Here is a 123611-nt window from a genome sequence, read left to right as displayed (position 1 = left end):
ACCTGGGGCTTCATACCTTCAGTCTGACGCGCTCCCGACTGAGCTACTCGGGCAACTCCGGAAAGACCCGGAAGAGCGCTATTAAGTGTGCGCTGTTTCTGCTGTCACTCATCTCCTGCAACAGGCCCGTAGCCAGCCTAGTGGAAGGGGGGTTCTTTTTTTCAAAAAGTGGACCTTTTTGCAGTTTTTCCCCTCATTTTGTATTCAATTATGAGGTTTAAATACTTCATTTTGGTTACTTTTTATGCACTAATTTGTGCTGGATTAGCTTGTCTGCTGGTATCTTAACGAGGACGCTTTTTGATGCACCGAAAATATTTACTACAATGCTGTCAAATTGCTTACCAAGATCATGTACCACCTTTTTCAGTCCAAACACACGCATGCACGCACACAGACACACAGACACATGCACACACACACACACACACACACACGTGAATGGAGCACCGACACATCACACATATTCAGGGTAAAAATCTTCTGAATCGGTCACTGTAGCTAGCTAGTCCCACTGGATGGATAATGGTCAGAATTTACTGTGTTCTTCCTTGACCCATGCTACACCCCTCCACTGAGTTTTGTGAAAATCGGTCTTGTAGTTTTTGTGTAATCCTGACAGACACAGACACACACGAGTAAAAACATTAGCTACCTTCTGCGTGGAGTTGACGACTGTTTGCTAGCACGTAGTTAGCGTTATCTATCTCAACTGTTAGATTAGGTAGTACATATAACAACCTTACCCTGTTTGGCAGTGTTTTTGAACATATGTTCAATATTCTGCGACAATGACGCTGCTGCCTGCTTTCTCTCCCGTCTCTCCTGCTCTTTTCACCCCATACTCACTATCCAGCTGGATGTCGTTTGCATAACGTCAGTTGCTGCGCACAGGGCCAATTTGGTGCCCTAGGCAAGATTTTAAGTGGTGCCCCCTGCATCGCAGGGTCATTGTGTTCATACACTCACAGACTGCATAGCTTTATGTCTTTGAGATCTTCTTTATTTTAGAAACAAAACCCCCACACAAACAGTATAAAAACATAATTTAAAGAAACAAGTGACATAAAATGAATTATAAATACAGTATTAAAAAAGTATTGCACGAAAAAACGATATTACAGACACCTTAGTGCAATATGCATAATGTAGCAATGTTCTACAGCAGGGGTAGTCAATTATGTTGTGTCAGGGTCCACATTTCTTGGTCAAGGTATAGTCAAGGTCCAGACATGGACTAAATCTGTGAATTAGTCATTTACCCCGTTGCTTATATTTAGTACATTCATTTCACAAAGTACAAAAATCAACTGGTTAAATAAATGTATATATTTGTATTAAAACTGTTTCAGACCACTTACATTTTAATTTGTTAAAGATTATTGTAGTCATATAGATAAACATAATAGAAACTTTCAAGCATTTTGTGTCTTATTAGATTAAAGTCTGTACCATTTCCCTTTGTCCCACTGTGCACTGCACAAAATTAGTGTTGAAAAATGAGGGCGAAGACGATTGAGTAATTCAGGGTGCGGGTTCTGGGGAAGATTTTAACAACTGGAGACAAGTCAAAAAACAGCTCAAAATCTCCATGAAATCAGGCAGATTTGGATTCAAACATATCTTTGCTTCACAACCACACATCAGCAGCGGAAAATCCCATATCAAGCAACATTATATATGCAAACTGGACGCGGTGCCGGTGGGTGTGATGGAAACGTGTCGCTGCTGAAACGCGTCTGCACTGAAATCCGCTGTGTCCGCCGCTGCCGGACGAGTTTCTAGGTGAACACAAGCTATGGCACCGTGACCCCCGGTCGTGTGCGCACTTTTATATTTTAGAGGCGAGGTTGACAATGTCCAATTTTAGCTGCTTATGTATAGAAATCAGCAAAACCCAATAGCTGTTTTTGTGTTGTTTTTGACAGTACAAAGTGCCGCTGTTGCCCAGTGCAACTCACTGACTGACTCCCTAACAGCAGCTCTATACAGGACATCCCATATTAACACTCACATCCTATTGGCTAATAACCAGGAATTGCTGTGACTTGGTTCCACACAATAACAAGCACTGAGTGCAACAAACCTCCGTACAAATGTTCACTCTTTCGGGCGCCCCTAGCATTTGCCTATTCCGATAGGGCCGGCCTTGGCTTCGCATGTAATACTCCTGTAAAGGATCATTTTAATGAAGACAAAAAAACGGACTTTGGCTACAGGCATGTGCAATGCCGTGTTTATGTGAGAGCTGTGACGCGCTGTAGCAGCAACTACATGTTTTCTACATCTCATCTCTAATGTGAGACAATAAATACATGCATGTGCAAATAGTGCTACATGTTCAATGAATCGCCAACATTGGAATCGGCAGGGACATGTATCTATGTATTTAATATTCGTTTAGTTATTTATTCCTGTAGTGTAAAATAAAAACCGCAAGAGTAGAAAAAGCATTTTTGCACGACCACGGTGTATTTCTGGACTCGATCATTGTAGCAGTGAATGACGTCATACAAACCCGCTGTGTCAATCACAGCCAATGGGCGGTGTCCAGTGCGCTTATTGGCCGACATTATACTTCAGCGTTTAGTGTCACCGTCTCACAAACACTGAAACCCCAGAGGAGATGAGATGTAGTAAACATGTAGTTGCTGCTACAGCGCGTCACAGCTCTCACATAAACACGGCATTGCAGGAGATGAGTGACGGCAGAAACAGCGCACAGTTAATAGCGCCCTTCCGCGCCGATGTTCCGTTGCCGGAGTAGCTCAGCTGGAGAGCAGCAGGGTGACGATCCGGAGGATCCGGGTTCGAGGTCTGGCCCGGCAATGTGTGACTTGACATCCAGCCAATGTTTTTTTATTTGCAGGACGATGTCAAGCAGCGACCATGATTGCACTGCGCTGTATAAGTCATGCTCGCACTGTCCCGGGCCTTTGCTTTTGTATGCAGGATAATCCATGCCAGAATTAAAAATGAATACACAGAGAAAATCATCAATGAATCAATACATGTTGAAATAAATAAATGAATACATCAATAAATAAATAGACATTTAGACAATAGACATAGGTCAATATGCAGCGGCTCGTTTGGAAAACCGAGCTCAACATCCTTCCCCAACAAATAGGCCACGACTTGCCGCAGCCCTGTAGACGGGGCGTCCATTTTCCACATGAATTTACTAGCTAAGAGTTGTATTGTTGTGCAGAAGCTATTTTTGACTTTGTTCTGAATCGCACTGTCTGTTACACGTGGCTCGAAGCCCAATGTTTGCGCTACAATGTTAACGTTCATATTTCACACTTTCTATTTTTGTCTTTTTTTTAGCCCAAGTGTCCAGGCTTTTCGCGCATGTAGACGATGTGCAAAAAGAAGCGCACTTTCCCGCTCCAGCGCCACGCTGTTATGTCATGCTGTAAATATAGTAGTACTGTGATGAGCCAGTCGGCTCTGTCACTGATTGAATTGGCTCTTATTAACCCTAATTGGACTGAGCATTGCGACCAATCACGGGATGTCATACCGGGAGCAGATGGGGATATAAGCAGTGCTCAGAAGACACAAGAGAGACTCTTTCTATGGCTAGCATTGCTTGTGTTGGTTTGTGTGCAGATAATAGGGGGCTGCTTGTTTTTACATGTGCAGTGTGCAGTGTGCAGTGTGCGCCAAATGCTGGGGAGCTGTTCAGTTGACGGGAGCTCTCTGACTCTATTTTAAATCTATATGTATTTGTTTGTGGGATTATGTGTATTTGATTACATGTTTTCATTGTTTAAACTTGATTTTATACAAGTCCTTGCCCATAGTAATAGTTTCTTTGCTTTAATTTATGAATTTATGGTTAGACTTAAACATACTGCTATTAATCAGTCTGTGTAACAGGGCCAAGTGAGTGAGTGATTGATTGATTGGATTGTGCTGATCCTATTAGCTATATTCCAATCAATTGATCTAAAACAACAATTAACCCGTTTTTTTTTTTTTTTTGGCTTGTTGTGAATTTTGGCTTTACATTGAAGAGTTTGTATTGTGTTCCTTTTTTAGTTGAAATTGCTGTTGGAAGATCGTATTTTTTTTTCGCCACACTGCTCGGCCGCACCACTCGCACTGACTGAATCTTGTGTTGAGGTGTGTGTGCTGCACCAAACGGGAGCACCGGGACAATGTCATCATACGCAGCACATCAACACAACATTCATACTTTTTTTCTGTCTTGTATTCATTTATAAGAAATAAAAACATAAGAACAGACATCCTTTCTCAGACGGGACCCGGCACATTCGCGAACGACATCACTATTCTGTCCCTGTGCGCCGTGTTGATCTGGGTCCTGCTCCCAGGTCTGCCACCTCCCCTCCTGTCTGCTGTAGTCCACTTTCCAATGTGGGAGGTCTCTGCGGCTCGTATCAGACGCTCCCTCCTCTCCTCTCCCAGGGCAGGGTGATTAAGTGGGGACGCGTGTGAAGAGTGCAGGTGGACCCAGGTGAGTTGTGCGGTGGTGATTGGCTCAAAGAAACACAAATAATAAGGCACGCGTGCAAACAATCAAAATAATACTAAGTGAATAACAAATTAAACAATAAAGTGAAAGATAATCAACACACAAAATAATGGCAATATAGAACCAAACAAAATACACAAGCCATATTGCATAAAGTGAAGTGAAATATAAATATAATAAGTAATGGTGATTAAGGAGCTAATTAACACCGTCCGTGACATTTACATTGGTTGGGTGTGTGGATACCAGTAATAATTTTTGTTTTATTGAAATACAAAATAATTCTATTTTTCCGAAGTGCTGAACTTTAATACAGTCTAGAAAGATTAATATTTTTTGTCTTGGGCTATATTATTATTACCATAGTTTTTCTATTGTATAAGTATCTTGGAGTAGGGGCATCTCACCTGTCCTGTCCTGTAAGATTTGGGAGGGTAGGAATAGTGTAGTTATTTTCTCTGTTTACTTGTTGTGTGCCCCATTACTGTTAGTTCAGGTAGCCACTGTGAATTTAAATCCTGAACCCTACTTTGCCAAATAAGGTCACAGCTTTACTTTGGTATGTAAAAAAAAAAAGAAATAAGAAAAAAAAGAAAACGCAGGATAGGCACATACCTCAAATTTGGCACATACCCCCTGTGGCCCCCCTAACTGGCACCGTGGACAAAACACTGTCAGCACCCCCCCCACCACTAACATCATGGACAATACACCCCCCCGATGATGGCCCCGCTACGATTACAACTGGCCCCAGCCATGCCCCCCGAGATGAAAGGGGCTAGAACCACCGCTGAATGGCTTGTTAGTGAGTTTGACTTAGGATCATGTTTTTAGTGGTTTAATATCTGCAATATGAATAGCCTACAATCATTACACATAAGTTTGATTTAAAATAACTAATTAAAGGTTAGATATACTGTATAACTTTGAATACTATTCTATACGGAGACATTATGTATTCTTACCATGGCAACTTCGATATTCTTGTTTCTATTAACTTTTGCATGTAAAGATTACATATTGTGGTTATGGGATACTTCGTTGCATTTTTTGGCATGTTGTTGTCTTCTTTCATGTGTGACTTTTAACTTCATACCCTATAGGATCCAATAACTTTAAACAGTATAACAATAATAATATTATAAGAGAAGAACAGCTAATGTATTGTTTACATGCAAAACCTTGGAAAAACATACTATAGTAAGCAAATGTAAACTATGAGGAAATATAATATTTGCACCCACAGTATAATGGACTGGGGGATAATCAGTATTTAAAAACTTTAAACTTTCAATATTTCCTTAAGTGACATTACGTGTACATCTAGATTGGTGATTGTTTCGTTACTCTGTAGTATTTCCTTCTTTGTGTCATCCTGCCGAGCTCATGAATTCTTGCCAAGGATGTTTTTCCTTGACTCCTTTATTCTCCGCAGTGAGGCTGACTGGGACGAAGTATGGCTGTGGAGATGGGGGTGTGGGGCCTGCACGGTCATGGTCTCGCAATACCAGCCCCAGTCCAAGAGGATACTGTATATTTTCTGTGACATCTTCCGAGGAACAGTGCCTTCATTGAAACTGTGGCGACATAGAAACTAAAGCAATCTTCTGTCCTGTCTCGAAGCAGTACAAGGAGAAGCTGACATGGGAGACGTCAAACAGCAGCTAGATTATTTATTATTATTTGTAAACCTAATAAACTGCCTGGCTTGAAATGTCTCTATGGTGACATAGTGAAAAAAGGTGTTACGAGTTGGACGCCATGGCGTAACAAACTGAAAAAAACAGTTTTCGGCTAGAGAACATTTGACAGTACCTGATATTATGGCAACTGCCCTGTTTTGGAAATTACAACATTTAATATCTTTGGTTTATATTTACAATAGGGCTATTTAGAAACATTAAGGCAGATTGCATGCTTCTCCTGAAACCTCCGAAGTTTGCTTACTAATTACAGACTATAAAACATTTTTCACGACTTCAAAATCAATCAACAACTTTCGTTCAACAAACACAATACATTTTATTTAGCTTCATTGAGAGATTGACTAAAGTTAATCAAAGTAAAAACATTTCTGTGTGAATCTCAATTGTCAGATATAAGAGTAAAGTGGGTTACAGATAATCATATCATTATGTTATCTTTCAAGTCGGAAGCACTGCCCAAGGGGGAGGGGTTTCTGCGCACTTCCGTAGGAACCCGATCGAAACATCACTCTATCAAAGCTGGCATTGGCACCTGCGCGCGTCACTCAGAACAGGTCCCTTCCCACTTCCTGTTCTATAAAATGTGACGTCAGCGGAGGTTCATCCTCTTTTGCCTCTTCGCTGGACTCAGGAATGTAAGCTCTCTGTGTTTGTAATAAACATTCAAACTGCGTATTTCATCTGGCTAGCTGGCTCACTTCATAGTGTTGTTCACCACCGTTTTTCACTACACATAGTCTCTGTCTGGTGTGTGTTTAGTTATTATTGATAGCTAATCCCAATTCTGCCCCTTTCGGTTTCAGTTTCGTTCACAAGAAGACCCTTTAAAAAATAATAGTCGTATTTATATAGTTCTATATATATTCCGACTGCTTGCTGTGTTGGTTGTTTGTCCACAGGGCTTTTTCCTCCACAGCAGGAGTGCTAGCAGCGGCAGTAAAATCCATGAAGGTCTTCCTGTCATGCGATATGTTTATATTGTATATTGTTCAGCTCGGCTACTCTGCTGATTAGCCAGCTATGTATTATATTGTATTTTTCTCATTGGGTCTGTGACCCGCTCCTATTGGATCAGGGGTCCACTGCCATGATATTGCACGGAGGCCGCACAAGTGCTTGATTGCCTACACCAGACATTGTGCAAGTAGATTACGGCCTCGCTCCTAGCTGCACTAGTAGAGCAGCCGGCCTTGTTCTTGTAAGTGGAGGGCATAAGAGTTAACCTCTGTAGCCCCGCTTTGTATATGCTGATAGCAGACAGCTCCCGGTAGAGCGTGACTATGGTCCTCGCTCCTGGACGGCTCAGGTGCGGCCCTACGGGATCCCTGAGGTAACTGTCTGGAGTTGTGTTGCCTAGGCACACTTGCGGTGCACCTCGTGGCAGGCTCCCTTATCAGCTCGCTGCCTCTGCCCCTGCGACAGCTTTGTTATACAGCAACCCCTCCCCCTTGGGCAGTGCTTCCGACTTGAAAGATAACGATAGGTTGCGTATGCAATACAGTACACACAAACCATTATTTGAATAGGCACACAAAGCGCCAACTAAGCATGAATGATAGTATAAATGAAAAACACTTGTGGCTTTTGCTTTTTCATGTACAGGGCATAGCAGTTTGCAATAAAGTTTATTCATACATGTAGTAAACACACATACACACAGGCATCCAAATGTGTAAAGTATGCTTCCAACAAGGCCGACTTCATCTCCGCCTTCGCCTCCCACCACTCTCTGGATTTCCTTGCTCTCACTGAGACATGGATTTCCCCGGAGAACTCATCCACCCCTGCTGCCTTATCCTCTGTGTTTGTCCTGTCCCACTCCCCCTGTCTTACTGGGTGGGGGGGGAATAGGGCTCCTGATCTCCCCTTCTCTGCTCTTCTCTGTGCCACCCCCTTCTCTCTCCTCTATCGCCTCCAACAGCTTTGAATTCCCTCTCACCTCTTTCTTCTAGTTCTCTACTGTCCTCCTGGTCCACTCACCACCTTCCTGGATGAACTCGACTTTCTTCTCTCCTCCCTCCCCTCGCTGTCCTCACCTACCATCCTCTCCAAACCCTCCCACTCTGCCGGATTTCTTCCTCTCTTTTACTCCTTTAACTTCTCTCTTCGTCTCCACCCACTCACAGTGCAGGTTGCCAGTTAGACCTCATCTTGTCTAGAGGCTGTTCCCCTTCGCAACTCTTCGTGACACCCCTGGACATCTCAGACTCAGAATCACCACCGAGACGGCTCTCCTGGCAGTCACTGACTCCCCCCGGTGTGCTCGGGCGGCCTCCCTCTCCTCAGTCCTCATCCTCCTTGATCTCTCTGCAGCATTTGACACTGTCGATCACTCCATCCTCCTCTCCTACCTTGCTGACCTCGGTATCTCTGGAACTGCTCTCACCTGGATCTCCTCCTACCTCAACGACTGGACCTACCAAGTGACATGGCAAGGTTCCTCATCCACCCCCCAACCTCTCCTCATAGACGTACCCCAAGGCTCCATCCTGGGCCCGCTCCTGTTCTCTCTCTACACTCGCTCCCTGGGCCCCCTCATCGCATCCCATGGTTTCTCCTACCACTTCTATGCAGATGATGCCCAGATCTTCCTGTCTTTTCCCTCTTCTTACCCTCTCATCCCTTCTCGCATCTCTTCCTGTTTGTCTGCTATCTCCGCCTGGATGCAGTCACACCACCTCAAGCTCAACCTCTCTAAATCGGATCTCCTCTTTTTCCCCCACTCTTCCTCACCTTCTGCTGATCTCCCCATCTCAATCCCCTTGGAATCCACCACACTTTCTCCTGCTTCTTCCGCTAAAAATCTAGGAGTCATCCTTGATCCTGCGCTCTCCTACACCCAGCACATCACCACACTGACAGGCACCTGCAGATTCTTCCTGAGCAACATACGCCGAATCCGTCCCTTCCGCACCAACTTCTTGACTCAGCTGCTCGTCCAGTCACTGGTCCTCTCCCGCCTGGACTACTGCAACTCCCTCCTGGCCGGCCTGCCTGCAACTACTACCCGCTGCTCCAGCTCATCCAGAACTCTGCGGCTCACCTGGTAATCTCTTTCCCTCGCACACACTACTCCACTGCTCCGCTCCCGCCACTGGCTCCCGATACCGACACAATATTATTATTATTTTTTTTATTTCTTGGCAGACGCCCTTATCCAGGGCGACTTACAAAATAAGTGCAATACAAAGTGCAAGAATACAGTTAAATACAAGGCATCAAACATTACAGATTCAAATTTACATTAAACAAAGCAATTCAAGATATAATACATTTTACAACTTCCAATTTATACAGTTAAGTGCAGTAAGTGCGGACATACATCCTGGAAAGTAAAGCTAAGTGCTGTCAAGATGTAAGGTACAGTCAAGGGTTACGGGAAAGGGAGCAAGGAGGAAAATCAATCAATAATCCAAGAAGCATGACAAAATGCTATGAAGTGCTATCTAACGGGGATTAAAGGGACTAATATTACAAGTACTGTCTGAAAAGATGTCTTGAGTTAGCGCCGGAAGGATATATTAGTTGTAATATTAGTCCCTTTACTCTCCTGTAAGGTAGCACTTCACAACATTTTACCATGCTTCTTGCCTTGTATTACTAATACTTGTATTATTGATTTCCCCCTTGCTCCCTTTCCCGTAGCCCTTGACTGGGACCTAACATCTTGACAGCACTTAGCTTTCACTTTCCAGGATGTATGACTTTACTTATTGTATTTACTTGTGTAAATTGGAAGTTGTAAAATGTATTATGTTTTGAATTGCCTTGTATAATGTAAATTTTAATTTGTAATGGTTGATGCCTTGTACTGAATTGTATTCTTGCACTTTGTATTGCGCTTCTATTTTGTAAGTCGCCCTGGATAAGGGCGTCTGCCAAGAAAAAAAAATAATACTAATAATGTGTATTCCGAACATACAGTGAGGGGAAAAAAGTATTTGATCCCCTGCTGATTTTGTACGTTTGCCCACTGACAAAAAAATGATCAGTCTATAATTTTAATGGTAGGTGTATTTTAACAGTGAGAGACAGAATAACAACAAAAAAATCCAGAAAAACGCATTTCAAAAAGTTATAAATTGATTTGCATGTTAATGAGGGAAATAAGTATTTGATCCCCTATCAATCAGCAAGATTTCTGGCTCCCAGGTGTCTTTAATACAGGTAATGAGCTGAGGTTAGGAGCACTCTCTTAAAGGGAGCACTCTCTTAAACGTACAAAATCAGCAGGGAATCAAATACTTTTTTCCCTCACTGTAACCCATTATCAATACAAATAAGGGGAATGTTTTTTTTTCTTTCTCTCAATGTTCTAACACTCCTCAAACAACAAAAATGCAGTAGAAGAAAAGACATTTGTGCTAGGAAAAAGAACAGAAAAAATTAGTCTACATCTCACCTTCTTTGTGGGTCTGGCCATAAGACTTCATCCACATCACATGCGATGTTGTCTTGAGCCAGGCAGCATGGAAAGTATCACTTGGAGTGCCATATCCAGGCCTGGCATGACCCCTGATCGAGGTCTCCACAAGCCTCCTCCATTGCCTGTAGAAGGGGTATGCGTTGGTGGGGCTGGCGATCATACACCTTCCAACGTCATACAGAGAAGAATTCTTCAATAGGATTCAAGAACGCAGATTATGGGGGCGATTGAGTGTGATGAAAAGTGGGTGACCTGTGAACCAATTGCGGACCACAGCAGCCCGGTGGAAACTAACATTGTCCCAGATGATAACGTACCTGGGCTGTTCTGGCACCCAGTCATTAGGGATTAGTCTGTTTGTGGAGGGTGTCCAGAAATGTGATGATGTGTGCAGTGTTGTATGGGCCAAGGATTGCATGATGGTGAAGGACCGCACACATTGTTACGTTGCCACCACATTGTCCTGGGATGTTGATGATTGCACGGTGTCCGATGATATTTCTGCCGTGGCCGCTTGTTTTTGCAAGGTTGAAACCTGCCTCGTCCACATATATTAGCTCACGATGCACTGAATCTGCTTCTAGCTCCATGACAAAACAATGTAGCACAGTATGAAAAGACAGGGATCAGTCAATATGATGTAGCACCATGCACTTCCAGATCCAGTACCAATGATAGGATAGTATATCTTACGTGCAGATATTCATATCTCAGTTGTTTTACACGGTCTGAGTTTTGTTCAAAAGGAACTCTGTATAGCTGCTTCATCCCAATTCTATTAAGTTTCAGTAGACGAGAGAGTGCAGAGAGACTCACTCTGTTGATGTTGTGGAATGTGTGTTATCTGCCATTATGTGGTCCTGCAGTTCTCTGAGTGTGATGCAGTTATTTTATATTTACAATGTGCGTCTCCTGCTCTGGGGTGAACAGTCGACCAGATACTGGTTTTCTTGCAGTCCTCTAAAAACATTTGAATGGTTTTATAGTTTTTCCCAATTGCATACACACTATTATACCACAATACTCCTAAACTGTTAACACAATGCCCATAATAAAAAGTCACATCTGCTAAACACACAGAGGGGAAAATTCTGGCCTAAAAACTATATACACAGCCCTCAAAATCAAAGAATTGGGTCAGAATCACACACACATACATCATATCTGTTTCTCACACTGAGCATTAAGAATACACTGTGTTTAGAAAAATAAAACTCTCTCCTCAAAATGGAAGATTCATGTAGGAAAACAAAAAGAATCCATCAACACAGACAGTAAAGAACTTTATATTATACAATGTTTGATCCTGGCCAGGCGTGGCACAGTGGTGTGTTGCCTTACAGCTCTAGGGGTCCCAGGTTCAAGACCCAGCTTGGGTTGCCTGTCTGTATGGAGTTTGCATGTTTTCCCCGGGTACATGTGGGTTTCCTCCCACCGTCCAACGACATGTGGGTTAGCTTAATTGGCCATACTAAATTGCCCTGTATGTGTGTGTTGCCCAGTGCTGGCCTGGCATCCTGCCCTGGGTGTGTTCCTGCCTTGCACCCTATGTGTGCTAGGATCAGCTCCAGCTTCCCTGCGACCCTAAGTGGTTTTGAAAATGGATGGATGCATGGATGATCCTGCCTACCCAAAAATTATCAATGTATTTATATATAACAAGCATAAAAATGCAATGACTGATAGCAGCCCACATGGTTATGTTTCCACCCCTTTGGCCAGGGACCTGCTCGCTGGCCAATGATGTTCCTTCCCCAGCACTGCCTCTTGAATCCTACCTCGTCCACATAGATGAACTCAATGTGGTCATCGCTGGCATCAAGCTTGAGTATTCTCTGACCATGTAGGAACAGTGATTAGAACATGGTGCATTACTGCACTTCCTGGACCTCTGTCTCTTCCAAGTGCACAATAGTACTGGAAACAGTTTCATACTCACTTGCATGTAAAAGTAGCACATCTCTTTCACACGATCAGAGTTCCTCTCAAATGGTACACGATATATTTGCTTCATGCTCATCCTGTGCCTTCTCAGCAAACGATCAATAGTGGATATTGAAACATGGTCTATGTTCTGAAACATCCCATTGTCCTCTATTATACACGTTTGGATTTCTCTGAGTCTAATCGCATTTTTTGCCAACACCATGTTGACTATTTCAGCCTCGTTTCTCCCACCAGCAGCTGGTCTTCTCAGCCCTGTATGCAAACAATACAATGTGATGTACAGACTTGCAGTACTCTTGTTGATATATGAAATCCAAATATTGTGCATGGTAAATTTATACCCACTCACCGGTTCGTAGTCCTGAATGTCCTGATGATTCCAGCCACAGTAAAGAGGCTCAAATTGGGCTGCACTCACTGCCCAGCTTTTCGCATACTCATCCCATGGTTGATTACACTATCAACCAGTGTGGCTCTTATTTCATTCAATATATTCCGTCGCCTTCATCGTCCTCTGTGTCTTCCCCTCCCTCTTCCCCTTTCTGCTCTTTGTGGCTCCATTTTTCTTGTACAATCATGAGTCCTCGTGTGACCTTTTTATATACTTGAGAGAACGAGGACAACTGAGTGAACAATTTGGTTAATTGGGTTTGCACAGGGTGGTGCGGTGGTTAGTGCTGCTACCTCACAACTCCATGGGTCATGGGATCTAGTCTGTTTGGAGTTTACATGTTCTCCCCGTGTCCGTGTGGGTTTTCTCCAGGCTCTGCAGTTTCCTCCCACTGTCCAAAGACATGCAGTTTAGGTTATGTTAAATTGCTGTGTATATGTTGCCCAGCGATGGCCTGGCATCCTGTCCTGGTTGTATTCCTGCCTTGTGCCCTATCACTGCCGGGATCGGCTCTGGCTGCCCCGCGACCCTCACAGGAATTGTGTGTTTTGAAAATGGATGGATGGGTTTGCAGACGTGAAGTGTGTTGTAGTACATTAGCACTTTGAGTTTTGTCTGATGACTCATGTATTGCACAAAAGGTACAGGTGTTTTCTCAATGACAATTGTGCCAACACATTGAGAGTTGCGAGTAATGTTTTGCAACATGAGTGAACTGGACTCACCAATTGAGTTGAAGCAAGGTGAAGGTGTGCATAGTCCTGCAGAAGTGGTTCTGGGATGTTAGCTTGAACCTCGGATCACTCTGTGCATGCTTTCGGTCACAGTGTATAAACGACTGAGAAACTGTAGTGAGAGATCCTTCTCATTATGAAAGTACAGTACATATTACTGTACCAGTAAGACTACAGCACTTACCGGTTTCCATCTCAAAATATCCCAATTATACCTGCAACAGTATAACAGCTCATATTTGATTGAACCCATTGCTCACTTGTTAAATACATTGCCTAAAAGTGTTAATTATTTCAGAGATAGTACTTCAAGAATCACTGTTAGTGTTTAAGCATTCAGAAAAACCTGAAAATTGTCACGAGTGGCAGTGAACAGTGGGTCCAGGGGTGTCGCAAATGGGAAACCCCACCATGCTCTCCCTGGCTTCACCATCAGGATTTATTTTGCCTGGGGCCCCCACATACCCTAGAATCACCTCTGACTGGGTCGCATGAAGTCTCGCTATGCCATCCCAACTGAGTTACACTCACTTATTTCCCCCTGCAGGTAAGGTCCCAGGACAGACGCCACCAGTAAATAAGAAAGGTCTTATTCTAGTCCATTAAATAAAATTCACCATGTACAATACAACAGGGGCAACTAGCAGGGCACCGTTCCCTCGATGTTTTTTTTACAATTAAAATTGCCTTTAATCACCTGGGCAAAAATAAAAATACAGAAACCTATACAAAAGCTGAAAATATAATAAACTATACTAAATTCCCAAATAAAACTAAGCCCAGACAATACCCCCTATATTCACAATCAAAAAACGTATGTATGAAACGATGGAGAATGGCGAGAGAATGGTCTCAATTACACAGTCCCAACCCGGCTCGGCCTCCGGTTCCGTCCCAGGCTAGAGATCCTCACAAACGAGCAGCTCGTCCGCACAAGCAGCCCCAATCCAGGACAAAGAGCAGTCTCAGGAGGAGGACACGCTCGCTCACTGGCAAGTGCTGCGATCACAAGCTCACAGGGATATTGAGTGCGTCCCTCTCACCCGTCCGCTATGTGCTTCTCCCTCCGGCTGCTGGTCCGGAGCCCCAAAGTGCCGTCTATCGCCGAGAAGCTGGAAACCGCAGAACCAAGAAGGCAAGTCCAGGAATACAGTCTTGTAGAAGCCAAGTCAATGTCTCTGGCCAGTAATAGTTCCTTAGATCCTCTTGTCGCTGTCGAGTCACTGCGTCCAGCGGCTAATGTTTCTCCAGGCAGCTCCCGATCTGCAGGGACCCGCTCCGACCCTGCGAGGAGTTAGTGCCTACCGGCTGGCACCCTCACAGCCGATATCCTCTCCTCTGTAACCCGTCCCGCAGTCACTGTCCCTGCTGGTGCTCCGCCGTGCCCCTTTGTTCTGGCAGGGCAGCCTTTATCTCCAGCTGAGTGTCCACAGGTGTAGTGGCCGTGAGGGAAGGCGGCCGCTGCTCAGTGATACAGGTGCGCCGCATCGGGGATCAAAGCTTCTGCCTGTTCAATAATAGTGAATATCAATAAAAGTCAATCAATCAGTGAATACAATCAATGAAAACAAACAATTTGAGAACATGACTCAATCAGTGAATAATTAAAATTAAATCAAATAAACAATAATAACAGTATAAGTGCAATAAAGAATCACATGGAGCCTTGGTACAGTCTGTGATTAATGCAACACTGTGGAGTAGTGCTTAGGGCTCTGGACTCATATTGTGGGTTTTGGGTTCAAATCCCAGGTGGGGCAGTGCTGTTGTACCCTTGAGCAAGGTACTTCACTTAGATTGCTCCAGTAAAATACCCAGTTGTATAGACCAACTCTGCCTCCTCCAGAACCGCTCCTTCTCATCCCTGGCACCTAAATGGTGGAACGACCTGCCCACCGAAGTCAAAACAGCAGAGTCCTTGACCTCATTCCGGCACTTACTCAAGACGCATCTCTTCCGACAGCACTTGTAATATTAGTCCTCTATCCCTGCTAGATAGCACTTCACAGTTTTATTATGCTTCTCGCGTTCTTGATTGTTTTACTCCTTGCTCCCTTTCCCGTAGCCCTTGACTGTGACCCTACATCTTGACAGCACTTAGCTTTCACTGTCAAGGATGTAGGAAGTCACTTACTGTACTTGTGTAAATTGTAAATTGAAATTTGTAAAATGTATTATTTTGAATTGCTGTTTTAGCTAAATTTAATTTGTAATGATTGATTGCCTTGTAGGAGGAGTAGAATTAGACACACGGAAAGGAACATAGAAACTCGCTGCCTAAATCCCACTGCTATTTATAAAATCACTATCCTCTTGCCAAATGCTAGCTTTATCAAAAGAAGGATCTGCAGATGAATTATTAAATAATTTCAACAATACACTAAGCACTGCTTTAGTAGCCCCATTAAGGACACGACAAATAAAAACCAACAAAACACTCACCGTGGTTCGACGAACAACCCGCGTTTTCTTTTTAATACAATAGCGACACTTACTAACCAGAAGGTAAAGCCTTCAGAGGTCATCCCCCCCAATTTCACCTGTAGTGACTTCGTGGATCATTTCAATAGCAAAGTTAACAGCATTAGAAAACAGATAGAACAGGAAACATACACAGATTTTATAGCTGACACATGCAGTCCTTCACAGCCCCTGCCTACCTTGGACTCGTTTAACGTAGTAAATCACCAGGAATTGGTCTCCTTAATTACTAAAATGAAAACAACAACCTGCGCACTAGACCCTATACGCACTAAACTGCTAAAACAATCTCTGCCATGAATTATTCACAGAATACACAATATTATCAATGTCTCTTTATTCTCAGGATCTGTTCCTGAATCATTTAAAATAGCTGTAATTAAACCACTTCTTAAGAAACCCAGTGTCGACCCTAACCAACTTAAACACTATCGACCTATCTCAAACCTTCCCTTCCTTTCTAAGGTTCTAGAGAAAGTAGTTGCAAACCAACTGCAAGCTTTTTTAACCGATAATCACCTTTATGAAGAATTTCAATCAGGCTTCCGTTCCGGCCTGAGTACAGAAACGGCCCTGTTAAAAGTATTGAATGACGTGTTTCAGTCCTCCAATGTAGGGCACACCAGTGTTATTATTTTATTAGACTTAAGTGCGGCTTTTGACACAATCGACCACAAAATCTTGATACACCGCTTAGAAAACCGTATTGGCCTATCTCGCAATGTGCTTTCATGGTTTAAATCATATCTGTCAAACAGACTCCAATATGCACAGATTAACGAGAACCACTCAAATTTAACTGAGGTTAAGTACGGAGTCCCACAGGGCTCAGTCCTCGGACCTGTACTTTTTTCATTGTACATGCTCCCTTTAGGTGATATCATTCGACGACATAATATTAACTTTCACAGTTACGCAGACGACACACAATTATATCTGTCAGTAAATCCTAACAACACCATAGACCTAGAAAAATGAATCTGCTGTCTGTCTGAGATTAAAACATGGATGAGAAAAAAAATTCTTATGCTTAATTCTGACAAAACAGAAGTCATAATTTTAGGAGACAAAAATCGAACTGTTCATCATTCACTAACAAAACTGAGTAATGATAACTTTAATTTCTCCCCTAAGGGGATGGCATGAAACCTGGGTGTCATCTGTGATCATAATCTATCTTTTGAATCACACATTCAGAATGTGTCGAGATCTTCCTTCCTCCAGCTTAGAAACATTGCTAGACTAAGACAATTCCTCTCGTTACAGGACACTGAGAAATTGATACACGCATTTGTTACATCTAGATTGGACTACTGTAATGCCATTCTGTCAGGCAGCACAAACAGAGCTATTTGTGCACTTCAGTCCAAAATGCTGCTGCAAGAATCCTAACAAAAACATAAAAACATGAACACATCACTCCAGTATTGGCTTCTCTTCACTGGCTGCCCGTGCACTACAGGATAGACTTTAAAGTGCTCTTATTAACATGTAAAGCACTAAAGGGACTGGCACCTCCCTACCTGTCTGATGAGGCACAACCCATCCCAGAAGCACCTCACAATGGAGGGTCAGCGGGGCATCCACACCCAAGGTTTGATGAGCCATCGCAACCCAAAGCCTGTTGATGGTCCAAACCCTCCACCCCCGATGGCCAGCGAGAGGCCTCCTCCACAGGGAAGACCACAGCCAGCAGCACCGATAAAGAACTTTCTGATCTCCTTGCTGCTGTAATAAGTATACTGCCTGGAGGGGAGGCAACCATTAGGCCTAGGCCCTAGGCCGTGGACCCCCAGAGATTCATTTTCTCCTACATGCCATTCTTAGGAGTTTTCTTGTTTTTCTCTCCTCCGTTCCTAAATGCTTTATTTACTTAAATGTTCACTCACTTTATTCTAGATCATGTAAAATGTTTACAGGTCTATATTTGATTTTATTGTATTTATGTTTTTTATTTTGCTGTACGTTTGTTGTATGTTTACCAGTCTGTAAAGCACTCTGTGGCTACCCTGCGAAGGGCGCTATACAAATAAAAATTGATTGATTGATTGATTGATTGATTGTACTTCACTGTATTTTCGCAGTTATGTTGTAAGTCGCCCTGGATAAGGGCGTCTGCCAAGAAATAAAAATATTAATAATAATAATAATAATAATAAATGGGTACAAATGTAAGTCGCCCTGGATAAGAGCGTCTGCTAAATGACAAATAATGTAATGTAAACTCTGCCACCTACTGTTTGACATGTTAAATAGATAAATTCTGTGATCAAATTGCATTTCAACGATACAAACCAAGACCAGTTAGGGGAATTAAGAATTAAATATTTGAGACCCAAAGAAAGTAGAGATTAACTTTAAAGCTTTCCTTTTATACAAGTTAAAATGGTATTTCCACAACACAGTCCTTAATTCCTGTCATTTCTTTGGGGATTGTGTGCTGGAAATAAATCACATTGACCATTTATAATGTGCTCTTTTTAGGGGTTTTAACAACTGATACAGAAAACATTGTCAATAATGTATAATATCCTTACAAAAATGAATTATCTATAGCTGTACTTTAAGATTTACTTGCTTATTTATTTGGTGATCCTATTTTTGAACCCAGAAACATTGTGGAAATATCTCAGGTTCATGTTTAACTTACAGTTTCTCTGCTGTTCCTATGGATGTTTTACACCATCCCCCTTAAAGTATTCTTTATTTATTAATATGCTGTAAATGCATTGTTTGCTAGGGCTGTTAAGAGGGACATGAAGTCTTTGAAAATTGATATGTTTCACTGACTATTCAAAATGTATCAACACTATTTTCCTGGAAATTACACAAAATTAAAGGTGAAAAATGCACGTTACTGAGACTAATGTGTTAATATATTTCTATATTGGATAATAATAATCATAGTAATGCAGTAAACTAGGTATTTTGAATAGATGAGTAATGCATTACATGCATTTGCTGGCAGTTTGTAATAGCAGGACTTTCTTTATGTTTGTACACTTATGTCCTCATTACTGGCATATTCCACTGAGGAGCTGTTTCCAATTGTCAACGGTGACTGTTGGGGTAAAATTGCCTCCTATGTATTGTATATACCCACTGTATAACTGTTAGAAAATATAGGAAACTTTCCAGTAAGTTACTAGTTAGGAACTGTGAGTTATTCATAACTTTACTTATTATCTATGTCTTATGCACACTGCTGAAATAGCTTGCAGAACTGCTTGTAATCCAAGCAGCTGTGGCAGACACAAAACATGTTGTTCGTACAGTATGTGCTACATTTTCCCCTTCCCGAAACACAAATATATTATGGGTTACACACATCCTCGGACAATAACATTCCCACGAGGCATGACATGTGCACCTGCTTGTGGGAACACTGCAAAATCAGTACTATTATGGTGTGTAACTACATATCGGGACTGCCCCGTAACTATCACTGAAGATGTTTGTTAGACTGTATAAAGGCTGTGTGAAACTTTCAATAAACTGAAGATAAACGAACAGACTACTTCTGTGTCTGTGCATTTTTCTTCCCGAGCGCTCGTCTCCTGCTGAAAAGTCTCCCCTGTAGCTGAAATGCTGACTGACCTGACTGCCCGATTCACTGGGATCCGAAGGGCTGCTTCAACTGAAGCGTTGTACCTTAACAGTGACCTTGACAGATTTCCCTTCAAATAACCGAGATGTTTGATAGAGTCAGAGGGACATTAGTTATAGAATCAATAGCAAACTGTGATCACAATATGGTCATCTTTGAGGCATTCTTTCTAGAAACAAGGCCCAAGTCTAAAGCAATGGTCTACAATTTTGGTCTACCTTGAAGGTATGAGGCGACACTTGGAAGAGGTAGACTGGAGCACACTGGATCAGATTCAGTTGAAAATGGATGGGTATATTTAAGAATATACTACTTGAGGCTCAGGAGAAATTTATACCAAAACTTAGCAAATTGAGGACCAAAAAACATTGGCCAAAATGGTTTAATGGAAGTATGCAAAAAAATTTGAAGAGAGAGAAAATGTGGTATAGCGCATACAAAAGGGATAGAGACTAAACAAAATACAAAGAATATGTTGAACTGCAAATAGATCTTAAGAAAGGGATCAGGAAAGCAAAGAGGGAAATAGAAAGAAACATAGCTCTATAACTAATGCAAAGAGCTTTTTTCAATACTACAACAGCAAGAGGTCAATAAAGGATGAAGTGAAACAGATAGAGGGCAAAAATTGAAGTATTTTGGAAAATGAACAAGATATGGTAAATGTTCTAAATGAGTATTTTAGAGGTTTTTACAAAAGAAAAAACAGATAACATGCCACAGGATAATAACCAGTCCAGTCAAACCCTAAGAGAGATCAGGAAAAATGAGGTGGAGGTACTACAGGGACTAGCAGAATTAAAAACAAACAAATCACCTAGGCCAGATGGTATATTTCCAACAGTACTTAAAGAAATGTGGGAAATTATTTACAGGCCGCTAACTCAAATATTCCAAAAGACACTTAGAACAGGGGATGTGCCAACTGACTGGAAGATAGCAAATGTCATACCAATCCACAAGAAAGGGGACAAAACTGAGCCAGGAAATTACAGACCAATCAGTCTCACCTGCATTACTTGTAAAATGTTGGAAAAAATGATTAGACAGAAATAGAGGAGCATTTTAATGAAAACCATATTCTTGGAGATAGTCAACATGGGTTTAGACGAGGCAGATCATGTCTTACAAATGTATTAGAGTTTTTTGAACATGCAACTGCAGCTGTAGATCATGTGAAAACACATGATATGATATACGTACATTTTCAAAAAGCTTCTGATAAGGTTCCACACCAAAGACTGATCCTCAAATTGGAAGCTGTAGGCATTCAGGGTAATGTAAGTAGTAGATTATGAACTGGTTGATGTAGAGGAAACAGAGGGTGTCGATTAGAGGAGTTGCTTCTATCTGGAGTGAGGTTGTTAGTGGAGATCCACAGGGATCAGTGTTAGGGCCATTGCTTTTAAATCAAGGGCAGTGATGTTCAGACTGTACGATGCACTAGTTAGAGCTGATGTCCTACTGAGATGTCCTACTGAGAGACTGAGGAACTGAACCTTTTCACCCTGGAACAGAGGAGACTACATGGGGACTTGATTCAAGTCTTCAAAATCATGAAAGGCATCGACCACATCAAACCAGAGGAGCTTTTCCAGATCAGCAGAGACACAAAAAGAAATTGGGCTTCAAAGCATTCAAGACGGAAAACAGGAGACACTTCTTCACACATAGAGTTGTCACAATCTGGAACAAACTCCCCAGTAGGGTTTCCAAAATCGGGGGAAAATTCCAGGCCAGGGTTTTTGGAGTTTAAATTTCATAAACCCTGGGTCCCCGGGGCATCTGTGATTGAAGCCAGATTATCTCATAGGCATATAAATTGAATAAATAATCAAAATGGAAACAAAATTAAATAAATAAAAAACACACTGTTAGACACATCAAACGTATGCTTGAACTCCTCGGATCTTAGTTTTCCCCCTTATTTTAATCATTAAACTACAACCTGGCCATATCATCAATGTTATTCTAAATAAGTAAAATAATACATGTCATTTTTGTGTCTGTATTTTATGTGAAGCTAAAATTAAACACGAACTCAGTTCATTCACAGAGTTATTATGTATTGATCATTTGTATGAACTGAAGTGACCTTGTAGAGCCCCCAGCTGTTTGCAATACGTTGTTTGCATACTTTTTGCATTTGTAGGAAGTAGAACCAAACCGAGCTTGGATCAGAACATTTTTTTTGAACTCCTCGTATTTTGCAACAGTGCTCAATTATATTGTAGGTTACGGAATGAACATCAATCTTCTCACCGAATGAAAAAACACAAGAGCTCACTGAGGCTCTGTGCACGCAAGTATGATTTTTGTTGGTTTGTTTCTCAGCCCCGGTTTTATACCCATGCCAAACCCGGGCTTGTGAGATTGACAAATCGTCCGGGTTGCCCGGGTTTTCGGTACCACGGGTCCCCGGGCTGGAAACACTACTCCCCAGTGATGTGGTTGAAGCTGAAAATTTGGGAACAATTAAAATCAGACTGGATAGGATCCTTGGATCACTTAGTTATTAATGGACACCAAACGAGCACGATGTGGCAAATGACCTCCTCTCGTTTGTAAACTTTCTTATGTTGTTATGTTAAATATTTGAAAAAGATTTGGAAATGCTTGTGCTCTGTGCAACGGAAATGATAACAGTGCTACTCTTGGGACAAGAAAAGGTTCACATATATGTCGCTTATGCTCACAATGTATTTAATTTACCAGCAATTCAATGAATTGTGCACTGTGCGGTAGATATACCAGATCACAGAGTGTGGAGGGGGTGATGTGGGGAAGTGTGGGCCCCTGCTTTGGACCCTGGGGCCCTGCAGAGGTCTGCGGCCCGGTGTGGGTGCCTAGGCTGGTGTTGGTGCCTGCTGACCACTGTCCACCCTTGACCAGGAGACGGCGCTACAATCAGGCCCTATTTAATGCATGGGATTACCGGCGCAGTTCTGTCCTATCAGAGTTGGTTTCTCTGCTTGAAGGTGGGACTAAGCAGACTGACAATCCAGAGAGCCTTTCACGGGTTCAATTACTGTAAAGACAAAGCGGGGGAAAGTAATAGCGAAGTTTGGAAACAGGACGGACATCAGCTCTCATCTCAAGAACCCCGATCCTGTGCTGTTGCTTCAGAGGAAACACTGCGCTGATCTAAGAGGATTTCACAGACGCAATGTCTCATTTCAAGGGATATATCAAAACTGCAAGCGCCTTGCTTCAGTCACTGCGTGAAAGAAGCTGCAATCTGTGGCCCGAAGGTGGACATTGCATTGCGCATATATGTCACTTTCCCAGTTGCGTGGCTGTGCAGGTTGCTCTGTGTGTAACCCGGCCTGTGCAGAACAGGGCGCCTCTACAGTGGGGCTGACAGACTGAGCGCTCACTCTGAAGCCCTTAAAGCACCACCTGGGTTTTGGTGACATCATCAAAGACTTGGCTTCCTGAAAATCCAGAGGAAAACACATGTAAGGTAGGCCCTCTCTCTAGACTTACAGCCTTGTATTGATGAATAGGGTTGTTCCGCTCATTTTACAGGAGGGGGTGCCAGCCTACTAGCTCTGCTGTTGATCGGGAGTTACAGGCCACTCGTGTGTGTTGTGGACTTGGACTGAGGGACACTTGTGCTGCTCGTTGCTTGTTGTGTTGGCGCTGATGTGATAAGCCATGCAGATCAAATGTTGATCCTTAATGATCAGTAGTGCGACTCTTCACCAGCAAAAGACAGCATCCAGGGAAAGCCACGCTGCCCGCCTCTCAGACTCGGGTCGGGTTGTAAAAGTGCGCAGTGTGAGCCTGGCTGAGGGACTGATTCTTTTGTGGGGCGATGCGAACCGATTGAGTGACTCGATTCAGTGTGTTTGGACACAAATGGAAATTGGGCTTCAAGCCATTCAAGACAGAAAACAGGAGACACTTGTTCACACAGAGAGTTATTACAATCTGGAACAGACTCCCCAGCGATGTGGTTGAAGCCACAATTTGGGAACATTCAGAAATAGACTGGATGTGATCCTTGGATCATTTAGTTATTAATGGACACCAAACGAGCTGATGGGTCGAGTGGCCTCTCGTTTCTGAACTGTATTATGTTGTTCTGATATGTGTTGGGTATGACGTCAGTTGTTGTCAGTTGCATACGTAACAGTTGCTGGAATTCGATTCTGTTTGCTCTGTGGATATTGCCTAATTAGAGCTGATAGTGTGTTTGGAGACGGAGTCGTACGGTTGATTGATTTTACCTCTGAGTAATTTCAGTGTTCCCGAGAGCCTTTTGGTTGTATTGAATTCAAAAGCATGGCAGCGATTGCAAACTTCAAGTTTTGTCTTGAAGACTCCGCAAGATTCAGGTAGGCCGTTTCATTAATCTATCTTTTTCTTTTCATTGCAGCAGGGTATGTATAGCCTACATTTTTTTAAATGACATATTGTGAATAATAATGTTCTTCACCAGTACAAGATCGTGTGAATTGCTCCTAAGCATAGGTGTGTAGCTACAAATTGAACCATTATTCTCGTTTATTGATTACTGTATGAGAGGATGTGAATATGGTGAACTGGATATGGTATAAATACAAAATAAACCTGGGTCATTTCAACGCCGAATGGTAGGGATTTTGAGCCGACGTCTAAAATGTATTGCTTTCATTATTTCGTAATCCTCGGCACAACCAAGACTCCTGTGGAAATGTTGTTGCTTTCAAATTATGTTGCAGGTGTAATTATGTCCCTGATGAGAAGGAGAAAAATGAGCGTCAGTTCCTGCTGGACTTAGAGTTCATCTGTGACAGGCTGCAGAAACTCCGCATTAGCGATGTGGTCCTGGCTAAGGTATGCAGCCCCCTGCTTGTCTAGGAGACCCTAGAGTTTTATTTTCATGTTTTTATATATAAATCCTTCTGATTGAGATGGTTACCTGCATTGTTCTGATGGATCTGTTTAATGCTGATCTTGGACATTTGTCTCATTTGTACTTTTTGTCAACTGCTGTCTAATTGCGATTGTTATTTAGATGACTGTATGTGTGTTACCTGCCTACAATTAAGAAGGCTCCCACAGTGGGTGATGACCCCGAGGTCATTAAGACCCAGGTATGTAGGAGCAGAGGACACGGTTCATGTTTGGGGGGGTGGGAATAATAATTTGCTAGTCTAGTAAAGGGGATTGTGGGTAAAATTGGAGCCCCACTGATGATCTATTTGTAGTGCATTGGTGTCTGGGCCACTGACCTCTACTGATGGAGAAGATGAACTGAGGGGCTGAGTACGCTCACATGCACCCACCTCTCCAGAACAAATAAAAACACGGACTTGGCCGAGGTTTGCAGAACTAACTCTTTTTCCTTCCTTCCCTCCTCCCCCCTTTCCCCTTCAACAGGAGCTCTTCCGCAGGGTGAGTGGTATTCTGAACAAGCTGACCCCACAGATGTTCCAGCCGTGGATGCGTCAAGTGAACGAGCTGACCATCGACACGGAGCAGCGACTCCAGGGTGTCATGGAGCTCATCTTCGAGAAGGCCGTCTCCGAACCCAACTTCTCCGCCTCATACGCCAATATGTGCCAGTGCCTTCTGAGGGTGAGAGAAGGAGGGTGACGGGGAGAGTGAAGTGAAAGAGGGAGGGAGGGAATGGTAGAGGATTGTGAAGATGCTATTTGTGTAAATTTGAACTTGTAAAATGTATTACGACTTGAACTGCTCTGTATTATTGCACTTTGTATTGCTCTTATATTGGACAAGGACATCTGCTAGGAAATAAATAATAATAATAATAATAATAATAATAATAATAATAATAATAATAATAATAATAATAATAATAATAATAATACATGGATCAGATTTGTTTAGCTCTGGAATTGTAATTTGTGGGAGTTCAGTTTTGAATGGACTAGCAGATGCCTGTCTTGTGATGCGCATATCAAGAGTTTTCACTCCGATACCTATTAAAGCTGGAAGCCAGCCTAGCACACCATCTTGCTTAGGGTTTATGTTGTTCCTGCTCCCCTTTCTGTAGCTCAAAGTCCCAGCCGTTGACAAGCCGGGAGAGACGGTGCCTTTCCGCTCTCTGCTTTTGAACCGCTGCCAGAAGGAGTTTGAGACGGAGGAGGATGGAGACGAGGTCTTGGAGAAGAAGCAGAAGTTGCTGGATGCATCCTTGGTGGTAGGAACATTTGAACGTATTTTTAGGGCTGCCTCGATTAATCAATTAATCGGGTCTATGAATCAACTAATTGAATTGACGATCAACATTTTTTCTATTTAATCGAGCTGATTTAAAAAACAAAAATGTCATAATAGTGATATACGGTTAACAGTAGAATCACAGAGTTTTTGAACCACCTACAACAGCCGATAGCTCTTTAAATGCTGTGGTATAATGAAAGGCAAACAATCAAATAAAACTAGCATAAGTAGTATTTACATTTAAATATGAACATAAAACATTCAAATGATTGGTATAAATAAGATCAAAGCACTTTGTTTTCTGAAGGCGTCCACAGCACAATCAAAACTAAAGAAACAAGTGTTTAATCACTCAATCTGACTACACCTGTAATGCTATACAATGCGTGTGTTTTTCAAGCACATGAAAGACTGTAGACTGTAGGTGAGGTAGAGATCGTGACAGCTAAAACGCTTCTTAGGCATATTTGATACATATATTTAGTAAAAGTAAAGAACGGGTCTGCACAGAGTATTCAGGAACCCAGAGTAATTAACATTAAATCAGTCAAACTGAGCAGCCCTGCGCTTGTATAGTGTTAATTATAATGATTTAGTGTTTTTTATTTAATATTCATTTATATATTTTTCTCCTTTCCCATTCAGCATTGTTCTACTGTATTATCAATGACTAGTATTTATTAAAGTATAACTGTGTGGCACAACCACTTAAAGACTGTAACACTTATTGTAATTTGAATCGACTGACAACCCAAGTATTTATTTTAAATATAAACAGGGTTTGTACGCTAGTCTGGATGTCTGGAAAAAGTCTGAAAAAAAAAAACTGATTTCCAGTGCTTGAAAATGCTTGTAGAATCATGCCTCTGTTATGATAGTATGTAATTAAGTGCCGTGTGTGCGCAGGGTGAGGAGTGGCAGCGTCTACGTGACGAGCTGCAGGAGGCCAAGTGCAAGGCCCAGCAGCGCTCACTAGGCAACATCAGGTTCATTGGGGAGCTGTTCAAGGTGAAGATGCTGATAAAGACCACCATGCACAATTGCATCGTCAAGCTGTTGAAGAACCACGAAGAGTCCCTGGAGTGCCTGTGCCTACTCCTCTCCACTATCGGCAAAGACCTGGACTTGGAAACCGCCAAGGTAAGGCAGTTCCGGCCGTCGTGCCAGACTGAGCCCTGGCTAAACATCCAGCAACGTGATGAGGCCTATTGACAGTGGTCTGAATAAGTGTTTCTGAGCATCTGCAGACGCCTTCTTGAAGGAATGCTGCTTCACTTGGTGGTATAAAGTTACTTTTGTACCTGCTGTCTGCTCAGTTTTCTAATCGACCTTTTCACCAGCCCCGCATGGACCAGTACTTCAGCCAGATGGAGCAGATCATCAAAGAAAGGAAGACCTCCTCTTGAATCCGCTTCATGCTGCAGGACGTCTTGGACCTGAGAAGAGTAAGTCATGAGTGTTGGGAGAATAGAAACCTTCCTTGCTTTCAGCTTCCCAGCCCCCCAATCCCTGTCTGCCTCTCGTTCTCTCTCTCTACCATGGTCACTGACTCTTTCTCCTCTTCTTCAGGATAACTGGGTGCCCAGGAGGGGTGACCAGGGTCCTAAGACAATCGACCAGGTCCACAAGGATGCAGAGCAGGAGGTGCACCGTGAGCAGATCAAGGTGCAGCAGAAGCTCATGATCAAGATGTACAACCGACGTGAAGCGAACTCCAGCGAAAGTGTCCTGTCACGCGTCGGTCAGGCCTGAGCAGAGCAGGCCAGGAAGAGAGGGCCTTTTGTGAAAGCACTAGAAATAGAAGCACCAGTCCTTCTCTGGTGAAGATGAAAGCATCAACATACAATCATTACATTTCTTTCCCTTCTCTGTCTAATCTACAAAATAAAATGAAAATGGATATCTATATCTATACTATATTGAATGGTGGTGCACTGTAGATCAGAGTGTGGAGGGAGGACTGTCTTCACAGCACCAGCTGCTGGTGGGTCAATCCTGTTTAAAATAATCTCGGTACAAAGAAGTACGTGGGGAGTGAAATATGTGTTATAATGTGGAGTTATTTCAAGTACAACAACGTTTCAGATACAAGCAGGCTACATATGTAGTTCAGACTACAGGACTTGCAGAAATAGTGTGATGATCACTGGCCAGAGATGTAAACTCAGTTTCACCGACCTCGGTTAGCACTAGTCTCGGAGTTCTCTACCTCATATAAAATCTGATAGTCAGAGACAAGTACTAAACTGTGTTTGTGAAGCCACCGGTAAGAAATTGTGAGCAGAAGCTCAATAGATGTACAGGGGGACAGGAACTGCTACAAATTAGAAAAAGGATGTTTTAAGACCAATTCAAATAGTATCTAATGAATGTAAGCAGTTCAGCATGTTAAATGCCTTTTAAATAATTGTAGCTTCAAAGCAGCTTTATAGCTTTTTTCTGGAAGGATTTATGAGAGGACTTTGAATTTGAGCTGACAGGAAGGTCAAAGGTCATCAGAAAGGGCATTTTCAGGTACATACATGGGTTCCTATATGTGCTCCATTGTAAGTATGAGCCTAAGTGCACTATGAAAGGAGTTATGAGTTAGTTCTCACTTTGATCTTAAGTAGAGGTCAATGGTCACAGTGGAGGACATTTGTGAACAGACCTCATATGAGTTACTATCTGAGTTCTGTAGCAATCATCAGCCTAAAGGAAGGGTCAAAGTTCAAGCATTTATTCAGAAGAACATATTTGGCACTTTATGACATGTATGATGACTGTGATGACTTTTGAAAGCTGTAAGCCAAAAATCAAAAAATCACCTTTGACCTGAAAGGAAAGGTCGGAGGTGAAGTTGAAGGTTGAAGAGCCGTTATTAATATTTTATATAAACTGTATTATGTTTTATATTAATAATAATATGCAGACAAGCAAAGTAAATGTATTATGGTAGCAACAACCATTTTGTAAGTTGTTCAGGGCATACCCTCTAGACATTCCTGTCAATAATAGAAAAGATCAAACTGCAGAGAGAGAGGGCCCACAGATGTTTGTTAAAAGTCTGTGGACTTAATCTTTTCTCCAGATAGGCAGGAACTGTTTTTGTTAATGAACGATTGACAGTTGTTAAATAAGATCCGTGGGATCGGACCTTTCCTAGTATATCAAAGGAAGACATCTGTTCTTTGAATCCCACACCTCTACCAAGGAAGACTACCATGAACATTACAAGGGTCAGAAATCTGACCTCAAGATAACACTCTGGCAAACCCCCAGTGACAGACTCCGGCCACAGACCCACATGTCCTGCAATGTATATAAGGCTGACCACTTGTGCTGTTCAATAAGTCTCTGCTGAGGTAGAGTGCTTCCATGCTGGGCCCCTTTCAGGCCTGGCATGTTAAATAAATAAATGTACCATCTATGCATCCAGACTGGGTTCTTCAAAGGTCATGCTTGGAAAGAGCCCATCTGGTTACATATATGTGTTCTATAGTGACAAACATTATATCTGCCACCCGTAAAGCGTTATAGGCTGTCAAATGTCAAAAAAATTTTTTTTACAGTATCCCATGATCCTTAGCTCCGATAGCAAGCTAGATAGCATTTTTGGAAGCTTCATACACACTTTTCTATCTATGTTCCATTCATATTACTCTTAAATGCATGCTGGAAGGAGAAATGAGATGTTCAACATCTGAAAACAAGTTCTAACATAAACAGCATGCAGTACTTGGCTCTCAGTGGGTCAAAGGATAGATATATATTCAGAAAGATAATCTATGGTTTACTATTAGTGTTAAATTGTAAGTATGGTGCTAAAAGTAAGCTATCAGCAGTTATTAGATGTAAAAAATGTTAGGGTCCTTGGGGGCCTCAAGAGGATCTGGACCTGGAGCAATAGCATACATTCTCAGATATTGTACAAAAAGTGTTTATCGTGATGTTTGAAAAACTGAAGGAGGAGACGCGTTTAAAAAAGTGGTCAGAAACGAGAAGACGGAAAAATTATTAAGAAACCAAGAAAGAACGAGATAACTAACTTAAATCCAATAACTATAACTAAATACAACTAGGATCAAAAATCGTTAACTATTTGTGTAACTATCCGAAAACCCATAACTAAACAACACTGCCCCTTACCAGGGGATTGAGAATGACTGGATGAAACCCAAGACAGCCTCCCAGGACCAGGATTGTGTGACAGCTGTTTCCTCTGAATCTGTCAGCATGACACATGTTAAAAAAAAGAGACTCATCCTGAGTTTTTGCTTTCCCTCACAGGAAAAGCACTGTAACTTCGAAGGTCACCTGGGATGGATTTCCTGGTATCACTCAACTTGAAGAGTGTAATTTTAGGACAGAATTGACCCATGTCTAAGGAGGTGTTCAGGCTGGCTTGTCCCCCACTAGGATGTCCAGAGTAAGGGATCCTGGCTCCTGCAGATGAGGAGGAGAGAATCAGGACAGTCAGGACCTCACACAGACATCCAGAGGCCCAGAGTGGCCAACATGCTCTGTTGTGCACATCTGCCTTAAGCACAGAGAGCAGTCTTACACATCGCAGCTGTCTGGAATCAAGATACGGACCTGCCCTCCGCAAATCACCAAACCTCTTTGCTGGAATTTTTGTTTGGTGATGTTCCAATCCTGCAAAATATAAAAACATAGAAGCACTGAATGTCATTGCCAGAAATGATGGGACAGATGGGACTTCTCATTCCTGACGTTTAAATTACTAGACTAGATGGGGCGCTGTTGAGCATGGTTTCGGTGTAGACGTGTGAAGAGAGCTCCTGCGATATTTAGATTTTTTTTTCCAGCAAACAGGTTATTTTCTTTTATTTATTTTAAGCAATAAGCTGCAGTATATTATAAGTGTATTATTGTTTTAAAAACATGTCTAAACAAAAGAGCAAGAAGGGGCCAGCGACAGAGGCAACTCAACCCGAGTTAGATTCAGGCCTGACAGGGGGTGGCAATCCCTCACCAGAGAGTGGCGGAGACCTGGCCTTTCTTGTCGCAGCGGTGAGCAAAATACAGAGCTCCATTAAATCGTTTCAATCTGAGACGCGAGAGTCTATTGCTACTCTTCAGGGCACAGTCGATTCGTATGGCAGCCGACTGCAGGAGGTAGAGAGATCTCTGAGCGACTGAAGACTCTGTATAGGAAGTTGAAGAAAGTGTGTTGTGATTATTATATAATGTTTTATATTAATACTAGCATTAGAAGTAGTTTTGTATACAGACTGAGCAGATTCGATTTAGCAGGACAAGTAAAGGGTCAACAAGGTCGATTTGTTAGAAACTCCTGTCAGTAATGAAAGATCACACAGTGCCGAAATAGCCTACAGCTGTCTGCTGAGAATTTGTTTATGACTTAATCGTTTCTCCAGATAGGCAGGAATTGTTTCTGTTAACGAGCGATTGACATTAGGTAAATGACGACCGTGGGATCGCATCTTCCTAGTGCACATCAAAGACGGACATCTGCTTTGGATCCATCACCTCTTCAGGGGAGAACAGATCATAAAACGGACCCGGACATGTATCTTCTGATTGGATGAACGGCCATAAGATGTTACGTCATTTTCCTATAAAGTTGTACTCATGTTTGTAAACATTAAGTCTCACTGAAGGAATTATTTCTGACGTGGAGCTTCCGAGCGGCTCGATTAAAGTTCTATTTGCTTTATCTCCACGACTTCTCCACTTATTTCCCATACGGTTCTACACATACATATATATATAACAGATCGGGCTTTTTTCTGGAAAACCATAACTCTGGTCTTGTCCAGATTGACTGCCAGGGCCCATTTCTGACAGTACTGCTCTAGTAGCGCCAGGTTCTGCTAAAGCCCCTGCTCTGTGGGCGACAGCAGCACCAGGTCGTCTGCGTAGAGCAGGAACTTGATCTCTGTGTCATGGAGAGTTAGGCCGTGGGCGTCAGACTGCTCCAACACTGTGGCCAACTCATTGATGTAGATGTTGCAGCCCTGTCTCACTCCCCGCCCCTGAGTGAAGAACTCTGTTCTTGAGTTGCCAATTTGAACTCTGCATTTGTTTTCAGAAAACATTGATTTAATGATGTCATAAACTTGACCCCCTACACCACTCTGTAGAAGTTTATAAAATAGTCCTTTGTGCCAGATTGAGTCAAATGCCTTTCTAAAGTCTACAAAACAGGCAAATATTTTTCCTTTATTGTTTTGGGTATATATATATATATATATATATATATATACATATATATATACGTATATATGTATATATACATATATATATATATGTATATATATATATATATATATATATATATATATATATATATATATATATATATATATACGTATATATATATATTTATATATACATACATACATTCATACATGCTAGAAAGTCATTACTATGTTATCTTAAAGGCTAACTAAGCAGAACATATATCATTATAGAACAGAGTTCATAGGTCTACACATGGTTTTAGGGAACAGGCACGTAGGTCATACCGTTTGACATTGTCTCCAAGGTTCTCATCGTTAAAATAACAAAGTGAAATCAAACTACCTTATGGCCTCCTGACCTTCTAGCTTGACCTTATCTTTCTGGAGTATGCAAGAGAGAAAAACAGGTGTGAGAAAAGAATTTCTAACTTTCCTTCCATATATACATACATACATACATACATACATACATACAAACATACATACATACAGAAAATAAATAATAGAATTATGAATCACAATAAGATGTAATGAAGTACAGAAAAAGAAAATGTAATAAAAGGTGATCTTTAATACATACAAATAAAGAAAATAGGTTTACTATTTCCAGATTCCTTTTTTGAAATACAATGACATGCATTACAAACGAGTATTTACATTATAATTACAGCCGGTGCTCATGTGTCACTGTGTCCCTCAGGCTGTGGTAGGCGCTGACATATTGGGCAGCCAGGGTGGCTGTGTGTCCCTCCCCCAGGAGGACTGAGCGTTTTTCTTTTTTCTCAGTTTTGTCACAGGTTGGGTGGGCATCCATTATGTTGTTACAGAATGTGTCCCTTATTTTGGGCTAAAGTTTTCCGTGGAGGGGAACGTGAATCAGTTTGTACCATTTTTGGGAGGATCTGCCTTGTTGGGGCGGAGCTGTGATCCAGGTGAACAGCAGATCGGGCATAGGTGGGCATGTGGGCAGAGGAGTAGGAAGGCCGGTCAACCAAATAAGCTTGCTAAGGTACGCAGAAGCAGCAAACAGCCCCCCCATCCAGCCAGCCAGCCACTCTGGCTGGCAGTGACTGAGTGGTTGACAGACGGCAAGCAACGGAATGTACGTGCTCTGTGATGTCATAGCAGTCAGCTGAGAGAGGCTCGTGATGTCATCGCTGAGCTGGCTGGCTGGCGGGCTGGCTGGCTCTGTGTTTGTGTGTGTGTGTGTGTGTGTGTGTGTGTGTCTGTCTGTCTGTCTGTCAATTCATTTCAATTCAATTCAAAGGTGCTTTAATGGCATGATCTATCACAATATTGCCAAAGCAGATACAAATGTTCTATCAAACAAGACAAAACATTGCAATACAAGATTCAGTGGAACAAATATCATACACATTGAAATAAAATTACGTAGAATATAAACCATATTTGTTGTTTGTATCAAAATTTGTGTCATGACATCAGAAAAATCACTGTTTTTATTTTGTTTTGCAAATGGAGTCCCACAGGCTGGTGTCTACACACTATCTCGCAGGCTGTGGCAGGTGGATACATATTGTGCTGCTAAGATGGCAGTGCGCTCCTCCTCTCCCAGCAGGACGGGGAGTTTGCAGCAATCGGGGATCATGTTGAACTCAGGGATTTGCATTTTGAATATTTTAAAGTATGTCTCCCTGATTTTTGTGTATTTAGGGCAGGACAGCAGGAAATGCGCCTCTGTTTCGACCTCCCCTAGGTCACACTGGCTGCACAGCCGCTCTTCTCTGGCAACCCAGAATTTTCTGTTGCGGCCTTTTTCAATGGCGAGGCTGTGGTCAGTGAGCCTGTATTTAGTTAGATTTTGTCTCTCTTTTATATTTTGGATTTTTAAGTATTCAGCCAATGTAATGTTTCTATTCTGGGCCCGGTAGCATTCTAATTTGTTTTGTAATTCTAATTCGTGTCTCCATTCTTTTGTGTATTTGCTTTTCAGGTACATGTCAATTTTCCCAATTGTTGTTGTTTTGGTCATTGTGTGTTCGGGCTCTGTGAGCCTCAGAGCCAGCCGGCCAAGGGGGTCCTTGTCTGGGGAGAGGTGGTTGCTCAGTGGAGCCTTGTATTGTTAGGACTGGGTCTCTGCTGTGTTTAGGTGCAGCCAGAACTTGGCTGCTCTTTCTTGTGCAGAGTGAAGAGTCCTAATTCGGCTCTGCAGGCGATGTTGGGGGCGTTTCTGTGTACGTGTAAGATGTTTTTAATAAATTCTAGGTGGAATATTTCCGTGGGGCTTTTGTCCCAATTTTTGTTATTGAGGTTCATGAGGGGACCCCACACTTCGCTCCCATATAGCAGGATTGGTTAGATGATGGAGTTGAATATTTTAATCCAAATAGTTATTGGTATTGTTGTTTTCCCAAATCGTGTCTTTATGGCATAAAATGCCCGTCGTGCCTTGTCTTTTAATGCGTTTATATCCAGGCTGAAGCTCCCTGACACACTTAAACTCAGGCCAAGGTAGTTGTATCTGGTGCAGTGCTCAAATACAGTGCTGCCCAGAGTGAAGCAGTACCTGTTTCCCTGAGATCGGGCTTTTTTCTGGAAAACCATAACTCTGGTCTTGTCCAGATTGACTGCCAGGGCCCATTTCTGACAGTACTGCTCTAGCAGAGCCAGGTTCTGCTGAAGCCCCTGCTCTGTGGGCGACAGCAGCACCAGGTCGTCTGCGTAGAGCAGGAACTTGATCTCTGTGTCGTGGAGAGTGAGGCCGGGGGCGTCAGACTGCTCCAACACTGTGGCCAACTCGATGATGTAGATGTTGAACAGTGTTGGACTCAGACTGCAGCCCTGTCTCACTCCCCGCCTCTGAGTGAAGAACTCTGTTCTTGAGTTGCCAATTTGAACTCCGCATTTGTTTTCAGAATACATTGATTTAATGATGTCATAAACTATACCCCCTACACCACTCTGTAGAAGTTTATAAAATAGTCCTTTGTGCCAGATTGAGTCAAATGCCTTTCTAAAGTCTACAAAACAGGCAAATATTTTTCCTTTATTGTTTTGGGTATATTTATTTATGAGGGAGTGTAGAGTGTAAATATGATCGGTTGTGCGGTGTATTGGTAGGAAGCCAATCTGACTCTTATTCAGGACACTGTGCTCGGTAAGGAAGGCCAGTATCCGGGCGTTGATGATACTGCAGAACACCTTCCCCAGGTTACTGCTCACACAGATGCCCCGGTAGTTATTGGGGTCTAATTTGTCTCCACTTTTAAAAATCGGGGTGATCAATCCTTGATTCCAGACCTCAGGGAAACACCCGGCTCTCAGCACCAGGTTAAAGCGTTTGAGCAGAACCTCCTGCAGCTGCGGGCTGCTGTGCTTCAGCATCTCAGGGCTGATGCTGTCGGGGCCGCTGGCTTTCCTGGGTTTGAGGATTTTGAGTTGATGTTTTAGGTCCTGTATTTTGTAATTGGGTTATCTAAGGGATTTTGATTATTCTTAATGATTTCTTCCAATTTATTTAGGTTTTTTAATATTTTAACCTGTTCTGGGTTTGGATTGTTTTCAACATTTTGGTAAAGTTTTTCAAAGTGTGTTTTCCAGATTTCTCCATTTTGAATTGGTATTTCATTTTTTGTTTTTGGGGTATTTATTCTGCCCATATAGTGGTCTTTTTTCTTCCTGAAGAGTTGCTTGTAGTGCCGCAGGGCCTGGCAGTAGCTGGCCTGGTTGTCGGGCTCTCTGTGTTTAGTGTTGGAGAGATGTCTCAGGTGTTTCCTAGAAGTTTCACACTCCTGGTCACACCACTGTTCTTTTTTTCTTTTAGACGATTTTATATTTTGGTTTTTAATTGTTTTAATGTTTCATTTTAAAGCCAGTCTTTCAAATATTTCATTCAATGTTTTGGTGGCTGAGTTTATTCCGTTTTGGTTTATTTGATAGTGTGAGGATTGATATCTGTCTAACATGTTTTCAATCTCATCACTATTCAGGGCTCTTGTGTAGTTCTCTGTGCTGGGCTCTGACCATCTGTAACTGGGGGGCAGGGAGACCAGTTTTGTGGGAAGTTTGGCTCTGATTTGTGGCTGCGCTGATCTTTTTAGGTAAAGTGTTATTTGGCTGTGGTCTGATAGTGGAGATTGTTGTCTGACTATAAACGCATTGATGGCTTGTGGGTCCAGGTCACTTATGGCGTAGTCCACCACACTTCTGCCCAGAGCCGAGCAGTATGTGAATCTCCCCAGAGAGTCCCCCCTGGTCCTGCCATTGATGATATATAGACCCAGGCTTTTACATAGGCGCACTACCTGCTTCCCGCTCTTGTTTACCACGCTGTCCTGGCTGTGTCTCAGTGTGGAGGTGTGTGTGTGGCACAGCGGGGAGTCTCAGAACAGGTGTGTGTTCCCCTCTGCATTGATGTAGTCCATCTCTCTGCCAGTCCTGGCATTGAGATCGCCACACAGCAGTACAGAGCCCAGGGTCTGGAAGTGGCAGATTTCTTTTTGAATCTCTTGAAAGCCTTCCTCATTATAGTAGGGGGAGTCTGCGGGTGGCATATAAATTGCACATAGGTATATATCTGTGTTATTTTGTAGGGTGTCTTTTCTGATTTTCAACCGCAGGTGTGTGTCTCCTCTCTGTACTGGGCATAGGGCTGCTCGGAGCTCCTCCCTGTACCACACGATAATCCCCCCCGAGGCCCTGCCACACCTGACTTTGGGTTTTTTATAGGAGGGCACAATCAGCTCCCTGTATACATTGGGACAGGATGTAGACATATCTGCACAGCACCAAGTCTCTACAAGAATGAAAACATCTGAACTATTTACAGTGTTGATCAGTTCAGGGTCTGTGCTCTTCATTCCAAAAGTTGAGGAGCGTAAACCCTGGATATTCCAACTGCTTATTTTAAAGGACATGTTAATATATTTTATTATACTTGTCTCTTCTACATAAGAAAGTTTAATTTGTGGTCTACAACTGATATTATATTACTATTAATAATTATATATGGATATACATAATGTATAGAATTCTATTATTATTATTGGTAGCGTTATCACTCACAGATTTAATCTTTGCATCAAAATATCAGAATAATTAAATTACATTTTTTCTTACTCTCCATCTCCACAACCATATATATGTGTGTTGAGGCTCAGTTAACTCAGCAGTGTGGTACAGATGACACTGAGGAGTTGCCTTATCTGGGCCAGCTGGGCGGCATTGGGCCTCCAGGCTCTGGAAGCCGCTGCTGCGTGGCTGTGTGGCTGTGCTGGTCCCCGGCTGTCCGCTCTGCTGTGCTGGACGGGCCCTCTGGGGATGGGGGGTGGGGCCGCGGGGTCTCAGGGGCTGGGGCTGGAGTGGGGCCGGTGGCTGGGGATGTGGCCGGGGGCTGGGGGGTTTGCTCCTGGTCTCGAGGTGGGGGTGTGTGGGGTTTCGGCACAGGGTTGTGTCCTTGAGGACCTTTGCGAAGATCCTCACACCCGTCTTGTTGAGGTGGTCGTGGTCATACAGGTGATGTGGCTGGATGTCTCAGTGGTGTGCCAGGTGTACATTGGGGAGGAGGGCACATCTTCGGGACACATCTGCGTTGATGGCCTGGATGATGTGCAGGGGCATGTCTGTGCGGGGCAGCAGTGTGGAGATGGTGATTTTGGCAGTTGGGAATTCCTCTGTGGCTTTCGTTGCCACCTGTCTCAGGGCTGAGGCCACATCGCCCATGCGGGCACTCAGGTCGTTAGTGCCGGTGTGGATGAGGATGTGTTTGACCTGGCACAGCCTCCTCTTGGAGAGCAGCTCCAGGGCTCTCTGTGCTGTCGGGCACCAAAGCTTTTTCACTTTTCACCCAGGGAAGAGGCACCTCTCATCCAGGAACTTCCCATTGGAGTCGCTCAGAATGACCACCTCTGTGTTGACCTGCCACTCCGGGTTTGCGTCGGAAGTGGTGGGGGCAGCGGGTGTGTTTTGGGGGAGTGGCGTTTCAGGGGTTTGTGTATTAGTGGCAGGTCTGGTGATAGTGGGGGTGTCAGGAGTGGTGGGGAGTGTGGGTGGATCAGTGGGTGTGTCAGTGTTGGAGGTATCAGAGGTTGGAGGTGTTGTGGGGTCAGTGCAGTGTAGTCTCTGTGCTCCAGTGATGTGTAGCTCCTCTCTTAGCTCCTCCAGCTGGCTCTGCAGGCTCCTTAGCTGGCTGTGCTGGGGTGTCCTGGTCAGCTCCTCCCTCGCTCTGCACAGCTCCGTCCTCAGGGTTTGACTCTGCTCCTCCAGGTCTCTCACTGCTGCTCTCAGCTCATGGATCTCAGCCTTGTGCTGCATCTTTAGTCTGTGCATCTCATCCCGGAGCTGCGCAAACTCCAGCTCCAGCACTGATAGGCATTCCTTTAGTGTTTTAATGTTGCTGGAGAGTTTTGGGTAGACAGGAGGGCAGTCTGTGGGAGATTGGGCACTGTCTGGCTCCGTGTGGCTGGGGGCAGACTGCAGGGTGGCCGGCTCTGGCACTTGTTTCTCTACCTCAGTCTGCTGCTTTGAGGTGTGGAAGCCGAGAGATAATTGGTCCAGGCTGCTCTCGCTGCCCTGCACCATGATGGTCCCATTGTGGTATACATTAAAAGTGAGCATCACACTGTCTGTGTCTTTCTCTACCAGCACTGAGATCTGCCTGCCTCTGCTAATGCCCCTCTTGTTGTTATTGGGGTATGTCTGGCACAGGGTTTTGTGAAAGGCGGTGTAGAACAGTAGATTGTTCTTGACCCTGTTTTCTCCTTTACCGGTGTAGTCTAGGATGAGGGTCTCAGGAGATGCTCTCATCACAGCTTGTTTGTAGTCCTTCTTAGCCTGTGTAGAGCGAATGTCTTCAGGGTATCGGATTTCAAAAGGCAGCTCTGCAGTCAGACTGCTGTTCGATAGATTTGTATCAGTCTCAGTGGCAGTTGGGCTCTCTCCTACTGTCACTCTATTCAAAGTGAGCTCTGCATTTTCATTAGCTGAGTCAACTACTGAGAATGCTTATTTATTTTATTTATATATATTGTTTTGTTTAATAATTTGTGTCTATAGGTGAAAGGTCTTACCTCCAATTCTTGTCTTCAGCTTTTCTTTTCTGACTTTTCTTCCTGAACTGTCTCTCTGCTTTCTACTTTTTGTGTTTTTATTAAAATTATTATTTTTTGAATACTTTTTCTTCTGAATTTCTATTCCATGTCTTCTGTGTATGTTTATAGTGCTATATATTCATTTGTAAATGACAAATTAAATCTGCTTATGTATAAAAACAAATGTTTTTTAGGAGCTCATATTCCTCTCTCTCTCTCTCTCTCTCTCTCTCTTTCTCTCTCTCCCTCTCAATTCAATTCATTTGTATTGTCAAAGCAATTGGACATACATACATATACATATATATATATATATATATATATATATATATATATATATATATATATATATATATACACACATACATACATACATATATACATATACACGGAAAATGAATAATAGAATTATGAATCACGTAATCAAGTACAGAAAAAGAAAATGTAATAAAATGTGATCTTTAATACATACAAATAAAGAAAATAGGTTTACTATTTCCAGATTCCTTTTTTGAAATACAACGACATGCATTACAAACGAGTATTTACATTATATTTACAGTCGGTGCTCGTGTGTCACTGTGTCCCTCAGGCTGTGGTAGGCGCTGACATATTGGGCAGCCAGGGTGGCTGTGTGTCCCTACCCCAGGAGGACTGAGCGTTTTTCTTTTTTCTCAGTTTTGTCACAGGTTGGGTGGGCATCCATTATGTTGTTACAGAATGTGTCCCTTATTTTGGGCTAAAGTTTTCCGTGGAGGGGAACGTGAATCAGTTTGTACCATTTTTGGGAGGATCTGCCTTGTTGGGGCGGAGCTGTGATCCAGGTGAACAGCAGATCGGGCATAGGTGGGCATGTGGGCAGAGGAGTAGGAAGGCCGGTCAAGCAAATAAGCTTGCTAAGGTACGCAGAAGCAGCAAGCAGCCCCCCCATCCAGCCAGCCAGCCAGTCTGGCTGGCAGTGACTGGGTGGTTGACAGACGGCAAGCAATGGAATGTACGTGCTCTGTGATGTCATAGAAGTCAGCTGAGAGAGGCTCGTGATGTCATCGCTGAGCTGGCTGGCTGGCTGGCTCTGTGTGTGTGTGTGTGTGTGTGTCTGTGTCTGTCTGTTTTTCTGTTTGTCAGTCTGTCTGTTTGTCTCTCTCTCTCTCTCCCTCTCAATTCTATTCATTTGTATTGTCAAAGCAATTGGACATACATACATTCATACATATATATATATATATATATATATATATATATACATACATACATACATGCTAGAAAGTCATTACTATGTTATCTTAAAGGCTAACTAAGCAGAACATATATCATTATAGAACAGAGTTCATAGGTCTACACATGGTATTAGGGAACAGGCACGTAGGTCATTCTGTTTGACATTGTCTCCAAGGTTCTCATTGTAAATAACAAAGAGAAATCAAACTACCTTATGGCCTCCTGACCTTCTAGCTTGACCTTATCTTTCTTAAGTATACAAGAAAGAAAAACAGTTGTGAGAAAAGAAATTCTAACTTTCCTTCCACACATACATACATACATACATACATACATACATACATACAAACCAGAGGCATGCAAAAAAATATAAAGAGGAAGAAAATGTTGTATAGCACATACAAAAGGGATGGTGATGAAACAAAATACATAGAATATGTTGAGCTGCAAAGAGATCTTAAGAAAGGGATCAGGAAAGCAAAGAGGGAAATAGAAAGAAACATAGCTCTTGGAGCTACAACCAATGCAATGAGCTTTTTTCAAAATTACAACAGCAAGCGGTCAATTAAGGAGGAGGTGAAACAGATAAAGAGCAAAAATGGAGGTATCTTGGAAAACGAACAAGATGTGTCAAATATTCTAAATGAGTATTTCACAGAGGTTTTTAGAAAAGAAGAAACAGATGACATGCCACAGGTTGACAATCAATCCAGTCAAACCCTAAGAGAGATCAGGATAAATGAGGAGGAGGTACTAAAGGGACTAGCAGAATTAAAATCAAACAAATCACCTGGGCCAGATGGGATATTTCCAACAGTACTTAAAGAAATGAGGGAAATTATGTATAGGCTGCTAACTCGATTATTCCAAATGACACTTAGAACAGGGGATGTTCCCACTGACTGGAAGACAGCAAATTTCATACCAATCCACAAGAAAGGGGACAAAACTGAGCCAGGAAATTACAGACCAATCAGTCTCACCTGCATCACCTGTAAAATGTTGGAAAAAATGATTAGACAGAAAATAAGAGGAGCATCTCAATGAAAACCATATTCTTGGAGATAGTCAACTTGGGTTTAGACGAGGCAGATCATGTCTTACTTACTTAATAAATTTTTTTGAACATGCAACTGCAGCTGTAGATCACGTGAAAGCATATGATATGATATACTTAGATTTCCAAAAAGCTTTTGATAAGGTTCCACACCAAAGACTGATCCTCAAATTGGAAGCTGTAGGCATTCAGGGTAATGTAAGTAGATGGATTATGAACTGGTTGATGTATAGGAAACAGATTAGAGGAGTCACTTCTAACTGGAGTGAGGTTGTTAGTGGAGTTCCACAGGGATCAGTACTAGGGCCTTTGCTTTTTCTAATCTATATTAATGATCTGGACTCTGGGATACTTAGCAACCTTGTCAAATTTGCAGATGATACTAAAATAGGTGGCTCAGCAGATACAATCTTGGCAGCACATGCTATTCAGAGGAACTTAGATAAATTCAGTTGTGGGCTGACACCTCGCAAATGAAATTCAATGTGGACAAGTGCAAGGTAATACATGCAGGAAACAAAAATGTCCACTATAATTACACTATGGGAGGTACAGATCTAGATGAAGTAATGCATGAGAAAGACCTAGGAATCTATGTGGATTCACTTTCTCCATCCAAACAATGTGGGGAAGCAATACAAAAGGCATACAGAATGCTAGGGTATATCGTCAAAAGTGTAGAATTTAAAACAAGGGAAGTAATGTTAAGACTGTACAATGCGCTAGTTAAACCTCATCTGGAATACTGTGTACAGTTCTGGGCACCACACTTCAAGAAGGATATTGCTGCTTTAGAGGCAGTTCAGAGGAGAGCAACCAGACTTATTCCAGGTCTGAAGGGAAAGTCCTACTCGGAGAGACTGAGGGAACTGAACCTTTTCACCCTGGAACAGAGGAGATTACGTGGGGACTTGATCCAAGTCTTCAAAATCATGAAAGGTTCCTCAAACCAGAGGAGCTTTTCCAGATCAGCAGGGACACACACACCAGGGGACACAAATGGAAATTGGGCTTCAAGGCATTCAAGATGGAAAGTGGTAGAAGCTGAAAGTTTGGGAACATTTAAAAATAGACTGGATAGGATCCATGGATCACTTAGATATTAATGGACACCAAACGAGCATGATGGGTCGAATGGCCTCCTCTCGTTTGTAAACTTTCTTATGTTCTTATGTTCTTATGTTCTTATGAATGTTCCCTAAGCATGTTTCAAATGTTCCCTAATTTATGTTACAAATGTGCCTTAGCACCTCTCTCTCTCTGTCTGTCTCTCTCTCTCTCTCTCTCTCTCTCTCTCTCTCTCTCTGTCTCAATTCAGTGCATTTGTATTGTCAAAGCAATTGGACATGCATACATACATACATACATATATATGGAAAATAAACAATATGTGTACATCTCTGCATTAATGGTGCCCTAACAGATGTGCAAGTTACATGACAGACAGACAGACAAACACTCACACACACTTTCACACACACACACACACACACACACTTTCACAGACAGACAGACAGACAGACAGACAGACACACACACACACTATCACAGACAGACACACACACTTACAGACACACACACAGACACACTTTCACACACACACAGGGGAATAGGCACCCCACCCTGACACGTATAGAAGACTGGATAGGGAGATATAAATAGCAACGGGGAGACTCTTGTACTTGGTGTGGCTCTATCCATATAGTGGGGCCAGCAGCCACTTAGCAGGTGTAGCAATAGAAGCTCAGCCTGGGGAGACTGGATTTAGCATTTCCTCTCCATTTTGATAAGTATCCTTAATCATTTCTGCAAAATACTTCTATGATACCTATGTATGTTTTTTACTTGTACTATATTATACTATCAAGTATCAGTGTACACATACAATGTGACCTGTTACATTAATACAGAGGCCATGGAAGGCCAGATCAGTAATAGCCACTGTCCCCTGATATTACACTTTTTTACAATCACTTTGGCACTCATTTCAGAACCTTGATGTCATTTTTCAAAACTCTAGACACAAAACTCACACCCAATGATCAAAATGCACATTTTTCAATTGCTTGGATACAATACACATCAACCTCAGATCATTTGTTCATTGAACTAAAATGACACAACTTAACATCAAAGAATTACCATTTCAAAATGCAATTCACACATTACATCTGAGATCACTGTCTATTCATTTCATTACAAAGATCTAACTATCAATTGATACAGCTGCTCAAAATGATAAGTGACTGTTGCATTACTCTTAATTCATAGTTTTATGGAAACTGACGAAGAGTATTCCATGTTTCGATAATGAAAGTTTCAGGATAATGAGATCCATTGACACCAATAACCGAGGAGCATGAACCAGTTGGACTACATTATCTATGGATGTAATATTTCATCATCATTCATCATCATGTAGCACTTTTCCACACCATGTTTTCAGTGTGGAAGGAAAGTTGGAAATTCTTTCTCTAATACCTGTTTTTCTTTCTTGTATACTTAAGAAAGATAAGGTCAAGCTAGAAGGTCAGGCCAGAAGGTAGTTTGATTTCTGTTTTTTATTTACGATGAGAATCTTGGAGACAATGTCAAACAGTATGATTGAAGTGCCTGCTCCCTAATCCATGTGTTGATCTATGAACTCTGTCCTATAATGATATAAATTCTGCTTAGCTAACTTTTAAGATAACATAGTAATGACTTTCTGATTATAACCAGCTCTTTGATTTTTGTGTATAAAAGCTCTGACTGTTAAAATGAAGGCAGAGTGACTTTGGGATCTTCTTGAGTCACTGTTCCTCTCCACGCTGCGTGTATTAAAGGCATTGCAACTAACGCTCCAACCTGGTTGAAGATGATTGTTCTTCCACATCAGATTTGACATTACTGTATGTATGCAGGCCCTTGTAATTGCTTTTCCAATACTGCCAACTGGTTATTGATGATTGATTTCACATTGTGGTACGAGTATCGAGTGAAATGAGTGCTATCCACCCCAGCAACACAGTGATAACATGGAGCCGGCAGGTCATCCAGGTCACAATAGAGGTAAAGCAGTGGGAGGAGGAAGACGTGGTGGTCAAAGGAATGGAAGGGGACATGCACCCCTTCTGAGAGGTGGTCATGGGCCTCGTCATAGAGGAGGGCTTAGGGCTCACCAGAGAGGCAGCCATGGGCCTCATTTGAGAGGTGTTGGGGGAACGTGGTAGAGGACAAGGCCACGGACCAGACAGCGGCAGCAACAGCAAATAGTGTCCAGTGAAATCCGAGAAATAGTTGTAGAGCATGTTGTAAATCATGGCATGACCATGACTGAGGCAGCTACAATGATTCAATCAAACCTCAGAATCAACTCAGGATCAACTGTGGCCTCAATCATCAGAAATTTCCGTACTGAGAAGCGGCAAGTCTTCAGCATGCACAAAACATTAGGCTACTCTCAATTGTCAAATGACTGTATACTGCATACCAATGTGTAGCACAGAGTATAGTGTGCCTTTTGAAAGAAATGCAGACAGAGTGAAGCAGCTGATGACTGAATATGTTCAGGTATGTTCAGTTTCAAGATGCCTCTTGTGAAAAATGGTTGTGAGAACCTGAACCTGAACACAGGGCTGATGGAAATTTAGAAGTACGGTAATCAATCCTTTGTTTTGCTTTTTACACTAAGCCAGGTGAGGAACACTGCAGTTGACATTTTACTGTAGTTTTGTTCTTTTTTGTAGCTAATTATTGTTGCATGGATTCAAAGAAACCTATGGTGTGATTTGATTGTATTGTATTGTATTGTATTTCAGATTTTGTTCAATGATTCCACTGTGTCTGTAGTATTCTCTCTACTAGTCCTTTTACAGTGATGTATTTATGTGTAGTACCATAATGAAACATGTATCACATATTTTGTACTACAATATTTAATGATTGTACGAACAACTACACAGTGAAACTATCGGTATCTTCTGTTTTACTATGTTACTATGGTATTTCATGATAAATGAGTTATTTGAACCAACAAGTCTGCAAGTGCAAGGTTTCTTTAAAGATATGAATGCACAATGCAATGTCTTGAACATTGGACAGCCTGTGTTACAAGTGATGACCGTTTTGAGTTTTGTGTCTAGAGTTTTGAAAAATGACATCAAGGTTCTGAAATTAGTGACAAAGTGATTGTAAAAAACTGTATATTCATCCTATTTAATGTGCTCTTTTAAAATGTACTTTTCTTTTTTATGTTGCCATTTCTGTTCTACCAATGTTTCAGTTGTTAGCCAAAGATTGACAGAGTACATCTCATACACACAGGCCAGACAGCAAGGATTTCTTTTTGAAATTCAATTAAAAATGCTGCATGAACTCATCAATACGATTAGAGCTCCTGAAAGCAATATAACTAACTCACTCTACAGCATCTCATTAGCAGTGAAAAGAAACCAAGAAAGTTGGGACAGTCGACTGTTTACCACTATGTAACATCACCTTTTCTTTTAATAACACTTATTAAGCACTTGGGCACTGAAGACACCACTTGGTTAAGTTTAGCAAGCGGGATTTTCCCCCATTCATCCATTATGCATTTCCTCAGCTGCGCAACTGCACAGGGCCTTCGTTGTCTTAATTTGCACTAGTGCGCCACACATTCTCAATTTGGAGACAGGTCAGGACTGCAGGCAGGCCATGCTAGCACCCGCACTCTCTGCCTATGCAACCATGCGCTTGAAATCTGGGCAGAATGTGGTTTGGCGTTATCCTGTATGTATGTGTGTGTGTGTGTGTGTCTGTCTCTGTGTGAAAGTTAGTGTGTGTGTCTGTACGTGTGTGTGCCTGTCTCTGTGTGAAAGTGAGTGTGTGTGTGTGTATGTCTCTCTGTGAAAGTGTGTGTGTGTGGGGGTGTGACAGTGTGTGTGAGTGTCTGTCTGTCTGTCTGTCTGTTTGTCTGTCATATAACTCGCACATCTGTGAGGGCACCATTTTTGCAGAAGAGATGTACACATTTTGGAGCAACATATGCTGCCATCCAGACCTCATCTTTTCCAGTGACGTCCCTGCATTTTCAAAAAGATCACATTTTATTACATTTTGTTTATCTGTACTTTATTACATCTTATTGTGATTTATACTTGTAATGTTTCTTTTCCATATATATGTATGTACAGTGGGGGAAAAAAGTATTTGATCCCCTGCTGATTTTGTACGTTTGCCCACTGACAAAGAAATGATCAGTCTATAATTTTAATGGTAGGTGTATTTTAACAGTGAGAGACAGAATAACAGCCAAAAAATCCAGAAAAATGCATTTCAAAAAAGTTATAAATTGATTTGCATGTTAATGAAGGAAATAAGTATTTGATCCCCTATCAATCAGCAAGATTTCTGGCTCCCAGGTGTCTTTCATACTCTGTTGAAGTGCTCCTAATCTCAGCTCGTTACCTGTATAAAAGACACCTGTCCACAGAAGCAATCAATCAATCAGATTCCAAACTCTCCACCATGGCCAAGACCAAAGAGCTGTCCAAGGATGTCAGGGACAAGATTGTAGACCTACACAAGGCTGGAATGGGCTACAAGACCATCACCAAGCAGCTTGGTGAGAAGGTGACAACAGTTGGTGCGATTATTCGCAAATGGAAGAAACACAAAATAACTGTCAGTCTCCCTCAGTCTGGGGCTCCATGCAAGATCTCACCTCGTGGAGTTTCAATGATCATGAGAACGGTGAGGAATCAGCCCAGAACTACATGGGAGGATCTTGTTAATGATCTCAAGGTAGCTGGGACCATAGTCACCAAGAAAACAATTGGTAACACACTATGCCATGAAGGACTGAAATCCTGCAGCGCCCGCAAGGTCCCCCTGCTCAAGAAAGCACATATACAGGCCCGTCTGAAGTTTGCCAATGAACATCTGAATGATTCAGAGGAGAACTGGGTGAAAGTGGTCTCAGATGAGACCAAAATCAAGCTCTTTGCCATCAACTCAACTCGCCGTGTTTGGAGGAGGAGGAATGACCCCAAGAACACCATTCCCACCATCAAACATGGAGGTGGAAACATTATGCTTTGGGGCTGTTTGTCTGCTAAGGGGACAGGACAACTGCACCGCATCAAAGGGACGATGGACGGGGCCATGTACCGTCAAATCATGGGTGAGAACCTCCTTCCCTAAGCCAGGGCATTGAAAATGGGTCAAATACTTATTTCCCTCATTAACATGCAAATCAATTTATAACTTTTTTGAAATGCATTTTTCTGGATTTTCTTGTTGTTATTCTGTCTCTCACTGCTAAAATACACCTACCATTAAAATTATAGACTGATCATTTCTTTGTCAGTGGGCAAACGTACAAAATCAGCAGGGGATCAAATACTTTTTTCCCCCACTGTACATACATATATATGGAAAAGAAACATTACAAGTATAAATCACAATAAGATGTAATAAAGTACAGATAAACAAAATGTAATAAAATGTGATCTTTTTGAAAATGCAGGGACGTCACTGGAAAAGATGAGGTCTGGATGGCAGCATATGTTGCTCCAAAATGTGTACATCTCTTCTGCAAAAATGGTGCCCTCACAGATGTGCGAGTTATATGACAGACAACAAGACAGACAGACAGACAGACACTCACACACACTGTCACACCCCCACACACACACACTTTCACAGAGAGACATACACACACACACACTCACTTTCACACAGAGACAGGCACACACACGTACAGACACACACACTAACTTTCACACAGAGACAGACACACACACACACACATACATACATACATACATATGGAAAAGAAACAATACATTTATAAATCACAATAAGATGTAATAAAGTACAGAAAAACTAAATGTAAGAAAATGTGATCTTTAATACACACAAATATGTATGGCTGGTCGGATGCGTCTTGGACTCGGGTTCCTCTTCATTACGTATAACGCTTTTGCCTTTTGCTAAAGCTTTCCGTGGAGGGGATCGTGGGTGAGTTTGTACCATTTTTGGGAGGCTCTGCCTTGTTGGGGCGGAGCTGTGATCCAGGTGAACAGCAGATCGGGCATAGGTGGGCATGTGGGCGGAGGAGGAAGGCCGGTCAAGCAAATAAGCTTGCTAAGGTACGCAGCAGCAGCAAGCAGCCCCCCCATCCAGCCAGCCAGCCAGTCTGGCTGGCAGTGACTGAGTGGTTGACAGACGGCAAGCAACGGAATGTACATGCTCTGTGATGTCATAGCAGTCAGCTGAGAGAGGCTCGTGATGTCATCGCTGAGCTGGCTGGCTGGCTGGCTCTGTGTGTGTGTGTGTGTGTGTGTGTATCTGTGTCTGTCTGTTTTTCTGTTTGTCAGTCTGTCTGTCTGTCTGTCTCTCTCTCAATTCAATTCATTTGTATTGTCAAAGCAATTGGACATACATACATACATATATATATATATGTAGCGTAAGGTACACTTATAAATTTCAATTAAAGAAGTGAATTCATAGTATCACCTTATCACGAATCCTGGAGTCTTTTAGAACTCAATTTCTGTAATAATTGGACGCAGACACCAATTCCAAAGATATAAATTGTCAAATTTATTTAAAAACAAAGACTAAATGTAGCACTACACTAATTATACAAAAGGGAAAAACTAATTAAAATTCAACTCTAGATCAACAAATCAAAGACAAATCACTTCCGTGACCAAATCAAAGACCATGGGATCACATAGGATAACACACAAATCGTTAAACAAAAAAGGTTATAAACACATTGACTACAATACCGGTTAGTAATTCTAGGAATCACTAAGAAACAGTTGAAAGTGCTAAATTGCAGTTTCAGAAGATGAAAAAAAACTGTAACTGATGGGATATGTAGTACTTTATACTCGAGTGGTCTATGCGATTACACCCTGTTGGTGTTATTAAGAACGCCAAGTACCAGAATGCAGAGCGGGACTGTTTTTTGTGCCGTGACTTGTCGGGGGAAAAACGCGCAGAAAAAACGGATGAGAAGGTGAAGGTAGTATGGCGGTGATGCACGCGTTGGTGAAGTGGGAAAGCGGGGTCGACAAAGACTCTTACAGCGTGATTCCCACTGCTTGCTTTCGCAATTTTGATTTATTCAGCATTGCTGATGATGACGAAGAGACGACTCGAAACTTCAGAGCAGAGTGGAGAGACATGAACAAACCTCCAAAAGGTGGATGGCCTGTCCATGAAGCGCAGATCATTATGACTGGTAAAAATGTTTATTTAAAAAAAAAAAACATTAAAGTCTTTACATGCTATTTGATATATACAATCACAGTATATTTGAAATGAATGTTTAAGTTATTAATGTGTTGTACTTCTAACATACTCTTATAACATGGTAGGTGGTGGTGAGGGCACTAAAAACTCGTCATACTTGACTGGCATTTGTAAGAACGATTTATTGTGTGTTGTGCTTTACAATAAAATCCCCCAAATCACAAAATAAATTAAACCAGATATAATTTAACTTCAGTTTTGATTCAGTGTTGGCTGTTCATCTTAATTTGTATGGTCAAAGCACAGTATTTTTATGACAAATAAATATAATCCCCAAATATCTGTGGACATAATGCAGGGTTTTATTTATTTTATTTTTATTTTAGGAAAAGAAGGTGAACTAAGAAGAAAACTTAATGACCTAACAAAAATGCCCTCTCCTAAAATGAAGAGAGTACCTAAAACAAACAAAAAACTTCAAATTTCAGATGATAGTGACCTTGATGAACCACAGTTACCGGTGAGATAATTACTGCAAATATTAAATAAATGTATTGCAGGATTGTTTTTTTTTAATCATTTTCATATATATATATATATATATATATATATATATATATATATATATATAATTTCATTTTAAACTCTTTTTCTCTCTGAATACAGCACAAAATAAGAAAGAAAACCGATGGAGCTTCAAGAATTAGATCCCATCACATTCTACAGACATTTAAAGAGTCCAGTGAAGTTGAGCTACAGCAAAAAGTTAAGCAGCTCGAAAAGGAAAACACAAGACTTAAAAATGAAAACCAATGTCTTCGAAACCGTATGGTTGATGGTAAGTTTTTTTATTTATAGCAAATAATTCCTTACCTTGATAAATGTTATTCTTAAGTAATTTAGATTCCAGAGTAATGTATTATAGTTGATCATACTGAAGTAATCTAGAACCACAATACAGACTCGTAATGTGCACTGTCTAATAGTTTAATAATACTGATTATTAAATAAAGTTTTTCAACATAACTTCATAATCCTACATTAATGACTATATGCATTACATTAGACCTGGTAATTGTTGTATTTTATCTTTTTTATTTTTTTCGTAGCTAATGTTAATGACCCACAAAAAGGTCAGTTTGCCAATAACATAGAGCAAGTCTCTCAAGTATAATTGCAGGCATTGATGGTTTTGTTTTCACTTTGTATTAAATATATTACTAGAAATGATTATCAATCAATTTTGGACAATCTGAAAAAAATTGTAACAAAAGCCACATTTATCAGCAATGAAGACAAAAGTGTGTCACCATCAAGTGGTTCTGACAGCCCCACAGCAAATTGTTCTGAATCTGACAAAGAATCACCAAAACAGGTGTAACACTCTTGGTCTACAATATTACAAAGACAAGGTAAAAATATATATATTGAAAACAAATATTGGTTGTAAACAATCTAATGATGCTACATTATCAGGTATATTCATAGTTATAGTTGATAATAAGAATGTAATTGAATTATGGGTGTCACAGATTCACTGACTTTATTATGTCTGTAAATTAATAAACTTAGAATTGAGACATACTGTGGTCTTTAATAACACATTTCTGTAACAAAATCACAGCCTCACTGATAATGTCTGAGTATTCCACTTAACATAATATAAGAATAGTTTGGGGATAAACTTGTTTTTTATTTACCATTGTCTTTTAGGTGGAAATATTCCCAGGCACTGGAGTTTACATTGACAAACTGTCCTGGATCCTTGCAGAGAGGTGCAGCACGAATACGTCATATGCAAGAACCCTGACGGTTGCTGTCTTTGACTTTCCAACATTACTAAAGAGCAATCTTCGTGGTGGTGGCAGAAAGAGAGATCCAACTTCGGAGACATTAAGATCCTCATTGATGTTATTGAGGATCATATACAGCTGCCTTCGGAAGGACACGACGTGTTTCAGTTGCGGGGCTTTGCAGCCCAGCGGGACCCTCTTAATGCCGGACATCAGCTGCCCGAGCCGGTGCGGATGAACAGAGGGACGTTAGACAGCGTTACCTTCCGGGCAGGAGCAGCGAGCGGCAACACCGGGGTGAAAGTGTCGTCTAACACTGTGCCATTAGCCACTAGCTGATTGAGCAGATCAGTGGTTTTTAAGAAGATAACAATGGCAGCAGACTTGATATTTTCACACCCTGCTACCTCCCCAACCGCTAACACACACTGCTCTAGGGGGCAGAACTGCACCGGAGCGATCTTGACTCCATGGCGTCGGGTCAGTTTTTCTTATCAAAGACGCATTCAGGGGGTCCGACCCCCCGACCCGGGAAGAACTACCGGTACTCCCCCCTCCCCTCCCCTGTTCCCCCACAATAAGAAAAGCACTGAAAACAGAAGACAAAATAAACAAACTGAAAAAAGTAAAGCAACAAAAAAACGCAGCCAAAGGACAGAGCTCTCAGCAGCACTCCCGCTCACTGCAGACCCCTCCCACACACTCCCAGCTGAGAGAGAGAGAGAGAGAGAGTGTTAGTGTCTGTCTGTCTCTCTCTCTCTGTAGATGCATCATAGGGAACATATGTAACAATCTCTCTTTTTGTTTACCAAAAATGAGAATTAATGTATTTCAAGTGGGTGTTGCCTTGGTTGGAAACGTTTTAAGATTATTTATGAAGTGTAAAGTGGATTTGTCTCAGTTCTCTGTAGTTTTCAATGTATGTGCCATTCAGTAGCGTTCATGTTACAGATATGCCCTATGCAGTGGTAGGGTCAATAAAATGTCAGTAAAACTTTATTTTAGCAATTATGGAGGGGAAGAACTGCAAATAGAGGGTCCCCACTAATTATCTAACTTACCAACAACGTTTAAAATTAGGTCTTGCGAAGCTGCCAAATAATGCTGTATAATCGTATGTGTCTTCATACAACGGCTGCTATAGTCTGATAGCTTTGATTATATATATATATATATATATATTTTCTTGTGAACCACAAATGCTATTTGCTTGATTTTTACAGAGTATGTTATAAATACCATTCTTATGAAGCCTGACAAATTGTATGCTGTAATTATGAATATTTTCAAATCATTTGTTTGTTTTTCCTAACATGTTACAAATGTTCCCTATGTGAAAGATGCATTATATCTTAATAATGTCTAAACAATTAAAGATATACAGATTATTATTTTTGGTAAAGTTATAATACATTGCTATTAACTATGTGTGTCAGTAAAAGTTTAAATTTCCTAAAGGATTTTTATTGATCTTGCAAAATAAGTGTTTAGGGAACATTTGTAACATAGAGGTGGGTTAGCCACCGAGTAAGGGCAGCGGCTCCGGCTCCAGCACCATCACCATGTCGCTGGAAAAGCACTAAGTGAGCTCACAGTGAGCTCAGTGTAATGTCTGCTCTGGTGAGCTCACAGTGTGACCTAGTCGTGAGTTCACGTCTTCACTGGGTAGTCCTTGACAACTTAATTGACTCAAATCTTGGGCTTAATTGGTCAAAATGACCATTGGTTGAAGGTACTCAGGGACTGATGTGTAGAGAGACTTATTAAACCTGCAGGATTGTGGTTTTCCCAGATCAGAATTAACCAGATCACCACAAAGGAACATGGTAGGTGCTATTGCAACACACATTACACAAATACATTGAAATCCAAGTTTGCAGTGGTCCTTGGGCCATTGTGTGGTGATCCAGATCACTTCAGCAGGAATTTTGCAGCGGTCTGGACTACCTCTCTCTCTCTCTCTCTCTCAATTCAGTGCATTTGTATTGTCAAAGCAATTGGACATGCATACATACATACATACGTCTGATGAGTCTCGATTTCAGAGTCAGAATTTGGTGTATACAGAATGAGAACATGGATCCATCATGCCTTGTTACCACTGTGCAGGCTGGTGGTGGTGGTGTAATGGTGTGGGGGATGTTTTCTTGGCACACTTTAGGCCCCTTAGTGCCAATCGGGCATCGTTTAAATGCCACGGCCCATTGTTTCTGACCATGTCCATCCCTTTATGACCACCATGTACCCGTCCTCTGATGGCTACTTCCAGCAGGATAATGCACCATGTCACAAAGGTCGAATCATTTCAAATTGGTTTCTTGAACATGACAATGAGTTCACTGTACTAAACTGGCAACCACAGTCACCAGATCTCAACCCAATAGAGCATCTTTGGGATGTGGTGTGTAGCGTTATGTTGGGTGTATTTGGATAAGAGTATTTGGGCTCTGAGCTGAAGCACGGATCTAAAGAAGACCTCTCCCCCCCAAAGTTATCAGATTTCCTTAGCTCATCAGCTTGGAACTGGTTTGCATCAAAGTGACAGTTTTGGGGAGGATGGCACCGAGAAGAGGCCAAATAGTTTGTTATTCTGCTATGAGATGTCTGGAGAAAGGGGCCTGTTGGTGATAAAAACTCTTTGAAGTGGATGAGAGCTGAAATCCCGACATAGAGCTACGAACCCAGGCCAACCGGCATTTCCAAAAGATGGCATGGATTGACATCAGTCATAAATCAAGCCCCCCTCCAATAGGACACTGGGGGCTGAAACCGAAATCCAATCTCAAGAACTCAGGAACCAATCACCTATTGATCTGACAGACTATAAAGGACAAACACGGCCTTTCTTTCTCTCTCTCTCTCACCTGAACCAGTAACTCGCTGCCACAGCATAACCTGTAGCTCTGTTGCCAGAACCGGAATCAGAAACCAACCAAGTCTTTGCCGGCAACAGAAGAGTTAAACTGGGAGAAGGAGATTGAGCCGTACGAAGAATTCTTTTAAAGGACTTTATTAAATAAAGAACTTTACAGACTGCACTGCCCGCCTGTGCCCACCTGATCAGTGGAGTTTTACAGCTGGACAATTGACTAAGTTGACTGAATACGAAAGTGTCAGTCATTTAAATAGCTATTTGAGTCTTAAGAAACTTGACCCTTGGAACAAACAGGGCCCTGCTTTCCTCAAAGACTTCATCTTCAAGTAACTACGGTGGAACCCCAGCTTACAAAGAAGATTTTGTGCACAACCTTGGAGCCTTCAAACCAGTGGAAAATCTGTTTGGAAACGACTCTACTTTCGCGAAACCCCAACTTCCAGGTGCATCGACTGAGTGGAAGTTCTTGGACAAAGCCGAACCGGACTGCCTTTGTTCCAACCACACGGAACTCGTGCCGTGTGCTGTTATCTGAGCCGGAAGCCAGAGAGGCCTATCTGCGACGAAGTTCACATAAGTTTAACAGTTTGGAGTTCATGATTCATGACATTTGAGAAATCAATTAGAAATGTTAATCTGTGATTCATAACTCTAGAATGTGTAATATCATTTAGTTTTCTTAAATATAAATGTGTGTTGCATTAAACTGTTTTGTTGATAATTTTAGAAATAAAATCTGTCAACGCCGAGAAATATCTTCTCATTCCTGTTTTACTGTTTATTCTGAAATTGACACAAGTTAATAGACATTAGATTAGTGGTGGCCCTGCCTATCCTTAATCATTGAATAATAATCAGTTAAGGGAAATTGTGGTAACAAGTAATGATAGGATCTTTCTTGGCACCTAAACGTAAATGAGACTGATATATATATAATGAGAAGTTACCTGACATAAATACTAACCTGCGTAGTTATTTAATGTGTGACTAATAATACTAACGAGAGACTCACCTTCGTCTTACTAACCGGTATTGTAGTCAATGTGTTTATAACCTTTTTTGTTTAACGATTTGTGTGTTATCATATGCGATCCCATGGTCTTTGATTTGGTCACGGAAGTGATTTGTCTTTGATTTGTTGATCTAGAGTTGAATTTTAATTAGTTTTTCCCTTTTGTATAATTAGTGTAGTGCTACATTTAGTCTTTGTTTTGAATAAATTTGACAATTTATATCTTTGGAAATGGTGTCTGCGTCAAATTATTACAGAAATTGAGTTCTACAAGATTCCAGGATTCGTGATAAGGTGATACTATAAATACACTTCTATAATTGAAATTTATAAGTGTACCTTACGCTACATAATTGGTGCCCCGTGAGAGGAATCTTAGACTGAAAAGAACTAAGTTCTGTAATAGTTATTGGAGAGCTTTGTCCAGAAATCCAGATTCCAAAGGTTAGTAACAAGAAAACTTTTGTAGGCACGATACACTGTTTGTACTCTAGGGGACGCTCTAGAATTGCCCACGTGGTATGTGTATTTTTCTTTTTTTTTTTTTTTTTGCTGGAAGTTCTGTCAATACCCTCCAGCCTTTAAGAGACATCATGCAGCCAGGCCTCTTGGCTTGCGGCCACACCGTTCTGAACGCGCCCGATTTCATCAGATCTCGGAAGCTAAATGGAGCAGCGCCTGATCAGTACTTGGATGGGAGACCTCCTGGAAATACCAGGTACTGCAAGCTTTTTACGTCTCCTGGGTAACTTCATCGTAGATCTTAATACTCTCATTCTGTCTGGAGGAGATATAATTGATGAAATGTACACGTACCCGGCTACTTTCAACACCCTTTGCTGCACTGATATTTTTTCCTCCATTTTTCTTTTTCTTTTTTCTTTTTTCTGGAAGTTCCGTCAATATCCGCCAGCCTTTAAGAGACATCATGCAACCAGGCCTCTCGGCTTGCGGACACACAGTCCTGAACGCGCCCGATCTCGTCAGATCTCGGAAACTAAACGGGGCAGGACCTGGTCAGTACTTGGATGGGAGATCTCCAGGAAATACCAGGTGCTGCCAGCTTTTTACGTCTCCTGGGGAACTTCATCGTAGCTCTTAATACTCTCTTTCTGTCTGGAGAAGATATAATTGAAGAATTGTACACGTACCCGGCTACTTTCAACACCCTTTGCTGCACTGGTATTTTTCCCTCTATTTTTCTTTTTTTTTTTGCTGGAAGTTCCGTCAATACCCGCCAGCCTTTAAGAGACATCATGCAGCCAGGCCTCTTGGCTTGCGGCCACACCATCCTGAACGCGACCGATCTCGTCAGATCTCGGAAGCTAAACGGGGCAGGACCTGGTCAGTACTTGAATGTGAGACCTCCTGGAAATACCTGGTGCTGCAAGCTTTTACGTCTCCTGGGTAACTTCATCGTAGCTCTTAATACTCTCTTTCTGTCTGAAGGAGATATAATTGAAGTATTATTCACATACCCGGCTTCTTTCAACACCCTTTGCTGCACTGGTATTTTTCCCTTCATTTTTCTTTTTTTTTTTTTGTTGGAAGTTCCATCAATACCCGCCAGCCTTTAAGAGATATCATGCAGCCAGCCCTCTTGGCTTGCGTCCACACCGTCCTGAACGCGCCCGATCTCGACAGATCTCGGAAGCTAAACGGGGCAGGGCCTGGTCAGTACTTTGATGGGTGATCTCCTGGAAATACCAGGTGCTGCCAGCTTTTTACGTCTCCTGGGAAACTTCATCGTAGCTCTTAATACTCTCTTTCTGTCTGGACGTGTTATAATTTAGGAATTGTACACGTACCCGGCTACTATCAACAGCCTTTGCTGCACTGATATTTTTCCCTCCATTTTTCTTTATTTTTATTTTTTTTTGCTGGAAGTTCCGTCAATACCCGCCAGCCTTTAAGAGACATCATGCAGCCAGGCCTCTTTGCTTGCGGCCACACTGTCCTGAACGCGCCCAATCTTGTGAGATCTTGGAAGCAAATCGTGGCAGGGCCTGGTCAGTATTTGGATGGGTGACCTCCTGGAAATACCAGGTACTGCAAACTTTTTACGTCTCCTGGGTTACTTCATCGTAGTTCTTAATTCTCTCTTTCTGTCAGGAGGAGATATAATTGAAGAATTGTACACGTACCCGGCTACTGTCAACACCCTTTGCTGCACTGATATTTTTCCCTCCATTTTTCATTTTTTTTTTTTTTTTGCTGGAAGTTACGTCAATACCCGCCAGCCATTAAGAGACATCATGCAGCCTGGCCTCTTGGCTTGCGGCCTCACCGTCCTGAACACGCCCGATCTCATCAGATCTCGGAAGCTAAACGGGGCAGGGCCTGATCAGTACTTGCATGGGAGACCTCCTGGAAATACCAGGTACTGCAAGCTTTTTACGTCTCCTGGGTAACTTCATTGTAGCTCTTAATTCTCTCTTTCTGTCTGGAGGAGATATAATTGAAGAATTGTACACGTACCCGGCTTCTTTCAACACCCTTTGCTGCACTGATATTTTTCCATCCATTTTTCTTTTTTTTTTTTGCTGGAAGTTCCGTCAATACCCGCCAGCCTTTAAGAGACATCATGCAGCCAGGCGTCTCGGCTTGCGGCCTCACCGTCCTGAACGCTACCGATCTTGTCAGATCTCGGAAGCTAAACGGGGCAGGGCCTGGTCAGTACTTGGATGGGTGACCTCCTGGAAATACCAGGTGCTGCAAGCTTTTTATGTCTCCTGGGTAACTTCATTGTAGCTCTTAATTCTCTCTTTCTGTCTGGAGGAGATATAATTGAAGAAATGTACACGTACCCGGCTACTTTCAACACCCTTTGCTGAACTGATATTTTTCCCTCCATTTTTCTTTTTTTATTTGCTGGAAGTTCCGTCAACACCCGTCTGCCTTAAAGAGACATCATGCAGCCAGGCCTCTCGGCTTGCGGCTACACCGTCCTGGACGCACCCCGTCTCGTCAGATCTCGGAACTTAAACGGGTCAGGGCCTGGTCAGTACTTGGATGGGAGACCTCCTGGAAATACCAGGTGCTGCAAGCTTTTTACGTCACTTGGGTAACTTCATCGTAGCTCTTAATACTCTCTTTCTGTCTGGAGGAGATATAATTGAAGAATTTTACACGTACCCCGCTACTTACAACACCCTTTGCTGCACTGATATTGTTCCCTCCATTTTTTTTTTTTTTTTTTTTTTTTTTGCTGGAAGTTCCGTCAATACCCACCAGCCTTTAAGCGACATCATGCAGCCAGGCCTCTCTGCTTTTGGCCACACCATCCTGAACGCGCCCGATCTCGTCAGATCTCGGAAGCTAAACGGGGCAGGCGACCGATTGTCATTTCTCACTACTTCTTTCTTAGCAGACGCCCTCTTCCTGTGCGACTTGCCAAGGCACAAGAGATTTTTATAATGGTGCAATTCAGAATCAAATTACCCACCAAGGCTTAGTACCAATGACGTGTTCAAGACGTTACACAGGTGCAGTGGAGAAATCTACAGGTCACGCACGTCCTGCAGCCCACATTGTGAGCTAATCATTGCAGACCAGGTATGGAGTCATCGTTAATGGCTCAGGGGAGGGGGGCTGTAAGGGAACATCAAGATACGATACGATACGATACGATACACCTCACCTCACCAGCGCAGCCCCGGCCGCTCCGCCTGGCGGCTGGCAGGGGGGAAGCATCTCTGCCCACTACTTCGGCGTATCGGGGATTGTAGTGGATTTCTGCTCCGTTTTCCAATGACACTTGGGATTACGGTTGATTGATTACCTCTCCGGATTTGCACATTCCCCCAGCATGCCTCTGCCCGGCATGGGGATGGGGTGAAGTGTCCCTGTCTGCCATGGTGGTACGGACGTTTGGTGAAAGAGAGGCGCTAGAGTCTCTCCAGGGAAGGCCCCCGGCCTCACCGCCAACGAGCAGGGAGTGGGACAGGCTTCCCGGCCCCAAACAGCGAGTCGCCTCGCTCCCCCGGCCCACCTGGGTACAAAGGCGGGTGCTCTCTAACCCAGCCCTTGTGTTCGCGACGGCAATACGTATAATAAAACTGGAACGATACAGAGAAGATTTGCATGGCCCCTGTGCAAGGATGACACGCAAATTCGTGAAGCGTTCCATATCTTGGTCAGTTTCTCGGTAGCGCGCCGGTTCCCATTGTCCTTGCGGGCATCTGGTGCTTGCGTCGCGGGCGGTTTCTCACACCGTGGGTATCTCTCCCTCTCGCGCCCGTGCTCGGTGGTGTCGAGTCCTCTCGCACTCCTGCGTCACAGCGGATCTCTCGACCCCGTTCGGCGCAAGCGAATTTTCCCTCCGTTTTTGTTCTTTCCACTGCTAGCGCTGCCTCTGTGAAGGCGGATGGTGCTTGTGAGAAGTCAACAGCGTGTCCACCGAAAAGGGTGTCTGACTCCTGGTTTTGGATCCGGAAGGGTTGATAACAGACCGAAACGGTTACAATATGATACTGCTTAGATTAATTGTGAATATGTATTGTGATCGTGCTCGGCTCAGGTGTGCGTTCAGTCCGCACACAAAACATTTCGGTCGCGAAACGTCTAATCAAATCGAATAAAATGGCGGGGATAGCATGTTTGATCCGTGTGCTATTGTTTTTCAACAATTGTAATGCCCTTTGTAACGTTTAACCACTTCGTTACATACAGCTTGTTATAGGATATTTTGAACTGAACCTATTTTGCTGTGAATTTATATTTACTGCGAATAGTTTATTGTGGCTGGTCTTGGTCTGTCTGCACTAAATAAATGATTTGTATCAAGGGATTATTTAGTTTGTCTGTGTACTTTTTTACCTAACCACTAAAGGCCACTCCTTGCACTTCACACATTTGCCCTTTTAATTACTCCCTTACTGACATACATTAACATGCAATGTGCGTGTGATAATAGTTTTAGCAGCCTGTTGCCATTCAGGTGAGACAATAACTAGTAAATCCTTTTATTTATTTTTTCATGTTGGTGCGCCGCGAAGGTTTTTGGTCTCAGCAAAGTGTGCCGTGGCATTACAACGCTTGGGAACCACTGGCTTGGCTTGTTGGGCATCCAGGTATGCACTGAGATTACGATCGGCACGATGATTGTCGTTCTCAGGAGAATTGTGTTTCTTTGCTGATCACGTTCTCTGTCGCTTTTTACACAGTTCTTACAAGTGGCACATTGGGGATGAGGAGCAGAGCATGCTGACACGCATAGCTGTGGACTTCTGCATGGCATGGGGCCACAGGTCATTCCAAGTATTTCAAGACGACTGCAAATGTGTGGACACGTTGTGTTGGCCCAACCCTCACAGATTGTGCCAAGTCAAGTAGAGATGCATGTTGTGCTGTTCTAAAGTGACACGTCGTCAACGGCAAAAACACCTCTCAGAGTTCCTGGCTTGACTTGCCTCTGGAAGACAACAGGCTGGATATTTGCCGAAAGAAGCAAAGAGGACTAGACACCTCGCCTAGACGCAACTGCAGATTTCATTGTCATTTTACCATCATGGCCCTCGGTCAACAAGGCACCCAAACAGGGACTTGAACCCTGGACCCTCGGATTAAAAGTCTGATGCTCTACCGGCTGAACTACCCGGGCTTCAGTGAGGTGCTTCACAATGTGTTGGCTTCATGATATTTCCAGACCGCTTTCTGGACGGTTTAGAAAACTGGGCTCAGGGTGAAAAGGGTCACATGCATATGAGATGTGTGGGCAATGCGAGTTCTCCACAACAAATCCGAATTTCCGGGGTTTTTTCCTTGTCCTCATGCAATTCCAATGGCTTGACATTTGGGAGCTCGTCCAAAACCGATGTCAAACCATAATCACGCCTTTCTTCGAGCCGGAATTGAACCAGCGACCTAAGGAAGCCCGCTGCCTGAAACCTACAGTCCTCCACTCTACCAACTGAGCTATCAAAGGGAAGCTTCTCACCGTCTTCCTCTGGAAGTCTCTGTGGCCGTGCAAAGCCAAGAAGCACCGTGGCTTGGCTCAGTGGTTTTCAACCCGTGTACCGTGAGTACTACCCAATTGTGTCGTGAGATTTTTATCCCCTGAAAAATATTATGTCATTTTGTTTGGTCAACTTCATAAATCTTGTATCAAATCAAACTTATTCAAATGTGTGAAAATATTACATTTATACATCACCTGTAGAAAGCGTTTCATAACTGAAATGTTGTGTTTGCCGGACTGAACGCACACCTACACTGAGTTGCAGTGCTATCAGTTGTATCGTAAGGTACACTTATAAATTTCAATTTAAGAAGTGAATTTATAGTATCACCTTATCACGAATCCTGGAATCTTGTAGAACTCAATTTCTGTAATAATTGGACACAGACACCAATTCCAAAGATATAAATTGTTAAATTTATTCAAAACCAAAGACTAAATGTAGCACTACACTAATTATACAAAAGGGAAAAGCTAATTAAAATTCAACTCTAGATCAACAAATCAAAGACAAATCACTTCCGTGACCAAATCAAAGACCATGGGATCGCATATGATAACACACAAATCGTTAAACAAAAAAGGTTATAAACACATTAACTACAATACCGGTTAGTAAGACGAAGGTGAGTCTCTCGTTAGTATTGTTAGTCAGACATTAAATAACTACGCAGGTTAGTATTTATGTCAGGTAACTTCTCGTGATATATATATCAGTCTCATTTACGTTTAGGTGCCGAGAGAGATCCTATCATTACTTGTTACCACAATTTCCCTTAACTGATTATTATTCAATGATCAAGGATAGGCAGGGCCACCAATAATCTAACATCTATTGACTTGTGTCAATTTCAGACTAAACAGTTAAACAGGAATGAGAAGATATTTCTCGGGGTTGACAGATTTTATTTCTAAAATTATCAACAAAACAGTTTAATGCAACACACATTTATATTTAAGAAAACTAAATGATATTACACATTCAAGAGTTATGAATCACAGAATAACATTTCTAATTGATTTCTCAAATGTCATGAATCATGAACTCCAAACTGTTAAACTTATCTGAACTTCGTCGCAGAGAGGCCTCTCTGTCTTCGGGCTCAGATCACAGCACACGGCACATGGTCCGTGTGGTTTGGAACAAAGGCAGTGCGGTTCGGCTTTGTCCAAGAACTTCCACTCAGTCGATGCACCTGGAAGTTGGGGTTTCGCGAAATTAGAGTCTTTTCCAAACAGATTTTCCACTGGTTTGAAGGCTCCAAGGTTGTGCACAAAATCTTCTTTGTAAGCAGGGTTCCACCGTAGTTACTTGAAGACAAAGTCTTTGAGGAAAGCAGGGCCCTGTTCGTTCCAAGGGTCAAGTTTCTTAAGACTCAAATAGCTATTTAAATGACTGAACACTTTCATATACATTCGACTTACTCAATTGTCCAGCTGTAAAACTCCACTGATCAGGTGGGCACAGGCGGGCATGCGCAGTCTGTAAAGTTCTTTATTTAATAAAGTCCTTTAAAAGAATTCTTCGTACGGCTCAATCTCCTTCTCCCAGTTTAACTCTTCTGTTGCTGGCAAAGACTTGGTTGGTTTCTGGTTCCGGTTCGGGCAACAGAGCTACAGGTTGAGCTGTGGCAGCGAGTTACTGGTTCAGGTGAGAGAGAAAGAGAGAGAGAGAGAGAGAGAGAGAGAGAGAGACTGTGCACTGTTCCTTATAGTCTGTCAGATCAATAGGTGATTGGTTCTTGAGTTCTTGAGATTGGATTTCGGTTTCAGCCCCCAGTGTCCTAATGGAGGGGGGCTTGATTTATGACTGATGTCAATCCATGCCATCTTTTGGAAATGCCGGTTGGCCCGGGTTCATAGCTCTATGTCGGGATTTCGGCTCTCGTCCACTTCAAAGAGTTTTTATCACCTACAGGCCCCTTTCTCCAGACATCTCATAGCAGGATTCAACCTATTTGGCCTCTTCTCGGTGCCATCCTCCCCAAAACTGTCACTTTGTCTCATTTGGCTTTGGTTTCCCCCCTCTGTGTTGAATAATCGGGCTCTAAATAGCCCCGGCGTTTCTCCTGCAGTTCTTCGTTCTTTCCACTGCTAGCGCTGCCTTTGTGAAGGCAGATGGTGCTTGTGAGAAGTCAACAGCGTGTCCACCGAAAAGGGTGTCTGACTCCTGGTTTTGGATCCGGAAGGGTTGATAACAGACCGAAACGGTTACAATATGATACTGCTTAGATTAACTGTGGATATGTATTGTGATCGTGCTCGGCTCAGGTGTGCATTCAGTCTGCACACAAAACATTTCGGTCGCGAAACGTCTAATCAAATCGAATAAAACGGCGGGGATAGCATGTTTGATCCGTGTGCTATTGTTTTTCAACAATTGTAATGCCCTTTGTAACGTTTAACCACTTCGTTAAATACAGCTTGTTATAGGATATTGTGAACTGAACCTATTTTGCTGTGAATTTATATTTACTGCGAATAGTTTATTGTGGCTGGTCTTGGTCTGTCTGCACTAAATAAATGATTTGTATCAAGGGATTATTTAGTTTGTCTGTGTACTATTTTACCTAACCACTAAGGGCCACTCCTTGCACTTCACACATTTGCCCTTTTAATTACTCCCTTACTGACATACATTAACATGCAATGTGCGTGTGATAATAGTTTTAGCAGCCTGTTGCCATTCAGGTGAGACAATAACTAGTAAATCCTTTTATTTATTTTTTCATGTTGGTGCGCCGCGAAGGTTTTTGGTCTCAGCAAAGTGTGCCGTGGCATTACAACGCTTGGGAACCACTGGCTTGGCTTGTTGGGCATCCAGGTATGCACTGAGATTACGATCGGCACGATGATTGTCGTTCTCAGGAGAATTGTGTTTCTTTGCTGATCACGTTCTCTGTCGCTTTTTACACAGTTCTTACAAGTGGCACATTGGGGATGAGGAGCAGAGCATGCTGACATGCATAGCTGTGGACTTCTGCATGGCATGGGGCCACAGGTCATTCCAAGTATTTCAAGACGCCTGCAAATGTGTGGACACGTTGTGTTGGCCCAACCCTCACAGATTGTGCCAAGTCAAGTAGAGATGCATGTTGTGCTGTTCTAAAGTGACACGTCGTCAACGGCAAAAACATCTCTAAGAGTTCCTGGCTTGACTTGCCTCTGGAAGACAACACTTGCCCAGGCTGGATATTGAAAAGGGTCACATGCATATGAGATGTTTGGCCAATGCAAGTTCTCCACAGCAAATCCAAATTTCCGGTGTTTTCTCCTTGTCCTCATGCAATTCCAATGGCTTGACATTTGGGAGCTCGTCCAAAACCGATGTCAAACCATAATCACGCCTTCCTTCGAGCCGGAATTTAACCAGCGACCTAAGGATGCCCGCTGTCTGAAACCTACAGTTCTCCGCTCTACCAACTGAGCTATCGAAGGGAAGCTTCTCACCGTCTTCCCCTGGCAGTCTCAGTGGCCGTGCAAAGCCATGAAGCACCGTGGCTTGGCTCAGTGGTTTTCAACCCGTGTGCCGTGAGGACTACCCAATTGTGTCGTGAGATTTTTATCCCCTGAAAAATATTATGTCATTTTGTTTGGTCAACTTCATAAATCTTGTATCAAATCAAACTTATTCAAATGTGTGAAAATATTACATTTATACATCACCTGTAGAAAGCGTTTCATAACTGAAATGTTGTGTTTGCCGGACTGAACGCACACCTACACTGAGTTGCAGTGCTATCAGTTGTATCGTAAGGTACACTTATAAATTTCAATTTAAGAAGTGAATTTATAGTATCACCTTATCACGAATCCTGGAATCTTGTAGAACTCAATTTCTGTAATAATTGGACACAGACACCAATTCCAAAGATATAAATTGTTAAATTTATTCAAAAACAAAGACTAAATGTAGCACTACACTAATTATACAAAAGGGAAAAGCTAATTAAAATTCAACTCTAGATCAACAAATCAAAGACAAATCACTTCCGTGACCAAATCAAAGACCATGGGATCGCATATGATAACACACAAATCGTTAAACAAAAAAGGTTATAAACACATTAACTACAATACCGGTTAGTAAGACGAAGGTGAGTCTCTCGTTAGTATTGTTAGTCAGACATTAAATAACTACGCAGGTTAGTATTTATGTCAGGTAACTTCTCGTTATATATATATCAGTCTCATTTACGTTTAGGTGCCGAGAAAGATCCTATCATTACATGTTACCACAATTTCCCTTAACTGATTATTATTCAATGATCAAGGATAGGCAGGGCCACCAATAATCTAACGTCTATTGACTTGTGTCAATTTCAGACTAAACAGTTAAACAGGAATGAGAAGATATTTCTCGGGGTTGACAGATTTTATTTCTAAAATTATCAACAGAACAGTTTAATGCAACACACATTTATATTTAAGAAAACTAAATGATATTACACATTCTAGAGTTTTGAATCACAGAATAACATTTCTAATTGATTTCTCAAATGTCATGAATCATGAACTCCAAACTGTTAAACTTATCTGAACTTCGTCGCAGAGAGGCCTCTCTGTCTTCGGGCTCAGATCACAGCACACGGCACATGGTCCGTGTGGTTTGGAACAAAGGCAGTGCGGTTCGGCTTTGTCCGAGAACTTCCACTCAGTCGATGCACCTGGAAATTGGGGTTTCGCGAAATTAGAGTCTTTTCCAAACAGATTTTCCACTGGTTTGAAGGCTCCAAGGTTGTGCACAAAATCTTCTTTGTAAGCAGGGTTCCACCGTAGTTACTTGAAGACAAAGTCTTTGAGGAAAGCAGGGCCCTGTTCGTTCCAAGGGTCAAGTTTCTTAAGACTCAAATAGCTATTTAAATGACTGAACACTTTCATATACATTCGACTTACTCAATTGTCCAGCTGTAAAACTCCACTGATCAGGTGGGCACAGGCGGGCATGCGCAGTCTGTAAAGTTCTTTATTTAATAAAGTCCTTTAATAGAATTCTTCGTACGGCTCAATCTCCTTCTCCCAGTTTAACTCTTCTGTTGCCGGCAAAGACTTGGTTGGTTTCTGGTTCCGGTTCGGGCAACAGAGCTACAGGTTGAGCTGTGGCAGCGAGTTACTGGTTCAGGTGAGAGAGAAAGAGAGAGAGAGAGAGAGAGAGAGAGACTGTGCACTGTTCCTTATAGTCTGTCAGATCAATAGGTGATTGGTTCTTGAGTTCTTGAGATTGGATTTCGGTTTCAGCCCCCAGTGTCCTAATGGAGGGGGGCTTGATTTATGACTGATGTCAATCCATGCCATCTTTTGGAAATGCCGGTTGGCCCGGGTTCGTAGCTCTATGTCGGGATTTCGGCTCTCGTCCACTTCAAAGAGTTTTTATCACCTACAGGCCCCTTTCTCCAGACATCTCATAGCAGGATTCAACCTATTTGGCCTCTTCTCGGTGCCATCCTCCCCAAAACTGTCACTTTGATGCAAACCAGTTCCAAGCTGATGAGCAAAGGAAATCTGATAACTTTGGGGGTGGAGAGGTCTTCTTTAGATCAGTGCTTCAGCTCAGAGCCCGAATGCTCTTATCAAAATAAACCCAACATAACGCTACACAGTGGAACTGCAAGGCAATTGATTAAAGGGACATGTGGTGAATTCCTTTTTATCTTTATACTGTTGTTGGATGTCTCCTGTTCCTCTAAGTCTCATTTGGCCTTGGTTTTCCCCCTCTGTGTTGAATAATCGGGCTCTAAATAGCCCCGGCGTTTCTCCTGCAGTTCTTCGTTCTTTCCACTGCTAGCGCTGCCTTTGTGCAGCTTGTTATAGGATATTGTGAACTGAACCTATTTTGCTGTGAATTTATATTTACTGCGAATAGTTTATTGTGGCTGGTCTTGGTCTGTCTGCACTAAATAAATGATTTGTATCAAGGGATTATTTAGTTTGTCTGTGTACTTTTTTACCTAACCACTAAGGTCCACTCCTTGCACTTCACACATTTGCCCTTTTAATTACTCCCTTACTGACATACTTTAACATGCAATGTGCGTGTGATAATAGTTTTAGCAGCCTGTTGCCATTCAGGTGAGACAATACCTAGTAAATCCTTTTTTTTTTTTTCATGTTGGTGCGCCGCGAAGGTTTTTGGTCTCAGCAAAGTGTGCCGTGGCATTACAACGCTTGGGAACCACTGGCTTGGCTTGTTGGGCATCCAGGTATGCACTGAGATTACGATCGGCACGATGATTGTCGTTCTCAGGAGAATTGTGTTTCTTTGCTGATCACGTTCTCTGTCGCTTTTTACACAGTTCTTACAAGTGGCACATTGGGGATGAAGAGCAGAGCATGCTGACACGCATAGCTGTGGACTTCTGCATGGCATGGGGCCACAGGTCATTCCAAGTATTTCAAGACGCCTGCAAATGTGTGGACACGTTGTGTTGGCCCAACCCTCACAGATTGTGCCAAGTCAAGTAGAGATGCATGTTGTGCTGTTCTAAAGTGACACGTCGTCAACAGCAAAAACATCTCTCAGAGTTCCTGGCTTGACTTGCCTCTGGAAGACAACACTTGCCCAGGCTGGATATTTGCCGAAAGAAGCAAAGAGGACTAGACACCTTGCCTAGACGCAACTGCATATTTCATTGTCACCTGGAAGGCCATCCAGGCTTTTCACCATCATGGCCCTCGGTCAACAAGGCGCCCGAACAGGGACTCGAACCCTGGACCCTCAGATTAAAAGTCTGATGCTCTAACACACAAATCGTTAAACAAAAAAGGTTATAAACACATTAACTACAATACCGGTTAGTAAGACGAAGGTGAGTCTCTCGTTAGTATTGTTAGTCAGACATTAAATAAGTACGCAGGTTAGTATTTATGTCAGGTAACTTCTCGTTATATATATATCAGTCTCATTTACGTTTAGGTGCCGAGAAAGATCCTATCGTTACTTGTTACCACAATTTCCCTTAACTGATTATTATTCAATGATCAAGGATAGGCAGGGCCACCAATAATCTAACATCTATTGACTTGTGTCAATTTCAGACTAAACAGTTAAACAGGAATGAGAAGATATTTCTCGGGGTTGACAGATTTTATTTCTAAAATTATCAACAAAACAGTTTAATGCAACACACATTTATATTTAAGAAAACTAAATGATATTACACATTCTAGAGTTTTGAATCACAGAATAACATTTCTAATTGATTTCTCAAATGTCATGAATCATGAACTCCAAACTGTTAAACTTATCTGAACTTCGTCGCAGAGAGGCCTCTCTGTCTTCGGGCTCAGATCACAGCACACGGCACATGGTCCGTGTGGTTTGGAACAAAGGCAGTGCGGTTCGGCTTTGTCCAAGAACTTCCACTCAGTCGATGCACCTGGAAATTGGGGTTTCGCGAAATTAGAGTCTTTTCCAAACAGATTTTCCACTGGTTTGAAGGCTCCAAGGTTGTGCACAAAATCTTCTTTGTAAGCAGGGTTCCACCGTAGTTACTTGAAGACAAAGTCTTTGAGGAAAGCAGGGCCCTGTTCGTTCCAAGGGTCAAGTTTCTTAAGACTCAAATAGCTATTTAAATGACTGAACACTTTCATATACATTCGACTTACTCAATTGTCCAGCTGTAAAACTCCACTGATCAGGTGGGCACAGGCGGGCATGCGCAGTCTGTAAAGTTCTTTATTTAATAAAGTCCTTTAATAGAATTCTTCGTACGGCTCAATCTCCTTCTCCCAGTTTAACTCTTCTGTTGCCGGCAAAGACTTGGTTGGTTTCTGGTTCCGGTTCGGGCAACAGAGCTACAGGTTGAGCTGTGGCAGCGAGTTACTGGTTCAGGTGAGAGAGAAAGAGAGAGAGAGAGAGAGAGAGAGAGAGAGACTGTGCACTGTTCCTTATAGTCTGTCAGATCAATAGGTGATTGGTTCTTGAGTTCTTGAGATTGGATTTCGGTTTCAGCCCCCAGTGTCTTAATGGAGGGGGGCTTGATTTATGACTGATGTCAATCCATGCCATCTTTTGGAAGTGCCGGTTGGCCCGGGTTCGTAGCTCTATGTCGGGATTTCGGCTCTCGTCCACTTCAAAGAGTTTTTATCACCTACAGGCCCCTTTCTCCAGACATCTCATAGCAGGATTCAACCTATTTGGCCTCTTCTCGGTGCCATCCACCCCAAAACTGTCACTTTGATGCAAACCAGTTCCAAGCTGATGAGCAAAGGAAATCTGATAACTTTGGGGGTGGAGAGGTCTTCTTTAGATCAGTGCTTCAGCTCAGAGCCCAAATGCTCTTATCAAAATACACCCAACATAACGCTACACAGTGGAACTGCAAGGCAATTGATTAAAGGGACATGTGGTGAATTCCTTTTTATCTTTATACTGTTGTTGGATGTCTCCTGTTCCTCTAAGTCTCATTTGGCCCTGGTTTTCCCCCTCTGTGTTGAATAATCGGGCTCTAAATAGCCCCGGCGTTTCTCCTGCAGTTCTTCGTTCTTTCCACTGCTAGCGCTGCCTTTGTGCAGCTTGTTATAGGATATTGTGAACTGAACCTATTTTGCTGTGAATTTATATTTACTGCGAATAGTTTATTGTGGCTGGTCTTGGTCTGTCTGCACTAAATAAATGATTTGTATCAAGGGATTATTTAGTTTGTCTGTGTACTTTTTTACCTAACCACTAAGGGCCACTCCTTGCACTTCACACATTTGCCCTTTTAATTACTCCCTTACTGACATACTTTAACATGCAATGTGCGTGTGATAATAGTTTTAGCAGCCTGTTGCCATTCAGGTGAGACAATACCTAGTAAATCCTTTTTTTTTTTTTTCATGTTGGTGCGCCGCGAAGGTTTTTGGTCTCAGCAAAGTGTGCCGTGGCATTACAACGCTTGGGAACCACTGGCTTGGCTTGTTGGGCATCCAGGTATGCACTGAGATTACGATCGGCACGATGATTGTCGTTCTCAGGAGAATTGTGTTTCTTTGCTGATCATGTTCTCTGTCGCTTTTTACAAAGTTCTTACAAGTGGCACATTGGGGATGAGGAGCAGAGCATGCTGACACGCATAGCTGTGGACTTCTGCATGGCATGGGGCCACAGGTCATTCCAAGTATTTCAAGACGCCTGCAAATGTGTGGACACGTTGTGTTGGCCCAACCCTCACAGATTGTGCCAAGTCAAGTAGAGATGCATGTTGTGCTGTTCTAAAGTGACACGTCGTCAACGGCAAAAACATCTCTCAGAGTTCCTGGCTTGACTTGCCTCTGGAAGACAACACTTGCCCAGGCTGGATATTTGCCGAAAGAAGCAAAGAGGACTAGACACCTTGCCTAGACGCAACTGCATATTTCATTGTCACCTGGAAGGCCATCCAGGCTTTTCACCATCATGGCTCTCGGTCAACAAGGCGCCCGAACAGGGACTCGAACCCTGGACCCTCAGATTAAAAGTCTGATGCTCTACCGGCTGAGCTACCCAGGCTTCAGTGAAGTGCTTCACAATGTGTTGGCTTCATGATTGTTCCAGACCGCTTTCTGGCCGGTTTAGAAAACTGGGCTCAGGGTCACATGCATATGAGATGTTTGGGCAATGCGAGTTCTCCACAGCAAATCCGAATTTCCGGTGTTTTCTCCTTGTCCTCATGCAATTCCAATGGCTTGACATTTGGGAGCTCGTCCAAAACCGATGTCAAACCATAATCACGCCTTCCTTCGAGCCGGAATTGAACCAGCGACCTAAGGATGCCCGCTGCCTGAAACCTACAGTCCTCCGCTCTACCAACTGAGCTATCGAAGGGAAGCTTCTCACCGTCTTCCCCTGGCAGTCTCAGTGGCCGTGCAAAGCCAAGAAGCACCGTGGCTTGGCTCAGTGGTTTTCAACCCGTGTGCCGTGAGGACTACCCAATTGTGTCGTGAGATTTTTATCCCCTGAAAAATATTATGTCATTTTGTTTGGTCAACTTCATAAATCTTGTATCAAATCAAACTTATTCAAATGTGTGAAAATATTACATTTATACATCACCTGTAGAAAGCGTTTCATAACTGAATTGTTGTGTTTGCCGGACTGAACGCACACCTACACTGAGTTGCAGTGCTATCAGTTGTATCGTAAGGTACACTTATAAATTTCAATTTAAGAAGTGAATTTATAGTATCACCTTATCACGAATCCTGGAATCTTGTAGAACTCAATTTCTGTAATAATTGGACACAGACACCAATTCCAAAGATATAAATTGTTAAATTTATTCAAAAACAAAGACTAAATGTAGCACTACACTAATTATACAAAAGGGAAAAGCTAATTAAAATTCAACTCTAGATCAACAAATCAAAGACAAATCACTTCCGTGACCAAATCAAAGACCATGGGATCGCATATGATAGCACACAAATCGTTTAACAAAAAAGGTTATAAACACATTAACTACAATACCGGTTAGTAAGACGAAGGTGAGTCTCTCGTTAGTATTGTTAGTCAGACATTAAATAACTACGCAGGTTAGTATTTATGTCAGGTAACTTCTCGTTATATATATATCAGTCTCATTTACGTTTAGGTGCCGAGAAAGATCCTATCGTTACTTGTTACCACAATTTCCCTTAACTGATTATTATTCAATGATCAAGGATAGGCAGGGCCACCAATAATCTAACGTCTATTGACTTGTGTCAATTTCAGACTAAACAGTTAAACAGGAATGAGAAGATATTTCTCGGGGTTGACAGATTTTATTTCTAAAATTATCAACAAAACAGTTTAATGCAACACACATTTATATTTAAGAAAACTAAATGATATTACACATTCTAGAGTTTTGAATCACAGAATAACATTTCTAATTGATTTCTCAAATGTCATGAATCATGAACTCCAAACTGTTAAACTTATCTGAACTTCGTCGCAGAGAGGCCTCTCTGTCTTCGGGCTCAGATCACAGCACACGGCACATGGTCCGTGTGGTTTGGAACAAAGGCAGTGCGGTTCGGCTTTGTCCAAGAACTTCCACTCAGTCGAAGCACCTGGAAGTTGGGGTTTCGCGAAATTAGAGTCTTTTCCTAACAGATTTTCCACTGGTTTGAAGGCTCCAAGGTTGTGCACAAAATCTTCTTTGTAAGCAGGGTTCCACCGTAGTTACTTGAAGACAAAGTCTTTGAGGAAAGCAGGGCCCTGTTCGTTCCAAGGGTCAAGTTTCTTAAGACTCAAATAGCTATTTAAATGACTGAACACTTTCATATACATTCGACTTACTCAATTGTCCAGCTGTAAAACTCCACTGATCAGGTGGGCACAGGCGGGCATGCGCAGTCTGTAAAGTTCTTTATTTAATAAAGTCCTTTAAAAGAATTCTTCGTACGGCTCAATCTCCTTCTCCCAGTTTAACTCTTCTGTTGCCGGCAAAGACTTGGTTGGTTTCTGGTTCCGGTTCGGGCAACAGAGCTACAGGTTGAGCTGTGGCAGCGAGTTACTGGTTCAGGTGAGAGAGAAAGAGAGAGAGAGAGATAGAGAGAGAGAGAGAGAGAGAGAGAGAGAGACTGTGCACTGTTCCTTATAGTCTGTCAGATCAATAGGTGATTGGTTCTTGAGTTCTTGAGATTGGATTTCGGTTTCAGCCCCCAGTGTCCTAATGGAGGGGGGCTTGATTTATGACTGATGTCAATCCATGCCATCTTTTGGAAATGCCGGTTGGCCCGGGTTCGTAGCTCTATGTCGGGATTTCGGCTCTCGTCCACTTCAAAGAGTTTTTATCACCTACAGGCCCCTTTCTCCAGACATCTCATAGCAGGATTCAACCTATTTGGCCTCTTCTCGGTGCCATCCTCCCCAAAACTGTCACTTTGATGCAAACCAGTTCCAAGCTGATGAGCAAAGGAAATCTGATAACTTTGGGGGTGGAGAGGTCTTCTTTAGATCAGTGCTTCAGCTCAGAGCCCAAATGCTCTTATCAAAATACACCCAACATAACGCTACACAGTGGAACTGCAAGGCAATTGATTAAAGGGACATGTGGTGAATTCCTTTTCATCTTTATACTGTTGTTGGATGTCTCCTGTTCCTCTAAGTCTCATTTGGCCTTGGTTTTCCCCCTCTGTGTTGAATAATCGGGCTCTAAATAGCCCCGGCGTTTCTCCTGCAGTTCTTCGTTCTTTCCACTGCTAGCGCTGCCTTTGTGCAGCTTGTTATAGGATATTGTGAACTGAACCTATTTTGCTGTGAATTTATATTTACTGCGAATAGTTTATTGTGGCTGGTCTTGGTCTGTCTGCACTAAATAAATGATTTGTATCAAGGGATTATTTAGTTTGTCTGTGTACTTTTTTACCTAACCACTAAGGGCCACTCCTTGCACTTCACACATTTGCCCTTTTAATTACTCCCTTACTGACATACTTTAACATGCAATGTGCGTGTGATAATAGTTTTAGCAGCCTGTTGCCATTCAGGTGAGACAATACCTAGTAAATCCTTTTTTTTTTTTTTCATGTTGGTGCGCCGCGAAGGTTTTTGGTCTCAGCAAAGTGTGCCGTGGCATTACAACGCTTGGGAACCACTGGCTTGGCTTGTTGGGCATCCAGGTATGCACTGAGATTACGATCGGCACGATGATTGTCGTTCTCAGGAGAATTGTGTTTCTTTGCTGATCATGTTCTCTGTCGCTTTTTACAAAGTTCTTACAAGTGGCACATTGGGGATGAGGAGCAGAGCATGCTGACACGCATAGCTGTGGACTTCTGCATGGCATGGGGCCACAGGTCATTCCAAGTATTTCAAGACGCCTGCAAATGTGTGGACACGTTGTGTTGGCCCAACCCTCACAGATTGTGCCAAGTCAAGTAGAGATGCATGTTGTGCTGTTCTAAAGTGACACGTCGTCAACGGCAAAAACATCTCTCAGAGTTCCTGGCTTGACTTGCCTCTGGAAGACAACACTTGCCCAGGCTGGATATTTGCCGAAAGAAGCAAAGAGGACTAGACACCTTGCCTAGACGCAACTGCATATTTCATTGTCACCTGGAAGGCCATCCAGGCTTTTCACCACCATGGCCCTCGGTCAACAAGGCGCCCGAACAGGGACTCGAACCCTGGACCCTCAGATTAAAAGTCTGATGCTCTAACACACAAATCGTTAAACAAAAAAGGTTATAAACACATTAACTACAATACCGGTTAGTAAGACGAAGGTGAGTCTCTCGTTAGTATTGTTAGTCAGACATTAAATAACTACGCAGGTTAGTATTTATGTCAGGTAACTTCTCGTTATATATATATCAGTCTCATTTACGTTTAGGTGCCGAGAAAGATCCTATCGTTACTTGTTACCACAATTTCCCTTAACTGATTATTATTCAATGATCAAGGATAGGCAGGGCCACCAATAATCTAACGTCTATTGACTTGTGTCAATTTCAGACTAAACAGTTAAACAGGAATGAGAAGATATTTCTCAGGGTTGACAGATTTTATTTCTAAAATTATCAACAAAACAGTTTAATGCAACACACATTTATATTTAAGAAAACTAAATGATATTACACATTCTAGAGTTTTGAATCACAGAATAACATTTCGAATTGATTTCTCAAATGTCATGAATCATGAACTCCAAACTGTTAAACTTATCTGAACTTCGTCGCAGAGAGGCCTCTCTGTCTTCGGGCTCAGATCACAGCACACGGCACATGGTCCGTGTGGTTTGGAACAAAGGCAGTGCGGTTCGGCTTTGTCCAAGAACTTCCACTCAGTCGATGCACCTGGAAATTGGGGTTTCGCGAAATTAGAGTCTTTTCCAAACAGATTTTCCACTGGTTTGAAGGCTCCAAGGTTGTGCACAAAATCTTCTTTGTAAGCAGGGTTCCACCGTAGTTACTTGAAGACAAAGTCTTTGAGGAAAGCAGGGCCCTGTTCGTTCCAAGGGTCAAGTTTCTTAAGACTCAAATAGCTATTTAAATGACTGAACACTTTCATATACATTCGACTTACTCAATTGTCCAGCTGTAAAACTCCACTGATCAGGTGGGCACAGGCGGGCATGCGCAGTCTGTAAAGTTCTTTATTTAATAAAGTCCTTTAAAAGAATTCTTCGTACGGCTCAATCTCCTTCTCCCAGTTTAACTCTTCTGTTGCCGGCAAAGACTTGGTTGGTTTCTGGTTCCGGTTCGGGCAACAGAGCTACAGGTTGAGCTGTGGCAGCGAGTTACTGGTTCAGGTGAGAGAGAAAGAGAGAGAGAGAGAAAGAGAGAGAGAGAGAGAGAGAGAGACTGTGCACTGTTCCTTATAGTCTGTCAGATCAATAGGTGATTGGTTCTTGAGTTCTTGAGATTGGATTTCGGTTTCAGCCCCCAGTGTCCTAATGGAGGGGGGCTTGATTTATGACTGATGTCAATCCATGCCATCTTTTGGAAATGCCGGTTGGCCCGGGTTCGTAGCACTATGTCGGGATTTCGGCTCTCGTCCACTTCAAAGAGTTTTTATCACCTACAGGCCCCTTTCTCCAGACATCTCATAGCAGGATTCAACCTATTTGGCCTCTTCTCGGTGCCATCCTCCCCAAAACTGTCACTTTGATGCAAACCAGTTCCAAGCTGATGAGCAAAGGAAATCTGATAACTTTGGGGGTGGAGAGGTCTTCTTTAGATCAGTGCTTCAGCTCAGAGCCCAAATGCTCTTATCAAAATACACCCAACATAACGCTACACAGTGGAACTGCAAGGCAATTGATTAAAGGGACATGTGGTGAATTCCTTTTTATCTTTATACTGTTGTTGGATGTCTCCTGTTCCTCTAAGTCTCATTTGGCCTTGGTTTTCCCCCTCTGTGTTGAATAATCGGGCTCTAAATAGCACCGGCGTTTCTCCTGCAGTTCTTCGTTCTTTCCACTGCTAGCGCTGCCTTTGTGAAGGCAGATGGTGCTTGTGAGAAGTCAACAGCATGTCCACCGAAAAGGGTGTCTGACTCCTGGTTTTGGATCCGGAAGGGTTGATAACAGACCGAAACGGTTACAATATGATACTGCTTAGATTAACTGTGGATATGTATAGTGATCGTGCTCGGCTCAGGTGTGCGTTCAGTCTGCACACAAAACATTTCGGTCGCGAAACGTCTAATCAAATCGAATAAAATGGCGGGGATAGCATGTTTGATCCGTGTGCTATTGTTTTTCAACAATTGTAATGCCCTTTGTAACGTTTAACTACTTCGTTAAATACAGCTTGTTATAGGATATTGTGAACTGAACCTATTTTGCTGTGAATTTATATTTACTGCGAATAGTTTATTGTGGCTGGTCTTGGTCTGTCTGCACTAAATAAATGATTTGTATCAAGGGATTATTTAGTTTGTCTGTGTACTTTTTTACCTAACCACTAAGGGCCACTCCTTGCACTTCACACATTTGCCCTTTAAATTACTCCCTTACTGACATACTTTAACATGCAATGTGCGTGTGATAATAGTTTTAGCAGCCTGTTGCCATTCAGGTGAGACAATACCTAGTAAATCCGTTTTTTTTTTTTTCATGTTGGTGCGCCGCGAAGGTTTTTGGTCTCAGCAAAGTGTGCCGTGGCATTACAACGCTTGGGAACCACTGGCTTGGCTTGTTGGGCATCCAGGTATGCACTGAGATTACGATCGGCACGATGATTGTCGTTCTCAGGAGAATTGTGTTTCTTTGCTGATCATGTTCTCTGTCGCTTTTTACAAAGTTCTTACAAGTGGCACATTGGGGATGAGGAGCAGAGCATGCTGACACGCATAGCTGTGGACTTCTGCATGGCATGGGGCCACAGGTCATTCCAAGTATTTCAAGACGCCTGCAAATGTGTGGACACGTTGTGTTGGCCCAACCCTCACAGATTGTGCCAAGTCAAGTAGAGATGCATGTTGTGCTGTTCTAAAGTGACACGTCGTCAACGGCAAAAACATCTCTCAGAGTTCCTGGCTTGACTTGCCTCTGGAAGACAACACTTGCCCAGGCTGGATATTTGCCGAAAGAAGCAAAGAGGACTAGACACCTTGCCTAGACGCAACTGCATATTTCATTGTCACCTGGAAGGCCATCCAGGCTTTTCACCATCATGGCCCTCGGTCAACAAGGCGCCCGAACAGGGACTCGAACCCTGGACCCTCAGATTAAAAGTCTGATGCTCTACCGGCTGAGCTACCCGGGCTTCAGTGAAGTGCTTCACAATGTGTTGGCTTCATGATTGTTCCAGACCGCTTTCTGGCCGGTTTAGAAAACTGGGCTCAGGGTCACATGCATATGAGATGTTTGGGCAATGCGAGTTCTCCACAGCAAATCCGAATTTCCGGTGTTTTCTCCTTGTCCTCATGCAATTCCAATGGCTTGACATTTGGGAGCTCGTCCAAAACCGATGTCAAACCATAATCACGCCTTCCTTCGAGCCGGAATTGAACCAGCGACCTAAGGATGCCCGCTGCCTGAAACCTACAGTCCTCCGCTCTACCAACTGAGCTATCGAAGGGAAGCTTCTCACCGTCTTCCCCTGGCAGTCTCAGTGGCCGTGCAAAGCCAAGAAGCACCGTGGCTTGGCTCAGTGGTTTTCAACCCGTGTGCCGTGAGGACTACCCAATTGTGTCGTGAGATTTTTATCCCCTGAAAAATATTATGTCATTTTGTTTGGTCAACTTCATAAATCTTGTATCAAATCAAACTTATTCAAATGTGTGAAAATATTACATTTATACATCACCTGTAGAAAGCGTTTCATAACTGAATTGTTGTGTTTGCCGGACTGAACGCACACCTACACTGAGTTGCAGTGCTATCAGTTGTATCGTAAGGTACACTTATAAATTTCAATTTAAGAAGTGAATTTATAGTATCACCTTATCACGAATCCTGGAATCTTGTAGAACTCAATTTCTGTAATAATTGGACACAGACACCAATTCCAAAGATATAAATTGTTAAATTTATTCAAAAACAAAGACTAAATGTAGCACTACACTAATTATACAAAAGGGAAAAGCTAATTAAAATTCAACTCTAGATCAACAAATCAAAGACAAATCACTTCCGTGACCAAATCAAAGACCATGGGATCGCATATGATAGCACACAAATCGTTTAACAAAAAAGGTTATAAACACATTAACTACAATACCGGTTAGTAAGACGAAGGTGAGTCTCTCGTTAGTATTGTTAGTCAGACATTAAATAACTACGCAGGTTAGTATTTATGTCAGGTAACTTCTCGTTATATATATATCAGTCTCATTTACGTTTAGGTGCCGAGAAAGATCCTATCGTTACTTGTTACCACAATTTCCCTTAACTGATTATTATTCAATGATCAAGGATAGGCAGGGCCACCAATAATCTAACGTCTATTGACTTGTGTCAATTTCAGACTAAACAGTTAAACAGGAATGAGAAGATATTTCTCGGGGTTGACAGATTTTATTTCTAAAATTATCAACAAAACAGTTTAATGCAACACACATTTATATTTAAGAAAACTAAATGATATTACACATTCTAGAGTTTTGAATCACAGAATAACATTTCTAATTGATTTCTCAAATGTCATGAATCATGAACTCCAAACTGTTAAACTTATCTGAACTTCGTCGCAGAGAGGCCTCTCTGTCTTCGGGCTCAGATCACAGCACACGGCACATGGTCCGTGTGGTTTGGAACAAAGGCAGTGCGGTTCGGCTTTGTCCAAGAACTTCCACTCAGTCGAAGCACCTGGAAGTTGGGGTTTCGCGAAATTAGAGTCTTTTCCTAACAGATTTTCCACTGGTTTGAAGGCTCCAAGGTTGTGCACAAAATCTTCTTTGTAAGCAGGGTTCCACCGTAGTTACTTGAAGACAAAGTCTTTGAGGAAAGCAGGGCCCTGTTCGTTCCAAGGGTCAAGTTTCTTAAGACTCAAATAGCTATTTAAATGACTGAACACTTTCATATACATTCGACTTACTCAATTGTCCAGCTGTAAAACTCCACTGATCAGGTGGGCACAGGCGGGCATGCGCAGTCTGTAAAGTTCTTTATTTAATAAAGTCCTTTAAAAGAATTCTTCGTACGGCTCAATCTCCTTCTCCCAGTTTAACTCTTCTGTTGCCGGCAAAGACTTGGTTGGTTTCTGGTTCCGGTTCGGGCAACAGAGCTACAGGTTGAGCTGTGGCAGCGAGTTACTGGTTCAGGTGAGAGAGAAAGAGAGAGAGAGAGATAGAGAGAGAGAGAGAGAGAGAGAGAGAGACTGTGCACTGTTCCTTATAGTCTGTCAGATCAATAGGTGATTGGTTCTTGAGTTCTTGAGATTGGATTTCGGTTTCAGCCCCCAGTGTCCTAATGGAGGGGGGCTTGATTTATGACTGATGTCAATCCATGCCATCTTTTGGAAATGCCGGTTGGCCCGGGTTCGTAGCTCTATGTCGGGATTTCGGCTCTCGTCCACTTCAAAGAGTTTTTATCACCTACAGGCCCCTTTCTCCAGACATCTCATAGCAGGATTCAACCTATTTGGCCTCTTCTCGGTGCCATCCTCCCCAAAACTGTCACTTTGATGCAAACCAGTTCCAAGCTGATGAGCAAAGGAAATCTGATAACTTTGGGGGTGGAGAGGTCTTCTTTAGATCAGTGCTTCAGCTCAGAGCCCAAATGCTCTTATCAAAATACACCCAACATAACGCTACACAGTGGAACTGCAAGGCAATTGATTAAAGGGACATGTGGTAAATTCCTTTTCATCTTTATACTGTTGTTGGATGTCTCCTGTTCCTCTAAGTCTCATTTGGCCTTGGTTTTCCCCCTCTGTGTTGAATAATCGGGCTCTAAATAGCCCCGGCGTTTCTCCTGCAGTTCTTCGTTCTTTCCACTGCTAGCGCTGCCTTTGTGCAGCTTGTTATAGGATATTGTGAACTGAACCTATTTTGCTGTGAATTTATATTTACTGCGAATAGTTTATTGTGGCTGGTCTTGGTCTGTCTGCACTAAATAAATGATTTGTATCAAGGGATTATTTAGTTTGTCTGTGTACTTTTTTACCTAACCACTAAGGGCCACTCCTTGCACTTCACACATTTGCCCTTTTAATTACTCCCTTACTGACATTCTTTAACATGCAATGTGCGTGTGATAATAGTTTTAGCAGCCTGTTGCCATTCAGGTGAGACAATACCTAGTAAATCCGTTTTTTTTTTTTTCATGTTGGTGCGCCGCGAAGGTTTTTGGTCTCAGCAAAGTGTGCCGTGGCATTACAACGCTTGGGAACCACTGGCTTGGCTTGTTGGGCATCCAGGTATGCACTGAGATTACGATCGGCACGATGATTGTCGTTCTCAGGAGAATTGTGTTTCTTTGCTGATCATGTTCTCTGTCGCTTTTTACAAAGTTCTTACAAGTGGCACATTGGGGATGAGGAGCAGAGCATGCTGACACGCATAGCTGTGGACTTCTGCATGGCATGGGGCCACAGGTCATTCCAAGTATTTCAAGACGCCTGCAAATGTGTGGACACGTTGTGTTGGCCCAACCCTCACAGATTGTGCCAAGTCAAGTAGAGATGCATGTTGTGCTGTTCTAAAGTGACACGTCGTCAACGGCAAAAACATCTCTCAGAGTTCCTGGCTTGACTTGCCTCTGGAAGACAACACTTGCCCAGGCTGGATATTTGCCGAAAGAAGCAAAGAGGACTAGACACCTTGCCTAGACGCAACTGCATATTTCATTGTCACCTGGAAGGCCATCCAGGCTTTTCACCACCATGGCCCTCGGTCAACAAGGCGCCCGAACAGGGACTCGAACCCTGGACCCTCAGATTAAAAGTCTGATGCTCTAACACACAAATCGTTAAACAAAAAAGGTTATAAACACATTAACTACAATACCGGTTAGTAAGACGAAGGTGAGTCTCTCGTTAGTATTGTTAGTCAGACATTAAATAACTACGCAGGTTAGTATTTATGTCAGGTAACTTCTCGTTATATATATATCAGTCTCATTTACGTTTAGGTGCCGAGAAAGATCCTATCGTTACTTGTTACCACAATTTCCCTTAACTGATTATTATTCAATGATCAAGGATAGGCAGGGCCATCAATAATCTAACGTCTATTGACTTGTGTCAATTTCAGACTAAACAGTTAAACAGGAATGAGAAGATATTTCTCAGGGTTGACAGATTTTATTTCTAAAATTATCAACAAAACAGTTTAATGCAACACACATTTATATTTAAGAAAACTAAATGATATTACACATTCTAGAGTTTTGAATCACAGAATAACATTTCGAATTGATTTCTCAAATGTCATGAATCATGAACTCCAAACTGTTAAACTTATCTGAACTTCGTCGCAGAGAGGCCTCTCTGTCTTCGGGCTCAGATCACAGCACACGGCACATGGTCCGTGTGGTTTGGAACAAAGGCAGTGCGGTTCGGCTTTGTCCAAGAACTTCCACTCAGTCGATGCACCTGGAAATTGGGGTTTCGCGAAATTAGAGTCTTTTCCAAACAGATTTTCCACTGGTTTGAAGGCTCCAAGGTTGTGCACAAAATCTTCTTTGTAAGCAGGGTTCCACCGTAGTTACTTGAAGACAAAGTCTTTGAGGAAAGCAGGGCCCTGTTCGTTCCAAGGGTCAAGTTTCTTAAGACTCAAATAGCTATTTAAATGACTGAACACTTTCATATACATTCGACTTACTCAATTGTCCAGCTGTAAAACTCCACTGATCAGGTGGGCACAGGCGGGCATGCGCAGTCTGTAAAGTTCTTTATTTAATAAAGTCCTTTAAAAGAATTCTTCGTACGGCTCAATCTCCTTCTCCCAGTTTAACTCTTCTGTTGCCGGCAAAGACTTGGTTGGTTTCTGGTTCCGGTTCGGGCAACAGAGCTACAGGTTGAGCTGTGGCAGCGAGTTACTGGTTCAGGTGAGAGAGAAAGAGAGAGAGAGAGAAAGAGAGAGAGAGAGAGAGAGAGAGACTGTGCACTGTTCCTTATAGTCTGTCAGATCAATAGGTGATTGGTTCTTGAGTTCTTGAGATTGGATTTCGGTTTCAGCCCCCAGTGTCCTAATGGAGGGGGGCTTGATTTATGACTGATGTCAATCCATGCCATCTTTTGGAAATGCCGGTTGGCCCGGGTTCGTAGCACTATGTCGGGATTTCGGCTCTCGTCCACTTCAAAGAGTTTTTATCACCTACAGGCCCCTTTCTCCAGACATCTCATAGCAGGATTCAACCTATTTGGCCTCTTCTCGGTGCCATCCTCCCCAAAACTGTCACTTTGATGCAAACCAGTTCCAAGCTGATGAGCAAAGGAAATCTGATAACTTTGGGGGTGGAGAGGTCTTCTTTAGATCAGTGCTTCAGCTCAGAGCCCAAATGCTCTTATCAAAATACACCCAACATAACGCTACACAGTGGAACTGCAAGGCAATTGATTAAAGGGACATGTGGTGAATTCCTTTTTATCTTTATACTGTTGTTGGATGTCTCCTGTTCCTCTAAGTCTCATTTGGCCTTGGTTTTCCCCCTCTGTGTTGAATAATCGGGCTCTAAATAGCACCGGCGTTTCTCCTGCAGTTCTTCGTTCTTTCCACTGCTAGCGCTGCCTTTGTGAAGGCAGATGGTGCTTGTGAGAAGTCAACAGCATGTCCACCGAAAAGGGTGTCTGACTCCTGGTTTTGGATCCGGAAGGGTTGATAACAGACCGAAACGGTTACAATATGATACTGCTTAGATTAACTGTGGATATGTATAGTGATCGTGCTCGGCTCAGGTGTGCGTTCAGTCTGCACACAAAACATTTCGGTCGCGAAACGTCTAATCAAATCGAATAAAATGGCGGGGATAGCATGTTTGATCCGTGTGCTATTGTTTTTCAACAATTGTAATGCCCTTTGTAACGTTTAACTACTTCGTTAAATACAGCTTGTTATAGGATATTGTGAACTGAACCTATTTTGCTGTGAATTTATATTTACTGCGAATAGTTTATTGTGGCTGGTCTTGGTCTGTCTGCACTAAATAAATGATTTGTATCAAGGGATTATTTAGTTTGTCTGTGTACTTTTTTACCTAACCACTAAGGGCCACTCCTTGCACTTCACACATTTGCCCTTTAAATTACTCCCTTACTGACATACTTTAACATGCAATGTGCGTGTGATAATAGTTTTAGCAGCCTGTTGCCATTCAGGTGAGACAATACCTAGTAAATCCGTTTTTTTTTTTTTCATGTTGGTGCGCCGCGAAGGTTTTTGGTCTCAGCAAAGTGTGCCGTGGCATTACAACGCTTGGGAACCACTGGCTTGGCTTGTTGGGCATCCAGGTATGCACTGAGATTACGATCGGCACGATGATTGTCGTTCTCAGGAGAATTGTGTTTCTTTGCTGATCATGTTCTCTGTCGCTTTTTACAAAGTTCTTACAAGTGGCACATTGGGGATGAGGAGCAGAGCATGCTGACACGCATAGCTGTGGACTTCTGCATGGCATGGGGCCACAGGTCATTCCAAGTATTTCAAGACGCCTGCAAATGTGTGGACACGTTGTGTTGGCCCAACCCTCACAGATTGTGCCAAGTCAAGTAGAGATGCATGTTGTGCTGTTCTAAAGTGACACGTCGTCAACGGCAAAAACATCTCTCAGAGTTCCTGGCTTGACTTGCCTCTGGAAGACAACACTTGCCCAGGCTGGATATTTGCCGAAAGAAGCAAAGAGGACTAGACACCTTGCCTAGACGCAACTGCATATTTCATTGTCACCTGGAAGGCCATCCAGGCTTTTCACCATCATGGCCCTCGGTCAACAAGGCGCCCGAACAGGGACTCGAACCCTGGACCCTCAGATTAAAAGTCTGATGCTCTACCGGCTGAGCTACCCGGGCTTCAGTGAAGTGCTCCACAATGTGTTGGCTTCATGATTGTTCCAGACCGCTTTCTGGCCGGTTTAGAAAACTGGGCTCAGGGTGAAAAGGGTCACATGCATATGAGATGTTTGGGCAATGCGAGTTCTCCACAGCAAATCCGAATTTCCGGTGTTTTCTCCTTGTCCTCATGCAATTCCAATGGCTTGACATTTGGGAGCTCGTCCAAAACCGATGTCAAACCATAATCACGCCTTCCTTCGAGCCGGAATTGAACCAGCGACCTAAGGATGCCCGCTGCCTGAAACCTACAGTCCTCCGCTCTACCAACTGAGCTATCGAAGGGAAGCTTCTCACCGTCTTCCCCTGGCAGTCTCAGTGGCCGTGCAAAGCCAAGAAGCACCGTGGCTTGGCTCAGTGGTTTTCAACCCGTGTGCCGTGAGGACTACCCAATTGTGTCGTGAGATTTTTATCCCCTGAAAAATATTATGTCATTTTGTTTGGTCAACTTCATAAATCTTGTATCAAATCAAACTTATTCAAATGTGTGAAAATATTACATTTATACATCACCTGTAGAAAGCGTTTCATAACTGAAATGTTGTGTTTGCCGGACTGAACGCACACCTACACTGAGTTGCAGTGCTATCAGTTGTATCGTAAGGTACACTTATAAATTTCAATTTAAGAAGTGAATTTATAGTATCACCTTATCACGAATCCTGGAATCTTGTAGAACTCAATTTCTGTAATAATTGGACACAGACACCAATTCCAAAGATATAAATTGTTAAATTTATTCAAAAACAAAGACTAAATGTAGCACTACACTAATTATACAAAAGGGAAAAGCTAATCAAAATTCAACTCTAGATCAACAAATCAAAGACAAATCACTTCCGTGACCAAATCAAAGACCATGGGATCGCATATGATAACACACAAATCGTTAAACAAAAAAGGTTATAAACACATTAACTACAATACCGGTTAGTAAGACGAAGGTGAGTCTCTCGTTAGTATTGTTAGTCAGACATTAAATAACTACGCAGGTTAGTATTTATGTCAGGTAACTTCTCGTTATATATATATCAGTCTCATTTACGTTTAGGTGCCGAGAAAGATCCTATCATTACTTGTTACCACAATTTCCCTTAACTGATTATTATTCAATGATCAAGGATAGGCAGGGCCACCAATAATCTAACGTCTATTGACTTGTGTCAATTTCAGACTAAACAGTTAAACAGGAATGAGAAGATATTTCTCGGCGTTGACAGATTTTATTTCTAAAATTATCAACAAAACAGTTGAATGCAACACACATTTATATTTAAGAAAACTAAATGATATTACACATTCTAGAGTTATGAATCACAGATTAACATTTCTAATTGATTTCTTAAATGTCATGAATCACAAACTCCAAACTGTTAAACTTATCTGAACTTCGTCGCAGAGAGGCCTCTCTGGCTTCGGGCTCAGATAACAGCACACGGCACGAGGTCCGTGTGGTTGGAACAAAGGCAGTCCGGTTCAGCTTTGTCCAAGAACTTCCACTCAGTCGATGCACCTGGAAGTTGGGGTTTCGCGAATGTAGAGTCTTTTCCAAACAGATTTTCCATTGGTTTGAAGGCTCCAAGGTTGTGCACAAAATCTTCTTTGTAAGCAGGGTTCCACCGTAGTTACTTGAAGACAAAGTCTTTGAGGAAAGCAGGGCCCTGTTTGTTCCAAGGGTCAAGTTTCTTAAGACTCAAATAGCTATTTAAATGACTGGCACTTTCGTATTCAGTCGACTTAGTCAATTGCCCAGCTGTAAAACTCCACTGATCAGGTGGGTCTGTAAAGTTCTTTATTTAATAAAGTCCTTTAAAAGAATTCTTCGTACGGCTCAATCTCCTTCTCCCAGTTTAATTCTTCTGTTGCCGGCAAAGACTTTGTTGGTTTCTGGTTCCGGTTCTGGCAACAGAGCTACAGGTTGCGAGTTTCTGGTTCAGGTGAGAGAGAGAGTAAGAGAGAGAGACCGTGCGCTGTTCTTTATAGTCTGTCAGATCAATAGGTGATTGGTTCTTGATTTTTTTAGATTGGATTTCGGTTTCAGCCCCCAGTGTCCTATTGGAGGGGGGCTTGATTTATGACTGATGTCAATCCATGCCATCTTTTGGAAATGCCGGTTGGCCCGGGTTCGTAGCTCTATGTCGGGATTTCGGCTCTCGTCCACTTCAAAGAGTTTTTATTACCTACAGGCCCCTTTCTCCTATCTCATAGCAGGATTCCAAACTATTTGGCCTATTCTCGGTGCCATCCTCCCCAAAACTGTCACTTTGATGTAAACCAGTTCCAAGCTGATGAGTTAAGGAAATCTGATAACTTTTGGTGGGGGGAGAGGTCTTCTTTAGATCAGTGCTTCAGCTCAGAGCTAAAATGCTCTTATCAAAATACACCCAACATAACACTACAATAATATATGGTTTGCTAAGTTGTAAATAATGGCTAAAATGCATTTACTGTGCATTCGGTTAATCATTAATTACTAGGTTTATGTTTATTTATTGCATGAATGTGGATCCTTCAAATGTTTAATAAATAATGACTAATATGTAAAGTTAAAAATTAATTACGAGTGTGTTTGTGCTTAACTAATGCATACTTCTGGCCCCTTAAAATAAAGTGTTATCAGATCTCCTTTGAGATATGACTCCCTCCCCTTCAGGTTCTGCAACGTTGAATAAATAAACTTAGATAGCCGCGACTGTTTCCCAAAAATGTATTGTTTCAAATATGCCGTTTAACAGCATTTGTTAGGGGTGTAACGTTACGGTACACAAAACTGACAGTTCGGTACGTACCTCGGTTTTGAAGTCTCGGTTCGTTATGGGTTCGGTACAGCGGGGGGGGGAACTAAACATTAATTCCTTTGTGCATGTTTCTAAGCTATGCAAAAGAGATTTCACTTGTTTCTCAGTCTGTCTGGTGATGCATAGCCCACATAGGGCACGTGCAACACATAACACAACATTTAGAAAGCGGGTGACACTTATTTTGTTACATATAAGAGCGACACTACTCCAGACACTCCCTTGCTCGTGATCTAAAGTTAGACAGAGATGCTGTGCTTGGCTGGGGTCACCTATCAGACAGGCCTCACACTTATCAACTAATTCACGGCCAATACAATGTTGTAACACTAGCGCAATAATGCCCTTTATGGTGTGTGTCATCACTAGTGTTACATGATCATCATAGTTTTTACAATTATATCTCGGAACTTCCCTGTCTGAATCAAAACTCTTGTGGGTTCTAGCAAGGCAAGAACAGAAGCATGCAATGTTCAATCTTGTTCGGGGTCTTAAAGAGTTGACAGAGGAATCAATATCACTGGTGTCTGGTACTCCACTATTCTAATGAAGAGAAAAGAAAATAACACTTAAAACTGTAATGTGTGTCGGTCAGTAAAGAAGTACACAACTAAACACAGTTGTAGGACCTCTATATTTACCTCTCTTTCCATTGATGGTCCAACTCCATCATCAGTGTCTGAGGTTTTATCCTCCCTGCCATGTTCATGGTCCTTGTCATCATCTTCAGACTCATCACCAGTGTTGACACCTTCGTCTTCATCAGACATTGGGAGAGCATCCCTGGGGCTCAGAGGAGGAGCGCTGACACTATTCTTTTGATAAACATACAAAGAAGAAAACATGCATTTAAATTCACTTTGCATTGAAATTCATATATACACACATACGGCCTAACAGCATGTAAACACCGGCATACGTTTAAAATTAATAATAATATTCTAAACACGTTTTTAAAGTAAAATAAAGTGTTACCTCTTTTGGGTCCCTGTCTTCCGACCATCTTAATTTTGTGTTAGGTGCCCCCGCATCTTCATCAGCAGCGTGGTCGCTAGGGGGTGTCTTCTTAGCTGGTGTAGCCATAGTGCGCTATGGGGGTTTCCACCAGTTACCGCAGACCTGTTCTGTCCCGAACGGGTGACATGTTTTCTGTGTTTACCAGCATGCTCTTTATACTGTAAATGGTGGCCGGCGGCTCTACAGAGGAGGCGGGGTGTGGGCGGGGTTGGGGGCGTGTGTGGGGACACGTGGGTAAATGGGGGGCAGTGGCTATACAGAGGAGGAGGAGTGTGGACGGAGTTGGGTGCGTGTATGGGTGCCACGTGGGTACAGTCATTTGTACCCATTAGGCTCGTGTCCATAACAAATATGTGATAACAATTTATCTCTCCAAATGGTCACCTCACCCAGTGTGTACACGTTGTTTTGAACGTGAGACCATGACCATAGCATGCATAGATACAGATGTCTGTTGGAGATCAACTTTATCGGAGTGAAATAGACACCCCAACATTCCGCCCCAACTGAATTCTGTAATGAGAACAACATTTTTGGCGGTTTCCTGGTATGTTATGTGGAATACAATTTTGTGTGATTCTTAGAAAAATTATGAAATACCATTTTGCCCCCCCATAAATAAGCCGCTCCAAGCAGTTAATTTTACACATCCAATATAATATATGAAGGGACACACTCTTCATAATGGCATCTGACTGGGGTCCATTTGATGATGATGGGGTCCGTTTAATGGCCAGTTTTATTCAGATTCCATGGTATGCCATAGAACAAGTTGTTATATATTATAAATTAATTACATCTTCTAAAACATTATATTGTGTACATTTATGGGACCAATGTTTGTTTTTTGAATTGACAGTTGTTTAACCCACATAACTAAGCACTCCCCCACCCACCCCAAGTCACAGAGCAAACTTTGAATGGAGGTGTGTAACATTCACCGTTTTTACCAATGTTATTAATAATAATAATAATAATAATATTATTATATTTTGTATTTGTTCGAAATGTAGTGAAAAGTCACTGTATAAAGTGTAATTGACATGTTTGTTTTATTATAGCTAAAAATGCGGCACAGCCTGCATTGCCCTGCTTGAGAGGCGTGTCAAGTGGAAAACAGCTGAAGAGATCCGATCGTGCTGATAAAGGGAGGTCCGTTCTACAGCGGGGGAGACAGCCACCAGTCACACAAAGGGGAAACACAGCGCCCAGAAAAGCCCTGAGTAAGACAAACCGGGTGGCACACGACACCACCGATGTGGGGGTGCAATGTGTGAAAGTGAACCGACCGAGCTCCGCTACTGTAAAAAGAGGTAAACGGGGTAAAAGCACGGTTAAAGCCACCACTAGTGGGGATACTGAGATGAAATGTGATCAATCACCCTGTGTTGACATACAGACCCCTGGTGATTGTAGGGCCCTGGTGTTTAGCAAGCAAGCAAGTCAGCTTGTGGAGGCGTTAAACACCGCTCAGTGCAAAATACATGTTTTGACAAATTTGTTAAAACAAATAGGGAATTGCCCCGTTTCTGATGAGAGTTTGATGAATCTGTAATTAACACTGTGAATCAATCAGTCTCTGCACGATCGAGAAGGGTTGTTACAAAAAACAACCAATTCTGAAAACAACAATTGACAAACAATGAAAAAGGAGAAGCACAAAAACTGTCAGTCTGCTTGTGTAATTAGGGGGGTAATGAGAAATAAAATTAATGCTGCGAAAAGAATGCTGCGTAGGCTTAAATTTAGAACAAATGTGTCACAATTAGCACGGTCACAGACACTGTTGCACACTCTCCAGACGGGAGGCCATCCGGTAAACTTGGAAATTCAGGAATATATAGATCAGGATGTATCTAAGGAACTAGCATCGGTAGCTAATAACAATGATAATCAGATTGGGGGTGGTGATGCTGCAATGTTAGAGATGAATAATGAAAATGATGAACAAATGGCTGAGGGTGGCGTTGGCGGGGACCCTCCTCGGGGGTTTTTGGAGATTATTCGTCGCTATGACCGAGAAATTAATAGGTTTCGGGATATGGAGTTTTATGAAGAATTCAGGTTTGTGAACCTGGATCTGGTACAATCTTATATGAATGCTGTCCGTATTGTGCATGGAGCTGTGCAAGGATTGCTAAATGAAATATCACACAATGTGGGTCCTAATGATTTTGTACAGCTGAGACCGAGCTCGGGGTCATTAAATAATCCTTTCTAATCGAGGAGGCGAAATGTGGGGGAGCTGGACGCTGCAGATTTCTTAGAGAGCATAGCTAATTTACTACAAAGTCACACCGAAATTCTAACACATGGGAGTTTGCGAATAACGGTCTCTGTGATTAGAAATATGCAAGGTGGTGGTGGTGCGCGGAGGCGCTTAAAAGGTATTTTATTTAGTAAAATAATAGACATAAACCAAGGTAACAATTTATGTTTTGCTGCCAGTGTGTACCGCCTGTGGAAGGGTAAAGAATGCACAGATTCCGAAATGTTAGATGGTGCCAAACGAATGCATAGCCAGCTAGGGTTTTCAATTCAGAAAAAAAAATGTTTATCAGATATTCTGGCATTTGAAAGACTATTGGGGGTCATTATCAAAGTATTGTACCATGAAAACGGATGGGAATATTTTACTACGGGGCCTACACCTATAAATTCTAAGTATCCGTTGCTCTTATCCTGTATCAAGTGTTGCTCATTGCTTCGCTGTCCTCGTCCTGTACCCTCAGTGTTTTCAGAGCCCGTTCTTGATCTTGTAGAAATATATTGCAGAAGAGCAGAACTACAATCACACTTTTTCAATGCTATTGCTGTTTTCTACCTCCCTGGTGAGGTACCAATGCGGGAAGTTTGAGAGAGTATTTCTAAAATGTGTATGATCCAATACACACAGTTATTTAAAAAGCTGACGTCTTGTACATGCTCACCAGAACCAAGCCTAATTAAATAACACATTTAATATAAAATAAGTACATGTGCAGTAGCCACTTGGACAATTACAGATCCCCAGGTCAAAACACAACAGAAAGACATGGAAGATCGTTTTTTCAAATCACACCTGTGGCCCCCCTAACTGTAATTTGGTATTAGTGGGTCAAAGGATTTATTTAGTTCAAGTCATAATAAGATCATATTTTGAAAGGAAACACTACAGGATGTAATATTTAAAATGACTGTGAGTACCTTTCATTAACATTGTTTTAAAGGCTGGGACCAATATGGTGGAATATCTCCAACACACGGACATTGAGAGACTCGACCCCTTTGTGCTGCTGCTCAGAGACCAACTCTCAGTTGTCTCTGAGTAGGCTATGGATCAACTTCCTTTCCTAATATGAAGGAGACAATGGATACAAAACTACAAAACCTATAGGCAACTATGAAAAACAGGTGATTATTGTTATTCTTCTCATTATAAACTACTTAATACATCTCTCCCATAAAGTACAACAGGATAGTGGTGACGTCATTCAGGATTGGATTGCCATTGGTCAAAAGCCCTCTGAGAGAAATTGTGTGGCGACACTCCACACTCTTAGAAGAAATTGTTCTGCACAGAACCATAAAGGGTTCCTCGAGTAATCGCTCTGGTGGATCCCTTTATGGCTCTATGTAGAACCCCTTCAAAGGGGTTACATGAAGAACCCCCAAACATAGCGTTCTATACAGAATCATTCGTTTTAAAATGTTATATATAGAACCCATTCAAAAGGGGGACACGTGCTATACCTGAATTTGTTTTCCAAATACAATCTTTAAAAAATGTATGAGTTCATATATACAAACACACATACACAACGTAGAAATCACACTACTAGTGAAGTAACTTCATTTACATTATATGCCACAACTCCTCAATTTGGAAAGCAAAAACAAGACATCTGATGTAAAAGTGTAAACTAATTACGAACAGCACTTTTGATTTTTATCTTCAATTCAGGGGCTACTTATTCGCACAGTAAACTGTATTCTCTCTTCAGAGTGACTGGAATGTTTTTACCTACATTCAACTTAAATATGAAAGTTTCCAAAAACGGCATAGTTTTCTTTAAGGCTATTCAATGCCAAACACAAAATTCTCTCTGCTTTCAGTGCTTGTCCTTCAGCATAATTACACAGGTTCATGATGTTCTCATTTCAATACATTGTTTTCTTATTTAAACTATTTGACTTTGAGCTTACATTGAGAATAAAATCACTTTTGCAAGTAAAACCTGGCCAAGAAAGGAAGCAGCACTACAATAAAACAATACACAGAATACAAAGCAGTTCCTTCAAAAGTGAAAGTGATAAAGAGTGATGTCTATCAGTAAATGACGTTGAGATCTATTGCATAATCTACAACACCTTATACATCAAACCCAATTTACTAATATTATTGTTATGCATTCATTTGTCACATCTGCCTTTGTTGGTAAGGATAACAGTACAGGATCATCAATATGTACTGTAACGAAACCTGTCCTAGTAAGGTCGTGTCCTAACTGGATTTGACAGAGGAGCGTGTAGCTGCCACCACCTTTGGTTTACCGGACGGTCCGGTCGAATAACCCTGGAAGCTAAAATTAGTGATGTAAAGGGAGAGTGAAAAGCCAAGAGGAAGTATATAACCAAGTCTTTTTAATAACCAATTTAATACGCTGGGTACACAATGTGCAATTTAGGCAAATAGAATAACAATCACAGTATCACTAAACAATCCATAAAAAGTCAATATCCATTAAACAGTTAAGTTAATTTCTCCCTCAAATACATACGACCAATTATTATAATAAAACCGCAATTGACCTTCATTAAAGAAATACTAAAAAAAAACATACAATAAACACCAATGTAAGTGAAAAGAAACCACAATATAAACATCAGATAAACCATACAATAAACACACCAATATAAGTTACCACAATTACAACAGCAATTTCAACTAAAAAAGAACACAATACAAACTCTTCAATGTAAAGCCAAAATTCACAACAATCCAAAAAAAAAAAAAGACAGAATAAAAGTATGAATGTTGTGTTTATGTGCTGCGTATGATGACATTGTCCCGGTGCTCCCGTTTGGTGCAGCACACACACCTCAACACAACATTCAGTCAGTGCGAGTGGTGCGGCCGAGCAGTGTGGCGAAAAAAAAATACGATCTTCCAACAGCAATTTCAACTAAAAAAAAAACACAATACAAACTCTTCAATGTAAAGCCAAAATTCACAACAAGCCAAAAAAAAACAAAAAAAAAACGGGTTAATTGCTGTTTTAGATCAATTGATTGGAATATAGCTAATAGGATCAGCAAAATCCAATCAATCAATCACTCACTTGGCCCTGTTACACAGACTGATTAATAGCAGTATGTTTAAGTCTAACCATAAATTCATAAATTAAAGCAAAGAAACTGTTACTATGGGCAAGGACTTGTATAAAACCAAGTTTAAACAATGAAAACATGTAATCAAATACACATAATCCCACAAACAAACACATATAGATTTAAAATAGAGTCAGAGAGCTCCCGTCAACTGAACAGCTCCCCAGTGGCTCCAGAGGTTCAGCTCCAGGCTGGATCTAAACATTTAACTGTATATAGAGTGCATATAGAGTGCATAAGGCATCACAAATTATAAATAAATTATATATTCTATTATGAGAATAATGTTAAAGTAATACACAATATACACTAAATAATAAAAATAAAGTAATAATAAAGTAAATAAATAGTAATGGTGTCGTCTAAGACCCAGAAGGACAAGGATTTGTTTGTTAAAAATCATATTATGGACAAATTCTATAAAGTCAAATTAAAGGGAAATGAAAGGCTGAAATCCACAGGAGCAGCACTCTGGTGCAGCCCTGACAGCCTGATGTAAAATCCAGGCAGGAGAATGTAAACAGAATAGTTATATATTATAGTCTTATTTTCAGAAAATGTTTGGGGCCAGCATAAAATACCTGAAATAAATGTTAAAATTAGACCTTGGATTTAAGATGAGTGAAATAGTCAAAGGGTACGAATTTGAAGGATACTATAGAAATATAAAATGACAAGCATTGAATAAGTGAGCTAAATTAACATTGAACCATTTAAAGGAGAAAATAAAAATAAAATACTATTTTACAAACCAGAACTACAAAATAAAATGTTGAAAATTGAATTTGAGCTAATTTCTGAAATGGGAATCTGAGGAAACAGTAAAATATGGTGAAGATATGAATACATAGATGTAGAACCGTCTCGGAAATAAGTGGAGAAATCGTGGAGATAAAGCAAATAGAACTTTAATCAAGCCGCTCGGAAGCCCCACGTCAGGCATAATTCCTTCAGTGAGAACTTAATGTTTACCAACATGAGTGCAGCTTTATAGGAAAATGACGTAACATCTTATGGCCGTTCATCCAATCAGAAGATACAGGTCCGGGTCCGTTTTATGATCTGTCCTCCCGTGAAGAGGTGATGGATCCAAAGCAGATGTCCGTCTTTGATGTGCACTAGGAAGATGCGATCCCACGGTCGTCATTTACCTAGTGTCAATCGCTCGTTAACAGAAACAATTCCTGCCTATCTGGAGAAATGATTAAGTCATAAACAAATTCTCAGCAGACATCTGTAGGCTATTTCGGCACTGGGTGATCTTTCATTTCTGACAGGAGTTTCTAACAAATCAACCTTGTTGACCCTTTACTTGTCCTGCTAAATCGAATCTGCTCAGTCTGTATACAAAACTACTTCTAATGCTAGTATTAATATAAAACATTATATAATTATCACAAAACACTTTCTTCAACTTCCTATACAGAGTCTTCAATAGATAACCAGATACTCCAGGAAATTAAAGGGTCATTTGGTAGCTGTGAGTTCCACAATGAAGAGTTTTTGAAATTCCCAGATATAAGATCCCTAAATACAGTGTGTAGGTAAGAAATTAACTATTGATCAGTTCAATCTGGTTTCGGGAACAGTTCTTCTGAACATGTACCGGTGTAGATTGGACTTCAATAGGAGGAAGTTGACACAATAAGGACATATGAGCCGCGCAGGTGGACAGTCTTAGTGCTCACGCAAACTCTTCATTGGGGAAATCATTGACTGGACACATTTTTTGAAACTTTGTTTTCCTGAGGTACCTGGGAATCATTATTGAAATCAATTAAAAGGCTTATTTTCTAAAAGATATTTTGTTAAGTAAATATTTTAGTTAAAATAATGGAGTGAAATGTGTGTATAAATAGTAATAATACATGTCAATAAATATAACTTGAATTTTCTTGTAAGAAATTAGGAAAAGGAGAAAGAACAGCTGTTAGGATACAGAGCAATTTAGTGGGTCTGAGCGATGTTGAGGAAGGTTTGAGGAAGTTGACGAGGGGTTTAAGAGTTAATAAGGCTTGGGAAGCTGGAAAAAGGGAGTTTGATATGTGTGAAAGACATGTGCTGCCACTTTCAGCATGAGAGTTGTGATGGTGGTTGAATGGAATATGAGGGAAAATAAGGAAGCTACTGAAGGTATAACTTAATGTAAAATAAATAAATCATTGAATGAGATATAGTTTAAAGTCTAAAGTCATGAAATTGTATGGAAATAGTCCTTTCACTAACAGAAATACCCTATCAATTAGGAAGGGATTCACCCCCCAGGAAGGAGGGGGGGGTCAGTGAAAGTGTCTGTGAGCTCAGCTGGGAAATTGAGAATAGTTACATTACTAATGCTAATAATATTGATGTTGATAGTCTTTGGCAAGATGGGCAAGATGGGCACTGCCTGTGGTATCTGTTCCAACAGAGCTCTCGATTGCTTAATTGAACCTTAATCAGAGCATTTTCATTATTTTTAACTGTAGAGGGTTTAAGTTAAGCATAGAATTGTATGAATAACATATTAAAGAACCAACTCTTTTTTACACAATTTGAAAAGTACAATCTAAGCCGGTTGTTCATTCAATGGAGTCATTAAGTGTCCGGTTGAACAGAAAGCAGCAGGTCGGGGCCTAACCGATGAGCCGCTGCCCTCTGCTCAAACCTGCAGCTCGCCAGGCAGGCGAGTAGATTCAACACAATTCATATTAAAGATGCGACTCGGGTCCGAGACCGGCAGCAGCCAATGAGAGTCGAGCACATCCACGAAAACAAGTTACATTATTTTGAGTTTTTGATTTTGATTTTCATAAGTATTGATTCAAATACCTCAAATAACAATAGTTGTTTTGGGGCATCATGATGCAAAAGACCTAAATTCCGTGAAATCCTGCCTGTCATTAAATGTGAGCAGCCCACCATTTTAAATATCGTCTGGGATTTAAAGAATCGCGTTAGCGTGGGTCTAGCTTTAATTTCAACACTTGTCAAGACACTTTTGGACTTTTGCACTTTTTTTACACGACATGTAATGAAAGCTTTTACTTTGCAGAACAATCTGAAGCAGAGTGACCATGATTTCACTTCGCTGTAAAATCATGGTTGCTCTGCGTCAGATTGTTGTACAGAGTAAAAGTGTGGAAGTGGAAACAGTGTAGCTCATTGCCAGAGCCAGGGATCGGACCTGGGGCTTCATACCTTCAGTCTGACGCGCTCCCGACTGAGCTACTCGGGCAACTCCGGAAAGACCCGGAAGAGCGCTATTAAGTGTGCGCTGTTTCTGCTGTCACTCATCTCCTGCAACAGGCCCGTAGCCAGCCTAGTGGAAGGGGGGTTCTTTTTTTCAAAAAGTGGACCTTTTTGCAGTTTTTCCCCTCATTTTGTATTCAATTATGAGGTTTAAATACTTCATTTTGGTTACTTTTTATGCACTAATTTGTGCTGATTAGCTTGTCTGCTGGTATCTTAACGAGGACGCTTTTTGATGCACCGAAAATATTTACTACAATGCTGTCAAATTGCTTACCAAGATCATGTACCACCTTTTTCAGTCCAAACACACGCATGCACGCACACAGACACACAGACACATGCACACACACACACACACACACACACGTGAATGGAGCACCGACACATCACACATATTCAGGGTAAAAATCTTCTGAATCGGTCACTGTAGCTAGCTAGTCCCACTGGATGGATAATGGTCAGAATTTACTGTGTTCTTCCTTGACCCATGCTACACCCCTCCACTGAGTTTTGTGAAAATCGGTCTTGTAGTTTTTGTGTAATCCTGACAGACACAGACACACACGAGTAAAAACATTAGCTACCTTCTGCGTGGAGTTGACGACTGTTTGCTAGCACGTAGTTAGCGTTATCTATCTCAACTGTTAGATTAGGTAGTACATATAACAACCTTACCCTGTTTGGCAGTGTTTTTGAACATATGTTCAATATTCTGCGACAATGACGCTGCTGCCTGCTTTCTCTCCCGTCTCTCCTGCTCTTTTCACCCCATACTCACTATCCAGCTGGATGTCGTTTGCATAACGTCAGTTGCTGCGCACAGGGCCAATTTGGTGCCCTAGGCAAGATTTTAAGTGGTGCCCCCTGCATCGCAGGGTCATTGTGTTCATACACTCACAGACTGCATAGCTTTATGTCTTTGAGATCTTCTTTATTTTAGAAACAAAACCCCCACACAAACAGTATAAAAACATAATTTAAAGAAACAAGTGACATAAAATGAATTATAAATACAGTATTAAAAAAGTATTGCACGAAAAAACGATATTACAGACACCTTAGTGCAATATGCATAATGTAGCAATGTTCTACAGCAGGGGTAGTCAATTATGTTGTGTCAGGGTCCACATTTCTTGGTCAAGGTATAGTCAAGGTCCAGACATGGACTAAATCTGTGAATTAGTCATTTACCCCGTTGCTTATATTTAGTACATTCATTTCACAAAGTACAAAAATCAACTGGTTAAATAAATGTATATATTTGTATTAAAACTGTTTCAGACCACTTACATTTTAATTTGTTAAAGATTATTGTAGTCATATAGATAAACATAATAGAAACTTTCAAGCATTTTGTGTCTTATTAGATTAAAGTCTGTACCATTTCCCTTTGTCCCACTGTGCACTGCACAAAATTAGTGTTGAAAAATGAGGGCGAAGACGATTGAGTAATTCAGGGTGCGGGTTCTGGGGAAGATTTTAACAACTGGAGACAAGTCAAAAAACAGCTCAAAATCTCCATGAAATCAGGCAGATTTGGACTCAAACATATCTTTGCTTCACAACCACACATCAGCAGCGGAAAATCCCATATCAAGCAACATTATATATGCAAACTGGACGCGGTGCCGGTGGGTGTGATGGAAACGTGTCGCTGCTGAAACGCGTCTGCACTGAAATCCGCTGTGTCCGCCGCTGCCGGACGAGTTTCTAGGTGAACACAAGCTATGGCACCGTGACCCCCGGTCGTGTGCGCACTTTTATATTTTAGAGGCGAGGTTGACAATGTCCAATTTTAGCTGCTTATGTATAGAAATCAGCAAAACCCAATAGCTGTTTTTGTGTTGTTTTTGACAGTACAAAGTGCCGCTGTTGCCCAGTGCAACTCACTGACTGACTCCCTAACAGCAGCTCTATACAGGACATCCCATATTAACACTCACATCCTATTGGCTAATAACCAGGAATTGCTGTGACTTGGTTCCACACAATAACAAGCACTGAGTGCAACAAACCTCCGTACAAATGTTCACTGTTTCGGGCGCCCCTAGCATTTGCCTATTCCGATAGGGCCGGCCTTGGCTTCGCATGTAATACTCCTGTAAAGGATCATTTTAATGAAGACAAAAAAACGGACTTTGGCTACAGGCATGTGCAATGCCGTGTTTATGTGAGAGCTGTGACGCGCTGTAGCAGCAACTACATGTTTTCTACATCTCATCTCTAATGTGAGACAATAAATACATGCATGTGCAAATAGTGCTACATGTTCAATGAATCGCCAACATTGGAATCGGCAGGGACATGTATCTATGTATTTAATATTCGTTTAGTTATTTATTCCTGTAGTGTAAAATAAAAACCGCAAGAGTAGAAAAAGCATTTTTGCACGACCACGGTGTATTTCTGGACTCGATCATTGTAGCAGTGAATGACGTCATACAAACCCGCTGTGTCAATCACAGCCAATGGGCGGTGTCCAGTGCGCTTATTGGCCGACATTATACTTCAGCGTTTAGTGTCACCGTCTCACAAACACTGAAACCCCAGAGGAGATGAGATGTAGTAAACATGTAGTTGCTGCTACAGCGCGTCACAGCTCTCACATAAACACGGCATTGCAGGAGATGAGTGACGGCAGAAACAGCGCACAGTTAATAGCGCCCTTCCGCGCTGATGTTCCGTTGCCGGAGTAGCTCAGCTGGAGAGCAGCAGGGTGACGATCCGGAGGATCCGGGTTCGAGGTCTGGCCCGGCAATGTGTGACTTGACATCCAGCCAATGTTTTTTTATTTGCAGGACGATGTCAAGCAGCGACCATGATTGCACTGCGCTGTATAAGTCATGCTCGCACTGTCCCGGGCCTTTGCTTTTGTATGCAGGATAATCCATGCCAGAATTAAAAATGAATACACAGAGAAAATCATCAATGAATCAATACATGTTGAAATAAATAAATGAATACATCAATAAATAAATAGACATTTAGACAATAGACATAGGTCAATATGCAGCGGCTCGTTTGGAAAACCGAGCTCAACATCCTTCCCCAACAAATAGGCCACGACTTGCCGCAGCCCTGTAGACGGGGCGTCCATTTTCCACATGAATTTACTAGCTAAGAGTTGTATTGTTGTGCAGAAGCTATTTTTGACTTTGTTCTGAATCGCACTGTCTGTTACACGTGGCTCGAAGCCCAATGTTTGCGCTACAATGTTAACGTTCATATTTCACACTTTCTATTTTTGTCTTTTTTTTAGCCCAAGTGTCCAGGCTTTTCGCGCATGTAGACGATGTGCAAAAAGAAGCGCACTTTCCCGCTCCAGCGCCACGCTGTTATGTCATGCTGTAAATATAGTAGTACTGTGATGAGCCAGTCGGCTCTGTCACTGATTGAATTGGCTCTTATTAACCCTAATTGGACTGAGCATTGCGACCAATCACGGGATGTCATACCGGGAGCAGATGGGGATATAAGCAGTGCTCAGAAGACACAAGAGAGACTCTTTCTATGGCTAGCATTGCTTGTGTTGGTTTGTGTGCAGATAATAGGGGGCTGCTTGTTTTTACATGTGCAGTGTGCAGTGTGCAGTGTGCGCCAAATGCTGGGGAGCTGTTCAGTTGACGGGAGCTCTCTGACTCTATTTTAAATCTATATGTATTTGTTTGTGGGATTATGTGTATTTGATTACATGTTTTCATTGTTTAAACTTGATTTTATACAAGTCCTTGCCCATAGTAATAGTTTCTTTGCTTTAATTTATGAATTTATGGTTAGACTTAAACATACTGCTATTAATCAGTCTGTGTAACAGGGCCAAGTGAGTGAGTGATTGATTGATTGGATTGTGCTGATCCTATTAGCTATATTCCAATCAATTGATCTAAAACAACAATTAACCCGTTTTTTATTTTTTTTTGGCTTGTTGTGAATTTTGGCTTTACATTGAAGAGTTTGTATTGTGTTCCTTTTTTAGTTGAAATTGCTGTTGGAAGATCGTATTTTTTTTTCGCCACACTGCTCGGCCGCACCACTCGCACTGACTGAATCTTGTGTTGAGGTGTGTGTGCTGCACCAAACGGGAGCACCGGGACAATGTCATCATACGCAGCACATCAACACAACATTCATACTTTTTTTCTGTCTTGTATTCATTTATAAGAAATAAAAACATAAGAACAGACATCCTTTCTCAGACGGGACCCGGCACATTCGCGAACGACATCACTATTCTGTCCCTGTGCGCCGTGTTGATCTGGGTCCTGCTCCCAGGTCTGCCACCTCCCCTCCTGTCTGCTGTAGTCCACTTTCCAATGTGGGAGGTCTCTGCGGCTCGTATCAGACGCTCCCTCCTCTCCTCTCCCAGGGCAGGGTGATTAAGTGGGGACGCGTGTGAAGAGTGCAGGTGGACCCAGGTGAGTTGTGCGGTGGTGATTGGCTCAAAGAAACACAAATAATAAGGCACGCGTGCAAACAATCAAAATAATACTAAGTGAATAACAAATTAAACAATAAAGTGAAAGATAATCAACACACAAAATAATGGCAATATAGAACCAAACAAAATACACAAGCCATATTGCATAAAGTGAAGTGAAATATAAATATAATAAGTAATGGTGATTAAGGAGCTAATTAACACCGTCCGTGACATTTACATTGGTTGGGTGTGTGGATACCAGTAATAATTTTTGTTTTATTGAAATACAAAATAATTCTATTTTTCCGAAGTGCTGAACTTTAATACAGTCTAGAAAGATTAATATTTTTTGTCTTGGGCTATATTATTATTACCATAGTTTTTCTATTGTATAAGTATCTTGGAGTAGGGGCATCTCACCTGTCCTGTCCTGTAAGATTTGGGAGGGTAGGAATAGTGTAGTTATTTTCTCTGTTTACTTGTTGTGTGCCCCATTACTGTTAGTTCAGGTAGCCACTGTGAATTTAAATCCTGAACCCTACTTTGCCAAATAAGGTCACAGCTTTACTTTGGTATGTAAAAAAAAAAAGAAATAAGAAAAAAAAGAAAACGCAGGATAGGCACATACCTCAAATTTGGCACATACCCCCTGTGGCCCCCCTAACTGGCACCGTGGACAAAACACTGTCAGCACCCCCCCCACCACTAACATCATGGACAATACACCCCCCCGATGATGGCCCCGCTACGATTACAACTGGCCCCAGCCATGCCCCCCGAGATGAAAGGGGCTAGAACCACCGCTGAATGGCTTGTTAGTGAGTTTGACTTAGGATCATGTTTTTAGTGGTTTAATATCTGCAATATGAATAGCCTACAATCATTACACATAAGTTTGATTTAAAATAACTAATTAAAGGTTAGATATACTGTATAACTTTGAATACTATTCTATACGGAGACATTATGTATTCTTACCATGGCAACTTCGATATTCTTGTTTCTATTAACTTTTGCATGTAAAGATTACATATTGTGGTTATGGGATACTTCGTTGCATTTTTTGGCATGTTGTTGTCTTCTTTCATGTGTGACTTTTAACTTCATACCCTATAGGATCCAATAACTTTAAACAGTATAACAATAATAATATTATAAGAGAAGAACAGCTAATGTATTGTTTACATGCAAAACCTTGGAAAAACATACTATAGTAAGCAAATGTAAACTATGAGGAAATATAATATTTGCACCCACAGTATAATGGACTGGGGGATAATCAGTATTTAAAAACTTTAAACTTTCAATATTTCCTTAAGTGACATTACGTGTACATCTAGATTGGTGATTGTTTCGTTACTCTGTAGTATTTCCTTCTTTGTGTCATCCTGCCGAGCTCATGAATTCTTGCCAAGGATGTTTTTCCTTGACTCCTTTATTCTCCGCAGTGAGGCTGACTGGGACGAAGTATGGCTGTGGAGATGGGGGTGTGGGGCCTGCACGGTCATGGTCTCGCAATACCAGCCCCAGTCCAAGAGGATACTGTATATTTTCTGTGACATCTTCCGAGGAACAGTGCCTTCATTGAAACTGTGGCGACATAGAAACTAAAGCAATCTTCTGTCCTGTCTCGAAGCAGTACAAGGAGAAGCTGACATGGGAGACGTCAAACAGCAGCTAGATTATTTATTATTATTTGTAAACCTAATAAACTGCCTGGCTTGAAATGTCTCTATGGTGACATAGTGAAAAAAGGTGTTACGAGTTGGACGCCATGGCGTAACAAACTGAAAAAAACAGTTTTCGGCTAGAGAACATTTGACAGTACCTGATATTATGGCAACTGCCCTGTTTTGGAAATTACAACATTTAATATCTTTGGTTTATATTTACAATAGGGCTATTTAGAAACATTAAGGCAGATTGCATGCTTCTCCTGAAACCTCCGAAGTTTGCTTACTAATTACAGACTATAAAACATTTTTCACGACTTCAAAATCAATCAACAACTTTCGTTCAACAAACACAATACATTTTATTTAGCTTCATTGAGAGATTGACTAAAGTTAATCAAAGTAAAAACATTTCTGTGTGAATCTCAATTGTCAGATATAAGAGTAAAGTGGGTTACAGATAATCATATCATTATGTTATCTTTCAAGTCGGAAGCACTGCCCAAGGGGGAGGGGTTTCTGCGCACTTCCGTAGGAACCCGATCGAAACATCACTCTATCAAAGCTGGCATTGGCACCTGCGCGCGTCACTCAGAACAGGTCCCTTCCCACTTCCTGTTCTATAAAATGTGACGTCAGCGGAGGTTCATCCTCTTTTGCCTCTTCGCTGGACTCAGGAATGTAAGCTCTCTGTGTTTGTAATAAACATTCAAACTGCGTATTTCATCTGGCTAGCTGGCTCACTTCATAGTGTTGTTCACCACCGTTTTTCACTACACATAGTCTCTGTCTGGTGTGTGTTTAGTTATTATTGATAGCTAATCCCAATTCTGCCCCTTTCGGTTTCAGTTTCGTTCACAAGAAGACCCTTTAAAAAATAATAGTCGTATTTATATAGTTCTATATATATTCCGACTGCTTGCTGTGTTGGTTGTTTGTCCACAGGGCTTTTTCCTCCACAGCAGGAGTGCTAGCAGCGGCAGTAAAATCCATGAAGGTCTTCCTGTCATGCGATATGTTTATATTGTATATTGTTCAGCTCGGCTACTCTGCTGATTAGCCAGCTATGTATTATATTGTATTTTTCTCATTGGGTCTGTGACCCGCTCCTATTGGATCAGGGGTCCACTGCCATGATATTGCACGGAGGCCGCACAAGTGCTTGATTGCCTACACCAGACATTGTGCAAGTAGATTACGGCCTCGCTCCTAGCTGCACTAGTAGAGCAGCCGGCCTTGTTCTTGTAAGTGGAGGGCATAAGAGTTAACCTCTGTAGCCCCGCTTTGTATATGCTGATAGCAGACAGCTCCCGGTAGAGCGTGACTATGGTCCTCGCTCCTGGACGGCTCAGGTGCGGCCCTACGGGATCCCTGAGGTAACTGTCTGGAGTTGTGTTGCCTAGGCACACTTGCGGTGCACCTCGTGGCAGGCTCCCTTATCAGCTCGCTGCCTCTGCCCCTGCGACAGCTTTGTTATACAGCAACCCCTCCCCCTTGGGCAGTGCTTCCGACTTGAAAGATAACGATAGTTTGCGTATGCAATACAGTACACACAAACCATTATTTGAATAGGCACACAAAGCGCCAACTAAGCATGAATGATAGTATAAATGAAAAACACTTGTGGCTTTTGCTTTTTCATGTACAGGGCATAGCAGTTTGCAATAAAGTTTATTCATACATGTAGTAAACACACATACACACAGGCATCCAAATGTGTAAAGTATGCTTCCAACAAGGCCGACTTCATCTCCGCCTTCGCCTCCCACCACTCTCTGGATTTCCTTGCTCTCACTGAGACATGGATTTCCCCGGAGAACTCATCCACCCCTGCTGCCTTATCCTCTGTGTTTGTCCTGTCCCACTCCCCCTGTCTTACTGGGTGGGGGGGGAATAGGGCTCCTGATCTCCCCTTCTCTGCTCTTCTCTGTGCCACCCCCTTCTCTCTCCTCTATCGCCTCCAACAGCTTTGAATTCCCTCTCACCTCTTTCTTCTAGTTCTCTACTGTCCTCCTGGTCCACTCACCACCTTCCTGGATGAACTCGACTTTCTTCTCTCCTCCCTCCCCTCGCTGTCCTCACCTACCATCCTCTCCAAACCCTCCCACTCTGCCGGATTTCTTCCTCTCTTTTACTCCTTTAACTTCTCTCTTCGTCTCCACCCACTCACAGTGCAGGTTGCCAGTTAGACCTCATCTTGTCTAGAGGCTGTTCCCCTTCGCAACTCTTCGTGACACCCCTGGACATCTCAGACTCAGAATCACCACCGAGACGGCTCTCCTGGCAGTCACTGACTCCCCCCGGTGTGCTCGGGCGGCCTCCCTCTCCTCAGTCCTCATCCTCCTTGATCTCTCTGCAGCATTTGACACTGTCGATCACTCCATCCTCCTCTCCTACCTTGCTGACCTCGGTATCTCTGGAACTGCTCTCACCTGGATCTCCTCCTACCTCAACGACTGGACCTACCAAGTGACATGGCAAGGTTCCTCATCCACCCCCCAACCTCTCCTCATAGACGTACCCCAAGGCTCCATCCTGGGCCCGCTCCTGTTCTCTCTCTACACTCGCTCCCTGGGCCCCCTCATCGCATCCCATGGTTTCTCCTACCACTTCTATGCAGATGATGCCCAGATCTTCCTGTCTTTTCCCTCTTCTTACCCTCTCATCCCTTCTCGCATCTCTTCCTGTTTGTCTGCTATCTCCGCCTGGATGCAGTCACACCACCTCAAGCTCAACCTCTCTAAATCGGATCTCCTCTTTTTCCCCCACTCTTCCTCACCTTCTGCTGATCTCCCCATCTCAATCCCCTTGGAATCCACCACACTTTCTCCTGCTTCTTCCGCTAAAAATCTAGGAGTCATCCTTGATCCTGCGCTCTCCTACACCCAGCACATCACCACACTGACAGGCACCTGCAGATTCTTCCTGAGCAACATACGCCGAATCCGTCCCTTCCGCACCAACTTCTTGACTCAGCTGCTCGTCCAGTCACTGGTCCTCTCCCGCCTGGACTACTGCAACTCCCTCCTGGCCGGCCTGCCTGCAACTACTACCCGCTGCTCCAGCTCATCCAGAACTCTGCGGCTCACCTGGTAATCTCTTTCCCTCGCACACACTACTCCACTGCTCCGCTCCCGCCACTGGCTCCCGATACCGACACAATATTATTATTATTTTTTTTATTTCTTGGCAGACGCCCTTATCCAGGGCGACTTACAAAATAAGTGCAATACAAAGTGCAAGAATACAGTTAAATACAAGGCATCAAACATTACAGATTCAAATTTACATTAAACAAAGCAATTCAAGATATAATACATTTTACAACTTCCAATTTATACAGTTAAGTGCAGTAAGTGCGGACATACATCCTGGAAAGTAAAGCTAAGTGCTGTCAAGATGTAAGGTACAGTCAAGGGTTACGGGAAAGGGAGCAAGGAGGAAAATCAATCAATAATCCAAGAAGCATGACAAAATGCTATGAAGTGCTATCTAACGGGGATTAAAGGGACTAATATTACAAGTACTGTCTGAAAAGATGTCTTGAGTTAGCGCCGGAAGGATATATTAGTTGTAATATTAGTCCCTTTACTCTCCTGTAAGGTAGCACTTCACAACATTTTACCATGCTTCTTGCCTTGTATTACTAATACTTGTATTATTGATTTCCCCCTTGCTCCCTTTCCCGTAGCCCTTGACTGGGACCTAACATCTTGACAGCACTTAGCTTTCACTTTCCAGGATGTATGACTTTACTTATTGTATTTACTTGTGTAAATTGGAAGTTGTAAAATGTATTATGTTTTGAATTGCCTTGTATAATGTAAATTTTAATTTGTAATGGTTGATGCCTTGTACTGAATTGTATTCTTGCACTTTGTATTGCGCTTCTATTTTGTAAGTCGCCCTGGATAAGGGCGTCTGCCAAGAAAAAAAAATAATACTAATAATGTGTATTCCGAACATACAGTGAGGGGAAAAAAGTATTTGATCCCCTGCTGATTTTGTACGTTTGCCCACTGACAAAAAAATGATCAGTCTATAATTTTAATGGTAGGTGTATTTTAACAGTGAGAGACAGAATAACAACAAAAAAATCCAGAAAAACGCATTTCAAAAAGTTATAAATTGATTTGCATGTTAATGAGGGAAATAAGTATTTGATCCCCTATCAATCAGCAAGATTTCTGGCTCCCAGGTGTCTTTAATACAGGTAATGAGCTGAGGTTAGGAGCACTCTCTTAAAGGGAGCACTCTCTTAAACGTACAAAATCAGCAGGGAATCAAATACTTTTTTCCCTCACTGTAACCCATTATCAATACAAATAAGGGGAATGTTTTTTTTTCTTTCTCTCAATGTTCTAACACTCCTCAAACAACAAAAATGCAGTAGAAGAAAAGACATTTGTGCTAGGAAAAAGAACAGAAAAAATTAGTCTACATCTCACCTTCTTTGTGGGTCTGGCCATAAGACTTCATCCACATCACATGCGATGTTGTCTTGAGCCAGGCAGCATGGAAAGTATCACTTGGAGTGCCATATCCAGGCCTGGCATGACCCCTGATCGAGGTCTCCACAAGCCTCCTCCATTGCCTGTAGAAGGGGTATGCGTTGGTGGGGCTGGCGATCATACACCTTCCAACGTCATACAGAGAAGAATTCTTCAATAGGATTCAAGAACGCAGATTATGGGGGCGATTGAGTGTGATGAAAAGTGGGTGACCTGTGAACCAATTGCGGACCACAGCAGCCCGGTGGAAACTAACATTGTCCCAGATGATAACGTACCTGGGCTGTTCTGGCACCCAGTCATTAGGGATTAGTCTGTTTGTGGAGGGTGTCCAGAAATGTGATGATGTGTGCAGTGTTGTATGGGCCAAGGATTGCATGATGGTGAAGGACCGCACACATTGTTACGTTGCCACCACATTGTCCTGGGATGTTGATGATTGCACGGTGTCCGATGATATTTCTGCCGTGGCCGCTTGTTTTTGCAAGGTTGAAACCTGCCTCGTCCACATATATTAGCTCACGATGCACTGAATCTGCTTCTAGCTCCATGACAAAACAATGTAGCACAGTATGAAAAGACAGGGATCAGTCAATATGATGTAGCACCATGCACTTCCAGATCCAGTACCAATGATAGGATAGTATATCTTACGTGCAGATATTCATATCTCAGTTGTTTTACACGGTCTGAGTTTTGTTCAAAAGGAACTCTGTATAGCTGCTTCATCCCAATTCTATTAAGTTTCAGTAGACGAGAGAGTGCAGAGAGACTCACTCTGTTGATGTTGTGGAATGTGTGTTATCTGCCATTATGTGGTCCTGCAGTTCTCTGAGTGTGATGCAGTTATTTTATATTTACAATGTGCGTCTCCTGCTCTAGGGTGAACAGTCGACCAGATACTGGTTTTCTTGCAGTCCTCTAAAAACATTTGAATGGTTTTATAGTTTTTCCCAATTGCATACACACTATTATACCACAATACTCCTAAACTGTTAACACAATGCCCATAATAAAAAGTCACATCTGCTAAACACACAGAGGGGAAAATTCTGGCCTAAAAACTATATACACAGCCCTCAAAATCAAAGAATTGGGTCAGAATCACACACACATACATCATATCTGTTTCTCACACTGAGCATTAAGAATACACTGTGTTTAGAAAAATAAAACTCTCTCCTCAAAATGGAAGATTCATGTAGGAAAACAAAAAGAATCCATCAACACAGACAGTAAAGAACTTTATATTATACAATGTTTGATCCTGGCCAGGCGTGGCACAGTGGTGTGTTGCCTTACAGCTCTAGGGGTCCCAGGTTCAAGACCCAGCTTGGGTTGCCTGTCTGTATGGAGTTTGCATGTTTTCCCCGGGTACATGTGGGTTTCCTCCCACCGTCCAACGACATGTGGGTTAGCTTAATTGGCCATACTAAATTGCCCTGTATGTGTGTGTTGCCCAGTGCTGGCCTGGCATCCTGCCCTGGGTGTGTTCCTGCCTTGCACCCTATGTGTGCTAGGATCAGCTCCAGCTTCCCTGCGACCCTAAGTGGTTTTGAAAATGGATGGATGCATGGATGATCCTGCCTACCCAAAAATTATCAATGTATTTATATATAACAAGCATAAAAATGCAATGACTGATAGCAGCCCACATGGTTATGTTTCCACCCCTTTGGCCAGGGACCTGCTCGCTGGCCAATGATGTTCCTTCCCCAGCACTGCCTCTTGAATCCTACCTCGTCCACATAGATGAACTCAATGTGGTCATCGCTGGCATCAAGCTTGAGTATTCTCTGACCATGTAGGAACAGTGATTAGAACATGGTGCATTACTGCACTTCCTGGACCTCTGTCTCTTCCAAGTGCACAATAGTACTGGAAACAGTTTCATACTCACTTGCATGTAAAAGTAGCACATCTCTTTCACACGATCAGAGTTCCTCTCAAATGGTACACGATATATTTGCTTCATGCTCATCCTGTGCCTTCTCAGCAAACGATCAATAGTGGATATTGAAACATGGTCTATGTTCTGAAACATCCCATTGTCCTCTATTATACACGTTTGGATTTCTCTGAGTCTAATCGCATTTTTTGCCAACACCATGTTGACTATTTCAGCCTCGTTTCTCCCACCAGCAGCTGGTCTTCTCAGCCCTGTATGCAAACAATACAATGTGATGTACAGACTTGCAGTACTCTTGTTGATATATGAAATCCAAATATTGTGCATGGTAAATTTATACCCACTCACCGGTTCGTAGTCCTGAATGTCCTGATGATTCCAGCCACAGTAAAGAGGCTCAAATTGGGCTGCACTCACTGCCCAGCTTTTCGCATACTCATCCCATGGTTGATTACACTATCAACCAGTGTGGCTCTTATTTCATTCAATATATTCCGTCGCCTTCATCGTCCTCTGTGTCTTCCCCTCCCTCTTCCCCTTTCTGCTCTTTGTGGCTCCATTTTTCTTGTACAATCATGAGTCCTCGTGTGACCTTTTTATATACTTGAGAGAACGAGGACAACTGAGTGAACAATTTGGTTAATTGGGTTTGCACAGGGTGGTGCGGTGGTTAGTGCTGCTACCTCACAACTCCATGGGTCATGGGATCTAGTCTGTTTGGAGTTTACATGTTCTCCCCGTGTCCGTGTGGGTTTTCTCCAGGCTCTGCAGTTTCCTCCCACTGTCCAAAGACATGCAGTTTAGGTTATGTTAAATTGCTGTGTATATGTTGCCCAGCGATGGCCTGGCATCCTGTCCTGGTTGTATTCCTGCCTTGTGCCCTATCACTGCCGGGATCGGCTCTGGCTGCCCCGCGACCCTCACAGGAATTGTGTGTTTTGAAAATGGATGGATGGGTTTGCAGACGTGAAGTGTGTTGTAGTACATTAGCACTTTGAGTTTTGTCTGATGACTCATGTATTGCACAAAAGGTACAGGTGTTTTCTCAATGACAATTGTGCCAACACATTGAGAGTTGCGAGTAATGTTTTGCAACATGAGTGAACTGGACTCACCAATTGAGTTGAAGCAAGGTGAAGGTGTGCATAGTCCTGCAGAAGTGGTTCTGGGATGTTAGCTTGAACCTCGGATCACTCTGTGCATGCTTTCGGTCACAGTGTATAAACGACTGAGAAACTGTAGTGAGAGATCCTTCTCATTATGAAAGTACAGTACATATTACTGTACCAGTAAGACTACAGCACTTACCGGTTTCCATCTCAAAATATCCCAATTATACCTGCAACAGTATAACAGCTCATATTTGATTGAACCCATTGCTCACTTGTTAAATACATTGCCTAAAAGTGTTAATTATTTCAGAGATAGTACTTCAAGAATCACTGTTAGTGTTTAAGCATTCAGAAAAACCTGAAAATTGTCACGAGTGGCAGTGAACAGTGGGTCCAGGGGTGTCGCAAATGGGAAACCCCACCATGCTCTCCCTGGCTTCACCATCAGGATTTATTTTGCCTGGGGCCCCCACATACCCTAGAATCACCTCTGACTGGGTCGCATGAAGTCTCGCTATGCCATCCCAACTGAGTTACACTCACTTATTTCCCCCTGCAGGTAAGGTCCCAGGACAGACGCCACCAGTAAATAAGAAAGGTCTTATTCTAGTCCATTAAATAAAATTCACCATGTACAATACAACAGGGGCAACTAGCAGGGCACCGTTCCCTCGATGTTTTTTTTACAATTAAAATTGCCTTTAATCACCTGGGCAAAAATAAAAATACAGAAACCTATACAAAAGCTGAAAATATAATAAACTATACTAAATTCCCAAATAAAACTAAGCCCAGACAATACCCCCTATATTCACAATCAAAAAACGTATGTATGAAACGATGGAGAATGGCGAGAGAATGGTCTCAATTACACAGTCCCAACCCGGCTCGGCCTCCGGTTCCGTCCCAGGCTAGAGATCCTCACAAACGAGCAGCTCGTCCGCACAAGCAGCCCCAATCCAGGACAAAGAGCAGTCTCAGGAGGAGGACACGCTCGCTCACTGGCAAGTGCTGCGATCACAAGCTCACAGGGATATTGAGTGCGTCCCTCTCACCCGTCCGCTATGTGCTTCTCCCTCCGGCTGCTGGTCCGGAGCCCCAAAGTGCCGTCTATCGCCGAGAAGCTGGAAACCGCAGAACCAAGAAGGCAAGTCCAGGAATACAGTCTTGTAGAAGCCAAGTCAATGTCTCTGGCCAGTAATAGTTCCTTAGATCCTCTTGTCGCTGTCGAGTCACTGCGTCCAGCGGCTAATGTTTCTCCAGGCAGCTCCCGATCTGCAGGGACCCGCTCCGACCCTGCGAGGAGTTAGTGCCTACCGGCTGGCACCCTCACAGCCGATATCCTCTCCTCTGTAACCCGTCCCGCAGTCACTGTCCCTGCTGGTGCTCCGCCGTGCCCCTTTGTTCTGGCAGGGCAGCCTTTATCTCCAGCTGAGTGTCCACAGGTGTAGTGGCCGTGAGGGAAGGCGGCCGCTGCTCAGTGATACAGGTGCGCCGCATCGGGGATCAAAGCTTCTGCCTGTTCAATAATAGTGAATATCAATAAAAGTCAATCAATCAGTGAATACAATCAATGAAAACAAACAATTTGAGAACATGACTCAATCAGTGAATAATTAAAATTAAATCAAATAAACAATAATAACAGTATAAGTGCAATAAAGAATCACATGGAGCCTTGGTACAGTCTGTGATTAATGCAACACTGTGGAGTAGTGCTTAGGGCTCTGGACTCATATTGTGGGTTTTGGGTTCAAATCCCAGGTGGGGCAGTGCTGTTGTACCCTTGAGCAAGGTACTTCACTTAGATTGCTCCAGTAAAATACCCAGTTGTATAGACCAACTCTGCCTCCTCCAGAACCGCTCCTTCTCATCCCTGGCACCTAAATGGTGGAACGACCTGCCCACCGAAGTCAAAACAGCAGAGTCCTTGACCTCATTCCGGCACTTACTCAAGACGCATCTCTTCCGACAGCACTTGTAATATTAGTCCTCTATCCCTGCTAGATAGCACTTCACAGTTTTATTATGCTTCTCGCGTTCTTGATTGTTTTACTCCTTGCTCCCTTTCCCGTAGCCCTTGACTGTGACCCTACATCTTGACAGCACTTAGCTTTCACTGTCAAGGATGTAGGAAGTCACTTACTGTACTTGTGTAAATTGTAAATTGAAATTTGTAAAATGTATTATTTTGAATTGCTGTTTTAGCTAAATTTAATTTGTAATGATTGATTGCCTTGTAGGAGGAGTAGAATTAGACACACGGAAAGGAACATAGAAACTCGCTGCCTAAATCCCACTGCTATTTATAAAATCACTATCCTCTTGCCAAATGCTAGCTTTATCAAAAGAAGGATCTGCAGATGAATTATTAAATAATTTCAACAATACACTAAGCACTGCTTTAGTAGCCCCATTAAGGACACGACAAATAAAAACCAACAAAACACTCACCGTGGTTCGACGAACAACCCGCGTTTTCTTTTTAATACAATAGCGACACTTACTAACCAGAAGGTAAAGCCTTCAGAGGTCATCCCCCCCAATTTCACCTGTAGTGACTTCGTGGATCATTTCAATAGCAAAGTTAACAGCATTAGAAAACAGATAGAACAGGAAACATACACAGATTTTATAGCTGACACATGCAGTCCTTCACAGCCCCTGCCTACCTTGGACTCGTTTAACGTAGTAAATCACCAGGAATTGGTCTCCTTAATTACTAAAATGAAAACAACAACCTGCGCACTAGACCCTATACGCACTAAACTGCTAAAACAATCTCTGCCATGAATTATTCACAGAATACACAATATTATCAATGTCTCTTTATTCTCAGGATCTGTTCCTGAATCATTTAAAATAGCTGTAATTAAACCACTTCTTAAGAAACCCAGTGTCGACCCTAACCAACTTAAACACTATCGACCTATCTCAAACCTTCCCTTCCTTTCTAAGGTTCTAGAGAAAGTAGTTGCAAACCAACTGCAAGCTTTTTTAACCGATAATCACCTTTATGAAGAATTTCAATCAGGCTTCCGTTCCGGCCTGAGTACAGAAACGGCCCTGTTAAAAGTATTGAATGACGTGTTTCAGTCCTCCAATGTAGGGCACACCAGTGTTATTATTTTATTAGACTTAAGTGCGGCTTTTGACACAATCGACCACAAAATCTTGATACACCGCTTAGAAAACCGTATTGGCCTATCTCGCAATGTGCTTTCATGGTTTAAATCATATCTGTCAAACAGACTCCAATATGCACAGATTAACGAGAACCACTCAAATTTAACTGAGGTTAAGTACGGAGTCCCACAGGGCTCAGTCCTCGGACCTGTACTTTTTTCATTGTACATGCTCCCTTTAGGTGATATCATTCGACGACATAATATTAACTTTCACAGTTACGCAGACGACACACAATTATATCTGTCAGTAAATCCTAACAACACCATAGACCTAGAAAAATGAATCTGCTGTCTGTCTGAGATTAAAACATGGATGACAAAAAAAATTCTTATGCTTAATTCTGACAAAACAGAAGTCATAATTTTAGGAGACAAAAATCGAACTGTTCATCATTCACTAACAAAACTGAGTAATGATAACTTTAATTTCTCCCCTAAGGGGATGGCATGAAACCTGGGTGTCATCTGTGATCATAATCTATCTTTTGAATCACACATTCAGAATGTGTCGAGATCTTCCTTCCTCCAGCTTAGAAACATTGCTAGACTAAGACAATTCCTCTCGTTACAGGACACTGAGAAATTGATACACGCATTTGTTACATCTAGATTGGACTACTGTAATGCCATTCTGTCAGGCAGCACAAACAGAGCTATTTGTGCACTTCAGTCCAAAATGCTGCTGCAAGAATCCTAACAAAAACATAAAAACATGAACACATCACTCCAGTATTGGCTTCTCTTCACTGGCTGCCCGTGCACTACAGGATAGACTTTAAAGTGCTCTTATTAACATGTAAAGCACTAAAGGGACTGGCACCTCCCTACCTGTCTGATGAGGCACAACCCATCCCAGAAGCACCTCACAATGGAGGGTCAACGGGGCATCCACACCCAAGGTTTGATGAGCCATCGCAACCCAAAGCCTGTTGATGGTCCAAACCCTCCACCCCCGATGGCCAGCGAGAGGCCTCCTCCACAGGGAAGACCACAGCCAGCAGCACCGATAAAGAACTTTCTGATCTCCTTGCTGCTGTAATAAGTATACTGCCTGGAGGGGAGGCAACCATTAGGCCTAGGCCCTAGGCCGTGGACCCCCAGAGATTCATTTTCTCCTACATGCCATTCTTAGGAGTTTTCTTGTTTTTCTCTCCTCCGTTCCTAAATGCTTTATTTACTTAAATGTTCACTCACTTTATTCTAGATCATGTAAAATGTTTACAGGTCTATATTTGATTTTATTGTATTTATGTTTTTTATTTTGCTGTACGTTTGTTGTATGTTTACCAGTCTGTAAAGCACTCTGTGGCTACCCTGCGAAGGGCGCTATACAAATAAAAATTGATTGATTGATTGATTGATTGATTGTACTTCACTGTATTTTTGCAGTTATGTTGTAAGTCGCCCTGGATAAGGGCGTCTGCCAAGAAATAAAAATATTAATAATAATAATAATAATAATAAATGGGTACAAATGTAAGTCGCCCTGGATAAGAGCGTCTGCTAAATGACAAATAATGTAATGTAAACTCTGCCACCTACTGTTTGACATGTTAAATAGATAAATTCTGTGATCAAATTGCATTTCAACGATACAAACCAAGACCAGTTAGGGGAATTAAGAATTAAATATTTGAGACCCAAAGAAAGTAGAGATTAACTTTAAAGCTTTCCTTTTATACAAGTTAAAATGGTATTTCCACAACACAGTCCTTAATTCCTGTCATTTCTTTGGGGATTGTGTGCTGGAAATAAATCACATTGACCATTTATAATGTGCTCTTTTTAGGGGTTTTAACAACTGATACAGAAAACATTGTCAATAATGTATAATATCCTTACAAAAATGAATTATCTATAGCTGTACTTTAAGATTTACTTGCTTATTTATTTGGTGATCCTATTTTTGAACCCAGAAACATTGTGGAAATATCTCAGGTTCATGTTTAACTTACAGTTTCTCTGCTGTTCCTATGGATGTTTTACACCATCCCCCTTAAAGTATTCTTTATTTATTAATATGCTGTAAATGCATTGTTTGCTAGGGCTGTTAAGAGGGACATGAAGTCTTTGAAAATTGATATGTTTCACTGACTATTCAAAATGTATCAACACTATTTTCCTGGAAATTACACAAAATTAAAGGTGAAAAATGCACGTTACTGAGACTAATGTGTTAATATATTTCTATATTGGATAATAATAATCATAGTAATGCAGTAAACTAGGTATTTTGAATAGATGAGTAATGCATTACATGCATTTGCTGGCAGTTTGTAATAGCAGGACTTTCTTTATGTTTGTACACTTATGTCCTCATTACTGGCATATTCCACTGAGGAGCTGTTTCCAATTGTCAACGGTGACTGTTGGGGTAAAATTGCCTCCTATGTATTGTATATACCCACTGTATAACTGTTAGAAAATATAGGAAACTTTCCAGTAAGTTACTAGTTAGGAACTGTGAGTTATTCATAACTTTACTTATTATCTATGTCTTATGCACACTGCTGAAATAGCTTGCAGAACTGCTTGTAATCCAAGCAGCTGTGGCAGACACAAAACATGTTGTTCGTACAGTATGTGCTACATTTTCCCCTTCCCGAAACACAAATATATTATGGGTTACACACATCCTCGGACAATAACATTCCCACGAGGCATGACATGTGCACCTGCTTGTGGGAACACTGCAAAATCAGTACTATTATGGTGTGTAACTACATATCGGGACTGCCCCGTAACTATCACTGAAGATGTTTGTTAGACTGTATAAAGGCTGTGTGAAACTTTCAATAAACTGAAGATAAACGAACAGACTACTTCTGTGTCTGTGCATTTTTCTTCCCGAGCGCTCGTCTCCTGCTGAAAAGTCTCCCCTGTAGCTGAAATGCTGACTGACCTGACTGCCCGATTCACTGGGATCCGAAGGGCTGCTTCAACTGAAGCGTTGTACCTTAACAGTGACCTTGACAGATTTCCCTTCAAATAACCGAGATGTTTGATAGAGTCAGAGGGACATTAGTTATAGAATCAATAGCAAACTGTGATCACAATATGGTCATCTTTGAGGCATTCTTTCTAGAAACAAGGCCCAAGTCTAAAGCAATGGTCTACAATTTTGGCGACACTTGGAAGAGGTAGACTGGAGCACACTGGATCAGATTCAGTTGAAAATGGATGGGTATATTTAAGAATATACTACTTGAGGCTCAGGAGAAATTTATACCAAAACTTAGCAAATTGAGGACCAAAAAACATTGGCCAAAATGGTTTAATGGAAGTATGCAAAAAAATTTGAAGAGAGAGAAAATGTGGTATAGCGCATACAAAAGGGATAGAGACTAAACAAAATACAAAGAATATGTTGAACTGCAAATAGATCTTAAGAAAGGGATCAGGAAAGCAAAGAGGGAAATAGAAAGAAACATAGCTCTATAACTAATGCAAAGAGCTTTTTTCAATACTACAACAGCAAGAGGTCAATAAAGGATGAAGTGAAACAGATAGAGGGCAAAAATTGAAGTATTTTGGAAAATGAACAAGATATGGTAAATGTTCTAAATGAGTATTTTAGAGGTTTTTACAAAAGAAAAAACAGATAACATGCCACAGGATAATAACCAGTCCAGTCAAACCCTAAGAGAGATCAGGAAAAATGAGGTGGAGGTACTACAGGGACTAGCAGAATTAAAAACAAACAAATCACCTAGGCCAGATGGTATATTTCCAACAGTACTTAAAGAAATGTGGGAAATTATTTACAGGCCGCTAACTCAAATATTCCAAAAGACACTTAGAACAGGGGATGTGCCAACTGACTGGAAGATAGCAAATGTCATACCAATCCACAAGAAAGGGGACAAAACTGAGCCAGGAAATTACAGACCAATCAGTCTCACCTGCATTACTTGTAAAATGTTGGAAAAAATGATTAGACAGAAATAGAGGAGCATTTTAATGAAAACCATATTCTTGGAGATAGTCAACATGGGTTTAGACGAGGCAGATCATGTCTTACAAATGTATTAGAGTTTTTTGAACATGCAACTGCAGCTGTAGATCATGTGAAAACACATGATATGATATACGTACATTTTCAAAAAGCTTCTGATAAGGTTCCACACCAAAGACTGATCCTCAAATTGGAAGCTGTAGGCATTCAGGGTAATGTAAGTAGTAGATTATGAACTGGTTGATGTAGAGGAAACAGAGGGTGTCGATTAGAGGAGTTGCTTCTATCTGGAGTGAGGTTGTTAGTGGAGATCCACAGGGATCAGTGTTAGGGCCATTGCTTTTAAATCAAGGGCAGTGATGTTCAGACTGTACGATGCACTAGTTAGAGCTGATGTCCTACTGAGATGTCCTACTGAGAGACTGAGGAACTGAACCTTTTCACCCTGGAACAGAGGAGACTACATGGGGACTTGATTCAAGTCTTCAAAATCATGAAAGGCATCGACCACATCAAACCAGAGGAGCTTTTCCAGATCAGCAGAGACACAAAAAGAAATTGGGCTTCAAAGCATTCAAGACGGAAAACAGGAGACACTTCTTCACACATAGAGTTGTCACAATCTGGAACAAACTCCCCAGTAGGGTTTCCAAAATCGGGGGAAAATTCCAGGCCAGGGTTTTTGGAGTTTAAATTTCATAAACCCTGGGTCCCCGGGGCATCTGTGATTGAAGCCAGATTATCTCATAGGCATATAAATTGAATAAATAATCAAAATGGAAACAAAATTAAATAAATAAAAAACACACTGTTAGACACATCAAACGTATGCTTGAACTCCTCGGATCTTAGTTTTCCCCCTTATTTTAATCATTAAACTACAACCTGGCCATATCATCAATGTTATTCTAAATAAGTAAAATAATACATGTCATTTTTGTGTCTGTATTTTATGTGAAGCTAAAATTAAACACGAACTCAGTTCATTCACAGAGTTATTATGTATTGATCATTTGTATGAACTGAAGTGACCTTGTAGAGCCCCCAGCTGTTTGCAATACGTTGTTTGCATACTTTTTGCATTTGTAGGAAGTAGAACCAAACCGAGCTTGGATCAGAACATTTTTTTTGAACTCCTCGTATTTTGCAACAGTGCTCAATTATATTGTAGGTTACGGAATGAACATCAATCTTCTCACCGAATGAAAAAACACAAGAGCTCACTGAGGCTCTGTGCACGCAAGTATGATTTTTGTTGGTTTGTTTCTCAGCCCCGGTTTTATACCCATGCCAAACCCGGGCTTGTGAGATTGACAAATCGTCCGGGTTGCCCGGGTTTTCGGTACCACGGGTCCCCGGGCTGGAAACACTACTCCCCAGTGATGTGGTTGAAGCTGAAAATTTGGGAACAATTAAAATCAGACTGGATAGGATCCTTGGATCACTTAGTTATTAATGGACACCAAACGAGCACGATGTGGCAAATGACCTCCTCTCGTTTGTAAACTTTCTTATGTTGTTATGTTAAATATTTGAAAAAGATTTGGAAATGCTTGTGCTCTGTGCAACGGAAATGATAACAGTGCTACTCTTGGGACAAGAAAAGGTTCACATATATGTCGCTTATGCTCACAATGTATTTAATTTACCAGCAATTCAATGAATTGTGCACTGTGCGGTAGATATACCAGATCACAGAGTGTGGAGGGGGTGATGTGGGGAAGTGTGGGCCCCTGCTTTGGACCCTGGGGCCCTGCAGAGGTCTGCGGCCCGGTGTGGGTGCCTAGGCTGGTGTTGGTGCCTGCTGACCACTGTCCACCCTTGACCAGGAGACGGCGCTACAATCAGGCCCTATTTAATGCATGGGATTACCGGCGCAGTTCTGTCCTATCAGAGTTGGTTTCTCTGCTTGAAGGTGGGACTAAGCAGACTGACAATCCAGAGAGCCTTTCACGGGTTCAATTACTGTAAAGACAAAGCGGGGGAAAGTAATAGCGAAGTTTGGAAACAGGACGGACATCAGCTCTCATCTCAAGAACCCCGATCCTGTGCTGTTGCTTCAGAGGAAACACTGCGCTGATCTAAGAGGATTTCACAGACGCAATGTCTCATTTCAAGGGATATATCAAAACTGCAAGCGCCTTGCTTCAGTCACTGCGTGAAAGAAGCTGCAATCTGTGGCCCGAAGGTGGACATTGCATTGCGCATATATGTCACTTTCCCAGTTGCGTGGCTGTGCAGGTCGCTCTGTGTGTAACCCGGCCTGTGCAGAACAGGGCGCCTCTACAGTGGGGCTGACAGACTGAGCGCTCACTCTGAAGCCCTTAAAGCACCACCTGGGTTTTGGTGACATCATCAAAGACTTGGCTTCCTGAAAATCCAGAGGAAAACACATGTAAGGTAGGCCCTCTCTCTAGACTTACAGCCTTGTATTGATGAATAGGGTTGTTCCGCTCATTTTACAGGAGGGGGTGCCAGCCTACTAGCTCTGCTGTTGATCGGGAGTTACAGGCCACTCGTGTGTGTTGTGGACTTGGACTGAGGGACACTTGTGCTGCTCGTTGCTTGTTGTGTTGGCGCTGATGTGATAAGCCATGCAGATCAAATGTTGATCCTTAATGATCAGTAGTGCGACTCTTCACCAGCAAAAGACAGCATCCAGGGAAAGCCACGCTGCCCGCCTCTCAGACTCGGGTCGGGTTGTAAAAGTGCGCAGTGTGAGCCTGGCTGAGGGACTGATTCTTTTGTGGGGCGATGCGAACCGATTGAGTGACTCGATTCAGTGTGTTTGGACACAAATGGAAATTGGGCTTCAAGCCATTCAAGACAGAAAACAGGAGACACTTGTTCACACAGAGAGTTATTACAATCTGGAACAGACTCCCCAGCGATGTGGTTGAAGCCACAATTTGGGAACATTCAGAAATAGACTGGATGTGATCCTTGGATCATTTAGTTATTAATGGACACCAAACGAGCTGATGGGTCGAGTGGCCTCTCGTTTCTGAACTGTATTATGTTGTTCTGATATGTGTTGGGTATGACGTCAGTTGTTGTCAGTTGCATACGTAACAGTTGCTGGAATTCGATTCTGTTTGCTCTGTGGATATTGCCTAATTAGAGCTGATAGTGTGTTTGGAGACGGAGTCGTACGGTTGATTGATTTTACCTCTGAGTAATTTCAGTGTTCCCGAGAGCCTTTTGGTTGTATTGAATTCAAAAGCATGGCAGCGATTGCAAACTTCAAGTTTTGTCTTGAAGACTCCGCAAGATTCAGGTAGGCCGTTTCATTAATCTATCTTTTTCTTTTCATTGCAGCAGGGTATGTATAGCCTACATTTTTTTAAATGACATATTGTGAATAATAATGTTCTTCACCAGTACAAGATCGTGTGAATTGCTCCTAAGCATAGGTGTGTAGCTACAAATTGAACCATTATTCTCGTTTATTGATTACTGTATGAGAGGATGTGAATATGGTGAACTGGATATGGTATAAATACAAAATAAACCTGGGTCATTTCAACGCCGAATGGTAGGGATTTTGAGCCGACGTCTAAAATGTATTGCTTTCATTATTTCGTAATCCTCGGCACAACCAAGACTCCTGTGGAAATGTTGTTGCTTTCAAATTATGTTGCAGGTGTAATTATGTCCCTGATGAGAAGGAGAAAAATGAGCGTCAGTTCCTGCTGGACTTAGAGTTCATCTGTGACAGGCTGCAGAAACTCCGCATTAGCGATGTGGTCCTGGCTAAGGTATGCAGCCCCCTGCTTGTCTAGGAGACCCTAGAGTTTTATTTTCATGTTTTTATATATAAATCCTTCTGATTGAGATGGTTACCTGCATTGTTCTGATGGATCTGTTTAATGCTGATCTTGGACATTTGTCTCATTTGTACTTTTTGTCAACTGCTGTCTAATTGCGATTGTTATTTAGATGACTGTATGTGTGTTACCTGCCTACAATTAAGAAGGCTCCCACAGTGGGTGATGACCCCGAGGTCATTAAGACCCAGGTATGTAGGAGCAGAGGACACGGTTCATGTTTGGGGGGGTGGGAATAATAATTTGCTAGTCTAGTAAAGGGGATTGTGGGTAAAATTGGAGCCCCACTGATGATCTATTTGTAGTGCATTGGTGTCTGGGCCACTGACCTCTACTGATGGAGAAGATGAACTGAGGGGCTGAGTACGCTCACATGCACCCACCTCTCCAGAACAAATAAAAACACGGACTTGGCCGAGGTTTGCAGAACTAACTCTTTTTCCTTCCTTCCCTCCTCCCCCCTTTCCCCTTCAACAGGAGCTCTTCCGCAGGGTGAGTGGTATTCTGAACAAGCTGACCCCACAGATGTTCCAGCCGTGGATGCGTCAAGTGAACGAGCTGACCATCGACACGGAGCAGCGACTCCAGGGTGTCATGGAGCTCATCTTCGAGAAGGCCGTCTCCGAACCCAACTTCTCCGCCTCATACGCCAATATGTGCCAGTGCCTTCTGAGGGTGAGAGAAGGAGGGTGACGGGGAGAGTGAAGTGAAAGAGGGAGGGAGGGAATGGTAGAGGATTGTGAAGATGCTATTTGTGTAAATTTGAACTTGTAAAATGTATTACGACTTGAACTGCTCTGTATTATTGCACTTTGTATTGCTCTTATATTGGACAAGGACATCTGCTAGGAAATAATAATAATAATAATAATAATAATAATAATAATAATAATAATAATAATAATAATAATAATAATAATAATACATGGATCAGATTTGTTTAGCTCTGGAATTGTAATTTGTGGGAGTTCAGTTTTGAATGGACTAGCAGATGCCTGTCTTGTGATGCGCATATCAAGAGTTTTCACTCCGATACCTATTAAAGCTGGAAGCCAGCCTAGCACACCATCTTGCTTAGGGTTTATGTTGTTCCTGCTCCCCTTTCTGTAGCTCAAAGTCCCAGCCGTTGACAAGCCGGGAGAGACGGTGCCTTTCCGCTCTCTGCTTTTGAACCGCTGCCAGAAGGAGTTTGAGACGGAGGAGGATGGAGACGAGGTCTTGGAGAAGAAGCAGAAGTTGCTGGATGCATCCTTGGTGGTAGGAACATTTGAACGTATTTTTAGGGCTGCCTCGATTAATCAATTAATCGGGTCTATGAATCAACTAATTGAATTGACGATCAACATTTTTTCTATTTAATCGAGCTGATTTAAAAAACAAAAATGTCATAATAGTGATATACGGTTAACAGTAGAATCACAGAGTTTTTGAACCACCTACAACAGCCGATAGCTCTTTAAATGCTGTGGTATAATGAAAGGCAAACAATCAAATAAAACTAGCATAAGTAGTATTTACATTTAAATATGAACATAAAACATTCAAATGATTGGTATAAATAAGATCAAAGCACTTTGTTTTCTGAAGGCGTCCACAGCACAATCAAAACTAAAGAAACAAGTGTTTAATCACTCAATCTGACTACACCTGTAATGCTATACAATGCGTGTGTTTTTCAAGCACATGAAAGACTGTAGACTGTAGGTGAGGTAGAGATCGTGACAGCTAAAACGCTTCTTAGGCATATTTGATACATATATTTAGTAAAAGTAAAGAACGGGTCTGCACAGAGTATTCAGGAACCCAGAGTAATTAACATTAAATCAGTCAAACTGAGCAGCCCTGCGCTTGTATAGTGTTAATTATAATGATTTAGTGTTTTTTATTTAATATTCATTTATATATTTTTCTCCTTTCCCATTCAGCATTGTTCTACTGTATTATCAATGACTAGTATTTATTAAAGTATAACTGTGTGGCACAACCACTTAAAGACTGTAACACTTATTGTAATTTGAATCGACTGACAACCCAAGTATTTATTTTAAATATAAACAGGGTTTGTACGCTAGTCTGGATGTCTGGAAAAAGTCTGAAAAAAAAAAACTGATTTCCAGTGCTTGAAAATGCTTGTAGAATCATGCCTCTGTTATGATAGTATGTAATTAAGTGCCGTGTGTGCGCAGGGTGAGGAGTGGCAGCGTCTACGTGACGAGCTGCAGGAGGCCAAGTGCAAGGCCCAGCAGCGCTCACTAGGCAACATCAGGTTCATTGGGGAGCTGTTCAAGGTGAAGATGCTGATAAAGACCACCATGCACAATTGCATCGTCAAGCTGTTG

At 42.1% G+C, this 123611-nt stretch overlaps 13 non-coding genes and 8 pseudogenes across 13 annotated transcripts; 12 read left to right on the top strand and 9 right to left on the bottom strand.

Annotated features, from left to right (window-relative positions):
• Positions 1–24968: 24968 nt before the first annotated feature.
• LOC136723979 (small nucleolar RNA SNORD66) lies at positions 24969–25045 on the top strand. The gene has a single exon (XR_010806920.1). It is a non-coding gene; the product is annotated as a small nucleolar RNA SNORD66 (small nucleolar RNA).
• A 23367-nt stretch (positions 25046–48412) lies between these two features.
• Positions 48413–48527, top strand: LOC136723976 (U5 spliceosomal RNA). The gene has a single exon (XR_010806917.1). It is a non-coding gene; the product is annotated as a U5 spliceosomal RNA (small nuclear RNA).
• Positions 48528–56023: 7496 nt separating this feature from the next.
• On the top strand, positions 56024–56142 carry LOC136723985 (uncharacterized; annotated as a pseudogene).
• A 216-nt stretch (positions 56143–56358) lies between these two features.
• On the top strand, positions 56359–56477 carry LOC136723975 (uncharacterized; annotated as a pseudogene).
• Positions 56478–56686: 209 nt separating this feature from the next.
• Positions 56687–56805, top strand: LOC136723983 (uncharacterized; annotated as a pseudogene).
• A 210-nt stretch (positions 56806–57015) lies between these two features.
• On the top strand, positions 57016–57134 carry LOC136723984 (uncharacterized; annotated as a pseudogene).
• A 217-nt stretch (positions 57135–57351) lies between these two features.
• Positions 57352–57470, top strand: LOC136723974 (uncharacterized; annotated as a pseudogene).
• A 215-nt stretch (positions 57471–57685) lies between these two features.
• LOC136723972 (uncharacterized) lies at positions 57686–57804 on the top strand (annotated as a pseudogene).
• Positions 57805–58014: 210 nt separating this feature from the next.
• On the top strand, positions 58015–58133 carry LOC136723980 (uncharacterized; annotated as a pseudogene).
• Positions 58134–58342: 209 nt separating this feature from the next.
• On the top strand, positions 58343–58461 carry LOC136723973 (uncharacterized; annotated as a pseudogene).
• A 979-nt stretch (positions 58462–59440) lies between these two features.
• Positions 59441–59547, top strand: LOC136723977 (U6 spliceosomal RNA). Its single transcript, XR_010806918.1, has one exon. It is a non-coding gene; the product is annotated as a U6 spliceosomal RNA (small nuclear RNA).
• Positions 59548–60941: 1394 nt separating this feature from the next.
• trnak-uuu (transfer RNA lysine (anticodon UUU)) lies at positions 60942–61014 on the bottom strand. Its single transcript has one exon. It is a non-coding gene; the product is annotated as a tRNA-Lys (tRNA).
• A 235-nt stretch (positions 61015–61249) lies between these two features.
• Positions 61250–61338, bottom strand: trnay-gua (transfer RNA tyrosine (anticodon GUA)). The gene is given in 2 exon segments: positions 61250–61285; positions 61302–61338. It is a non-coding gene; the product is annotated as a tRNA-Tyr (tRNA).
• Positions 61339–64720: 3382 nt separating this feature from the next.
• Positions 64721–64809, bottom strand: trnay-gua (transfer RNA tyrosine (anticodon GUA)). Its single transcript is given in 2 exon segments — positions 64721–64756; positions 64773–64809. It is a non-coding gene; the product is annotated as a tRNA-Tyr (tRNA).
• Positions 64810–70770: 5961 nt separating this feature from the next.
• On the bottom strand, positions 70771–70843 carry trnak-uuu (transfer RNA lysine (anticodon UUU)). Its single transcript has one exon. It is a non-coding gene; the product is annotated as a tRNA-Lys (tRNA).
• A 226-nt stretch (positions 70844–71069) lies between these two features.
• trnay-gua (transfer RNA tyrosine (anticodon GUA)) lies at positions 71070–71158 on the bottom strand. Its single transcript is given in 2 exon segments — positions 71070–71105; positions 71122–71158. It is a non-coding gene; the product is annotated as a tRNA-Tyr (tRNA).
• Positions 71159–77459: 6301 nt separating this feature from the next.
• On the bottom strand, positions 77460–77532 carry trnak-uuu (transfer RNA lysine (anticodon UUU)). Its single transcript has one exon. It is a non-coding gene; the product is annotated as a tRNA-Lys (tRNA).
• A 226-nt stretch (positions 77533–77758) lies between these two features.
• Positions 77759–77847, bottom strand: trnay-gua (transfer RNA tyrosine (anticodon GUA)). The gene is given in 2 exon segments: positions 77759–77794; positions 77811–77847. It is a non-coding gene; the product is annotated as a tRNA-Tyr (tRNA).
• A 6299-nt stretch (positions 77848–84146) lies between these two features.
• trnak-uuu (transfer RNA lysine (anticodon UUU)) lies at positions 84147–84219 on the bottom strand. Its single transcript has one exon. It is a non-coding gene; the product is annotated as a tRNA-Lys (tRNA).
• A 235-nt stretch (positions 84220–84454) lies between these two features.
• On the bottom strand, positions 84455–84543 carry trnay-gua (transfer RNA tyrosine (anticodon GUA)). Its single transcript is given in 2 exon segments — positions 84455–84490; positions 84507–84543. It is a non-coding gene; the product is annotated as a tRNA-Tyr (tRNA).
• A 37011-nt stretch (positions 84544–121554) lies between these two features.
• LOC136723978 (small nucleolar RNA SNORD66) lies at positions 121555–121631 on the top strand. Its single transcript, XR_010806919.1, has one exon. It is a non-coding gene; the product is annotated as a small nucleolar RNA SNORD66 (small nucleolar RNA).
• Positions 121632–123611: the final 1980 nt, after the last annotated feature.

The sequence above is a fragment of the Amia ocellicauda genome, unplaced genomic scaffold (genome assembly GCF_036373705.1).
Source record: "Amia ocellicauda isolate fAmiCal2 unplaced genomic scaffold, fAmiCal2.hap1 HAP1_SCAFFOLD_171, whole genome shotgun sequence".
Taxonomy (NCBI): Eukaryota; Metazoa; Chordata; class Actinopteri; order Amiiformes; family Amiidae; genus Amia; species Amia ocellicauda.
This window is presented reverse-complemented; position numbering and strand designations above follow the sequence as displayed.